Source organism: Cyprinus carpio, chromosome B2, assembly GCF_018340385.1.
Source record: "Cyprinus carpio isolate SPL01 chromosome B2, ASM1834038v1, whole genome shotgun sequence".
In the NCBI taxonomy this organism is placed as follows: Eukaryota; Metazoa; Chordata; class Actinopteri; order Cypriniformes; family Cyprinidae; genus Cyprinus; species Cyprinus carpio.
In genome coordinates, this window is record NC_056598.1 from 13,242,395 (window position 1) to 13,385,989 (window position 143,595).

Here is a 143,595-nt window from a genome sequence, read left to right on the forward strand (position 1 = left end):
TTTTTTATTTTAACATATAGATAAATTGAATACAGACCAAAGATTACCTGTTAGATTTACCCAAAACAAATAATATTTTATGTATAACCACTAAAGAGACATCAGAGCCAGCAGCACATATCAGAAGGACTAGCCGAGGTGAGGCTGCTCTCCGCGGATACATGAGCTCTGAGCTCCTGCTGATCGCCTGGAGCTGACCGTCTCCGAAATCGGTGAAACATATTTTTAAATAAGCGCTGTCTTTATAAATAAACCACAGATTTGAGTTTTAAACAACTATATTCTCACCTGAAATACTTTTAAAATTACATTTCATGACATAATAACAGTAATATTTTGAAAATGATCCGAATAAATCGTGGTTGAAATCACAATGCTGCGTGAACTAAACCAATCAGCATTTTTAGCGCCCAAGTTCTGCCCCCGAAAGTTCCGGAACTTTGAAAAAGTACTACCTCGCCAGCAGGGACTTTCTGAGGGGCATTTTTTTACCAGCAACTTTATTTAGTTCCTGGTTCCTGCGGTGGAAACACACCGAGTGCCAGCCCAAAGTCCCTAGTTCCTGGGTAAAGTTCCTGCGGTGGAAACGCGGCTGTAGATTACAGTCTTGGGTACTCTCCAAAATGGCAGAAGACGTAACTCGTGGAGAAGAATTCTTAAATAAACTATTTTTTTTCCTTTGCACACAAAAAGTATTCTTGTAGGTTTGCAAATTGAAGTTGAGCCATTGATGTCACATGGACTGTTTTACCAATGTCCTTGCTACGTTTATGGACCAGGGAACATTACAGTTGCGTGGCTGTCTATGGAGGGTCAGAGAGCTCTAAGATTCCATCAAAAATATCTGAATATGTGTTCCGAAGATGAACGAAGGTCTTACGGGTTTGGAATGACATAAGGGTGAGTAAGGCAAAACCGATTGCGGAAGCACCAATGACACCATGTCTGCCAATCATGGCAGACCAATCACTGCAGCAATCCCGTGACCCTATATATAAACCGCAGCTACCTGCTGTCTTGTCATTCTCGTTTTTTTCCCCATGGAAGATTTTCGGAAGCCATCCTCAGCAGACTTTGGGAATTATTTCTAAACTTTTTACAGACAAAGCCTCAAGGTAATGTCACAAATGCAGTTTTTTCCTTAAAGTTTTGTTGAGTGACCGCACGTTAAGGTGAGTTTTTCAGCTCTAAGTTCTCAAAAAAAAAGCGAGAGCTCACTACTCTCAGCACAGCTCCGTACAAATTTTCACATTGTGGTGGACTTACCGTAGGAAGAGAGTGCAGTCACTGTCATGGCCACCTCGAAAGAGCCAGAAAGCCACGAAGGGAACGGCCATCCTCCCTATCCTTACCCTTGTGGAGTGTGGATTTTGGCCAAGGATTCTCACGGTCTCTGCATAAACTCCACTTAACATGCTCAGGCAGCACTATCCAACCCCAAGGGCTGCCCTCACTGTGCAACTTTCTCGACCCAAGAAAGGAGACTATGAGTGGCAGCCACAGGAAAGTTGGACCCATGCCTCTCTGCTCAACCCAGAGAGGAACCCATGGAGTGTCCACAGACCTAACCCCCAGGGTAACAAGAAGCGACAGGCTATCTGAGACGTGTTATGTTATAATAATGTGGATGTGGAGTCCCCAAGGGAGGTACAGGCTCACACAACTAGAGGGATAGCTACGTCCTGGGACCTATTTAAGGGTATTTCTATTCAGGAAATTTGTGCTGCGGCTAGCTGGTCTTCCCCACACACCTTTGTGAGGTTTTACAGACTAGATGTAACAGAACCTTCATTTGCCCACTCTGTCCTTGGAGCGAGTGAAAATGTTATCCATTAATCACTTGAGGGATTCCATTCCACTTTAGTATAGATTTTTTCGGACTATACTGTTCTGCTTTTACCCACTCATACTGGGACAGCGAGGTATAATTCAGATCGTAATAATTTTTAGTCTGCTTTGTCAGCATATCGAAGCATATTTTCATTAGTTCGGTATCTCACTATGGGATATAGACAACTCCCGAATTGCCTATATCCCATAGTGAGATACCGAACTAATGTTAGAAAGAGAACTTTAGGTTACTCCATAACTCCAGTTCTCTAATAACATGAAGTGAGGTATCTCACAACATTGCCCTCCTTTCCTGTCCCGCACAGTGAAGAAATATGCAGAGAATGATGAGACAGCAGGTAGCTGCGGTTTATATACAGGAAGGCAAGACTCCCTGATCGCTGCAGCGATTGGTCTGCTGTGATTGGAAGACGTGGTGTCATTGGTGCTTCCACAATTCCATCTATGCAAGGTCAGAAAGCTCTGGGATTTCATCCAAATGATCTTAATTTGTGTTCTGAAGATGAACAAAGGTCGTACGGGTTTAGAACAACATGAGGGTAATGAAAGAATTTTCATTTTTAGGTGAACTATCCTTTCAAATAAGACAAAAGAAACCAGTGTGGGGAGGAATTCCTGAATGAAACTGAACTGCTAACATTTTCAGAACTTTTTTATTTATTCAGAATTCTGGCATTAAGTTCTGATTCTAAACAGCTTATCGAAAACTTTGCTGAAATATTATCAAGGAAAATTATTCTCATGTTGGTATACGGTCATCTCCATTGACAGAAGATTTTACTGGGGCACAGAAGTATTTTACTGGGGCTTGTATCCCATTAAAAAGGGTCTAGTGCCACCCCGTTTGAAACAATACAAGGTTGAGTAAATAACACGATTTCTGAGAGCACTGTCTGTTTAAAATACAAGCATATTTCTATTTTCATTTCCCTCGCTCTTTTCCTCAAGATGCTGTCGGTAGTTTTAAGTTGACATCTGTTTGCACTACTGAGTAAGAGCATGCACAAGTGTGTGCGCCCGCAGTTTGAGAAACAGGCCAGCCGAGCAGTCGGCATGACACTTATCACCCAGTCTGCGATTGATGCTCTGCCTCTCGCCCTCAATGTCACGCACGACACATCCGTCTCTGGGGGAAACAGGAGGTGTGAGAGCGTGTGACAGTTTTAAATCCCCTCAGCCAGGGAGAAGGACATTGGCGCTGCATCTGATAGAGCCCGGCTATGTCCCTCCCCCTACCTGTGTCACTAGCGCTGGATACTGTGATCAATCACGTAACCAAGACGGCGAGGCACTAGGTCGTCAAGGCGACCGCAAATCGCTCTTTATCGGAAAGCTGCAGAGACAGGCGGCCTGGCCAACTCCAGCTGGAAATGACATGTTTATTGGCTCAGAATAAGAATCAGCTGGCCAGAGCCTGACATTTGAAGAAAACAGTAGTTTTTAGGCTCATTGCCTGGGTAGTTTTGCGGGGGGCCAGAGGGATAGACGCAGTATAACTCATGCTTTTTGTGACACATCCCCTGGAATCGTGTAAGAGGAAACTGTAGGTCATCGGGATCACATTCCCGTGCATTACTAAAACCCTGAAGGCTCTCCACTGAATATCAAATCAGTTCAGCAGCTGAACGGAGCATATAGTGAATATATTAACAGACACTGGACCTATGCCACTAGATGTAAGTGCGCAGAGCCCCAGGTTAAAGAGACAGACCTGTCACAATAGCTAATGAGCTGCTCTCATTAAGGTAGCATCTAACAATTAGCTGATTATGTAATAATAATTTTGATTAGTCGCACCTCGATGCCTCTGGCCATTTCTTCTGAGAGACTGTATCTACGTCCATGAATTCATAAAAAAAAATTAATTATATTCTGGTGTGCTTTGGAACTTTTGTGAAAATACTCACCTTATTTTCACTGTAAGAGTGGGTTTTGTAAATTGTATGTGTGAGGCTTCCCGTCTCATATTTTTAGCTGTACAAACAGCTCATTTTGCTGCTTGATATTGCCAACTTGTGTGTCTTACCAAATTATTTCATGTTATCTCAATTATGAACACAGTGGTTTGTAGTGCAAACAGTTTTACCGTTTACTGCACTTTGTTACTCTGCTCGCTATTGAGGGTATTCATTGACCACTTTAAGGAAGCTGTGAAAATGTGAGTAAAACAAATGATAATCATACTAAAGGTTGTTGAGCTTGATATAGTGTTCCTGACAACTTACCAAAAATCCAGTGGTCCATGGATATTGATATGTGGGCACTCCAGCTGGCGGTGATGTCACGTGCATATCCTTCTACATATTATCCTACAGTGGCTAATGAACCAGAAGTCTTGCACATTCACAGAAAACGGCTTACTTCCACGTTGAAAAATAAGGTGGATACACCACTCACTGTCACCTCAAGGCCATTGCAACACTGAACCATCCCGCCTTAATAAAGAGGCAATTCCTTGTTTGTAACCTTAAAAAAAAAAATCCACCTTTATTTAATGTAAGAGCGGACCAGCGGGCAAAAATATACAGACATGAAAAGTTTTTTAAAATTTGTGATGCGCATCTCCCATTCTAACACATTCCAAAGGATCTTTTTTGGATTGAGATCTGGTGACGCTGGAAGCTGTTAGAGTATAACGAACTCATTCACATCTAGTTCAAGAAACTAGTTTGTGATGCTTTATTTAGTTTTGTGATATGGTGTGTTATCCTGCTGGAAGGATCACAAGATGGGTACATTATCGTCATAAAAGGATGGACATGGTCAGTACTAGTAAGCTGTTTAAAAAATACTTAGTTTGTACTCAGCGGCCCAAAGTGATCCAAGAAAATATCCTCTGTAAACCATTCTCTGTAAACACTAGAGATGGATTAACTCTAGAGATGCGTGAACATCACAGTATATCAGCACTTTCTGAAATACTCAGACCAGGATGTTCAAAGTCACTTAATTTTTATATGGTCATTCCTGGGATTTGGTAATATTTCTGTCCCCCAGAGTTTTCAAAGTGGTGTTTTACCAAAATTAATTGTTAGAAGTGTTTCACAATACCTTGGTATGCCCATTATAATGAATAAAAAAATAATTATTGAATTTTAATAATTTTTAGCATAAAAAATGTCTTATATCTATTTTAAACCAAACATTTTGTCATGTCCCTGAGGCACTTCACTTAGTTTGTACTTAGAAAATCATTAACAAAATGTGCATAGTTTCCATGATTTTTGGTAATAATGTAAGCATTTATTTGTGTTCCTTTCTTGCTCATAATAATTAAGTCTCCACACATATGTGACATAATTTACCAGAAATGACATCATTCAGGTCTCTTTAATAATTACGTAGAAAATGGTTAGTATTATCATGGTTTTCCTTCATATTTTTGAGGTGTATTATAGTCAGGGAGTGAGGGTACTGTCAAGCTTAACAACTCAACCCCATCACATAAAATTAAGATAGAAAATTATTTTTTAACATTTTATTTTAATCCTTAAGTATAGCCTATACAATACACTTATTTTATTGCAGCCATATATGGCCTGCTCTCCTAACTACATGAGGAGCATTGGCCATTTTGAGTAAAAACCCACAACCCACTCATCTATACACATTTTATTCCTGATTTGTAATACATTCTTGAGCAATTATATTTATTATTGAGCTGTCATTTTGACAACTGGATAAGTAGATTTTGCTCTTTCCCCATTCTGGAGGTCTGGAGCTGTACATGGCTAGAAATTATACTTTTTTGTTGCAACTATGGCGTCTGAAAGAACTGACTTAGGGTCTTGAAACAACTTATTGAAACAACATGTGATCAGAGGAGTTTCTGACATACTGACTAGCATTGGAAATTGTTAAACCAATACATTTGGGTAGATTTTGATACAACCCTTTTATGTTTTGGTGGTTCAGTGCAGGTCCTCTTATACAGACTTCTACAGCACAGCAGCAGCCGAGGGAAGCATTCAGTTTGGCCTTCCCGAGAAAGGGCCTCTCCCAAGAGGAAGCTGCCAGCTCTAATTCCAGCGTTACTGAACTGTGCTGTGTTGCCATGTTTGACGCTCAGTGGCTAACCACAACCTGCCTCCTCGCCAATGACAGACTTCACACCCAGAAGTCAGTGGTTTGTGAAGGAGGCACGATGCCGGCGGTGACGAGCCCTCAGCGAGCGACTGCGCCATGTGTCAAGATGGCACATAATGGCTAGGAACCACAGAAGAGTTTCACTGCCACAAAAACCGCTCTGACAACACGAGAACTCGCTCTTCATTAAAAACTGGAAGCGGAGAAAACCTATTCAACAAGCACAACAGCAGTTCACTGTTATTTGCTTATAAAGGACAAAGACAAACATTTCCCACATCCCAAAACTCAATTAACGTACATTAACACCTCAGGACTTCCACGGCAACAATAAAAGCCATCATTTTGACAACTCTGTGCACAAGCACCTCCTGTCCAAATCTCAAAACTCTTAACTCCTGCCAAGAGCTGCATGCTGGGTGCACACGACACCTATGGATTTCACGAGCCACTTCATTCGGAAAGTGCAATTATGAAAGATGTCTGTCGAGAGAGGGGGGAAAAAGCCTTGTTCCAGGCGTTAAGCTCATAATGGTTGGCTACTGGAGCGGACAGAGAGCCCCTGCCATGTCCTCTCGTCCTGTCGGAGCGCGTTATGTCAGCCGCTCCACAGGACTGATGGTGTTTATGATGGCTAGAGTAAACAGGCCTGTCGGAGCCTCTCTTTTCCTGGCAACCAGGTCATGCAGTGCTACTGTATGAGGCATCCAGTGCAAAACTGTTTAGATAATTCTGTTGTTAAATTTTAAAATGATTTTAAATTGTATTCAGTTTTTTTTTAAGTGTGGAAATCCAACATTGCTGTAACTGGAACTAGTGTTGGGCGATATGCTCAAATGTCATATCGTCCAATCGCCAGCCTGCATATCCGTAATATATACCCGATATTGTGCTCATTTATTTAAGTATTTACTTAGTTTCGTTGCCAGTGTTGTGCTCATTTTCTACCCACTGTCAAATTATTACCCCCTCATTGAAATCGATACCGGATTGCCTAATCCTAGCCCCTCCCCCCCATCTAACCCTAAACCCTGTAAGAATCTGGAAGGGTTAGAATTCGAACACGTTAGAATTCGAACTAAAATCAGCCTAATGTTTTAATTATGAATTTATATTTAACATAATTTAATAGAAACACAAAGTTAGACTACTAATTATAAGGCTTACATTTCCTCAGTTATTCAAAAAGCAGCTAACGTTACAGAAAATGAGCCAAGGACATTCACATTTTTAAAGAACATTAACGTACTGACTTCAGTCTAGCGCCAGTTTATTAAGTTTAAAAACACTTCGCGTTATAAGAGTTGTTTACACTGTATGATGAATAAATCTCCTATACTTACATCGCCCGTACATCTGCATTTTGTTTACGAGTATTCGCGAGCACGTCTGAACAAAACTCCTCTGCTTCAGCGATAACTCATCTGAACGCCTCTGATTGGCCATTGCATTCAGAAAGTCAGCGAAATCGTGTCTGATTGGTTATTATGCGCAACACTAAAGATAAGAAAGAACAAATCATCCCTAATATTATTTTGATAGTATTACTAGCCTAATTAATGTGGTGGATTACATGCCTTTGACTTTTATTGTATAAGCACTTATTTTAATGTCAGGTGGAGCATGTGAACTCCCACTCCTCTTATTTAATAGGAATGCCTTCAGATTAATGCTTCCTAATAACATTCGCTCGTTTCAATTCTATATTATATCCGACATTTCCTTATAATGTTTTGCAAGCTTATAAGCCAACTGTACAAAAAAGATGAATACAGTACATTAGCTTTCCAGTGGCTCCTAAAGCTAAGGAAACCCATTTTAAAATATTTAATGGTATATACCCATCATCTGAGTTTTAGAGACGTCAGAGACAACTGATCATCTTTTCTTTTCTTGTGTATATTCAAGTATTTTCTGGGAGAATGTCTTCTTGGTTGGAAACAGATTCGATCACTGCCCACTTTTGCTAGAAAGCATATTATGTTTGGAATGTTGTTGGGTGATAAAAAGAATATGTTTTTCATAAATGTAATGTTGATTTTGGCCATTTTGGTTTTTCATTCATAAATGCAAATGTATGAAGACAAGACCTTATTTTTCTGTATTCAAAAAATACTTTTTTTCAATTTTTTCCTATTTTCCTTCATTGGAATGTATGAAAATTTGAGAGATTTACACTTACTAGAAGAGGAATGAAATGACCCCTCCTTACATCCTCTTTTATTATTTTTTATATAAAAAAAATAAATAAAATTTAACTTATGTGCCTTATTTAATACTTGTTTACTTGCCATTATAGTTGTAGTTTGATGTTAAATAAAAAATAAACTACTATTGTCTATCGGCTTCTTCCCTAACTGGAACTATCTGGTGCTAAGGATTAGAAAGGATAAGAAATCTTAAAGAAAAAAAAAAAAAGATTAAACAGATGTAAACATGAAATGAATGAATTTCTGTTAGATAATATAGCTGTAACAGGTTCGTTGTTGGCAGAGGATGCTACACAAACACAGTTTTGGTTTCCTAGGCGAATATTGTGAGTCACTTTTATTAAAAGCATCATTACTACAGTTGGCAGCAATTTACAGTTAATCATACATGATGGTTTAAAAAAAAAAGAAAAGAAAAAAAATGACACACAAAAGAAAAAAAAAACATTTACAACATGTCTGTAAACTTCAAGGCTAGTTAGAATTGAGGTAATGCTGTTCAGCTTTGTGGCTAAAGTAACAAAAGTCCATTCAAATAGATAAAGGTACCTGATTTTATTCTTACACCAGTGCATTAACATGGATACAGTGAGACAATTTGACTGCAGTAATTTATTTCATGTCACTTTTTCACACTTTCCGGTGTTTAGTCAAAAGAGTAAAATTGAACATTCAAAAGCTGCCTTCGTTATTGCTGTCTCCACAGGTCGAGAGGTCTCCTCACCCGTTTGGATTGTCAGTGTGAGAGACTGGGAACAGTCCGAGTGTAGGCTATGATATGTGAGAACTTTGCCTGCTCCTCTCAGCAGAACAGTACAACGAAAACCACGATTCTTCCTCAGCAGCGGAGAGTGTCTTAATGCCGTTTAATTGTACATCACTGAATATTACGAGATGCTACTCATTGTTACAATATCAACAGTAGAGAGAGCGAGAGAAAAAAAGTGACACCAAAACAAAACAATAATATTAAAATAAGGAGAGAGCAGCATAGCACTATCGGAACGATTAATTCCTATAATATTTCAGGAAATTTCCATCTCATCTAGAAGGCACCCACACAGTGCCAAATACTCAAGAAAAAAAAAAATCAAAACAAAAGTACTGGAAACACAGAAAAGAAAAAAAACACCCTTTTGACATCCGCACAACTGTTCACGTCATCCCTGGCTATGCTAATGGTTACAGAGACAGCTTATTTGCTTTTCTCTTAACGTTACCAGTCAACAAAAAACAACCGACCAAAGTGTTTTGGATATTGAGTTGACATGTAAATAGCTGGATTACCATTCTGTCAGAGTTCAGTCTGCGTCTCCTCAGCCCTGGGGAAATGTTAGAAGGCATGATTCCGTTTTTTTAGTCACTTTTATCATCCTCATCAGCAGGGTCATCATCCTCATCATCATCATCATCATCATCGTCCTCATCATCCATTCCACCCTCCATGGAGTCCATTTCCTCCGCCGGCCCTGCCAGGTCATCATCTAGTACTGATGAATCAGCAGTCTTGTTCTGGCTCTCCTCTGAGTCACTGTCTTCAAGTGTGTTGTCAGCAGTTTCCACGTCAGCCGTGGAGGCGTTCTGGTCCTGATTTGTGTGGAGCCCTTTACTGGACTCCTTGTCCTCACCGGTGGCCCCCAAGGCCCCGGATACAGCGCTCTGGAGGTCAGCTAGAGAAGATTGGGGGAAGCCGGGGATGCCCAGGCCGCCAAGACTGGGGTGTAAGAACATGGATGGGTAGAAGAGGCCTGGGGCCATGGTGGACAGCAGGAAAGGGTTGAAGGCCAGTGCATTGGTGGACATGCCGGCGGCTGCGGCTGCATTCAGCGCAGTTGTGGTTGCCTCAGCAGACTCTGTTTCAGACGATTTCTCTGCTTCCTTCTCCTCTTTCTCATCTCCTTCATCCTTGGTCTCCTCGTCCGTCTTCAGCTTGGGATTCTCCTCAGATTCTGCCTGTTCTGTGCCAGAGGCACCGTTGGTGGCCGTTGCAGCAGCAGCCAGGTTTCCTCCAAACAGACCCCCCAGGCTGAACATGTTGGGGAGGCCACCCATGCCAGGAAGCATGAGAGGCAGCATGGCTGCAGCGTGCTTGGCGTCCGCTCCCCCTCCGAGAGCAGAGGGAAAGCCCATGAGGCCAGCGGCCAGCTGGAGGCTCTGGAGGCTTTGCAGGCCCTGCAGACTGGTCAGGTCCATACCACCAAACAGCCCGTTCAACAGCAAAGGATTAACGCCGGACGCGGAAGCCGCCGCTGCCTGTGCTGCTGCTGTCGCCTTGGCAATCTCAGATTTAGGTCGCCTGCCTCTGCGGCGCACGCCCTCCTCTCTGACTACTGGCCCAGTCAGAAGACGATCAAACATGGACTCTGGGAGAAAGCCCTGGAAACAAAGAAAATATTATAATTTAAGAACATACAACAACCATGAAAAGTTAGTATGAATTTCATGTTTTTCAAGAAGTCTCTTGTGCTCACCAAGGCTCTATTTATTTGATCAAGAGAGCAATTAAAACAATAATTGTCCAATGCTACAATTTAAAATAACTTTTGAATTTTATATATTTAAAAATCTCATTTATTCCTGTGATGGGAAAGCTGTCGTCAGTCAGTCCTCAGTCAATATGCAAAAAAAAAAATTCTAAAAATTCTAATTCTAAATTCTATATTTAAATTCTGAAAATTAAAAGTGTTTCTACATAAATATTAAGTAGAAAAAAAAAGGCATTTATTTTAAATAGAAATACATTTTAATACATTCAGCAAACATGACGTTAAGGGCATTTTGTAATATAACTATATGCCCTCAATGTCATGTTTGCTGAATAGAAGTAGTTCTTAAAAATCAACTTGCTGAACTCAAACTTTTGAATGGTAGTAGTATACATTATAGATATATTTAAAAAAACAAAGCAACAAGCAATTTGATACATGACAGTTACTAATAGTTGAAACTATCAAATAGTGGCTAAATTGATCTGAATTCACTCAAAATTTAATAAAATACTCACCGACTGCTTCACTATATCTGTCCAGTCTGGGGAGATAGCAAAGTCTGCATTTTCAACCAGCCAGCGGGGTAAATCCTTCATTGGAGGTGCCATGGCTCCTCCCATCTGTAGTTATACAAGTTAAAAATGTTGCAGCGAGTGTAAAGAAGATATTGTGTGGAAATTAACTGGATCCATTGATAAACAATAATACTTGCCTTTCTTCCATTCCGAATGTTAACAACAGGGACTCTCTCCTCTCCGGTCAGCGTATTGATGTCGATCTTGTTAGGATTGCGGCATCTGTGTCGCTTCTGTTTGGGCTTGGCAAACTGAGAGAGGTGGTGGTCCTCATTCTTCTGAAAGGTAAGAACAAGAGAACTCTAATATAAACTGCACAGGACATTGCCACATGACCCAACAGAAAAAAAAACACAAACCAAAAAAACAAGTTGGGTGGGCTGAAAGAACTGCACTCACTGGTACGTATCCAGGCATATCCATAGTGTAGGTTGGGTGCTGTCTCAGCCACTCCCGTAGGTCCTTAGTGCTGGGTCCATCTTCCCCTGTAAGATGGCTTCCCTCTTCTAGGCCTTCAACGGGAGCCTTATGTGCAGGAGATGACATGGGTCTATGTGCCCGCCCATCCACAAAAGCTTTGGTCCCATCAGAATTTTCCTGTAGAGGCAAAGAAGCAGAAAATTAGAAAAAGAAAAGTATGTTTATGTGCTTAAAGAGTGTCAATGCGCAACATGAAACGGCATGACTCCCACATCACACCCTGACAGGACTCGTACCGCACTGAGTTGTCCTCTTTTGTTCCCCATAAAGAGCAGTTCCAACCCCTCCACATTTTTCCTGCGACCCCTCTTTCTCCGGTTGGGGAGTTCAGTGTCAAGTAGAGAGCCGTTGGCTCTGGGTCTAGAGGAAGTGCCTGCTTGCAGCAGCTCCATCTGTGCTTTCAGGGCTGCGGAGGAGCCCATGGCCCCAGGGAAGGCAGTGGAGGAAGAGGAGGTGGACACGCCGTGCAGGGCCTTGGTCAGGTCTATGGCCTGTGCTTGGCCTTCTGCAGCATGGGACTCTCGTAACTGAGCGACCATCTCCATCAGGTTCCTGCGCTTGGCAGCACGCTCCGCCTCGATCTCCACCTTCCTCCTCCTGCGTCTGCGCTGCCGAGGTACTGACAGACTCAAAGCATCGTCCTGGATGAGATCAATGAGAGGGTGTTTAATAAATGTAACTACTAAAATCTATTTTATAATTTTACAAAACCATAGTGGGTCTCAGCAGGCGCAGCGTGCCGGGTTAGGGGCGGACTTGCCTTGTTGACCTGTGGTGACATGGTGAGGTCCTCACTGCCACTATAGCTGGTCTGACCCACCAATGAGAGATCACCAAGACTCTGCCTCTGCAGGGGGCTGTCCGTTGCCATGGAGATGTAGCCAGGCAACAGGCCTGGGAAGTCAAAGAACTGCCTCCTGTTGGAAGGCCACTTGCCCTTCATGACCGCTTCACAGATGTTGTCCATACGATTGATCATTACCCTGTCCTGAAGTACAAACACAGAAGACCAGCACAAATGTTAGTGAGTGTGTGCGCGTGGATGCATACATAATGAACTAGAGGGTATCTCATTTTCTCCATTTCAGCTCCGGTTTCATGTCCCAAGAATCTTATAATGTAATTTTGCTCCGTTATTAAAAGAGGAAGCTCTGAAACTCTAAGTACAGTATTTTCACTATGCATCACATCATCATGTCTTCAAAGCTTTAGGCTTGGCTTCATTTTTCTTCATTTATCTCTAAATGATATTACTACATGCTAGAAGAGGGGGAAAATGGATGTGTTAATGCATAGTTAATCTGATAGAAAAAAAAAAAAAAAAACTTAATTGACAAAAAAGGAAAGGAAATTTTGAGTGAAGTGGGAAAAATGGTTTAACTAACCTTGGGCCAGAAAGAGAACAATGAACGTTCACTGAACATCTGAGAGGCTGACGGCTCAACGTCATCAACACTGAAGCAGTCCCTGGTCTCATCACGGGCCGTGCTCAAGGAGGCGTTACTCTCCTCATCGAAATTTTTCCTCTCAGAGGATGCTCCAACTGCAAATAAAAAATCATCTTCTAATACAAGCTTAACTGCAATAAGATTTCCCAAATCAAAATCCATTACTTTTTTAGCATCCTGACCAGCCAATTAAAGAAATTAAAATAGTTAAAGAAAAAGCTTGTTCTAAAACTGGTTTTGTTTGTTTTTGGATCATAGAAAAATCCTTTTAGGCATGTTTCTCTGATGCATACATAGCCTACATCATAAATGTAGTGTCAACAGAAATGTAACACCAAATAATGTCTAACATTCACCTTCAGCGTGTGAAGATTTTTCTGATTTGTCGTCCTCATACATCTTCTCTTCCTCATCATCTTTGGAGGTTTTGTCAGTAGGAAGTTTAGTCTCAGTGGTCAGTGGCTCTTTTTCATCCTCAGCGTTTTTGTCCTCAGGGGTCATGGGCTCCTGGGTCACAGGCTTCTCATCAGCCATGCCATCCACAGGACAACCCTGCTCTACCTTGGTCTTAACCTCCATCACATCATCTTTCTTCTCCACTTCCATCTTTTCCTCTTTAGGCTCGTGCTTCAGACACAAATCATCTGCTTCCTCTTCTTTTTTAGGAGAGAGGGCTTCAGGTTTTTCTTCTTTGACCTCCCCCATGTCACCATTCTCCACTTTGGGCACCAAGACATCTCCCTGCTCTTCCTTCACCTCCTCATCTTTGAGCAGGTTCAGAGGTGTAAGAGGATCAGACACGATGGGCAGCTCCGCACCCTTGCCCTGTGTAAACTTCCGATGGGCCTCCAAGAAGCTCAGCTCGGGGTCGTTGAGGATGTGGTAGTCAGTGCGGCTGACACCGTGCTTTGCGGCGCCCCGCAGGAGGTCTCGGTCATGTCGTCCGGGCTCCCACCAGGCTGGGAGATCAGGGCTGGGTTGGCACAGACTCAGCCTCTCATCCAGCTGAGGGTGCGGCAACACCTGCTCCCTGATCCGCCGCAGCAGCTCGATACGATAGAGTGTCCGTGAAGCCCGCTCTTCTGTAATGGGGTCAATGATGATGGTGGGGTCAGGCAGTTCTGTAAATAGAAAAGTCCACTTGCATAATCGAGAATAGGAAAATACAAATCAAAACATCAAAATGTAATTTTATTTATTTATATTTTTTTTAATACTATTTTCTATAAATACACACACACACACACATACACACATACATATGTATCATATATATATATATATATATAAAAATATATATATATATATATACACATATACATATACATATATATATATATATATATATATATATATATATATACATATATATATATATATATATATTTAAAAAATGCTAATTACAAAAATTCAGACTTCACTATATTACAATGTCCGGTAATACAAATAGATATACAAGCTAATTTCAATAAGGTTCTGATATATCTTTCACGTTTCTTCTGCTAATATTTTTCTTTTAGGGGTGAAGACATAACCGAAAGGAAACTGGAGCTACTCAGAGGTAGCGGAAGCAGACTAGGTTGTGATCACAATTAAGAAAAAAAAAATGGACTAGACAACAAAAACAACAGGCAACCAGGAACTGACCAAAAAAAAATAAAAAATAAAATTAATAATTAAAAAAGACAGTAGTTCACCTGTTTCGGATTTGATCTGCATCCGACACACCCGCTTGCACATGGCCACAAAAGAGTAGTAATATTTTTCCAGGCTTTCGTCTGTCTTCTTGTCTAGACGAGCAAAAGCACGGAACTGGGACCAGTCAAAGCACTGTCTGTGCACGTCATAAACCACACCAAATGTGGACACCACACGATAGAAATCAGCCTCTTCACGCCTTGTCCATCTGGAAAACAGATGTTGATAAATGGAAATGAGGTCATGTGTGACTAAAGGAGAAATACAGATTTTTTTTTTTTTTTTTAAATGTAAGATCTAGATGCAACTCACCTCTGCCTTCGCTCTTTAAAATAAGCTGCTCCATCAGCCAGCAGGGCGGCACTATCAGGGATGTAAGCTGATCCCTTGGCCATGAAAGTCCCTCCTTCAGCCATAAAAGCCACTGCTCCATCCGGAGCATAAGCTCCTCCCTCTGTTACCATGGCAAGGATGTCATCACGTGGACGGCCTCGGCGCCGGTCAGGTTTGGTCATGGCTACCTGCCTCAGTTGCTCACGCTTGTGAGTGCGCTGATAGGCCGTGATGAGGCGGCGCAATCGGGCTGTCAGAGCAGAAGCTGGTGGCCAGTACAGATTGCCTGCTTTCCCATTCTCACCAGGCTTAGGTGCTGAGGGTGGACAAACAGATGGCAACGGTGAGCACAGTGAAGTAAAAATCTCATGTATGATGGGTAACACCTGTATGCTGGGGAAATAAATACCTTCTCTAGTCTCGCCATCCATCCCATCGTCTTTATCATCCAGGGGAGAGTTTGTAAAATCCTGCAAACATGCCAAAGAAAACATTACATAAGCCAATTTATTACCAATACTGATTTTAGATACAGTCAAGACTAATTTTTTTCCAAACTCACATCCAGATCATCTTTAAACGGCATCCGGAGTGGCTTGTACTCTGGGTCCTCATCCTCTCTATTGTGAAAAAGAGAAAAGATTTTAGTGTGGAAGAGAAAACAAAGAAAAGAACCAAAAGGAAAGCGGGGAGAGGGATAAAGAAAGAGGGAGAGAGCCAGAGAAAGAAAGAGCAGGAGGAGTCCCTCTTGCTGGGGCTGTGATTTTGGGCCAAACTTACCCCTCGACACCATCTGCCATCATGTCCGCTCCCCTCTGCTCAGCAGCAATGGCCTTGGCATCGGGCATGCCCACCCTCTCCAGGAAACACAGGGTGGGGTCAGCACGCATAGAGTTATACTTTTCGTAGCCTAGCGGAAGAAAAGAGAGCAGCGGTGAACATAAAATATGCATAATTACAGGCCGGGCTGTGGGCTGGGGAGCTTTTATTTCCTCTGGTGATGTGAAAGCAGAGAAAAATATTACTGGTGTGTAAAATGTAGTTTAAAATTAAATTGAAAAAATCAAATGTTTAAATAAAATGTTAGTTGTGTGAGGTGCTAAAAACTTTTACACAATGTACCAAAAAAAAATGCAAAAAAAAAAAAATGCAAAAAGAAAACCTTATAATACAAAGTGAAATCCATTCAAAAACTACCAGAAGATTAAATCAAACCAAAAGGAAAAAAAAATTAAAAGAACCAAAAAGGCAGAGCCAAAGGAAACTGCCCGTTGAAATAGTCCAAGCAGAACAGATTCGAGCCTGCGGATCCCTACAGTGCACAACAGGGGAGGCGATTGGCAGGCTGGACCCACTTCAGCTGAGCCGCCTGATCAGACGTTTCCAAGCCCCCCTCCCCCTCCCTACATCACATTTGGGATTAGGATTTATGCGGTAACATTGTTCCTAACTGCCGGCGCCGCCCGTCGAGCCAAACTGTAATCATGAGGGGGTTTATATCACTCTTTCCTCTGCAGTCCAGTGTGTGTGTGTTTCCTCCCCAGACCTCCCTACTGAATTGGGATTATGATTAAGAACAGGCTGCCTGTGTTATATACATGCTCCTGTGTGTGTGTGTGTGTGCGGGCGCATGCATGGAAGCCAGCTGAGTTAACGAGGTAGCGCAGCACACCAGGGGAGAGCAGAGAGAGCTCTCTGTACACACATTCATGAAAAAGACCAATCTGAGAGAAGCATAAAAGCCCCTCGCCAAGATTAATATCGGTGGCGAGAGGAGCGGACATTATTAAATAAAGCGGCTCTTACTATACTTAATACAATTAAAAGTCAGCAGCTGAGAAACCCCTCTCCATCTCTTTTTTTTAATACAGCTTTTGGCCTTGTTTTCCCTGAAAGATAAATTGGGACAGCTGCGCAGCTTCACAAAAGAAAACAACCACGTCCCAAACTGGGAATTTAGCAGGTTCTCCCAGAACACTTCTTAACACTGCGGGTCAATGTTAATAAAATGTGCTGAGAGGTGCCTGTTGCCTCTGATGGATTAGATCTTGGCTCTTTCCCCATCCATTTTCCCAGCCACCCTCCATCGAGTGAAGGATTAGCCATTCGGAAAATGTCACTAATCAATCTCTAGGCAATATTACAATAGGTCAACATTAGCAACTACTGTCACCGATCACCGCAAAAGCACCAATCAGAGAGCGTCAGCTGTGAGGAGGCGGAGCTTACCATGCTTAAATACGCCGATTAGGAGGGACTTGTCTGCTTCAAGATCCCACCAATCAGTGGGCACATCAGCGTTGAAGGGTTGCGGGATCCAGATATCCAACTCGCTATAAGCAAAACACAAACAAACACAGGAAAGAGTGATTAAAACCAGGAGATGGCCACAGCGGCACATAATCTAATGAGAGTGGCATTAATGTCTATCTGCAGACATCTGGTAGGAAACATGAGCATTAGCAAGCCACATCTCATTTAGGTCCATTTCTCATCTTGTTTATTCAGGGCCAACCTGATTATGGCCAGAGATCTGAGCCACTCGCTTATCTCACCCCATGCACTTGCGTGCACACGCGAGCCCCTCGCAGTCATTAGAACTTCAGTAGAGTCCTTGAGAGCATCAACATGGCAAGCACGTTTACACATTATAAATGCATGCACATCTGGGTGGGGGTGTTGTCAGAAAGGGGGAGGAGAAGGTGGTGATGGAGGGAGAGGAAAGATAACAGCAGGCAGGATTCAGTGGAAGGGAATGGAGAGAGATGCCAACCTTGACTCAGTTCCCTCCAGGATTCTGTCTGCATGGTCTCCGATGACTTCTTGTCGCAGATAGTAGAGCATGCGGACCCGCAGCAGCACTCTGTCAGAGAGAGAAAGAGCAGGAGACACAAAAAACAAAACAAAGATGAGTTGGGGTTAATGGAGTGACACAGAATGAAAGGAAAGAAAAAGGCACAAAGGGAAGGGGAGAAGGCAGAAAACAAGAGTGAGTAAGTTTGGCCAGCTCTGAGCTGTGCCAGCAGCAGTAGCAGTGGCAGCAGCAGCTCTTTGGCATGTGCCATGGCTCATCCATCATGCTGCCAGGGCTGATTAGCCACGCTGTGCGGCAGCCTCCACGCCTGACAGATGGCTGCACATAATCACCTCTGTGTGTGCCGCCTTTCACCCGCTTCCAACAGGTCTGCCTGGCACCTGGCCTGGCACCGCGCCGCTGCGCTTGGGGAGCCGCCCGTACCCACCCTCGCCCCCCTCCTTCACACGTACGCACTCCAGCACCTTCATCCTCTCATTTCCATTTCCTTCCTAATGCTGTTAGGGAAGTTGGGGAGGTGCTAACGGGACGCCTCCAAAGTACAGAGGCAGAAGTTTGCAGTGCAGCGAGCAGATGGTTGGCGGTCTAAGCACCTCGCATTTATCGTCTCGTAACGTTTCCTCAGCTGTTGCTCTGTTCCCCTTTTCTGGATGCACATCAGAGCCAGCAGTGTAAACCATGTTTTGCCTTCTCTCTCTCTGTCACTGCCTAGCATAAGGCAGGACACAACAATGCTGGCCTGGCAACAGAAATTATTTATCAAACGAAACCGGAGAGGCCTTCGAAAAACAAAAGACACAAACCGGCGGCACACGAGGCATAATGGATGTGCTGGGTGAGAGGCGAAATCATCATGTGGTCTGATGAGCCGAACGATGAATTATTGAGTGATCTTAAAATCTTTTAATTTCAGAGATGAAAAAGATTCCTGATGGCCTGTCATTCATTATTTCAGGAACTTGGCAGAAGCCTTTGCCAGAAAGATGGGGTTCTTTTTTTTTGCCAGATTCTCTACAGCTGGCCATTTTTTAACTGACATTCATTAGTCAAAGCTAAACTACGGAGGAGCCAAGCAACTTAATGAAACATCTGCACCACAAGGTAACAGTGCTAACTCGCTTTTGGACACGTTCAGCTAAACTCGCAAGTTTGCTTCAATTACTTTTTCAACTTGAAAAGCTCTTCACAAGTTTTCAAATGCACCTGCTTCTGAGGATATCAGGCTTTGAAGGCAAAAGGTTACTTTCAAACAAGATGGCAGCAGAAGAACTGAGCTGGCTGTGTGGAATTTTAAACCCGGGCTCTTCACTTTTTGACCAGGGAATTTCCACAAGCTTTCTAATCATTTGATAAGGATTTTTTTTCTCATACAAAAATTGGCAGAATGATTTCCATTCATATGTCAGGTATAAATCTGAATAGATCTAGATTATACTCTAATACATTAGGACTTGTTGCCCCCATCAAATTGAAAAAGGTTAGAGAAAAACGTACTGTGCCATGGTACAACAGTAATACCCACTCTCTCAAGAAAGAAACTCTTGAGCACAAATGGAGAAAAACTAACTTGGAAGTTTTTAGAATTGTGTGGAAAAACATTATGTCCAGCTATAGACAGGCTCTAAAAACTGCCAGGGGCCAAGCAAATCCACAAACTCAGAGAAAATAACCAAAACAATCCAAGGTTTTTATTTAGCACAGTGGCTAGATTAACAAATAACCAGACGCCACCCGATCTAAATATTCCCTCACAGTTCAATACTAATAACTTTATGAATTTCTTCACTGACAAAATAGATAACATCAGAAATATAATAACAAATGTAGATTCTACAGTGTCTAATACTTCAGCTTCACTCATCACACCCAAAGATAAATTGCAGTGCTTTAGAACTATAGGAGAGGAAGAGCTAGATAAACTTTTCACTACATAAAAACCAACAACATGTATAATAAAAACCGTACCCACTAAATTACTGAAAGAGTTGCTACCTGTAGCAGAAGAACCACTTCTCAATATTATTAACTCGTCGTTATCTTTAGGTCACGTCCCAAAACCATTCAAGCTGGCGGTTATTAAGCCTCTTATTAAGAAACCACAACTAGATCCTAGTGAACTGGCAAATTACAGACCCATTTCAAATCTTCCATTTGTCTAAAATTTTAGAAAAATGCAAAAAATTATCTCTATGAAGAATTTTCCTTCATTGAGGTTTTCAGGCCCCACCATAGCACAGAAACTGCACTTGTTAAAATCACAAATGACTTGCTTTTTGTGTCAGACCAAGGCTGCATCTCATTGCTAGTTTTATTTGATATTAGTGCTGTGTTCGACACCATAGATCACGACATACTCATAGGTCAATTACAAAACTATATAGGTATTCAAGGGCAGGCTTTAAGATGGTTTAGATCCTACCTGTCCGATCGCTACCACTTTGTTTATCTACATGGGGAGTCATCTCATTTATCACTAGTAAAATATGGAGCGCCACAAGGATCTCTCCTAGGTCCTACTGCCCCTTGATAATATTATTAGAAAATACGGGATTAGTTTCCACTGTTATGCTGATGAAACTCAACTACACATCTCAATGAGACCAGATTAAATTTCTAAATTATCTAAGATAACAGAGTGTGTTAAAAATGTAAAAGAATGGACCAATAATTTTCCCCTATTAAGTTCGGATAAGACAGAGATATTACTTATTGGACCAAAAAACAGTACACAGAATCTAATAGATTACAATTTGCAACTAGACGGATGTACCGTTACTTCCTCTACAGTCAAAAATCTGGGTGTTATATTAGACTGCAACTTGTCTTTTGAAAATCATATTTCCCATGTTACAAAAACAGCATTCTTCCATTTTAGAAACATTGCCAAGCTACGAAACATGTTTCTGATGCAGAAAAGCTAGTTCATGCGTTCATGACCTCTAGACTGGACTATTTTAATGCATTGCTAGCTGGTTGTCCTGCATTTTCAATAAACAAGCTACAGGTAGTCCAAAATGCAGCAGCTAGAGTCCTTACCAGGTCAAGAAAATATTATCATATTACCCCAATTTTACAGTCTCTGCACTGGCTAACTATTAAGTTCCGTATCAGTTACAAAATATTATTACCTACTTATAAGGCCCTTAATGGTTTAGCTCCTGCATACCTTACTAGTCTTGTACCACGCTACAATCCATCACGCTCCCTAAGGTCACAAAACGCTGAACTTTTGGTAGTACCTAGGATTACAAAGTCCACTAAAGGAGGTAAAGCTTTTTCACATTTGGCACCAAACCTCTTGAATAGCCTGATAATAGCCCGATAAACCCTGATAATGTTCGGGGTTCAGACAAACTTTCTCTGTTTAAATCTAGATTAAAAACACATCTCTTTGGCCAAGCATTCAAATAATGCATCTCATAATTTTGGACTACAGTTATATCTGATTAAATGCGCATTATTATTCTTTAGCTTGGGTTAATCTAATTACTATTTTACTTGGTTGGAACAGCAACTACGCTAATAATGTCTCTATTTGTTTCTCTGTTTTGCCACGGATTTACACAAGCTTCAGTCTGTATCCAGAACACCTGAGAAGAGATGATGCCAACCCCTCAGAGAACCTCAGATGATGCCAACCCTGAAGCAACATACAGAACTACCAAATTTTGCTATAAGTTTGATTGCATCATATAATAATTGCTGTTAATAGTGTTCATCTGTTTGATTATGCCTTTTATTGATTTTTCCATACATTTCTGCCATATGCACATAAACTGAAACCGAATTCACATAAACTGAAACCGAAAAGCTGCTTTGCAACGATTTGTATCAAAAAGCGCTATACAAATATACTTGAATTATACTAATGCACCAATGTCTAATGTGCAACATATTGCCAATGAAATATTTAAAGCAGTGCAAAACAAGGGACAAAAATATGATATGATATATGAACTAATACATAAGTATCCTTAAGTTGGGAAAGGGCATTCTGTGAAATGGTACATACTTGTTGCAGTGGTGTTTCAGGTGTCTCTTGTAACTGTCTTCTTGAAGGAGGATGTCAGGATTACAGTCAGCAAGCCAGTCAGCCTGTGGCATGTGAGTTTGAGCAGCCTGCGGCTTCCCCTTCTTCCCTTTACGCCCCCGGGGCACTGGAGCAGACAGTCCTAAAAACCACAGTAATGTCATTGTCAGCATCTGCCTCTTCACATACTAAACAAAGGAAAGAAATTATGCAGTTTTTAGACTGGTTCCAGATCGGCATCCTACCTGAGTGGTTGGTCAGTGTGCGGCTCTGGCCATCCTCGGTAGGGGTTATGAGGTCCCAAATGAAGCTCTTGATGTTCTCGTCTCCACGGTAGTGGAGCAGGCAGTAAGCCAGGAGTGCGCGGCAGATGGTCTCTATGTCTCGCTCCCTCAGTGGGCGCTTAAAGCGTCCATGGGACAGGATGTCACCCCAGCGGCCCCAGCTATGCACAACAGAAGAGAAGTTAGCCAGAGCAAAAATAGCATGTGAAAACTTCAGTTTGTGTCCTTTCAGTTATTTAAAAAATTCAAGCCTTTTTGAATTGCAGTTGTTTGGTTTTGTAATGAAGCATGGGGTGGGGGAGGGGGGAAGTCAATGACAAAACTAGTTAAACTAATTCAAAAAGAGCATTTGTACTATCTGGGTAAAAAAAAACTAGCACAGTGTCAGGATCGTTCAAGTATAATATTACTCTACGGTTGTGCCATTTCTCACAAACTGAAGGAGGAGGGGTGGCACCACTGCATTGCTGGCATGGTATATGACCATGAGGAGACCCAATGCCCTTGTTATTTGATGGAGTACTCAAGCGCTCTCTAAGCACAAGCCTAAAGGGCTTTTTGGGGAAAGTGTGTGTGTGTGTGTGTGTGTGTGGGGGGGGGGGGGGGGGGGTCTGCTCTGATTTCACAGCCCTACACTGCTTTTCCAAAAAAAAAAAAAAAAAAAAAAAAAATTCAGAAGAGACAAAGCCCTCAGACTTGATGGATCTAATTTGCCGTATAGCCCAGGGGTCTAGATGTGTCTGACTGGAAAGAAAAAAAAAGAAAAAAAAAAAAAAAAAAATACTGGTCAGACATGGTGCATGCAGTCAGCCATGATTAGTGCTGAGTGCACTGAGGCCTGGCGGTTAATTAACTGTGTGCGTTAGATAGCGCCGTGTCTGCCACTGCCCCGGGACAAGCAAGCGTGACAAACTCGGCCACTGCACTGGTGGGCCATGAGCTACCAGATATTCTCATTCCAAATGGAAAACAAGACGAGACGAGGGGAATTTGGAAGATGATTAAAAACAAAGCAGGAAGCTGAATATCCTGTCTCATGGCACTGGGACGGACTTCCTGCTAAAGCTGGTTTCCATTGCGAGTTACGATTAAGGGAAATATGTTTTCAACAAATATGGACTGAAAACGTCTGATGCATAGAATTAGTTTGCAGCAATAATTGTAACTTGTATGTTTCTATGTGGGAAACACGTGGGGATCCCCCCCCCCCAATGGGGGTGCATCGTTGCCCTATAGGGTCATGTATAGTTGGTGCACTCAAAGCAGCTTTTGAGGAAAAAAACCATCTGCTAAATGACAACTAATTATAGGGATAGGCCCCAGGGACTGCTCAAGAGCAAGATGGCGATTTAGCAAAATCTCAGTAAATTTTCAGGCTAAAGCAGCCCATTAAAAAGGAGTACAAAGCTGTTAAAACCAACAACAACACTTTAATATGACCATTTCCAGACTGCACTCACCCATACACCAGCAGGTTCTTCTCCACTCTGAAGCACTCACTGCGGGGGTACCCCTGGGTTCGGTCCTGGGGCCTCCGCGGTTTCTGAATGGGCTTGTCCTCCGAGTCACTCTCAAGCTCTGAGTACTCCATCAAATCATCCTCCTTCATAGAACTGTAGTGCCGAGTCTGCTTCCGGACCCGTGGAGTGTCAATCACCAGAGTATTCTGACGAGATACAATCTTGGGTTAGAATGCTCTCTCAATGGTTTAAGACAGCAGAAAAAGTTTGTGCATGTTTAGCACTTTTAGTACCATACCATGGTAGCACCATGATATAGGTGGCAGACCTCTGCTGAAGGACACATGCAGAAAATACTGAGATAGAGCATTTTAATTTAGACATAACATGGGAGTTTCCCTTCAAGCAGATATAAGCTACTTAGCGCTTCCAATTCTCCTGAGTGCAAAGAACAGTGGTAATTACAGAAAATGCTTCCCATGGCCAAGTTTAAACAATTTTGCTTTTGCTCAATTACGGCTACATTCCACGCACTGTTAGTCTGGGAAAATCAGCCTCATTAATTATGGCCAGATAGCATATTTATGAGGAGTGACACCACCGAGTGTGGTAGAAACTATCCAGATTTGGATTCACACCATCTTCAGTTATCAATTGTCAGACAGAATTATGAAAATGATACCTGTCAAAAGCTGCTAATGCATGACCCGACATTAACGAAACAATGAATAATAGTCAGCTGTAAGTGCTCCACACGATTACACAAGAGAGAGGTGCTACAGATTAGTGCCTCACTTCATGCAACATCTTCTGTGAAGCATTTCACAGCACAAGAGAGCTCCTTTTCACCATTAAGTTGCAGCTTACCCTGCCATTGATCACATCCAGGTCCAGCTCTGCTTTCTTTGCCCATTTCTGCCAGAAATCTGGGTCCTCCAGAGAAATGTCGCTTCTGTTCCCAGAGGCCACAAAACTTGCCTGGTAGGGAAAAAATGAATATAAATAGTGAGATCAGAGACACTTAACCTTTAGGTTGCACTATTTTAAGAGCCAGATGAAATGGGTAGTATGCTTATATAAAGGTAATTATGCAATCACATTGATAGGTAGGTCAGTTTTTTTTGTTAATATCATCAATTCTTCAGCCATGGCAAAAAGACTGAAAGATTTTAAATGTCATCACCTTAGCAAATGTTGAGCCTTTGCCTTCTGATTCAATAGTAATGGTCTGTGTACGTCTCTGCAAAATCTGATCAATGTCTTCTTCACAGAACTTAGATCCCTCATCCTCCTCATCCATTATAGCACCATACGCTCCTTTCCTTAGAAGGTCCTCAATCTCCTTTTTAGAGAGCTGCTGATCCTAAAAAAAGGGGAGTATGAATGAACTTCACATAATACAGATCTCAATAAATTTACTGTTTTCATCTTGGACCTTTTATGGAGTGGACAAATTTAGGCAGACGGTAAAAAGGAAAATAAGGCAGAGTGCACTGGAATTAGAGGTCTTTCCACTGACCGCTAATATGTGCAAAGAATGTTTGATTAATGAACCATCTGGAACACTGTTTGAGTGAAACACCAGAAAAAAGGTGGCACTGTCTGCAGTTCATACCCCATTGGCAGCATTTTCCCTCCCGCTCATGGACTGAAGCACAGCCTTGTCCAATCCTAACTTCAGACTGGCCTTGTCAAACATCTCTCTTTCGTAGGAGTTCCTGGTGATCAGGCGGTAAATCTTCACAGCCTTGCTCTGTCCTATCCTGTGGCAACGAGCTTGTGCCTGAAGGCAACAGCACAAAACGGTCACACACACAGTGTAGAGAACTCACATTTATACACACACACACTCATCCTAGAAAACTGCTAAGGTTGCAGCAGAGTACTTCCAGCTGAGTTACTAGTTGGAATGCAGCTAAAAGATGCTTTGTGAAATAAAATAGCTTCCAATGAAGGTACAGCAGTTTCCCATACACAGGGACCATATATGGTAAGAAACAGCCATGATTACCTGCAAGTCATTCTGAGGGTTCCAGTCAGAGTCAAATATAATGCAAGTATCAGCTGCAGTTAAGTTAATACCCAGGCCTCCAGCCCTGGTGCACAGCAGGAACACAAAACGGTCAGAGTCTGGTCGTGAAAAGCGGTCAATAGCTGCCTGGCGGAGGTTTCCTCGAACTCTGCCATCTATACGCTCATATGGATACTTGAGAACAGGAAATGGAGTATTAACCACACCTTATAGGTAATGCCATTTTATTAAGCATTTTCTGTTAACCCAATATTGTTATTTTTTTCAGTTTCTACCCAGCATATGAGATTGCACATTATAAGGTTTCTCTCTCAATTTGTTGGCAGTGCTATGGGCTCAAGCATCCTACCGTCTCTGGATGAGGTAGTCCTCCAGGATGTCCAGACAGCGCACCATCTGGGAAAAGATGAGCACACGGTGACCCCCAGCCTTCAGTTTGGGGAGCAGCTTGTCTATCAGCACCAGTTTTCCTGCAGCCTGGATCATGGCCTGGAGGTGGAACTCTGGGTGGTCTAAGGAGTGACTCTCCCGGAACTCCTCCATTATCTTCTCCTCGGCTCCTACAGACAGAGAAAAGAGTGAAATTTCAGTCTGACTGACTGGAAAAATAGTAATAACCTTTGAGCATACACTTAACATAAACAAGTTTTCTGTTCACACAAAGTTTTACATCAGAGTCTACTGCTCACCATTGATGAGGTAGGGGTGATTACAGCACTTTCTCAGCTCCATCATGGTGTTCAGCAGGTTGGGAACATTGGATCCTCCTCCACCGCCGCCACTTTTGGACAGGAAGGCAAAGTTCTTCTCCAAGATGGCACGGTAGTATTTCTTCTGCACATTGGTCAGCTCTACTTCAATGATGGTCTCCTCTTTCGGTGCAAGATTTTTCTCCACATCCTCCTTTAGTCGGCGCAGCATCATAGGCTTCAGGATGCCTTGCAGTTTTTGCACCTGAAACCAGAAAGTGACATTAGATAACATCCAAGCATCACTAAAAATGCACCTCATAACAATTGCGATGGTTTAACAATGCTGATATTCCATACCTGTTCTTCTGTTTTAAGATCTCCAAACTCCTGCATGAAGGTCGACTCAGAGGGAAACCTGTCAGGCTCCAGGAAATTAAGGAGACTGAAGAGCTCCTCCACTGTGTTTTGCAGTGGGGTTCCAGTCAGCAGGACTTTGTGTTCCTATGAAAGGCAGAGCATCTCATTAAGTCACTGTTCTTTTCTTTAACAAAAACAAATCTAATAAAAATTGTTTCCACAATTTTTACAAGGAATTTAAATTACTTGTCCAATCATTTGTGATTACTGGATATGGATTTTTATTTTTATTTTATCAAATCCATACTTGACTCATTAAAGGGATACTCCACCTCAAAATGAAAATTTTGTCATTAATCACTTACCCCCATGTCGTTCCAAACCCGTAAAAGCTCTGTTCATCTTCGGAACACAATTTAAGATATTTTAGGTGAAAACCTGGAGGCTTGAGACTGTCCCATAGACTGCCAAATAAATAACAGTGTCAAGGTCCATAAAAGGTATGAAATTCGGCATGAGAATACTCCATCTGCCATCAGACGTGCAATCTGGGTTATATGAAGCGACGGAAACACTTTTTGTAAATGAAGAAAACAAAAATAATGACTTTATTCAATAATTCCTTTGTCAACAATCTCCTCTGTCTCTCTTCATATCACCGTATGCTGTGTATGCTCTTCTGTATCATCCGCGCCACAAGGATGTGCTGTTTCTACGTGTATTTAGCTTTGATATGAAATAAAACAGCGCATCCTTGTGGCACGGATGATACAGAAGAGTTTTCTTCACTTACAAAAAGTGTTCCCGTCACTTCAAATAACCCAGATTGCACATCTGATGGCAGATGGAGTATTCTGAAGACGACTTTCATACCCTTAATGGACCTTGACACTGTTATTTATTTGGCAGTCTATGGGACAGTCTCAAGCCTCCAGATTTTCATCCAAAATATCTTTAATAATTGTGTTCCGAAGACGAACGGAGCTTTTATAGGTTTGGAACGACATGGGGGTAAGTGATTAATGACAAAATTTTCATTTTGGGATGGAGTATCCCTTTAAGGCATTGAGACCAATTTTTGAGTTTTGAATTTCTTTTCTAAAATAATAAAATTCCCTGATAATTCCAGATTTTCCAGCACCCTGAATCTTGTAACTAGTAAAGGTTAAAGCTAGAGCAACATTTATAGCAGGTTATTTTCAGCAACATCATGTTTCTGAGATGGAAGGGGAAGCACTAACCATGTCCATCATCTTTAGGCCCTCAAGCAGCTTGCAATTCCTGTTCTTGAGCCTATGAGCCTCATCAATGATCACACAACGCCACGGCACACTCCGAAGCTCGGGGCAGTCCGTCAGGATCATCTCAAATGTGGTGATGATTGCATGGAATTTGTAGGCTCCCTTTATTACACGACCCTGAAGGAAGACAGCTTTTGGTTACAATGAAGGGCACTTGAGAACCCAAACCTATGTATAGAGTCATGTTTAACCTTATATTTGTCCTGCAGATAACTTGTGAAACATTAGCTTCAATAACTTCAAAGTTATAAAATGCATATCACACATGACAAAAGTAGCATTACATACCTGTGAGTCTCTGTAGTACATCTCGTAAGCCTGAATAGTCTTTCGGCTGGCCTGGCTACCGTGATAGACAACTACATTTAGCTCAGTCCATGTCCTAAACTCCCTCTCCCAGTTGGGGATGGTGGAAAGAGGTGCAATCACCAGGAAAGGGCTGTGGATTCCCTTCAGGTATATCTCATAGAGGAATGTGATGGACTGGATTGTTTTGCCAAGGCCCATTTCATCGGCTAAAATGCAGTTTCGTCTGAGAACAGAAACAAAAAGTGCAATTGCACCGGTAAGAATATGAATTTTCATAGAGGCCGCAATTCATGACATCCTTGCATTTAAATGGTATACAAAATGCACTTCAGTCCGTGTGTGAGTGAGCAGTGCAGCTGGATGGCTAGGTAATTGCATACATACGTGTTGTACCAGTTGAAGAGCAGCCAGTTGACTCCCTCCAGCTGGTATTCCCTGAGCGCATTGCCGTTTTTATATTCTCTGGAACTCTCGGATTTCTGCCAGTCACTGGCGGGAGGTCGCTCCTGTTTCAAATAAAACAATTCCTGTTAGTGGTTTCCGTGCAACCGCAAGAATGTGGCCCTCTCCCCTCACTTGCTCAGCACTCCAAAGAGAAAATAAAGAGAGGGCTAGAGAAGTGCCAGCTCTTACCACGCGCTTCGGCTGCGGCTCACGCTCCATCACTCTCTCGAACTCCTCAATCTTCCCTTGGTCGATGTCAGCTTTTAACTCCCACGTGCTGTCCTCATAGGGCAAGGAGCACCACTTCACCAGGTACAGAGTTACAGGCTGCAGGAACACATGTCAAAATGTTATCCAAAAGAGGGTTCTCACATTTTTCTGAATTTTTCTGGGGGCGGTCTGACTGACATCTTCACAGCTGCAAAATATCTACTAAGAGCTTTAATCAAAGGTAATCCATGTTGTTTTGAGAGACAGATGCTTTGAGAACAATTGAAGTGGATTGATGAGAGAGAGAAGTCATACCTCTCCATTTTCATCGGTGCTTTTAGACACATCCAGAACTCTGTCCACCTCCACATAATCTGGGTTGAAGGGCTCATCATCCATCTGTCAATAAGAGTGTGATTGATTGGTTAGATGGAGCATTGCAGAATGGCGGCTTCATTGCTGCTTGAGTTTCAACTACTACGAGGCTCTAAATGAGAATCTACTAGGTAGAATATTTTCAGATCTCTCTGATGTGGGTGGCATAAATTGATCTGGGAAAACCCCAATGGGTTTTGATTGAAAAGCCCTTTCGAATGTAGTGTGGAGTTGCAAACCAGAAACGAAAGTCCTGACATACATTTCAATGCAACGGCTTGAATTCCTTTAACTTGTGAACTGAACCAGGCAGCATGTGCCGAGAGATTGCGTACAACAGAGATAAGAGCCTGAAGTGAGCCATTTTATTGCCTTAGCATGGATGATATTGTTCAAAAAGCCACCATAATACCAGCACAACACACCATTCTTGAGCATACATACTGTCACCATTATCAGTGAGGGCCATAAAATGAGGGGGGACGGAATGGAATAAATATAAAAAAAAAAAAAAAAAAAAAACCATTTGGGACAAAATGGTGGATGACAAGGAAAATGGAGGGTTGATGCTAACCTCAGTTAGGAAATTACTAAGGGCCTGTTTGGCTTTGAACCTCTTGATCTTCTGCTGGATTCTCTTATCCTTCTCCAGCTCTTCGATGTCTGCCCAGCGACAGTGCAGGTAAGAGCTGTAAAAAACAAACAATAAAAAGTAATTTCCTGGGTGACCTCAGCAAAAGTATAGTCCAGAAATTCTACATGTCAGATAAACAAGACTGAGGATGTTTGTGTGGGAGCACAATAAGAAATCTTGTTCTTAATTAACAGGTGTATTAAGAGGCCATAATTCATCTGCATAGTTTTATGCATTGAGAAAATCTGATGATATACTCAGTTTAGTAGCTTGTTTGCACTACTTAATGCAAAAAAAATCCATTAAATGTTTAAGTCTTTAAATCTAATAATTCTAGTTTTCTTCATTATATAAATAAGTGACATTAGATGGAAGGCATGCTATAACAGATACTCACAAGCCTTTGAATTTGACATAAAACTCCTCAACCTCAACCTCTTCACCAGACGTCAACTGTAAAATAAAGAGCAGGAACATTATTTGGTGATGAAAAAGTGTGTTTGTAACATGTTTGGAGCTGTCAAATCACTAGTATGCATGACTTTCAACCATCACAAGTGTAACCCACTTCCTGTGACAAACAACACTGCTTTTTGGCATTGCTCTCAACTGTAATGCCCCAGAACAAAAGTAGTATGACAACAGAGACTGGGAGTGGATAAAAAATAAATAAAAAAAATAAATAAATAAAAGCGCAATCCTCCTCCTCCTATTCTCTTTCTCCAGCTAGTAGTACGCCGTGCGGCTGAGTCATGAATCACTTCAGCTCCTCTACCACACACAGCCTCATTCACAGGCAGCTGACCCGGGGCCTGGCTTCCTGCCAAAACCACAGCTCTACGGCAGACGCCAAACCTACCATTTCCTCGGGCGGGAGCCCATTTGCAGCTGCGCTACTAAGAGCCATGCACGGCGTATTATTTTTGGCCAGGCTTTGTTTTGTGGTGCTGTTTCAAAGAAGTAACATTGCACGCTGCCACTGCCTGCGTCTAAGGGCCTGAGATTAATCACGCTGAGAGACAGTTTATTCTTACATGGCTTCATCTCAAGACCTTGCACCAGCTTTGCTCTGAACTGGCCATGGCCTTCACTGGATTAATACTACTGCTGTCGGGCCGAAGACAATATCAGCCCACTCAGGCATATTCCTGGCAATCACAGGGTCTGGGGCAGGATTTGAGACAGCTGTTAGGTGTAATCTGCCCTGATCCGGTAGACAGCAGCGGTTAAAGCTCATGTGAGAGGCTTTCAACAGCTCAGCTCACCTCTTTCTTTCCCATACGCATCCCCATGATCTTCTCCACCACAGGGCCCTCCGCATCCAGCAGCTCCTACGGCACACGTGGGAATGAAGGACATGAAGTCAGTGTGAGAACATCCATCATGCATAACAAACAGCAGGTTACATCAGCAGTTTTCTAACTCTACTGTGGGGATTGTTAATCAGCCATCAGCATAAACAAACTTAGACATGACACACCCAAATGTTCAAGATAATGACCTGCTGCTCAGATGTGGTTGGAGACTTTGGTCCAGGAGAATCATCTCCATCGTCGTCGTCATCAGAAATTCTGAACTCCAGGTCCTCAGTGTAGCGTTTCCTCTTCACCTGCCGACTAGATCGCCTCTTCTGCAGTCAACATACGCACACAAAAAGTTACACAATGGCAAAAAAAAGAAAAGAAAAGAATATTAACAGAAAAACGCATACTAGGGCTGGGCGATATGGCAAAAAAATTAAAATCGCTTTTTTCAGAATGTTTGACTGATTCTCCATATTTACAGTTTTTAACTAGTAAACTTGAAAATGTAACTACAACATGATTCAAGTAACTTTTTCTTTATTAACCCTCCAGCTACAGAAAATTATATTCCAAATGCACCACATATAATGTTCTCAACATGATGTAAATGTTATTCTTTGTAGAAAAGATGCATGAACTACAACTACATTTTGTACAGACTTCTCATATGTTCAGAAATAATACAATGAAAATGTTTTTTTTTTTTTTTAAACTGTCAAAAGTCAAGGCAATTCAAATTACACCAGTAGACTATTACTAACCATAGGCTAAATGTTCTGTAAAAACAATGAACAGGAGCTTTCAGCCTGTCACCATGATGCAAACATGAAATATCAGAGTAGTAGTTCTTTACAGGTTTTTTTTTTTTTTAACCATATTAGTTGACCACCAGAAAAGTTTTTTTTTTAAACAATAATATCGTTATTAGATAAATGCCAAGTAAAAACTTTAGCAATGCTTACCTGAACACCATCATCTTCCTCTTCCTCCACTGAATGTGGTGGTGTTTTCTCCACATCAGAGGTGACTGAGGGCTCTCTCTTGCGCTTTGCATCTTTCTTGGTGCTGCTACTGGACTCCGAGTCAGACTTTTTAGCACTGTGGGTGAACAGGGAGGTTTGGTTAATGTAACAGTCAGACCAATAAACCACAGATTTGTCTGGTTCATATGTCAAACCATTACACTATAAATAGTTTTAGTAAAGAACAGAAGAGCAAACAACCAGTCCAAAAACTTTTAAAGTTATAATTTATATGAATGCATAAGGGAACTTATATTTTTTTCTGTTCAGTCTTATTTTATAATTTAATTCAAAAAAGTCACCTGTTAGCTTTAACAATTAACTTAAAAAGTAAACAGAACAATTAAATGCTTTAATAAAAGTTCTGCAATCAAAACAAGATGCCATAAAACCATGTATAATTTTTACAAGAATTGGAAAACTGTCATTTTAGGTGTATAACATCACACCACTGTTGCAACGTCATGTGAAAATGTATACAAGGAAGAAGAAGGCAATCGACAGCTTTTGTACCTTTTCCCTACATTTCTTTCTCCATACTACCATATGTTCACACATACAGAAGAGGGGGAAAATGGATTAAGCTTTAAAGCCCTTCCCCTCTTAAGTTCGGTTTCAGACACACAAATGAGGGAATGAGGGGGAAGACTAGAACTAGTTAACTCCACTTCCAGTTCAGAGTCGCGCTCTCTCCCTGCCACAGATTACACAATGCCCTGGAGGCTCTCGCGCTCACTCACTCTGGGGCCCTCCTCTCTTTTCATTCGCACGCCAAGAGCAATCAAATCGCCCTGGTAACCGGCGGTCACGTGACCCGCACCTGTTCCTCTGGCTGGACGCCACTGGCTAAAGCCATCTGCTTGCCTCAGTCAGAGTCTCTCTCTCCAACACTCCTCAAGCACCTGCAGCCGCACCGCTCTGTGGCTTTGGGTTTCATACTGTCACTGCTCAGCAAACACAGCCAGAAATAAGGAGAAAAAAAAAGAAGGCACATACAAAAGAAAGAAAGAAAAAAAGGGATAGGAGGTGGGGGGGAAGCCACGAGGGCAGGAAGAACACTCAGTGTAGGGGGAGGGATGACAGGCTTCCTTTCGATGGCTGACCTTTATAAATCATAAAAGGCAAAGAGCTGCTATAGGATGCAGGACACACTGTAGATACATAGGCCAGCAGGATGGGCTGTGGTGCGAGTAGACTTAGAGACGAACTGGCAGAGAGAGAGAGAGAGGGGCTAATTGGCATTAGTAGGGGGAGGACGCAGGCCCCGCTGCAGGTTTGTATGAGCCACACCGCTCCAGTGCTGACACTCAGGAGGAGGAGAGAGGGCCAGGGGGTTAATGGGACACCTGCCGTCGCCAGTGAGATGACTCATCTTCAGCTGGACCCCCCCACGGTGCTCCCTCTAACAGCAGCTGCTCACATGTACACACACACACACACGACTGTTTACCCTCAACAGCTCTTTTGCGGCGTCGCACAAGCACAAACGTAAACACACGTACACAAAACTGCAGAGAATGAACATGCTACGACAAGTTAACAAACGCAAACAAAAATGAGCGTCTGTGTCCTTCAAAGCGAGGAGCTAATTAGGAACCACCAGACAAAACAAGGTCACTTTAACAATAATAAAAAAAGGAGACAGGACCTGAACACCCTCTTAGTCACAGAGTTGTGCTTGTGAGTGGAATCAAAGGAGGCGGTGCAATTAAAATCGCACTAAAACATGCCTGAATTATGGGTGGGGAAAGCCTAAGTATAGGACATATAACAAAAAGCTTCTGAAAATACTATCTTACTTTAAAAGATGAGATATGTGAGAGAAGGAACACAAACTGTGCTGTGGAATGAGAGGAAGGGCTAGAAAGAGACTCGGCAGAAGGTTCGCAAGCGTGTGATAATAGGTGGAAAAGGAGATTGTAGGCATGCAAGAGTGTGTGAAAGCGTTAGAGGCCTAGTCAAGAAGAAACACAGGAAGAGAGTCAGGAGGAAGCAATGGCATTGCATCTTGTGCTCTCAGAGCAAGGTCACCGGTGCTGTAGAGCCATTCAATTACTCGGCATCACTGAGAAGGCAGGTTTAATACATAAACTGCAACCACACATAGACAAACATGCTCATGTTTGTGTTTCATTGTTCTTGCACAAAAACAAAGCAACATATAGTGCAGTTCAAAAATTTTGGATGTTAATGATTTAAATGTTTTTTTAAAGAAGTTTCTTATGCTCATCAAGGCTGCATTTATTTGATGAAAAAACAGAAACAAATTAAATGTTGTGAAATATTATAGCAATTTAAACGGTTTTCTGTTTTAATATAATTTAACATGTAATTCATTCCTGTGATGACAAAGCTGAATTTTCAGCATCATTACTCCAGTTTTCAGTGTCACATGATCAGAAATCATACTAATATGCTGATTTACAATCAGTGTCAGAAATGGAGTTGTGCTGCTTACATTTTTTTAGGGACCTTTTATACTTTTCAGAATTCTTTGACAAAACGTTAAAAAGGAGATGTTTATTCAAAATAAATTGTGTTACAATATACACTACTATTCAAAAGTTTTTCTCTTTTTTTTAATGAAATTTATGCTTTTATTCAGCTAGGATGTGTTTAATGGATAAAAAGTGATAGTAAAGACTTGTATGATTAGAAAAGACAATATATTTATATTTTGAATAAATGCTATTCTTTTTAACTTTTTCTGCATCACAGAAATAAATTATATTTTAAAGTATATTAAAATAGGAAACCAATATTAGAAATTGCTATAATTTTTGATCAAAGAAACAGTTTCAGAGCATAGGGTCTTTCATGTGCATAGCATGGGGGGTGGCTCTTTGTTTTAAGCAAGGGAGTCTTTGATGGACAGCAATGCGAGTCTTCACTCTTGCCTGTGCCCCAGAGGCTGCGCATTCAGCGTTCGGCACACTTCTTGAATCCATTCAGCACACCATCTTACTCGCTCACTCTTTTGAGACGGTGGCCTGTCTGATCCCCAAAGCAGTGACGAGACTTCACAAGAACAGAAAACTCCTAAGCTCAGGTGGGACAGGTCTGCTAGTCTTAGAAGGATAAAATATACAGGGAGGACTAAGTTGGATGCTTGGCCCTTTCCTTCTGTTGTGCCATCCACCTCTCTGCACTTTGTCTTTGAGGTTCAATGTCACACAGAATTCAGCTTTTTTTCCACTGGAGCCTGGAGGGAAGACAAGGTGGAGTGCTTGTTTGAGGACAAATAAGCAAGCAGTCTGGCGTAAAGGTGCTGTAGTTAGACTCGTGAGCAAACAGGCATGCTGGTCCCACAAGCGAAGATCTTTGAGTACACACACATTGCAGCACTTCCTATGCAACCGCGACTGTTGTGGTTTTCGTATCTGAGCGCACAGGATGTAGCGAAGATAATCTGCGAAAGAGAAAAAGAGACTGCTTCGACATGAGATGGAAATCTAAGGGTCGGCGGAACTGCCCACCCAGGTTAGGTGGTTATGCAGTTAGAAAACAACCCCACTGACTAAAATGGGGGCTTTGCTATAGTTGCTTGGGAACCTGCCAATAAATTGAAGGTGAGAGGTGCGTATTTGCAATGCAAAACAGTCTTCTCGTGGGGGGAAGAGCCGCATGCAATGCAGTGCTGAGGAGGGATCTTTCTGAAGTGTTTGATGGCTGTGTGTGTGTGTGTATATGGAAAACAAACCTGGGCTCACAGACGCTCAACATTTTACCCTAGGTGCGGCCTGAGAATGACTATTTATAGTTGTGCTTTCTTTGTCAGATAAGAACGCCAACAGATACAAGGCTAAGACTTTTAACGTCCAACCTAGTTTCCTGTAATCCACTTGCATGAAAAGAGTAACTAAACAAGGAAAACGTTAAAAGAGCTGATAAGACAAACAAATGAAGATGGGGGAAGGGAAATGAATGACACTCACATCAAATGCGAGATGTGTTATATGTAGCCCACTTTTTGAAAAATGGGGCCACACAGTTTAAAAACTATCCACAGGGGCTCGCCAACACCACACATCCAGCTCTGTAGCAGATTTGGTCAAATTCAGGCCGGCATGATTAATGAGACAGCATTGTGGGCTAACTAGCATTTGGTGCCATTTTGAATGAAGACATCCCCCCTCCTCTTTTTCAAAAACACACACACACTTTCGTCCCTCCTCCCCCTTCAGATGACCTACTGCTCCGGCACTGTGCTGCAGATGCGCTTGATTTGGCCCAGCCCTTTTCCTCTAGATGAAAGGGACGCGACAGTGGAGTGATGGGGCTTCGGATGGATGGGGCGGGGGTGGGGAGGAGGTTAAGGGGGAAGGCTGACAAATTCCTCAGCCGGATCATGTTACTACCTCCGCTACAGGAAAAACGGCCATGCAACCTTGCTCTGCATATTCAGGATGCATGCATTTTCTCTATTTTCTGAGGGGGATGGGGGTTAAGGGAAAAAAGGAAGGGGGCATCATTTAAAAATACAATAAGCAGCATTATTGTGAACTATATCCAGGAGAGAGATGGTATAAGATAATATACCATGTTTTAGGTAGCGTTAATAAAAATATAAACTGACTAATGACTTCTTCACAGAACAAATGATCAGCAAAGATGAGATGCGATTATCTTTTTAAAGGCCTCCAGAATTAAGTTCAAGCAACTAGTGAAGGTTTTATCAGAAAGGTGTCACGTTTGTGGTTTGGCGCTTGCAATAAAAAAAAATTAAAATAAACCGAGCTAAAGCAAGTCTTAGACAATATAAAGATCCTTGTCTCTCAAAAGAAATATAAAAAAAAAAAAAAAACACCACAAACAACAACTAACTGAACTAACTCTGATAAAGAACCATCAGCTTGTACCAGACCTAGAAAACAACTCATACTAAACATATTTACAGTTCAATGAACCAGACGATCACATGAGGCTTTGTGACTCCATTCAGTACACGAGTAAGCACCTACAGTAAATATGGAGATTTCACATTTGGAAGCTAGATAAAACCTTAGATATAATTTTTAAAGACTACAGGAGGCTCAGATTTTACATACCTGGGCTTTTTGGAGCTCTTAGGCTTCGGGACGGCAGTCTTCACTTTTTTCTCCTTAGGTTCTTTGGGTGTCTTAGGAGTCTTCGGGGTTTTGGGAGTCTTGGGCTCTTTTGGTTCCTTGGGCTCCTTCTCCTTTGGTTTCTTTTTGCTCTTCTTTTCAATGACGGACTGTTCCATGGGAGTCATAAGAGAGTCTCCCTCGTTTATCAGAGAAGCCACATCTCTTCCGGCCTCACTGCTGATGTTGTTACCCTCCTGGCCTTCGCTAGTCTTGGTTTTCTTCTTTTTCTTCTTTTTTGGCTTGAGCTCGCTCTCCGTCTGCTGTATGTCACAGTTGGGTGGTTGGAGGTTTGGGCCCGAGGCAGGTGTCTTACTAGATGTTATCATCTCCAGGGAAGGATCTGATGGAGAATGCTGATGACGAGGAGAGAGAGACAGGAGCTGTTAGTACCAAAAAAGAAGAAATATAACCAAGGCAGGAGACATAACTAGAGGATTTCCTTTTTGCATTTTTGCATATCTCACAGACACAGAGAAGCTGAACAAACCTCACTGCATCGCTGCTTCTTTACATCAATCAACACCAGATACATTAAGTAGCTTTTTTTTTTTAATTTGGGGAAAAGTGAATAAACCTCTTCACATTTTCATGCACTCAAACAGCTGGCCCTGCTGCTGTTGGCCCTTGAAGCATGCCATGTTACTTGGTTTGATTCCCTTTGCTCCCATTAGAGCCAATGTTAGCTGTAGCTCGGCAGCATTAACCCAGCAACGGTTTTGCCTTTTTCCTTGCAGTTATCACCGTCCCCCTCTCCATTCATGGCAAAGACAGACTGACAGGAAATATGTTGGCAGCTGTGCTAAGCGTCCAGCTTCCCAGAGTCCCTGCAGCAGATGGGACTGAGGCATTATGACACTAATAAATTATATCTATACTTCATAACATTTTAGACGTCAGCAAATTTAATGCAATATGCTACAGCTTTCAAAAGGCATCTACACAAAAAACTGGCCTGGTGAAAGCAGTTTCCATCCTGGCAAATCAGAAAGAATATTGTGTATTCTCCATAAGCCATGTGTTGATTCTAGTCTAGAGTTTTATTGCATACCATGCACTTCGCTTTTAAAACAAAAGACTACATAAAACCACATCATTGTGGTGATGAAATGCATATTTCCTGTAAACAACAGCATGAGAAATAAGGGTGCACCATGCATGCCAAACAGTGGCAAGGTCACAGAAAATACCCAACACCCAGTTCAACGGTGATCATTAGAGCAGCTGGAACAGCGAGCGTTCTGCCACCGCTTTAACGGATAAATGTCTCTCCTCTTGCCAAGCCTCCCCAATAATCAATTGCATGAATGACAATAGGCCTACCGCACGCGCTCTCTGCATTTCTAATTCGACAGCAGCAGTCCAGAATACAATATGTTCAATATAGGATTTCATCTCTCGGAGGGGGAAACTGACGTGTCAGTTAATCTAGCAGGCAAAGTGCTCACTCGGTGAGCTAAATACTCCCTGAAGGAGCACTGCGCTTCGGCTCAGCACGGCAGGCTTTTTGCAGGGTGAACCTGTGAGTTAACACCCAATTCATCTGATGAAAAGCTGGCTCCCAGACACAGAGCCTAACCCTTGCTAAACCTTATCTTCAAGATTCATTGCTCACTGCTGTTGAACTTCAGTCTGCTTCTGGCTCATCCAAATGAGCTACAAATTTATGGCACTGAAAAACTTAGATACGGCGAGCTACTTACTAGCAGCTAACTATTACAAATAAAGCTCCCACAGCATAAAACTGCTTGATTATGCCAAAGTATAGCAAAGGCTTCCTATCTCTGTCACATGAACTTATAAGGCTCTGAGGCTGTACCAACCTTTAAAAATGGACAATGATGGCAAGTTAGTGCTTAACACATATCAAAAGGCCAGACAGGAGTTACTACAACATTTATGCACTTGCCATGCTACCCATTCTGTGTTGCAACTTCCTTTTACAGCATTTGGTTTGCGCAAATTCAGAACAGCAAGTGCAAGCCTACAACCGTACCCTCCTGACTATATGCTGAATATTTAGGAAGTACTGCTCTGTTCGCATCTGACCCAGAGAGAGTGCGAAACCACTAAGATGGCAGGCAGCTGCTGTCAGCAGAGAGTCTCAGGAGGCTGGCACCTTGCATGAACTGCTAAACAGGAAATAAAGGAATCATAAACATGGCATGCATGCATTCCCATCTGCACTTCTATTTTAGTTCTTAAAGCCCAGTGTGATGCTGTGAACACTTGCGCTTGGTACCAGTTTGACTGGAGCTACAATGAAGTGTCTGTTCCCCTAGATGAAGCACTGCTCTACTTAAAGGTCACGGTCTCATTTATTTCTCATCAAACCTCTCAATATCTCATGAATGACACGGCTCTGGAGTTTTATAGCATGAGAGGTGAATGCTGAACTTAATGCCAATTTATGTTCCTGCTCAAATATTTTTTTTGAAAACCATTGCAGGTTTCAGAAATTAGATGAGATATCCTGATATCAGTGAATGTTGTCTCAGCTGGTCTAAAATGTACAGTTAAAGTCATGATCAGTGATGGGGAGTAACTTTTTGCATGTAACGGAATCATGCAATTTAATTACAAAAATAAATGTAACTAATCTGTTACAGTTACTGTGAAAAAATGTGGGATTAAATTAGTATATTTAGTATATTATAAAAGTGTTAACGATTACAAAGTTGGTCACAACTGAATATGTTCACACAAAAAAAGATTTGACCGATTTCTTTCCAAAATTCCGTTGACTGCTATAAAATAAAAATGAGACGCCAATGTTTCAGGAGTTTAGGACACCGAATAGGACACATGCTTATTTGATAACTGTTATATTTCTTATTTGGGCTTGTGTATGCTCTATATTTTTTAAATTAACCTTTTTTTCCCACAAGGCATTGTTAGATGCCAGTTTTTCCTGTCATAGCTATGCAAAGATTTGTCATAGCAATAAAACTATATTTTTATTAGGATTTTAAATCTGTAATTTACATTAATCTTACAATCTTAAAGTAAAAAGAGGTACTAAAGTCTGATTTAGTGGTGGCTGTGCTTTAAAATTAAATTCTTAATTCAAGTGATGAAGTATTTTTAAAGTCTGTCAGTAATCAGTTTCCAAAACAACCTTCCCAACACTGGTCATGGAGGAAGCACTGCAAAATCTTTTCTTTCAAATTGTGACATCTAAGTAAAACAGATCAACATTTAGGGCTGAGAACTTGGTTTTAAGTGGTTGTTGATTGCGGTTGCTAGTTTAAAGGTTGTTGATTGGATAGAGACAGATCTGATATTGAGCTTACAGTTAATTGTAAGAACTTGTCAGTGTAAAACGGACTAAATGATTAGAGACATCTAGTATAAGTCACCAGAAAAGTCTGTTGTTTCATTGTAACATCAGTTATGACTTGTTGAACAGATGGAATTGTTCACAATGAGCTCATGCATTTAAAAAATAGGCTGTATTTTTATTCACACCATAGCAGACAGAAAATATGTTAGGATTAAATGTAGGCAACTCATGGCAAAAACAAGATGGCTTATTAGCTACAGTGAAAGCGGTACACTTAACTGCATGCACTTCATCTAGGTCACAAGTGAGGTGGATCAATTAATACAAACTGATCTTAAAAGGTCAACCACAAAACTTCAATATCATCTCACAATCAGCCAGACACCACCACTGACATCAAGCCATGGCTGTCAACGCTGGTATGAGTGAGATAAAGAGATACAAAAATGCTATGTGCAGGATGTGCATGCTGGCATAACAGCAGCCATTGTGTGTGAATGGGTCACCAGAGAAAGAGGCTTTCAGAGCAAAACAAGCTAATGGCATCAGAAGCATGTGACACATGCAGCTATTGAGCTGCTAACCTCCCTTTCCCACTGGCTCCCTCCTCCACCCTCCCAACAGGACGCATCCTGCTGTACGCCATTAACTCACGCATGACTCCTCCGAGACAGGCAAAGCAAACAGAAAGAGCAGAGCGAGAGAGAGAGACAGAAATGATGCAGACACAGAGCGAGCAACAGCGAGAGGGGAACGGAAGGAGTGCAGACGGGGGAGGAGAGTGATGCTTACTGCGAGCAGGAAGGGAGCATTTCCCCTTCAGAGTGGGAAGGGGGGAGGGGTGAGGGGGGTTAGGAGATTAGCACTGTGGCGCCTGTGTCTTGGGGAGGGCCAGGATATGCAGTGAGGATGAAACAAACAGCTGTAAAAAAAATCCATTTCCACACTTGTGGGGCACAGGCGGCACCACAGCCACTAAGAAAAACCTTCAAATGGGCCTTCTGCCACCCACTTACACAACATAGACTTTCCAAAACACTTTTAATGGCAATGGAAGGCATGCTTCATTTGCATAACTCACCTGCATATGAGGCACTTTCTGCATGGGTGGAGGCGACTGGTGAGGAGGTGCCCATGCCTGCTGAGGAGGGGAGCTCTGGTGGTGTGCAGCCAGGTGTGTCTGTGATGGGGAAATCGAGGGAGGGGTGTGCACCTGCTGCAGCTGTTGCTGCTGGAAAGGCAATGGGGGCGTCTGCAGCTGCTGGCGCTGCGCTTGTTGGGCAAGCAGCCTCTGGTCCTGGGGCTCTGTGTGGTTCGGACCCGGTCCTGCTGGAGGTCTTCCTTGAGTGCCAGTGGCCCTGTGATTAGGTGACAAAGCAGCATACATCTGGGTTGGTGGAGGATGTGGATGTGAGGGATGTGACGGCAGCTGTTGGTGGGGATGCTGCTGAGCTGCATTCATTGGGCAGGCTCCTCTCTGGGCATGAGCCATTGGGCCTTGAGACTGATGCGGCACGCCAGGGTAGCCGCCCACATCAGTTACCAAACCCGCACTGGGCGGGCGGCCATGCTGGGGAGGAGGCGTGCCCGCAGGGGTAGCCAGGTTCCTCATGGGCGACATTGAAGGAGGGGAGGCGTATGATCCCTGAGGTGGAGGCGGTAGATGCTGCTGCTGCAGCTTCTGTTGGGCTGCACCCTGGTTCTGAGCTGGATGCATAGGCTGGGTGTTGATTTGGTTCACATGAATGGGCTGCTGGTGCATTGGTCCCTGTAGAGACCCAGGTGTGGGGTAGCGCTGAGGCCCCGTTGGGGCAGGGTAGCGCTGCACCTGGGTCACGGGAGCATTAGGGTTGCTGTTGCTGCTGGTGGTAAGGCTCAAGTTGGGACTCATCCCTGAAGTATTGGCTAATCCCTGATTAAGGTTGCCGTACGAAGGATAGGGAGGGTACTGCCCTGAGCTGTTTACAGTGTTGGAAGGGACTTGCTGGTTGTGCATATTATATCCCATGTTTTGGTGGGGTCTTCCACCCATGACTTGCTGCTGCGGCTGTTGTTGCTGCTGCTGCTGCTGTCTTGAAGGGCTTTGTGGGAACTGGGGGTTGTGGCTGGCTACAGACTCCGGATGAACCGGACCCTGGCCAGGCCTGTGGAGAAATTGTTGACTGGGTTGCTGATGCTGCTGAGGAGGCTGTGCTGGGTGACGCATGGAGGGTCCCGACATACCGGGATTCTGAGTCGTTCCCACGTGACCCATGAAATGATTGGCTTCCTGAGGGAGGCCTTGGGGAAAGTGGTTCATTCTGGGAGGTGTTTGCGTCTGGTTGTGGCTGTGCATGGTATAGTCACCGCGGGCGATAAAAGAGCCCATTTGGTGGGCATGTCCCTGTGGTCCAGCAGGGCCGTGCTGATGAGACGAGGCTTGTGGAGGTTGCTGCTGGAAAGCGGGTCTAGCTTGATCAGGCACCTGCATCGCTTGAGTGCCCCACGCATTTCCCCCATCTGAGAATGACTGGCTCCGGCCTTCTCCTTGTGCTCCCGGGTAGACATGATGCCCTGCAGACCCTCCCGCACCTGGCAGAGCACCATGATAGAGGGAATGAGGGGAGGTCATGCCATTAACTGGTCCGTTCCCCATCATCCGGCCCCCCTGCTGGTCCATTGGATGCATCTTGGGCTGCTCATACTGATTGAAGTGGTCAAAATGGTGGCCAAGCTTGGCCTGTCCAGGTACAACAGGTGAGGAGAGTTGAAGAGAAGAGGGGAGCTGCCCGTAGCCTTGGTGCTCATGGGGCATCTGTTGACTCATTGGATTTGCCTGACCTTGGGGGTAGCCACAGTCCCCCAGGCCCTCCAACTCATCAGAGAACAGATTCCCATCATCTCCGAAGAGGCTCATCATGCCTGGGTCAGCCATGGCTGCAGTGCTCCTGCTGTGCAGCCGAGCTTCAGAAGCAGGACAGGGAATGTGTGCTCACACAGAGGTGGATGTCCTCAAAGCCACTAATCCGCTAACTAATCTGCAGCATGTCACTCCATATTTCCTTAATTCTCTCAGAGAACGCAGCGTCAGGCAAAGTCAGGTTACAGGACCTGGGGAGGAAGAGAGAGAGAGGGAGTATTAACACAAATAGCTCTAGGTGAAAGCCCATTTTGTTCACTTTAACCATTCTTTATTAAATTTTCAGCCAGTGAGTCACAGCTGTTGAGAGATACCACAGTTGAAGGGTGTTGAGACTGTTGTTTTTTTTTTTTTTGCAGTTAAATCAGTTGTAACCGACTCTTTGCCAACCTTTGATCCTAGCCCCCACCCTCTGTTCCTTCTGCTTCCAAACAAAAGGGCCAACACACACAGGCACCAAGCCTAAATTCATTCATTCTTTACAATTCGTTGATGCTGGGGAAAGAACAAAAGAGTTTAGAGTGAGGCAGCAGCAGAAGCAGTGGTAGTTAAACAACAGCAGCTGCCAGACCAGGCAGGCAGATGTAGGAACACAAGCAGGCAGCCCACCTGCTGAAGCCAAGTCTTAAAACCAGCCCTGTTGCAGCCTGCATTCTGAAGCATTTAAGGAGTATGAGCAAGGTATAAATTAATACACACTTTGCATACCTAACCAACTTGTCCCAAATGCAAGGTAATCAGATGAGCAGGGGGAATTAAGTAGATGTGAGATACACCAGGCAAGGGTGGGGGAAAATGCAGCCTGCTAAGATGTCCTACTCAACCACAACTACCTCCATGTGAGTATATGAGTTAGTGAGTGAATATGCACACGTAGGGGGTGTTACGCATATATGAGCGGGGAGTGGGCGAGGAATGCGTCGCCTAAACTTCAGCTACCCCACAAGAAACATTTTCCACCCCCATCTCAAGCTCCTCCCATCCAGGTCCTCCTTCACCCAACCCCCAAATTTCCTCTCTAAACCTCTCCACATGGCTGCTAAAATTATTCTGGTGGAAATCTATACTGACCAGCATAATCTAAGGATCAAAGAGCCACACTGAAAAACAAGCTTGTTGCATTTTAGGCATCCTTGAAAAAAAAAGAGAGAGAGAGAAAAAACTGTGCCACAAAAGTTCTGAGGATATGAAACTTCACAGTTCATTGCTATACAGCACTATGACACTAAATGACAGACAAAAAAAAACAAATTACCCTTTCCGGCCATAAACTAGGGTGACAAGAGTGAGTAAAACTAGATAAATTCATAATGAGCTAGTGGTCATGCAGCATGGCAGGAGTCAAGACTTCCTGTAAGGCAATATCATAGTATACAGTCACTGCTACAAACCACAAAGCAAATAAATGTTACAGACTTACACAACTTCACCAAAACCAGTAGACCAGCACAAATATTCATTCCACTGTTAAGGAAAAAGCCCATCAGTTTAAAAATAAAAAAAAGCAAGGAATCTCTTTGAAGTGGGCTATCCCTAACTTTTTTTGTCCCAAAGCCCTAAAGGTGATGACACAGGCTGACCATTACAATCACAGCTAATCTTAAAGGGATACTCCACCCTAAAATGAAGCGTCATTAATCACTTACCCCCATGTCGTTCCAAACCCATAAAAGCTTCGGTCGTCTTCAGAACACAATTTGAGATATTTTGGATGAAAACCGGGAGGCTTGTGACTGTCCTAAAGACTGCCAAGTAAAATACACTGCTAAGGTCCAGAAAAGCATGAAAGACATCGTCAGAATAGTTGCGACGAGAATACTTATTGTATGCGAAGAAAACAAACATAACTTTATTCAACAATTTGTCTCCTCTGTGTCTCTGCGCATCACTGTAACGCCAATTTGGAGAATATCTGCTGAACACAAACTGCATAAGCTATTCTGTGTCAGCTGCGACACAAGGATATGTTTTCTATGTTTATTTGCGTTTTGATTTGAACGAAAACAGCACATCCGTGCATCGCGACTGGCAGAGAAGAGCGTACGCTGCTTTTGTCCACAGCAGATATTATCCAAAATGGCGCTACAGTGATGCAGAGAGACACAGAGGAGACGAATTGTTGAATAAAGTTATTTTTATTTTCTTTCTTAGAAAAAGTATTCTTGTCGCTTCATAACGTTAAGGTTGAACCACTGATGGCAGATGGACTATTCTGACGATGTCTTTCATACTTTTCTGGACTTTGACAGCAGAGATGGGCACTCAAGTTAGTGACTCGGACTCGGGTCGCACTCGAGTTGCATTTTTAAAAGACTTGACCCAGACTCAACCTGGAATGACTCCAGACTTGACTCGATAAGGACTCAGGAATATTTTCAAAGCAACTTGAGTCTTTTATACTTAAATACTTGTATAACTGATATTAAGAAGACACCCCGGCACCCATCAGAATCGCGAGCTGTAACAGCACCATTTTAAGTGAGCAGCGCATCAAAACAGCGCAGCGGATCACATAACAAGCACTCAGGGTCGTATATGGTAAGTATCTTTCAGCGCTATATCCTCTAATATTTTTATCAAAAGCCAAATACACTTTATTCGAGTGAGCTTTCTCTCTCTCTCCGGACGCGCGCCAAGTTTAGAGCCGCGGATTACGCAGTTATTTTAACAACAACAGAAACAACAAAACACAGCAGAAAACAAAAATACTGCAAATATAGTTATTTTTCATACTACTGCGAGTTATCTTTTCTGCTCAAGATGAGAATGTTTTGATTATTGTAGCTACATTGTTTTTAGTAGATAATACTTTCAAGTAGGCTAAAATATTAAAATAGGATAGATTTCAGGAGGAAAACCCTGAACAGAAACAGTATTTTTTCTGTCATACAGCCCCCCACATGTATCTATGTAAAAATGCAATACGTGTAAAAACGTATTTAGGCCTATTGTTTTTTTGTTTTTTTTCTCAGACCTCTGCTTGGAAGAAAATATAGAGGTCACGCCTTGGAACTTTAATTTAATACCCCTGACTTATAAAATAAATACTTTATTAATATGGTTTTGTAACATCTGTGTCACATATTTCCTTGTGTGTCATGGTAGATCAGACTCTTATCATAGAATTTCATTACAGAAAAACCGTTTTGAACATGGTAATGGATTAGAACATAGCCTATAAACAACAGGCTGGACGTATGATAACTAGGGTTGGGAATCATTAGAAATTTTCCGGTTCTGGTTCCATTAAAATCATTAAACAACTATTAAAAAATAGTGGTAAGGAAAAATGCACAATACTCAACCACTCAATGACCAGTAATGTTTATTACTTACTGTCAATTTAATTCAAAGGTTGGCAATGTCAAAATTCAACATATTTTACAGTATATGGATCTTCATAAGTAGGGTTGGATATTGTTAGAAATTTTCCGGTTCCAATTCTGGTTCCATTTAAATGAACTATTATTTTGTTTTTTACTGTTTTACCTTCATTGAATGTAGTGTTGCTGGAAGGAAGTAAGTAATGTTGAGTAATGCTAGTACATCAATCAGCATGTGCTTTAAAGTTGATTTTTTTTTACACTATCAATAACATTTTGCTTTTCAAGCAGGAATAAGCTGGTTGGCCAAATAGGGCCAAATAGACACTTGTTAATTTCCCTAAATGAATGAAATATAAACTGTTATATTTATAACCATGTATACACACACTTCATAATTTTACAAATAATAATGCAGTCAGGAGATGGTGTGATGCAATGAGTGGTTTCCACATTTTTAAACATTTGAAATGCATGAAAATAAATATTTCCTATCACTTTATCACTCTTGAAATGAGCTGTACACTAAATAATCTAACCCTCATACTTACATAATAGCAGTCTATTTATTTAGTGGTCCAAGTTGAAGTCATTATGTAAATTAATGAAAATATGGGACAAATATAATGTAATTTAATTTAACACGCTGCTGGTACATGTACAGTCAAACAAAACAGCGTGCACAGTTTTAAAGGTGCGAGTGCGTGTACCGTTGTAGGAAACGATGTGTTCGGCAGTTAAAGACGCGACGCGGTGCATCTGTGGAATGCGTGTCATTGGAAACAATGTGCTCAGTAATTAAAGAGTCAGGGTGGTGTTTCTATTATTTGTGACATCCTTTACGGGAAAAGCAGAATTATCAGAACACAGGCGGAAGGCTGCTCACAGCGCGTGATCACGCGTTACACCAGAACCCTTTTCGGAACCGAAACTTGCTCATGGTTCTGGTTCTTTTCAAAGAACAGAACCGGTTCTGAATAAGAACCTGTTCCTGGTTTCCAACCCTAATGATAACCTTACATCTTAGCACCAATTTTTTTTTTTTTTTTAACAAAGCAGATCATAGAATATACATTTTGTCTAGAGCTTATAAAATAGCTTTGTAAATAGGAAGATTTCAATACATAAGGATCCTGAACAAGATTTTTTTAGCAAGCCATTAATATTACTTGAGACTCGACTCTGACTTGTGACCAAAGACTTGAGACTTGACTCTAGGTGAAAGACTTGTGAACATCTCTTCTTGACAGTGTAATTTTCCTGGCAGTCAATGGAACAGTCACAAGCATCCTGGTTTTCATCCAAAATATCTTAAATTGTGTTTCGAGACGAACGAAGCTTTTATGGGTTTGGAATGACATGGGGTAAGTGATTAATGACCAAATTTTCATTTTGGGGTGGAGTAACCCTTTAATAGTGGAGTGATTGGAAGGAGGAGAGATGTCTGCCTGTGGGTGACAGCACCACAGCTTTAATCTCCTCACAGCTCTAGTTAAAAGCAGGAAGAGGATTCTAAGCACCACAGCCATAAATCAGTCCCTATTCACCAGAGTACTACACTACTCTTGCTGCATCTGCGGGGGAGGGTGGGAGATCCTACAGAGCCATGCCAAAAGCCGCAAATTTGAATCCCTATGATCAGATTTGGCGTCTAAGCCGGCAGGCTGACCGTTCACCCAATTCTCTTCTGAGAGTGACAGATGTGGCGGAGTGCCAGACCAGCTCCTTCTGGAGCACCACACCCCTCAGGAGGAGCACAAGCCATAGAGCAAGAGCATTATGACGTACACAGTTACTCACAGAATAACCACAGCAAGTGGGTGGCCAGGCTTGCCCCTGACCAGAGGGCAGAACGTGTGGAACAAGTGAAGATGCAGCCAATTACAACCACAAATACACATAACGCAATTAAAATAACCTTGTCAGGTCAAAACAAATGTTTAAGCTACGTACAATACTTGCATCTAAGATAAAAGCCTAATGGAAAAGTTTCACTGGTAAAGGTAAAAAATTTAAGGGCTGAATTTGTAAAAATTGTTTAGATTGTTCCGGCCCTGAAAAGAAACAAGAAGCCTAGGAAAATATAAAATTTTTGACAGAAGTTCTAGAAAAAGACAAGATCACCATCTGTGAAATAAATAACATTTTGATCCCTTTAGAGGAAGCAGAGGCACTTCTGATTTGTTTGCACCAATCAATTCTGTAAGAAAAGAGAATCTGGCTTTTAAAAACCATGCATTGCCATATTAAGGCTGTGAAAAATCAGGAATAACACCATTGTAGAGTCATAATCTGTCTTTTAATCATGACATTTTGAGTTACAATGTACGATTTTAAAACAATGTACTGGGTGAGTAACAAATACTCTGGCAACATTACAACATCCTCCTGTGATTACTGTGATTCATAGCCTAAGATACATTGGGTAAAAAGTAGGGGTCGACCGATTATCGGCGTGGCCGATTATCGGCGCCGATATTAAGCATTTTTTTTGTTATCGGCATCGGCCATTTTCAAAACCGATTTGCCGATAAAACCATTTTATTTTGAAATGCACGATCTGGCACTGATCCAGCCACCTCAGTCAGGGCGCACCGCTCTGTGGCCTAGACTAAGCCCCGCCCATCGTCCGTCTGATTTGTTGGGAGTCACGAGCCTGGCCAATCAATACGGCTGGCACGGCTGGAAAATGTTCCGCTCTCACACCTAAAGCACAGGAGCTGCTTCAGTGATCATCATCACACATCAATAAGTTATCTCTCGAAGGTAAGAATGCAGTAAACGTTCCTGAAGTTGCAATAAATCACTACACTGAAGTTGCAAAACACCTAAATATAATCGATTTATGATGACAAGCCCCGTTCAGTTATTATACCGTGAATTCCCGGTCAATGTCCGTCATTGCAGTTATATGCTTTAACGGATCATCACATCAGTGCTGAGATAGTGAAACTAAAACCTACTTCCATTCGGCCAGCTTAACGTTATATTGTGAATAGATTATCAACACGAATGAATTCACTCACGTCTGCTGCGGTTTTTTTTTTTGTGTTGTTCACATAGCTTCACTGAACAGCGTCCGTTCCGTTAGGGCTCAAATAAATTGCGCATATTTGGAGAAATGTTGCTTTATTCTAACATGATTGCAAAATAATTTATCATACAGATTCAGAATTACCATTATGCAATTTTGAAGAGCTGAAAGGGCATCAAGCGCGAGCTCTGACGCCCTGACGCGACGCGCGAGCTCCCTATTCCTGATTTAGTTATCTCCGCGGCCCGCGCTCTCTCATTTGACTAATAACCAGGGTGCGATTTGCCGGGGGGATGGGGGGATTTACCCCCTTCTGGTCTATGCATCCCTGCCTCTGCTGAATAACTTTTATCCCCGGTGGGGATAAAAACATCATGCAAACCCACTCTGACGTCCAGATCTGAATCAAATGATTCGCGATACGCGATCCGATTGAAGCGCATCAAAACAGTGAATCATTTTGCGACGCAATGGTTTAACTTATTCGGAGTTTCAAAAAGCTCCGTTGTGTTCTTTGCTCGCTTTCCTCGATGTAATTTGTTGTTTGAATAACCGTGGACATTAAATCATTACAATTAATAGGCCTAACGTAGGCTTACAATGTTTTTATATTAAACTGAGATCACACTAAATACACAATTTCCGTCGTATTAAAAACATTTCATAAAATTTTTCAAAAGCATCCCCCCCTTTGTTTATTTGACAAATCGCACCCTGCTAATAACCCTATGCTAATAACGTAAATTGTCAATAATCTCACATTGCACGTTTCTGGATGACGCTGTCGTATATACTTCCTAGTTTGTATCGCCGTGATAAACAGTCAAACAAACATTTTACACATCAAAAAAAAAAAAAAAAAAAAAAACACTATTACAATATGGGTTGTGTGTGATTTTAATGCAATTCTGGGTTGCAAATAAAATGCTAAATATAACACACACACACACATACATATAGATAGATAGATAGATAGATAGAGAGAGAGAGAGAGAGATTACATTTATTTACCATTATTTGTTCATTTGTTGCTGTTTAAATTTGCTTTAAGTTTTACTTTGTTTATAGGATGCTGCTGATGGATGCAAGTTTTACTTAGTTTACAGAATGCTGCTGATGGATGCTCCCAGCACTTTTTTATGTTTGTTGTTATTATTAATATTAATGTTGTTATTATGAACAGTTCTCAGAATTAAAGATGTGTTAAAATAATTTAAAGAGAGTCTTTGTCAGAGGCCTTTTTATTCTTAATTTTGACATTAATTTTCATTTTTACACAAGACACATATCGGTTCAAAATATCGGTTATCGGTCTCCTTGATCTGTAATAATCGGTATCGGCATCGGCCCTGAAAAATGTATATCGGTCGATCCCTAGTAAAAAGCCTAGGGCATGTGAAAAGTGTGGTTTACTGTGAGACAACTGTGCTGCATAATAAATCTGAATAAAGGTCCACTCGGGGAAGTTATTGCCACAATTCCCTACCCCTCATTGAGAATAACTCATGCTGGCAAAGCATATCTGGAGTATTCTCAAGAGCCACCATGCTGATCATGCGATCTGCTGGTCAGTTCAAACTTCTCAGTCCATTTCTATGACAAAAAGCCCGTTTACATAAGCAGTTACAATCAAAGTACGGCAGCTTTTTGCTTAAGCTAGCATTCATCTTCTCTTTTCGTGTCATGTATATATGGACAAAATCAAATATATTTAAAGGCTATTTACACTTTTGTCTCTGAGCAAGCATACAGCGAAGCAGCCAGTGTGCAATTAAGAATTAACTGTAGTCTAATGTGCATGCATACTGGACAAAGAATTCAAAAAGCTACAATGACATTATCTTGGTTTGTTAGAAGGGGTGTTCGATATGATGATTTTTGATCGTGGAAAATAAAAATGTCTCCACAATCTGCTTTTGAAGAAATATTGTAGCATTGTGCTACGGCACATATTCTATCAGCTGCAGTTCTGGCACTGCCATATCAATATAGACCAATTTCAGTGTTTGCAAACAGTGATGACTTGGGAGAAGCCTATCTGGTGGCAGAAAATGAGAGTTTTAACATAGCAGTCTATACAAGCCATGGAATAAAAGAATAAAAAAATATAATTTTAAGTTTGAGATTATCTCTCAATTCTGGTAAGAAAATTCAACTTGTCATTCTTTTTAGTTTATAATCCCACACTTCTGTTTTTTTCCCTCAGAACAGACAAACTTGCAATTGTTGAGTTGAATCAAGTTATAAAGTCCCAACTAGGAGGTATAAACTTGCATTTGCAAGAAAAAAAAAAAGTCAGAATTGTGACAAAATAGGTAAATGTTATGTAAAATGTTATAGGTTTAAATAGTATTTCATCCGTGTATTTCAACTGTAAGGCTAATACAATATGTCCCCTATGAAAATATTATATAGACATTGTTTAAATCAAATTTATGCTTTAAAAGTAAGGTAATCATAGCAGGTGTCATCCATAGTCTGTCTGTTTAAATGTCTGCGCTTAGCTTCAAATGGCATCTTTGACGACAGTATTATATAAAAATGATTTGCATTCCGATTCTGACATCCAAAGGCACAACAATACATTTTTACTCTTATTCCATGGATTTTACCCGTTTCCCTACACTTCATCCCAGTGTTTTTCTGCCACCACAATGCGCGCACAGCTGCAAGTGACGTACCTGTGACGTCTACTCCAAATTGGTCTATACTAGATTTTTTTGGGGGGGGGGGGGGGGTGTCTACAAATTTGGCATCGGACGATGTCTACAGTGAAACATCGCGATGGCAATGACATCGGCTGGGGCGGTGGGGCTTGGAGTTAGGGGGTGTGCCGGAAACATGAATCCTTATAAGGGAAAACAACTAATGATTCCTAACACCATGTCTACGGTAAATGGCATGTAAAAAAACTATAAAAACAATTAACTATAACAAAAATTCATCACAAATCATTCAAAATAACTCAAAATAATAATCGATACTACAATTACTGGATGCAGCGCAACAAATTCCCCACAGTAAACTGCTGCTGCATTCCATTTATGACACACTGACGCAAATTTCAAATGATTTTCAACGGTCGCTTTGTCGTGTCCATTATAGACTTTAGCTGTTGTGGCGCGACATGACAACTGTCACATCCGGTGCAGACACAGTGTAATAAAGGCAGGAATATCTGTCTGTCTGTTTGCATTTTTATTATGTCGAGAACCGTTCATCCAATCGACTTTACGCGTGGCGGTTGTGTTGCTGTGGACCCAAGGGAGTGCAGTGTCGCATTTTGGTGCAATATGGACAGGACAAAGAATTTTTCATGTGGGTAAACATGCTGCCGATTGTCATTAAAGGAACAGTTCACTCAAAAATTACATTTCTGTTATCATTTACTCACACACATGTTGTCCCAAACCTGTATTAATTTCTTAGTTGTGCTGAACACAAAAAATAATATTTTAAAGAATGTGGGTAACCCAAAAGTAGCTGGTCCACACTAACTTTGATAGAAAATAAATAAAATAAAAAATAAGTCAGTTGGAACCAGCAACTGTTTGGTTAACCACATTCTTCTAAATAACATTTAAAGTAATGAAGTGTAAAACAGCATTGCATATTTGACTGTATAAATTAAAGATGAATCTTTATTAAAGTTACAAAAGCTATTCAATCAAGAGCAGTGATTGATTTCTTTGTTGTTGCCATTTGATTAATATTAAGAAAGTGCTGCACTTTAAGAGAATGCACTGATACAGTACGTTCAGCCGGCTATGTCTGCTATAGGATACTTACCAAAACAGGCATTTTGACAATTTTTGTGTGAATTTGTCCATTTAAACAATACTTCAGAGAGATCTTAATATCTGCACATGTTCTGAGGCGCGGATTTACGCACTTCAGATTAGCGCACGAACAAATCTTCTCACTGCGCGCAAGCTCGCGTTCTCTGGCCCTTAAATGTTTAAACTGGCAAAGCTTAAATGACTTAAGTTTAAACACAGACATCAGCATGTGCTGTTCAGGTCTCATCAGTGCACGCGCGATATCAGCACCAGGCTGATGACGAAATAAATGACTCCTCATATTCCAGCATACGCCATTCGCATTGAACAAGTGTGAAAGGTTCGTCCAGGTTTTTTTTTTTCTCCCCTCATCGCTGTTGTTGTAATGTACTGGAAAAAAATGCGCCAGAATGCACATCCATCAACAGAAACATACATTAGCCAAACCCTGTTTGTTTTACGTGTTATTTATAGCAAACCATATTACAGATTCGTTGTCAGATTTTAGTTGAACCGCAGTCCTAGTGCGTGCGAACCATTCCACCCCAACTGTCCAGTTTTTTTCTTTGCGTATCTGTTCATTTAAAAAGTGAGTGAAAAAAGTGACGTGACATACATTTTAGGCCAGAGATAAACCCTTGAGCTTTTATTTTGGCGGAAAACAGGTTTACAAACATTACTAATTAAAAAAAAAAAATACTGTAAACATTCGCCCATTAAAAAGTTGAAAATTATGCAAATGTGAAAGCACAACTGGTGGCCGTTGCGTTCCCAAACGTGCGCTAAACTCACGGCATATTCAATAACGGAGTTCACTGCATTCACTGTGAACGGACTCTGAGATGCTGAAAACACTGGATCACAAGCTGATCGAGGGCGCAAAGTGTGCACTTCACTTTGAAACAGGCAGCGCAAACAGACTTGATAAGTCATATTACACTGTCGGTTTTAATTCGCTGGACGGATACTTAGCCAAAACATTGGCGTGAAACTCAACATTAAAGAACTTTTATGTTATAATGAGTAGTATAAATGTATCTTTACATTTATTGTGAAACTGTGGCGGAACAGATTAGTTCATAGTTAATGAATGGGAAGCAATGGAATGCGCCCCCGATCTATGTAAATGTGTTTATGTTCGCGCAGATCATTCTTGATCCAGCTTTACCTCCAGAAGATGTTAGAGTAAGGTTTTTTTAATGAGTCTTTGCAAATCACAGAGCTCTTTTGCATTTAAAGCTGAATGCTATAAAATAGCGTGCTGTTAACAGAGCTGTTTTTGAATGGGTAAAAACTGTTTTATACTACCATTGAGAAATTTTAACCCAACTATGTTACAAACTTTTCATTAAGACCCTAAAGAATCATATCAACTTGTGGAAAATGGGCATCCGATGACCCCTTTAATATGAATCAATGTAAAATTTATGTTTTTAGTGTTTTATTTTTAAATTTGTTAATTCAATTTCTTGAATGCTACTTCGAAATACACCTACTGTACCTGAACAATAAAGTTTGTTTTATTTGTATATTATGCACAGGGAAAAAATGATTAATTGAATTTACTAAATTTTTCAAGGTAAGTGGTTGTAAACAATTTATTTTAGCTACATTTAAAATTTTTTTTTTTTAAAGTTAGTCAACTAAATTTATTTAAATGTAGCTAAAATAAATTGATTGCAACCACCCCTATTTGTTAGTCACAAAAACTGAACATTAACTTTAAGATACAAAATACTGTTTACTCGAACTTAAACTTGCATGCAAATGTAACTGAGACCATAACATGAAAAAGGTCTCATTGAGGATCAAAACGCCCTGCAAGAGGTACACATGATGGATACACTTCTAAACTAGTATCGTTTAGACGTTGACTTCTCTTGCCAGCTACTTGCGAATGGAAGGGATTCATGCAACTCAATCTTTTTCAATATCAGTTTCATAACAGTTAAGTTGCACAATATGTGAGAAAGCCAATCAGTCACACTGTTAACTGATTATCTGATGTCACATTGGCTACGAGTTGCTCACTGAGGTTGTCGACGCTCATACAAAATATAGAGGAGCATGTGGTATTCATGGGAAAAACAATACCGGCATTAATGTTTGATAAAAACATACTATGAATACATATTTGATGAACATTATAGGTCACATTGACATCCTTTCCATCTTGCAAGAACGTTACACTGAAGGACATGAATCTCAATATAGAATTATATATTGGAGATCTGGTTAACTGAAAGCAACAAAAGTTAGTTTGCTAATTATAATGGGTGAAACAAAACATCATTATCTCTGAAATGCAAACTCACGTTTATAAAGGTGAACAAGTTCACACTATCTTTCATTCATCATTCAACAATCTTCTTTTGACAAGAGTGATAAACATAAAAGCAGTCTGAGCTGGTTTTCAGCCATCTGTGTCAGAGCACCAACCCGCATAGTTTTTTTTTTTTTTCCTGAAACCAAACCAACGTAGCCTTACCAAAAGAGCAATGCACGGTGATACCAGCACAGAAAAAAAAGACTAATGGGGGGGGGGAGGAAGTGGGGGAGGAAAGGCCCACCAATTGCGTGTGATTGCAGTCATTAACACCGACAGTCTCTTTAATGCACTCGGCAAGCAAGTCACTGATTAACCAATCCTACCTCCCCAATTTTCCCATTTCACAGGGAGCTTTAAAACCCTGTTAAGAGAGAGCAGGTCTACGGCCACCTGTGGTTTGTCTCTTGGGCTTAAGCTTAACATACACGAGGTGTGCATCATAGGAAAAAGGAGGGGCTGCACTCAAAACAAGCTCCTTGCACATGCTCTCCAGCAGCATTCCTTTCATTTCATTCCCCTCTTCAACAACCCCCACTAGAAGCTCTAACTGCAGCTGGGCATAATTTATATCTGTGCACCTCCACATTATATGCATGGGTGGGGGTTTGAAGGGGGTGTATCTGTGGCAAGTAAATGAGCACAAAGACAGTGTGAGGGTGACACAGGATGCGACGGGTGTGTAGCTGGAGAGCAAGCAGGGGTTAGGGCCGTAGAGCGGTTCTATTTGCAGGAACTGGTGCTTTTACACAATGCTGCTGTAATTAAACGGATGAGTTTTTTCTTTCTTGCCATGTCGTGCAAGCTCACCCATACAGGGTTAAAAACTGTTGCCCAGGGAGAGTTGAGCGTTCTCTGTGCATGCTATGATGCAACGCAACACTCATTTCACCCCAAATTTAAGCGGTTTCCGTTAGAAGGACTGGTTACACTGCAGAATTTCAGTGGCACGGATGAAAACAAGAGCTTACGTGCACTAAAAGTCATGGACACTCAGAGAAGGCAGATCTGAAGGAAAAAAAAAAAAGAAGAGAACTTTGACCTTCACTTCCAGACCTGCTGTCACCCAGTCTGCCTCCGGCACTTGTCTGTGTACCAGCTGAGGACCTGCAGGAGGGTCAGCTGGGGCAAGATGCTTCACTGCTCCTCTAGCAGAAGACAGTTAAATGCTTTAAAGCACAATCATCACAACCATGACACAGGCATAATACTGAGAAAGCTTAACTATATCTATTTCCTGAAGGTGATACATTGAATTGAATACTTTTATTCAACAAGTTTACATTAAAATGATCAAACTGACAGTTAGAAAGACATTTATAATGTTGCAAAAGATTGCTACTTCAAATAAATACTTAAACATTCTTTTAAACTTTCTATTCAAAGAATCCTGAAAAAATATATACTTTTATAAAGTATTAAGTAGCACAACTGTTTTTACTGTATCAAATAAATGCAGTCTTGGAGAGTATAAGACTTCTTTAAAATAAAAAAATAAATAAAAAAAGTCAATTAAAAAAAAACTTGGTAAAGTTCAGAAAATATTAATTTGACATTGGGGACACAGACTGAAATATACTAATGCAACAGCCTTCTAGATGATGAAAAAATTGAAATTTTGATCTCATCAGAAGTCGTCAGGTCAACATTAGTGTGTAAAAACTCATTTTGACATTCCCTCAGGGCTGATGATTTTAAGGTTGTATATCCTGAGGCTCTGATGACTGCCTGTAGCCACATGGGACATAGAAGTGACCTGAAGGGAATTACTACATTAAATCCGCTACCAAAAAGCCTGGGGATTCAGAGAATGTAGCTTATGCAGCAAGTTGTAATGCGAGTGGAAAAAGGTTTCTTTATTTGACCAAAAAAAAAATTTTTTAAAATGGGGAAATGGCACAAAAACGTGCATGAATTGCATGCACGCCAATATTAACAGCGGATGTGATTATGAAAGCGTCTAGAGATATTTTGAAAGGTCTGATAAAATACTGACAGAGAAGCTCAGATGGTAGAGTGTAGATTTGTGATTATTTTTTTTTACAATTTCCACCACTTTTTTTCTGCCCATAAAAAAATAAGTTTATAAAAAACTTTAAGGAAAAAATGAGGTATTCTCTTACATAATAACGTGCAAAAACTTAAATGTATCTAAACTCACTGAGAAACAACTATAGCCATTAAAGTCCAGCAGTTCTCATTTGAATATAAGAAGACTCATCCATTCCAAGCTATTCATCTGAAACTGTTCCTCCATCTTCTGTGTGGCAGGGAAGAGGGGGATGGTCAGCGAGAAGGGGAAAAAAGCCTGCTTGTTTTGCAGCACAACAGGCCACTGCAGGCCTCCTGCTAACCCACGGCTAGAGAGGAGGGGTTGAAGGGAAAGGGCCTTCACACAGCGGTGCTGTTCCTGGCGTAGATTGAAAGCATGTTGTCAGATAACTGAAATACCAGCCTTGAAAGCGCCGTCCAATACCAGTGTTTGTGTGCGCATGTGTCAATGCAGGGGATGCCTGACCCACACATATAACGCGGTCCTCCAGATTTGTCAAAGTCAGTCATTGGCTAGCTAGCACCAGGACGATTTGCACAAATTAAAAATTGTCAAATTGAAAATTAATTTTATCTATACTCGTTTTTTTTTTGCTATGTACAACTATGGGATCGATTTCTATGTTCATTGCATCAAGGCCCACAAGAGACTTTTTCGAAGTTTCATTCAGGAACATACTAAGGATATGAATCCACAGATATTTAAATTGGTAAAGGTAAAGCATACCACTACCAAAGCAACACTATTTATCATTAACATGAGTTTGTGAACCTAGATCTTGTATGTATATTTTAGGCAATGAAAATATGTCATTATACTTGCATTGTCACAAAACTGCACAATTTTATAATACAAAAAGTTACATTTGGCTAAGACATCAATAAAACAAGATGAAAACATCCCCTTATCGTTCGTTTAAAGTGCTAAATTCTGAAGCTTATGTAACTCACGCAAATAATGTTCTCTCTGCAATTACTCCAGTATTTTGATAAGGGCGAAGTTATGCGTTGTAAGCGACTTTGCACTAGATACGAAATGTGTACTGGAACAACATGTTGGATACAAACTTTTCTCTGAGGACAAAAGAGGAACCGGCACTTGACTTTTCGATTTGATGCAACTAGTGAACAAGCCCCGGCAACCACAAGAAAAGGCAAGCGAGATGAAAAGCCTAAAGCGACTACAAAGCAGTCTCACATCTGCTCCTCCATACAGGCTTCATATCTGCTCACTGAGTGGACCGACACACATTAAAAGCTGCCATCTTAGGTTAAAGACTTGAGAGGCAGCGAGACAACGACGATACCATCTTCAAACGATTCTTTGTTCGATTTTTAGTTTAAAAGTGTTTTAAATAACTTTGTAAAAACTACATTTTTTTATAAAGTCAACTGAAACGACAAAATACAGGTGCGCGTTAAAAGGGCATCAAAAACACTACATAATAAATTATAAGTTAGCTTTATCTCCCTAGACGAAGCAGGTGCTTTTCAAGGTTCGTGCGAGATTTAATATAAAGATTAGATACTAAAACCTGTTCGACTTCGCGCATAGTACGAGGTAAACAAAATCGAAAACTTTTGAAAACAAGGAAACTCGTCCAATAATAAACCAGGTGCATTTTTTCAGTTCCCCTCAAATAAAGTGTCGCCCGATCCCCCCTCCCTCCACCTCCCTTTAAAACCCGTCTACCTGTTGAGGGGCAAAGGGGACAAAAGAAATGTGAGATGACTTGTGTCCAGCTAGCTAGTTAGCTTGTTGTGAGACAATGAAGTCGACGCTGTCCGTCTCCTGCAGCAGATCGGCCACTTCCAAGCAGCTAATTACCTCTGCGCACGCCTGCCTCTCCAGCGCACTTCTCACAGCCGACCAAACGATAATAGTTACAATATTCACCAACCCAGAAAACAAGCCACATCTAAGAATTGTTCGTCGTAAAACACATCAGAGCTGTAACTCATATAAACGAGTAAATAAAGAAAACGAGGGAATGACCAGCTGGTCTCAAGCAACCTTCCCCGGTATCTATATTGTCCTTCGGACGAGCGCACTTTCCGACTCGATTTTCTGTTTCCAAATACCATTTCGAGCCCCATCCAGTGTCACACGCGAAAAACTCAAGCACAACAACTTTGATGTTATCCTCACGTGCAGTTTTATGCGCTTGAAAACTATTTTTGAGTGAAATGGTTGATACGAGGGGTCGGGGATCTCCCTCATTCAGCTCGGCCAATGATTCACCTCTAAGCTCGAACCACCTCGTGTCTCATCATTTAGCTTGCTACTGAACGCTCACTTTATGTGATTTTGAAAAAAAATGAGTTTTAGCAATTCCTGAAGGATATAAAGAATACAAGCGTAGTTTTAGACCTTGAAGGGAGTGAATTGCGTGCACGCAATTTAACTAACATATTTCTCGCTTCCACTCCTATAGGGATCCGTGCGGCTCTATACAATGCAGTGCGCGTGAGCTAAACGAGCTAATGTTAGCATGTGCTCGAGCTACTTTGAGATTCTTCGGTGAGTTAAAATACAAAGAAACGGAAAAACTGGCGTGCGGTTTCTGTTTTTCCTGTGAAGGTTTGGATTAAAACAACTTTTCGCTGATTTAAAACACTGTTCATACCGCGGGTACCACCGTGGTAGAAAACAAGTTAAATGTACGCTCAAAAACACTTTTCTCACAATGAAAGTACGGGTATATTTGTACAACAACGGTAAAAACATTTGAAACTAACTAATAAGTTTGTGTACGACTGATAAAGTTGGTGGATTCATATTGTATCGTTAGAAAGAAAAGCGATTCCTTACCCTACTCAACGCGGGTCAGTTTAGGGTTTTCACCAATTAACTCCTCTTCGTATTTCCCGAAAATCCGTTTAAATACGCGAATAACTGTCGAAATTCAAATTCTTTCGGTGAAGTCGGCGTCTCAGCGTCCCGTCCTCGCCGACTCTGCTTCTCTCCTTTGTGTTAATTTCACTCAATTCGAGTTTAATCCGATCGATCCAGGCTCGTGTCCTCTCCTCTAGACTCTCGCGCTCGCTCACCTTCCACAGACAGGGGGCGCGTGCATGACTTGGTGGATAAACATGCGTGCGCGTGAGTGACCTCGCCGGGCTGTGACGCAAGTGCTTTTTTTCCTTTTACTTTCTAGGTCTTTATAAACATTTTTGTGAAACGTTTTGTTTCGATAATGCAGTCTGTCGTGGACAAATTGCTTAATATTTTCATTCAGTATTTCGAGTTTTTGAAACTTCATAACGTTTATGTTTTATCTAACATAATAGATATTAGTATCGAAATGGTTTTTACTGGCCGTCTGTGAATATTTTTTCTTTATCAGTTAAAAGTAACAAAAGACAATATGCTGTGGTCGCTTTCCATTCACAACTTTACAATTATTAAATTTTCTTTTATGTAAGGCACTTTGAATTACCATTGTGTATGTAATGTGCTATATAAATGAACTTTTATACAATTATACGCAACCAAGCTTTACATATTTACCTGTCTCGATAACCAGCCAATCCCGTTGGCTGCGGTACCCCGGATGTTCAGGCCTGCCCTTGATCTTTACGTCAGATCTATATGCACGTAAACACATATGGGTAGTTGCATTCCTCTGGCGCCATCATACACAATGCTTTGTTGTTGTAAGTTGTGGTTATAAGTTGCATTATCAGATTGTTTCACTTCAACTAATTTTCTATGCTAAAAAAATAAACATTAACAAAGAAAACAGCAAATATATTTTATCGGACTTTTTTTTGTCGTATGCAATCCACTACAAAGCTAGCCCGGTCGCACAAAAAATAAAAAAAATACACAAGCAAACTGGGTTTAGAAGGTTTTATTATATTTTTTTTCGTGGTAGCATTTAATTTGAGAACACAGCAAATAAAGTCGAGGGTCACAAAGTTACTCCAGGTTTGGCTTTATCACACCCCTTTCACAACAGACAAGATGTTCACCATATATCTATTAACAACATAGTGCCAAGAGAAAGCAAGTTTTTACACAATCACTCAGACACCTAAATTAAAGTGGATCTGCACTGACTTTACACAGCGGACTGCATTGGAGAAAATTAACTTTGAAGAGAAGGAAAAAAAATAGATATATTTATATGCATACAAATGCATGCATATGTGATGACTTGTATGGATATATAGGTATATGCATGTATGCGTGAGTGTCTGTCTAATGGATAAGTGAGTCTAGCGTTATCATGTGCAATATATAATTGCATGTAATTACTGAAATGATCCAGTGTAACATGAACATGTTATTTTATTTTTATTTTTCTTGAAGTCCCAAAATCTTTTAAGGCAAACAGCAGATCTAGTTCTGGAGATGTGATCCATATCTGGAGCCATGATTTTAGAACACCGGTAAACACAAATTTGGCATTAAAATAGGAATATAGAGCCAGAGTTTCTATACAGTGAGGAGGATTGGGGGCACGGATACGATGAGTCAAGGCAGATGGCAGGACCAAACTAAAATAAATGAAGTAAAAGATTACCTTAAAATGGTGTCAAAGCGGTTTTGAAAATATCGCAATACTGCTGCAGTTTCAAGCTCTATACATACAGTATAGAATTTAAGCAAATTCAGTACAGAATTCTAGCTCGGTCGACGTACACCAAAGCAAGAAATGGTAACTATATATACAGAATGTGAATGATAAATACAGATTTAAAACAGTCCTGCTTTTTTCTTCTTCTTTTAACTTCTTCACTTTGACAACAGCTGTTCCTTTTTTAGACCAGCTCTACGTTCCTTTTATTTTGACTTCAGGGTTCACCACAGTTTTCATTGAATGCACCCACATAAACTGATTAAAATACTATAGATGACTTTGTAGTGTTTAATACAGTTCAGCTTGAAGTCAAATGGGCAAAACAAAACTAAACAAAAAAAGACAACTTGCTGAGAAACAAACATGAATATATTTACCATAATAACTCCAAAGCTCCTGTCTTTTTCTTTACTAGTAACCATATAATGTCTGCTGTAGCCCAAACAGGCTTCAGGAGTTTGTCAGGAGGTTTGAAGAGGACCTGGACTTTATAAATATTTTTTTGTTGTATCGTTTTGGACAGCCATCTAACATATGATTTGAATCCGGGCCTGGGCTGTGGGAGGTTAAGAAAATGTTAGTGAGCCCGACCAGTCCAGTAGAAACGTAAGGGGCAGAGGGGGACGTGGAGGTGACTGGAGGGTAAAGGGTAGTGCTCAGCAACAGCCCCCTCCGGCTTGCTGTCCTCCCTGACTGCCGCCCATCGTGGAGTTGGTGGCAGCATGCTGGGGTCCAATCTTGATGCCGTTAGCCTGCGAACACAAATAAAACACGTAAGACACTTCAACCCTCATTTCCATTTCAAACGACAAGACCTCACAAAAGTTAAAAGAGCTCATGTGAAAAGACGGTGATTTAGTACTGTCACATAACGCTGTTATTATGCAGAAAATACCAGCCCCTGTAGGCCTGAATTAGTGGGCTGCTTTTGTCAGCACTGAGGCGGGAGAACCTCTGGAGTGTTATTCCAGCGGTAACACAGAGACGCAGGGAAACCTGCCAGAGCTTTAAAAACACACACACCCAAGCTGGTGGCACTTTCATTCATCACACAAAGGTATCTCCGTGCCAACTTTTCCCTTAAGCGGGCTCGCGTTCAAAACAGACACGCCGTAGCGAGGCTGCGCTTTTGTAAAGTTCTCAGGAAACTACATTGCGCCAAATCTGATTTATAGTGATCTGGGGTGAGCTCACATGTGAGCCTTGAGGTTCCTGGCCAGGATCTCTATCAGCTGATGCGGTTTGGACTCTGTGCGTAAACGTAAAAAAAAAAACTTTTCCTACTACTGCAGTAAAATAGCTGCAGTGGGCTTTCCTCCATTAAACTGGCAGTAACTTACAAGATGTGAGGAATTTACGTGTTGGCTCCCAGCCAATACAGAGAAACTGAAGGGCCGGAGGGCTTGTGTGGAGCTTTCTCTGGAGTACATCTGCGGTCCTGGTAAGTCATCATCCTGCTCCTTCCTCTCACTTCAGTTGTACATGCATTTATAATTGTATAAGTATTCACAACCATTACATTTTAGAAGCTGTTACAATGCCAGCAATCACAGGCAAACCAGTATAATAATAACTGCTATGCTCTATTGACTATTACATTGGAATTTGCATAGATTTGAGGACAACAATGTGGCTACTGTGGAAAAACATCACCACAGTGCAAAGGGTATCAACCATCCTCTGTGATACTCTTGAATATGATTTAAATTTTATTAAACTTTTTTTAATGAAAAACAATGAAGTGCTTGTCATATTAGTAGCAGTAGTTGCATGTGTAATTGGCTAAACTGAGAATAAGTTAAATTTTAAAAAAGTTTGAATGATCATATAGTCCAACCTAAGAATTCAAGACATTGGTTAAGCTGGTTCCAGAGCCACAATGTTTACTTTTTAGTGGTTGTCTCTGTATATAAAATAGGGAAACTAGCAAGTCTGTGCTAAAAGTTTCAGAATCTACCCACCAAACCAAACATAATGGATTTCAGTGTAATGCTACAGGAAGTCCTCTTGACCCAATTATTTTGAACTTGTAACAGCAAACAAAGAATGAGCTTCCTTGTCATATGGGTTACCTCGTTGTTTATATCAAAGACTCCCTCCTGGATCTTTTCATAAATTTCCTTGGCCGTGTTGATAAATGCCTGAAACACAAAAGAGCCATATGTTATCCTTGTGATTAAAATGCCATCCTTCAGCTGCTTAAGCTGATAAACTCAAACAGAACCTCAATGAGACCAATGCAAAACACAGCCAATATTGGACTCAAAACAATACCGCATACTGGAATCAATATAATTCATGAATAAATTAGATCAGCTTGACATATTCAAAGAGTCAGAGTTTCTACAGTTGATGGCTGGTGCCCCCATCTGGCTGAAAGTGATGTTGTCTATTATTATTGGAATGGAGCACACATTGGTCACCCAAAGAAAATAAACATGGCTGTGTGCACGGCTCACCTTTAAAGTGTTAAGCCTGGCTACTGGCACTTCGTAGCATAATTAACAGAGCAGCTTTGCTTTTTTTGGTGCAACTGCCTCTCAGCTCTCCGGAGCCATCAGTCCTCTGCGGCTCAGTTACCACAGAGATAGAAAGAGATGGCTGAGCGAGTGCCGCAGATGTGTGCGCTCAAATCGGTGCATGTGTGTGTGTGGCAGGGAATCTATGAATATGCATGAACCTTAAATAGGAGATTGAAACGTCATAAAGGGGTGGGGGAAGGGTCAGGAGAATTCACACGACACTAATGAGACAAATTAATCATTGAGGCGTCTTATAGTGGGAGGATTGGGTGAGGGGGGACTTCCACAATTTAACACCCCCATTCTTTTAAAGCCAGCTCTAAGCCCTGCTTTAGATCTTGGCTTCCATCGCAGAGATCCGAATGTTTTTCTCCCCAGTCTGTGTGTCCCAAGAGTGTTATCTATATGCATGTATGTGCATGTGTTTTCACACAAGAAGCCAAACATAAATCACGACACGAGCACTGAAGACCTCTGAGCCACACAAGTGCTGTTTTACCTCTTCTACGTTTGATGCAGTCTTTGCAGAAGTTTCCATGAAGATCAGTCCGTGTTCTCTGGCAAAGGCCTCGCCTTCCTCTTTCTTCACCTCTCTCCGTGACTCCAAATCACTGCCATGAGGAAACAAATCAGATTTGAATTCAGATTACACCGGACTGTGAAGAACTACCATTCAAAAGTTTGGGCTCAGTAAGATTGAGGTTTTTTAAAGTCTCTTACGTTCACAAAGACTGCATGTATTTGATTAGGAATACAATAAAAACAAAACCATTGTGAAACATTATTACAATTGAAAATAACTGCTTTCCTTTTTAATGCTTTAAAATATGATCTTTCAGCAGCTATTACTCCAGTCTTCAGTGTCACGTGACACTTCACAATTCATTCTAATATGCTGATTTGGTCTTCAAGAAACACTTATTCTTAATGCTGAAATCAGCTTAATATTTTTGTGGAAAGTGTTATATATTTTTTCAGGACCATTTGAGGCATAGAAAGAGATGCATTTATTTGAAATTATTTTTATTTTTTTTTCAAAATCAAAAAATGCCCTTACTGCCACTTAAGATTAATTTTACATGTCATTGATATGATGTCTGTGTATTTATTTATTTTTTGAAAGAAATTAATACATTTATGTATGTTTGAATAGTAGTGTAGCACTTCCTGGATATTAGTTACCAATATATCATCCATGCAAATTAATCTGCTGATATTTGACCAAATTAATCTTTGAGATTGATCATTAGCCAATAATCATGCCTGCTCAAAAAGCCATGTCAATGGAAAATATATTTAAAATGGAAAACCTAAACTGAGTAAATGTTGTGTAAACTGGTGCATTAAACACCAGAGTTTAGATCCACAAGTCATTTTAGAAATGCTCTGTACTCTCCTTTTTCTTATGTCATTTGCTGCAACTAAACTGTTACGTGCCAAAAAATTAAATAAGCCATTTATATCAATATGTACTAGATAAATGAATACGATATACTATAAGTACCAATAATATTAATAATATAAATATTAAAATAAAAATGTATACAGACCTTTTATTTCCGATGAGCATGATGACCATGTTAGAGTTGGAATGTTGACGAGCATCTTCTAACCAGGTTGTCAAGTGGTTAAAGGTGTCCCTTCTGCAAATATAACAAACATCCACACAACTAAATAAAAAACAATAACGAACTAGCAGTGAACAACCTTTAAAGTGAAGTACTGAATCAAGAGTAGACAAGATAGTAAAGCAATGGAGCAGAACAGAAATATGAAAGCCATACGAGTTCGGTCTCACCTTGTGATGTCATAAACTAGCAGAGCCCCAGCTGCACCTCTGTAGTAGGACCTGGTGATGGAGCGGAAGGACTCCTGTCCAGCCTGAAACACACACAGACGCAGGGATCACACCACTAGTAAAAGCCTGTTTACAAGGAACAATCAGGTGCCAACAATGTCCACTGGGTATGTTGCATCTTCACCACAGTCCCTCCAGGCTGCTGTTGCCCTAGGAACTCCAGCTCTTAAAGACCACAGAGTCTCCTCACCACCAACTCTCCATCCCACAATGCTTCTCCAATCTGCCGGCCCTCAGTGCACGGACACCGTTCATCAGCATGTCACAATGTAAGATGGCCTCTGGTCAACCCAGCCCCTTTGACAGCAGGCAAATAAGCCAGGAGCACGTATTTGAATTCAATAACCCATTCCCCGGGGCAGCTGTTAACATTAGAGTTAATGGAGCCCATTGTGAATAAATGATGAATGACACCGTTATGCCTGCCATCTGCTGGAGTGAAAGGTTACAGGAAGGCCAGACATGCAGATTCCTCCTGTTACTTCATCCAACACTCCCCCATATTCTCTAGCTTTATCATACAGCTTGTTGAAATAACCTTGAAATAAATTATTTATGGTGAATTTAAAGACACGCTAGCATCTAGATGACATCATCGCAACAAAACCTCACTGAACAACCACTGCATGATTACCCCTAATTATGCCGACTCTGGATTTTTCGTAAGATAGCCTCACCCATGCAAACTGCCTATAAAGAGGAAAACATCTTATTTAATGTTTAACTTACACAGAGACGTCATTAAAAATAAATAACTGGCATCCATCTCTTAATTCATTTTTAAAAGAGTATATAAGTGTACAAAAGGAAAAACAAAACATTTCTTTGTATAAGACAAACGATGCTATGACCACAAGCTCATGGATTGAATATCATGCATACGTTGTCTCCCTCTGCTGGCCAAAATGTTTATGTGCAGCTTGGACATTATCTTTCATTAACATTGTCATAACTGCATTTCTTATACAGGGAGAATTGAACAAGTCTGCTCCTGAATGTGTCAAAATATTGACTGCTATACTGTACAAACATTTATACATGTTGGCAAAGCACTGATCCATGTCAATCTGAGACGTTTTAAAAAGCTCTGTCATTTAAACAAACATACTCAATTACAAGGAATGCTTATAAAAATAAACTATTTCTCAGAGTGGCATATTTTGAAAGACATGAAATGAAGTCTACGTGATCCACTGAAATATTTCATTTGAGGTCTTTCCCTATGAAGAGCTGCAGTTCTAATCATAAAAAAATAGGAAACAAAACAACCTTTCAAAGCTTTGGAGTCAATAAGGTATTTTATAAAGAAATTATTAAATTGATCAAAAGTGACAAAAGAAATTTGTAACATAAGATTACGATTTCAGATAAATGCTATTCTTTTGCACTTTTTATCAATCAAAGAATCCTGAAAAAAACTGCATCATTACTTTCTTCAGATATCAGCACAGCTGCTTGTTACTATGTTTCTTAAGCAGCGTATTAGAATGACTTGTGCACTGAAGACTGGATTAATGCCTGCTGAAAATCCAGCTTGGCAATCACAGGAATAAATTACATTTTAAAATATATTAAAACAGAAAACAGCTACTTTAAATTGCAACACTATTTTACAATATTACAGTTTTTAATCAAATTTTGATTAAATAAATGCAGACTTGGGAAACATACGAGACTTACAGACTCCATTTTTTTTTGAGAGGCACTGCACATATACAAAGTGATGACTAAAGACTAAAGAGAGCATTTAAACACTTGAAAAAAAAAAAAAGTGTGTACATACTTTTCTGAAAAGGAGATTATTTCATGCTGTATTGGTTGGTAGTTAAAGGTAGTGATTTTTTTCCCCAATAGCAGCACTAGCATAACTTAGCATACTATTAGACAGATGAGTGAAAGAGGTGCCTTAAAAAAAAGGTCAGCCACAGGTGCTCTAAACCAGTGGTTCCCAACCACGTTCCTGAAAGCCCCCCAACACTGCAGGTTTTCCATGTCTCCTTAAACACGCCTGATTCAGTTCATCAGCTCATTAGCAGAGACTCCAAGACCTGAAATGGGTGTGTCAGACAAAGGAGAGATGCAAAATGTGCAGTGTTGGGGGGGCTTCCAGGAACGAGGTTGTGAACCACTGCTCTAAATAGTAAAAAAAAAAAAAAAAAAAAAAAAAGGGCCAGGTGAGCAGCCCACAGCATAAAAATGAACCAGTTAGAAACTTTTTCTACCTGGATATCATTTTGAACATGACATCAGGTTTGTTGACACTTTGGAGGGCAGGGCAGGGATACAGATTTACCCCTGCTGGTTAAAGTTGTTACTACACCATTTGGCTGCACCAATAATAGCTAAAAAAAAGTCTGTGGATTCTGAAGAAATAAATGCTTTTCCACATTATGCTTGCTTACAGCAGATAATTTTGGGAAGGCTCTTAGAAAGTTGAAATTGGTTAATTTCTCTTGGTCTGCTGCCTTTGACATCCGAGCTCAGGATAGTTACTAGTAAACTACACAGGACTTTGTTTTGGTGCCAATCAGCATTGTCATGGCATCATTTTCCTGTGTCTCTAAAGTCATTACTTTTGCATGGCCAAATCTGTCTAATCAGGAATAGACTTTCTCACAACACTGCCTCTAATGTGTCAGTTTCATATATCAGCCATAGTAACACTCACACATCATTAACTAAGGGCTGACCAACCTGACATACCACACAGAGATCAAAACACCAGACCAAAAATATAAAATCATTTTCTACACAAAGTGCACAAAAAAAAAATCAGTCGATTTTTAATCTTACCGTATCCCAGATCTGAAGTTTTATCTGTTTGCCATCTATAGTGATCATTCGCGCTCCAAATTCAACACCTGTCGAGACAAATGAAGGCAGAGCTTGATTCGTGACTCATGCGGCAGCACAGGACACTGAACACATCACCTCAGATTTACATCAACACTACTGATCAGATCTTTCCCTTTAAAGTATTAGTAACCCATGGAGTAGATAGAGCCTGTTCATCTACACCACAAATTTAACTATTAAGTGCTTACTAGACTTGTGCCTGTACTCGGTAATGCGATATATTGCGGTAATGAATATGCACGATATTGTTATCGTGGGCACTTCTAAATACCGTGAATAATTATATATTACAAATTATTCAGAATTTGGAATGCATTTTAAGAATATTTATCCCATCAACTGCTCAAAATGCACAACACGGCTGTATGCTGCTTGAAAGAAGCATGCTCTGATGTAAACAAGCACGTAAGAGAAGCACATGGGGGAACATGTGAGAGATGTGCTGATTGAAAGCACATTCACTCTCTGACAGCAGATGGCGCTAAACTGCAGCCCTTACCCTGTAAACCCCATTAATAAAGCAGCTGCTACTTTCTAAACCATTTTTAAACAATTTTAAATAGCCATTCAAATTTGTGGATTTGCTATGGTGTTCATCACAGACCCAAATACTTTGATATTTAGACTTAATAGGCTATTTATTTTCAAACTTTTTTTTTTTAATCTGGACTACAACATGCCCTAGATATTGTTTGAAAGTGTTTTGATTCTTTATTGTTCATTCACACTTTACATTAGGGCTTCTTTAGTTAACAAACTGCCAATGAAAAATTCTTCTGAACATTAATTAATCTTAGGTATTCCAATATTTAATAACACATTGTTAAAATTGAAAGTTGCAACTGTGCTATTTAATGAGCTAACATTAAATAAGACTTGTATTTTTTTAACAAAGATTATTAACTTATGTAGCAAATGTAGCTATTGCTCATTGTTTAGCTGTGCATTTATTGAATGAGCACTATGCAATGTCCGAACTGATTACACTATATTTTATGTATTGCACTATATTTTCTGTAAAATCATTTTCTATTTTTAAACTGTCTTAAATTCTTTTTAAGTCAATTTTTAAATAATTTTCAAAGTTCTTAAATCGCTTGTTTAATTTTTGAGGTTATTTTTCTTCATGTTTTTTTTCCCTTTCTTTTATGTAAAGCACTTTGAATTACCATTGTGTACAAAATGTGCTATATAAATAAACTTGCCTTGTGTTAATGCATTAAACTAAGGTTAACTAATGAGGTCTTATTGTAAACTGATACCTATTGGTCTTTATAGTTCTTTTGCACTTTAATGTTTAAAACTTTTAACTTTATATATTTTTTCTGTATTGCTTTATTGTATTTAAATGTTCAGTTATTTTTGTTATAAGAAATATAGTTATTTAACCTGTTATACTGTATTCTGACCACTTTTGTAAAACTAAATTTCAATACCGTGATAATACCGTATACCGTGACAAAACATTATCAATTAATCGCAACAGAAAAATTTGATACCGGCATATCCCTAGTGCTTACAGAAGGTTGCTTACAAAAACACTTCAAGGAGACTGGCACCAGTCTGCTTCCTGTGCTAATGAGACCCATCCCTGCTGTTTTAATTAATGAGAGAGTATGTGGTTGAGTTAAAAGAGCCTTACCGATGGTGAGATCATGCACTGGCTGAAAGCGCTTATCTGTAAACTGTAATAATAGGCACGACTTCCCCACACCTGCAAAGCAAACACAGAGGGTCACACGTGAATAGCCACAATTAGCCTCAGGCCTACACATCTGCTCTATCCCATTACATCAAAACCATTTGTCCAGGCTATAATTGAAATATTCTAAAAAGTGACAGGGTTATTTCTGTTTCGAGAGTAGAATAGACCTTCCACTCTCATCTCACTTCCCAACAATGTGCATAAACATGCAAGGTTTAATTAAAGCCATTGTAAAACCCTCTCATTATTACTGCTAAAATGAATGAGAATAAAATAAATAACTCATGCACAGAGATCAATATCAGACAAATAATTAAAGGAAGACACATTAGGGCAGATGAGTTTGATACAGCATCGAAGACAAATTACCTGATGGACTGATAGCAAAAACAAAGATGTAATGTTAATCAAAAACAAAGCAAACAAACAAAAAAATAAATAAAATATCACATTTAATTAGTTTTTTTTTCCTGTGTACTTTAAACTATATACTTGTTTCTTATTAACAAAATATTACCTGCTCCTTGAATGTGATTCCATATTTAAGTAAAATCCTCAGTTCAAGACATTTTATATTACTGGCATAACTAAATAAACCCATCCCCCAAAATGAGATGAGAAGATCTGCCATGATACACAAACAGGTTAAATGCTGATGACATTAGGAGGAGGCGTTACCATGAGCAACAGCCGTTGCTAAGCAAACAAGCAGCATTCAAAGAGCGCTCACAAGAGAGATGCATGGAGACAACACAACAATGATGAAATTACAATGTGCATACTACACTCAACAAACTGAACAATACAGTAACTAATGTGGAAAAACTTGTGTATTGTCTCTTGTGAATAATTGTGACAATATAAATGATCTGGTAACAGCTGGATGTTGTCGCTTTAATCTAGTATTATATCTATTCCAATGTGGTCATGGCAAGCAACTGAAATCAAACTAATAAGGATGCTTTTGGTTTAATTTGTTAAACTAGTTTGCATATATGCATGCCCCACTTTAAGAAAGAAAAAACATTCCCTGCTGTTCAGCACTCAAACAGATGTCCTAGTGCTTAAGTTAACTGTACAGTAGCACTACTTATAGATGCATCTGTGAAACCAATCACATACACTTATTTGATTTAAAAACTTGTCAGCTGAATGAATCTATACAAATATAAATGTAGTTTGTCCTAGAAATCCAGTAAAACCTCACCTTGTGCCAGTTTTAACACTGCAAACTTAACACCTCAAGCATGAACACATAATAGGCTAGATGCAATTTCACAATGCCTTGTAATGACCAGCTAGATCAAGTTGCAGATTAGCATAATCTGACCAGGGTTGAGCAACATGCAAATGCACAAGCCTGTTTACACATCACTTTTACAACCACAACTGCCTAAAAAGTGATTGTCACAAACCCAATTTTACTGTTGTACAACATTTGGTGAAATGCATTAGGGATTGAAGAGTTTATGATGGTTGGTTTTGACTTAATCACACTTCAAGGCCTGATACAAAAAGAAGAAACTCAATCACTCTAGATGTGTCAAGTTAGGTAAAAAGATGAAATGCAGTGGCTTCATAACACACTGATCATCAAATGTTACTGCACAACCTGTACTTAGGCATGGTTGTCAAGGTTAAATGGATACTCCACACAAAAACTACAATTTTGCAATAAATTTACTCACCCTCATGTTGTTCAAAATCTATATGACTGACATTCTTCAGTGGAACATTGAATATGTTATTTTGAGATGTTATGTTTTTAGTCCATATGATAGATGTCAATGATGACCAAAACTGATTGGTTACCAACATTTTTCTGAATGTCTTCTTTTATGTTCCACAGGAGAAAGTCATAGAGGTTTGAAAAGCCATGAGGGCGAGTAAATAGCAGAATTTTAATTTCTGGGTGAACTATTCCTTAACTCATTTATGTTAGCAGTCACATTTTGAGCATACTCCGACTGATAGACACTATTTAGCTGTAAAGAAAAGGATTTAAAACGTGGTTCGGTTTTGCAAAAAATGTTGAGCACCACCACTACAGTACATCTCCACGTGAGGCAGGAAAGAGGCTTCTCAGTAAACGAAGCAATCCTACCTATTATTCTGTCGATGAAAAACTTGTTAAAGGTTACATTTGCAACACAAAAGACCACAGTTTCAAGATGCATTTAAGTACACCAACAAAACAGTCTTCCTTACGATGATTTTGATGCTGTAGGTTTCAGTGCAACAAAATCCTCAGTATACAGCATTGGTCATGCAGTACTACATCTAGTACTTATGAGTAGCGATATTGAACATCTCGCCAACAGATTTACCAAGCTGTCATTCATACAGTATATATAAAAATTAAAAATAAAGGGAGAACACACCTAAGCTGGATATATGCTACAGCAGTCGGCTTAATTAAATAGCACAACAGGCAGCTCTCTTTTAACACAGACTTTTAAGAAGGGATGGATGTTTGCTTCAAGTGATAGGCCAGGTAAGAGAAATTATATTATCTTGTTGTATGTGTGTTGTTGTTTTTTAACGTTTACCAAAAAGCCATTTTAAAGTGGTTAAGCAGTATTAGTAGCAATAGCAATTATTAATAGCAACAATAATGGTCAGCAGGGATCTCCAGACCAATACAATTAGTGTGCCTCCTCTATTTTAAAACCCACGAGCCACTGCTCACAGACGTAATTCAGCGTGATTTTTTTTAATACAAGTACAACATAAAAACATGTCTGTGCACAATAAATGCATTGTATCAAATGGTTATTTTTTTTACGTTAGTACGTAGTAGTTAGAGACACAACATAAAGTGGGCCTGAAACCATACAAACAGGCAAAAGATGTAACCTGCAATGAACTGAAACCAAAATCATATGGACAATGTTGGATGGCATTAAACACCGTTAACATTATATTAATGTGTTTGTTATCTAGCAAAATATTAATACTGTAAAAAAGAAAACTGTGCGGAACTTCACGACAGATTAACACTTTTGAAGGCAGAAATACATCTTTCTGCTGTTGAGGTATCTCTTGAGGAAAGGCCTACAGTGACACAAATCTGGTGAGAACACTAGCAGGCCACAGTTATACGGGGTTAACAGTTACCAGCATCAGAACACAAACTGTATGATTCTGACTGATCAGTGGGAGACTTGAGTAATAAAACAAATGAATATATTTTATAGTCATTGCTCATTAAACGTGTTTATCCTCTGATGAGCCAACGCCATTTTTAGAGGAGTAAATAGCTGCTAGCGATGTTGGCTAACTAACATTAGCCAGGCTGTTGTGGCCTTTAGTTGGGCTAGAAAAAGATGCATGCGAAACAAGCGAACACCGGGCTAGACGCACCGACACGTACACAGCATGTTCCGTTTTCGCTCTACGTGTCATGCTAATAGAAAGCGGAGATGCTGATGTTATTGAGGCAGACAGCTGATGTGAAGCAGCGGTTAGCTTGCCTGCTAGCTCCCCCCACCCAGCCGAAAACAAAAGACCGTGAGAGCCTTATAACCGCACACCGCTGCCGTGACACGAAGCACGCGCTTAGGAATGGACTTTATGTATGCGATAATACTAAGGCTAAGAGCTAATGAGGCAGGTGGAGAGAAAGGCAGAGAAAAACAGGCTGTCAGTCCTCCCACCCCTCGCGCCTCTGCTTGAACCACGTCATTGACTCCAGCACTGCGGAAATAAGAGACTCGCCGTCGCTGCTTACCCGTGTCTCCGATTATGATGTATTTGAAGAGATATGCGTACGCCATGGCCAACCGGTCCTGTATCACCCTGTCTTGGCCTTACTAAAATGGCTCCTTGAAGCTAAAACCGCAGAGAAAGTGTGTGTGATATATGCCTCCGCTAAGCCAGCCCTTTTCTCTCCTCGACGGGAAGGAACAATAAACAGCTCGAGCTCTAGCCGGCCTACGTCACTCGTCCCGCCTTCGCCACGCACGCAGAACAGTGGAGGCTGTGGACTGCACCGGAAGTTCACTCACCTAACCGCGGTGTGTCAGGTCAATGTTCATCGAGAGGGCAGAGGGACGATATATACTTAGACGGCATGTTCTCTAGACACTTTACAGGAGAATATTTATCCCTCCAAATCTTCAGACTTTAGTGTTGTGACAACTTGAAAGTGAAACTGAGTGAACTCCTGAGGGTCCATTATGGAATGAGCATCCCTTACAACTTTGAAACAGCAAAGCTGAAGATTTTCCCATTTAAAAAACAAATGTATTTATAGTAGTTAGTTACAGTAGTATATTTATAGTAAAGTAAGCATGGAATGAAAAATGCATTTATTTTCTAATTGCATGTTATAGATCTTTACATAAGATGTGTGTCTTTGGATTGTGAAGGAAACCCACATGACACACACAGAGCATACAGACTCCACACAAAAAGGCCTCTGGCTTGAACTGTATGTATGGTGAGGCAGTGAAAATGACAGACTTCTCTCAGGTGACATTTACAGGACCATTTAGTCCACTTAAACCCACCCCTGCAACCTCACATTTGTGTAGTAAATCTTTTTTCACGGCTTTATAAAAATGCTGGGGCCCCAGTGTTTTGTATGCTTTTGGCCAATCAGAGTAAACTTACATCACTGGTAGTTGTTATAGAACTGTTTTAGTCCCTACTCTGAAGTATGAGCTAATTTAGTTCCCTAAAACAGAGTTCCTAGAACTAAATCCGTTCCTAGTTCTTGCGATTCGAACACGCCAAAAGATAAGTATTTCCGCCAATATTTCTAGGAATTATGAAAAGGCTCCTCCGGTGCTATACTTGTCTCCACATGTGCAATGCCCACATCTCAAAATCCAATCAACAACTGATGCATAGAAGTCCCCACCATACATTTTTTCAGTAATCTGTAACTCTGAGATGAACATCACAATACAGAGGAAAATATCTTTTTCTGTTTGTTTTATCATGACTTTAAAGGGATAGTTCACCCATAAATGAAAATTGTCATCATTTACTCACCCTTAAATTATTTCAAACCTGTATAAATTTCTTTCTTCTGCCGTACACAAAATAATATATTTTACAGAATGTGGGTTACCAAACAGTTGATAGGTACATTGACTAATATGAAATAATACAACCCCAATTCCAAAAAAGTTGGGACATTTTGTAAAATGCAATAAAAATGCAAGAATCTGTGATTTGGTAATTCACCCATCCATCCATCCATCCATCTTCTTCCGCTTATCCGGGGCCGGGTCGCGGGGGCAGCAGTCTAAGCGGAGACACCCAGACTTCCCTCTCCCTAGACACTTCCTCCAGCTCTTCCGATGGGTCCCTCCAGTGTGTCCTTGGTCTTCCCCGGGGCCTCCTCCTGGTGGGACATGCCCGGAACACCTTCCCAGGAAGCCGTCCAGGTGGCATCCGGAACAGATGCCCGAGCCATCTCAGCTGGCTCCTCTCGATGTGGAGGAGCAGCGGTTCTACTCTGAGCTCCTCCCAAGTGGCAGAGCTCCTCACCCTATCTCTAAGGGAGCGCCCAGCCACCCTGCGGAGAAAGCTCATTCCAGCCGCCTGTATCCGGGATCTTGTCCTTTTGGTCATGACCCACAGCTCATGACTATAGGTGAGAGTAGGAACGTAGATTGACCGGTAAATCGAGAGCTTTGCCTTGCAGCTCAGCTCCTTCTTCACCACGACAGACAGGTACATCGACCGCATCACTGCAGAAGCTGCACCTATCCACCTGTCAATCTCCCTCTCCATCCTTCCCTCTCTCGTGAACAAGACCCCAAGATACTTGAACTCCTCCACTTGAGGCAGGAGCTCTTCACCAACCTGAAGGGGACATGCCACCCTTTTCCGGCTGAGAACCCTGGCCTCGGACTTGGAGGTGCTGATTCTCATTCCAGCCGCTTCACACTCGGCTGCAAATCGTCCCAGTGCATGCTGAAGGTATTGGCCCGATGAAATGGCAATTCACATTAACATTTATTTAATTGACAAAAGTACAAAGAAAAGATTTCCAGTTTGTTCATTGACCAACTTAGGCCTAATTGTATTTTGTAAATATTGGCTGCAACACACTCCAAAAAAGTTGGGAGAGAGGCATGTTGCACTGTGTCACATCAACACAGTGTAAATTGAGATACTAACTGTTATAGTTTTGCATGCAAAATTTTTGTCCAATCTTGTCCAATACTTTTGTGCTTGATACAAGACTTAAGCTGCTCATCAGTCCATAGGCATTATTGTCTAATTCTCCTTTTCATGATGGGTCATACATTTTCAATAGGAGAGTGATCTGCTGGCCAATCAGTCACATCCATAGGTGTCAACGAAACCACACTGTTATAACACATGCAGAATTAGACCTTGCATTGTCTTGATATAATAACCATGGACTTCCCATAAAAGATGTCTTCTTGATTGCAGTATATGTTTCTGTACAATCCCACTATATGCATTTCGTAATGCTGTGGCAGACTGTGGTGAATGATTGTGGTTTTCTGAAGTACTCCTGAGCACGTGTGGATATGTTTAACACCACAGCATGGTGATTTTTTATGAGATGTCAACTGAGGGCTCAAAGATCATGCACATTCACCTGAGGTTGCCTTCCTTGCCCTACACAGACAGAGATTTCTCTGGATTTCCTGAATCTCTTCACAATATTATGTATGGTAGTTGGCGAAAGTCCTAAATTCTTTGTGATTCTGCATTGAGAAATGTTATTTTTGATTTGTTTGACACTTATCTCATGAAATTTGGCACAAAGTGAAATGCTCCTTTTATCCCCAAACATACGTAAGTTTAAATAAGTAAGTTTAATTCTCAATCACTTTTATAATATCAGAGGTGAAAATATTCATTTTCATAGTGGGAAAAAGAAGATGAAGAACGTCACAGCAGCTAAAAATTAAGTATAAAAACAATTCAATCAAGGTAAAGCTTTAAGCATAACAGGTTCATGGGTGTTGGCTACATGACTTTGCAAACATTTGACACATTAAATATAATTTAGTGTCTATTTCAATGCGTAGCAGCTTTTTCCACAGTCTAACACTCTTTTCACGTAATTAAAAATTATCTGTCAACTTGTTACATTTCTTAATTAGAGCAATGAAATTAACACCTGACTTCAACAGCAAGAAGGCAGAGACTCGCAAAATGGGGGGAGAACCTGCACCAGCACCACTGACAGATGAAGAGGAGATAGTCAAGTTTTGGAAGAATTTTAAAATCCAAAAGGAAAAATAATCTGTTGCTTTTGTATTTGTAGGAAAAAAAGGTGACCAAATAAATTGTGAATAATTTGTGTTTATTTAACAGCTGTGGTGGTGTTTATGGGATATATCTTGTACTGTACTACCCTTCCATGGCATCCTTCTATCCAATCAAGTAATCCGTTTCATTTTCAGAAGGTGAGATGGTGGGAATATGTATGTCATTTAATGCATCTGACCATGGGAAAGAAAGAAAAATAATAATTTAAGTGCATTTTTCTTTTTTTGCTAATTATCTACCAATGGGGTAAGAAATGACAAATAATGTTGTTTACATTTGGATTAAGATTATTTTTCTTACCCTATGGCAGACAATTGTACATGTTTTATGTAAAATGCACTTAAAATGCAATTAAATCCACTTGTTTCACCCAGGATACAAGACTAAATACCTTACAGTATTTTTCATATATATAGAAAGTTTAGTTTAGTTAAGTTTATTTATAAAGCACATTTAAAAACAACAGGTGTTGAAGGCAAAGTGCTGTACAACAAGTATTAAACAAACTTAAGGACATAATCAAGAAAAACAAAAGAACAAATGAAAGATTTCACACCCTCAAATGCATCTTCACTTAAGAATTTTTAGATATTTGTACTACAAATAAGACAAAAATAGTCACTAAGAAAAGCTTCTTTTTTTTTTTCTTTTTTGCAGTATGAATGAATGAGGTATTTAAACATTGCTTACGCTTTAAAAAAGGTGAGCACACTGAAAGAAACTCTGAGTTTACTAATGCTCCCGATTAAAGTTATTGGTAATTGACTGGAAGTATTTTCTTTTTTTGTTTATTTAAATAGAAGTTAAAGGGAATTAACAAATCAGATTCTTGATTTCACTGCATTTTATAAAATGTCCCAACGTTTTGGAATTGGGGTTGTATTATGGAAGTCAATGGGTACCATTAACTGTTTCAGGGTGAGTAAATGATGTGACAGCACTGAGTCTTCTCCAGATCCTATTAGATGGAGTGTGGCAGTTCCTAATTGGTCTTCTCTGTTAATTGTTCATTAGTAGCATATATAAGTGTGTTAACTGTTGACTGAGGTAGGCACTTCTACTTTCTTCAAGATGGATTGGTTTGTAGGCAGCAGCCTATGATTTCTGACTCTTCACTTGGTCCTACAATCCAAACTGTAGTTCCTCTTACTTTTTGTCAAGCCATCCTACAGTTATCACACCAGGGCCTTGCTGGTCATATGGGGGTACAGAAGACGTATGATAGAATTTTGAGGAAATTTTATTGGCCTAGAATCAAGAGAGATGTGGTTAACTATATACGATCTTGCCACTTTTGTCAAATGACTGAAAAACCAAACCAAAAGGTTCCATTGCCTCCTTTACAGCCTATTGCTGTAGTTATCTCTCCATTTGAACATTTGACTATCAATTGTGTTAGTCCTTTACCATGATCTAAGGCTGGGCATGCTTACTTGCTTACTGTACTGTAATGTGTCAGTCTACACATTATCCTGCAGTTTATCTGCTGAGATTGATTACAACTAAATCAATTTTAAAGGCTTTAAAGGAACACTCCGACTTTTTGGGACTTTAGCTTATTCACAGTATCCCCCAGAGTTAGATAAGTCCATACATACCTTTTTCATTTCTGTGCGTTCTGTAAGTGTTATTTAACGCACCCACCGCTAGCCTAGCTTAGCACAAAGACTGGATGTAAATGGATAATGGTAGCATAGTAATCCCAATAAGTGACAAAATAATGCAAACATTTTCCTATTTTCATGTTGTGATCTGTATAGTCACTGCGTGTACAAATAACATGGCTATATGAGACAGAGACCATTTTTAATCGTATAAATACTGGGAACTATATTCTCACTAGGCGTAGGAGCACAGCTTACGCTACTTGGGCGGAGTGATTAGCGCAGCACACGAGACGCCCTGTTGATGGTTCTGTAAACAAAACAAACGTGACTAACTAGCTAGACGTGACTCGTGACCATGGCTGACTTTGAGGAATTGTCAGACTCAGAGGAATTTTACTGTGTATCAAACCAAGATCCAGAACCATATAGTTTTGAGCCAGGATACACAGACAAGGAGTTACAAAGTGCTGTAGAACACTCATCTCATCCTGATTAATAATTATCACAGAAAATGTATAAAGAATTATTACAGGAATTGATATATTTGAAATGCAATTTATTACAGCTGACCAAATATATTCAACAGCATATAATACAGTAATGTTAGATAATTGCATTACAATAGCCAAGAATATGGGGAAAGTAATAGCAAAAGGCAAATAGTTTTTGCACAATGAACCCACAGACAGTAACGTTATATTATATATTACATTAGCATGGCACTGTTACAGTATGGCTAATGTTAGTCATCTCAAAACATAACGAAACACTTACCACAGCAACAGGTGATCCAATTTGTCCTGTCTTTATTATCGATGGGATGGCTGTATCCTTTAGCACACGTTTCATGGTCCGTGTGGCAACTTGCATTTTTTCAAAATAGTCGTCTACAGTAAAATGTTCAGAGCAAACGAAATACTTCGTGATGGTGTTTACAGGTGTGTTTGGAACTACCAGAACAAAAGTAGCCATCGATTCATCAGGTCAGCGTTTTTGGTTGGAATTCTATGAAACATCATAGTATTACCTGGTCTCCCCTGTTTATTGTCGCAGCTCTTTACAATACAGCGAACACCCATGACTGTACACTATAAATTTACTATCTAGTAATTGCTGACTCTATTACTCCAACTCTGAGCGAACTCTCTGCTCCTCACCACGGCGCGTCTCGGGTGCTGCGCTAATCATTCCGCCCAAGTAACGTAAGCTGTGCTCCTACGCCTAGTGAGAATATAGTTCCCAGTATTTATACGATTAAAAATGATCTCTGTCTAATATAGCCTTGTTATTTGTACACGCTGTGACTATACAGATCACAACATGTAAATAGGAAAATGTTTGCATTATTTTGTCACTTATTGGGATTACTATGCTACCATTATCCATTCACATCCAGTCTTTGTGCTAAGCTAGGCTAGCGGTGGGTGCGTCAAATAACACTTACAGAACGCACAGAAATAAAAAAGGTATGTATGGACTTATCTAACTCTGGGGGATACTGTGAATAAGCTAAAGTCCCAAAAAGTCGGAGTGTTCCTTTAACGAGTTAAAGCATTCCAACAACTATTCAGTCTGTTCAGGGCTCAAAATTTATGTCCCGACAATTCTCAAAAGTCATGCAACAACTCAAGGTTAAACACAATATCTCAAGTGCTTACCACCCCCAGAGTCAAGGAGGGTTGGAAAGGTTCCATCAGAATCTTAAGTCACATTTGAGATCGTATTGTGTTGAACTTGATTGTGACCGGGAGGATGGACTTCCTTGGATCCTGTTAGCTATTCATGAGGTTGTGCAAGAGAGCACCGGTTTTAGTCCTAATGAGTTAGTATTCGGACACACTGCCAGAGGCCCTATTGCTGTTTTGGCAGATGAATGGAAAACATCTGATCCACCTGAGAATGTCTTAGACTATGTGAGTAATTTTCGTTATCGACTCTATGAAGCCAGAGCTATTGCTCTACGAAAATTAGGTAAGTCTCAGGAAAAGATGCAGAGGTTGTTTGATCGTAAGGTCCAGGCAAGAAGTTTTCAGGCAGACGATCAAGTGCTTGCTTTGCTACCTGTTTTGAGTAGCCCATTCCAAGCTAGGTTTACTGGACTTTATACGATAGCGAAGTGTTATCCTAATAACAACTCTTTCTAATAACAACAATCTTTTAAACACGCCTGATCGACGGAAGAAAGTACAGGTTTTTCATGTTAATTTATTGGAACCTTACATGACTCCTGTATCACCTCTGCCTGCTTATCTTGTGACTACTGACATCATAGATCTAGGTGTCCCAGAAACATCTGTAGAGATGGCTGATGTTCTGGAGGAGAAGAATGCTCCTTTTCAAGGTGTATTAGAAGGGCACCTTAATAACTCTGAGGTTCTTGCTAATTTAGCTTATCATTTGTCTCATTTGTGTGAACCAGAGAAGACTGATTTAATTAAGTTGGTAAGTTTATTCCCCTCTATGTTTTCTGATGTTCCTACCCAAACTCATGTCATTGAGCATGCCATTGATGTTGGTATGGCTCAACCTATAAAACAACATCCATATCAAGTAAACCCTGTAAAAAGGAAGTTGCTTCAGAAAGAGGTGGATTATTCACTTGCTTATAATTTGTCAGACCCCAGTTTTAGTTCTTGGAGCTCTCCCTGCATTTTAGTGAGTAAACCTGATAATTCTTATCGGTTTTGTACTGATTACAGGAAACTTAACTCTTTGACAAAGGCTGATTGTTTTCCTCTACCCAGAATTGACAGCTGTGTAGATTGTTTGGGTTCTGCATGGTTTGTCAGTAACTTTGAGCTCTTGAAAGATTATTGGCAAGTGCCTTTAACCTCCCGTGCTAAAGAACTGTCTGCTTTTATTACACCTGATAGTTTTCTCCAGTACACAATTATGTCTTTTGTAGTTCGAAATGCTCCCGCTACTTTTCAGCATCTAGTAAATCAAGTGTTGTCTGGGTTGGCAGGATGTGAAGCTTATTTGGACGATGTTGTTCTGTACAGTTCTTCTTGATCTGAACACCTCGCACAAATTAGAGTACTTTTTGAGCGTTTGGCTACAGCAAACTTGACTATAAATCTTGCCAAGTGTGAATTTGGGAAGGCTACAGCGACGTACTTAGGTAAGGTGGCTGGAGGAGGGTGCGTAAAACCTATCAACGCCAAAGTTGAAGCTGTCTACAGTTTTCCCACTCCCACTACTCAGCGTGAATTACAATGTTTTCTCGGGATGGTAGGCTACTATAGAGGTTTTTGCCAGAACTTTGTGAATGTAGTTGCACCTTTAACAGATTTATTGAGCCTGAAGAGACCTTTTGAATGGTCACAACAGTGTCAATGTGCCTTTGATAATGCAAAATCTCTTTTGGCCAATGCTCCCGTGTTGACAGCACCCAATTTTGAAAGGCCTTTCTTACATGCAGTTGATGTTAGTGCTTATGGCGCTGTTCTTTTGCAAGAGGACACTAAGGGAATTTAACATCGAGTCAGTTATTTTAAAAAAAAAATTCTATCGTCATCAGCAAGCGTATTCTACAGTGGAAAAAGGACTTTAGCCCTGGTCTTAGCCATTCAACATTTTGAGGTCTGTTTAAGATCAATCTGTGGTCCTATCGTTGTTTACACTGACCATAATCCACTAACTTTCTTGGATTGAATGTGTGGCAAGAATCAAAGAATCATGAGGTGGAGTCTTATTTTGCAGCCCTTCCATCTACAGATTAAACATATTTGTGGCAAAAACAACCTAATTGCTAATGCTCTCTCATGGCTGTAAGATATCTCCGTAATGTTGACTGTATCTTTATCTCCTCTCTCTTTCTTCTCTCTCTCTCTCTCTCTCGTTTTCTCTCTTATGTTCTAGGGCCCAGGAGTCTGGGAGTGAAATGAAGTGGGATTTATGGAGATGAGTATTAAAATTTTTATAAACAACAATGATATTATATTTAAATGGTGGTTTTTGTATGTTTTGTTTTGTCGGTTCTTTAGAAAACCTCATTTTGGAGTGGGAGGTGTGACAACCCTGAGCCTTCTCCAGATCCTATTAGGCCCCATTTACACTGCATGGTTCAAGTGACCCAATTCCGATTTTTTCCTCTCATGTGGCACAGATCGGATATGACTGGTGAACGTGTAAGCAGGAAAAAACCGCATGGATTCCGATTTTCTCAGATCAGATTCAGGCCTCATTCATATGTGGTAATAAATCGGATATAAATCGGATACGTGCATTTGCGTGTGCCATGTAAGCAGACAAAGCGGATATTCCCCAGTAAATGCGAGTCGTACGTCATTAAAAAAGTGACGTCAACTCAGGTGGACACCACCAACTGAGATCACATGACTCATAGGCGCGATGGAGGATGAAGGATACACACAGTGGAGCAATGCGGAGGTTTCATGTCTTTTAAGTCTTCTTTTTTCTATGCCGTACGATACCAATGTTTTGCTGATTTTTTTTGTTGACTTTTCAAAATATTGTGGAAAGCAAAACACTGTATAATTTTATTTGCATCTGCATCCATTGTATTTTGTGCTGTTTTACTTCCTTTTCCGGGTCAGAACGTCTATGTTTGGTAGTTTCAGCAGTGTATAGTGTAAATGCAAAAATCGGATACGGGTCACTTTTAAAAGATGATGTAAGCGGGTCGTCAAAAAAATCGGATATAGTCAGAAAATCGGATTTGGGCAACAAGACCTGCAGTGTAAATGCAGCCTTAGACGGAGTGTGGCAGTTCCTAATTGGTCTTCTCTGTTAATTGTTAATTAGTAGCATATATAAGTGTGTTACCTGTTGACTGAGATAGGCACTCTGTGGGATGGTTTCTCTAGAGTGACTCTGGTTTCAACATGTAAGATCTTGTTGTTTATGATAACCTTTGTTCCCCTTTGCATTTCTTATATCATGTAGTTAAAGTTTTGTTGTAATATTTATTTCTTTGGTTTTCTTTATTATCCCTAGACTTATGTTTATTATTATTATTGACTGCTGTTGTATTAGTTTAATTCAATAAAACAATTTGCATTGATATCCTTTGTTGTTTGAGCCCTCTTTTATGTTGCGGCTTTAAAACAAGCTGGTCGTAACAATGATGACAGAATTTTCATCTTTGGATGAACTATGAACTATGTAGGATGAAGGTTAGATATCCCTACTCTACTAATATGCACCTTTTAGGGGTAGATAAGGTACAAAGTTAAAGCTCTTTAAGGGTACTGCCACAGTCATATGGTTATTTTGTAGACCAGTCTACAGCTTTTTTCCTGGTTCTTTGTCAATAAGAAGTAACATTTTTAGTCTTGTAATATTGATTATATTTAGCCATGTCCTCATGTAGAAACCTGGCCTGGTGTACAGCTGGGAAGGTTGTCCCAGGCACTGTGTTGAGGAGGGCCCACTTAGGTCCTTTATGGTATAGCCTACTCTTTGAGCCTGGTGGAGAAGGGTATTGTACCACCCATGAAAACGTGTAAATTGTAGAAAAGGCATACATATAAAATATAAATAGGTATGATGCTGAATAAACAGAAAATGAGAAGATGCTATACTATTTTGACTATTTGGACTTGTAATAAAGTACACTTCAATTGAATAATACATATCAAGGGAAAGTATAAAATTTTACCACATGATATCATCCCGTGAAAGTTTAATGAACCAATGAATACCAGCATGATCACTGTATAATATTGTCATGTTGTAGCTTACATCGTTTGAATTTGTTCTTACAACAAAATAGCTAAATCGCTATCACAATATTTATTAATATTTCATATTCACCATGATTCTGAATTTCATTATTGTCATATTTTTTATCCACTTTTCTGTTTAAATGCTTTCAGTATACAGATGCAAATAATTAAAATTGTAATTTTTGTTTAGATAAATGTGAATTATTTTAGCAATCCTCATATTCCAGCGATGAATTAATAATATTTCTTTTCTAGACTGTACACACAGTTGCAAGAATACATTTTTATGTCAGCAAAGCCTATCCATCAAACTGAAAAGCATGGTTGTTCTTGTTCAGACTGACACAGGAGTCAAAGTGCATGGTTAACCGTACTCCAGTGCCAATGGTGCTATTTGGGGTTAAGTGCTTTGCTCTGGGCCACATTGACGGTGTAGAGCTGGATGGTTCTGGACTCAAAACCATTTCACGCGTGAAGGGGCAATGTCTACAAACCTCCTGTTACCAATCTCAATTTAAATTAATTTATTAGGACAATGCAAGATTTGTAATGCACTGTATGTATGTAATTATCTAATGAAAGGAATACACTATGTTGTGAGCTTTACCCTAATGATGGTTAAGGTATCAGAGATGAGAGAAAAACCTTGACCTTAGATATTGATGAACTATTAAGATACATGACCTTTAATGGAGTTCCCTTGGAATTTTTTAATAGACTTACGTACCATGTCTTCACATTTAGACAGAATAGTTGGAGGAAAAGGTATAATTCACCCAAAAATTTAATATTTGTTTAAATTTCAATCACCCCAGGCCATCTTATATAGATGAGGTTTCTTTATCAGAAAAGATTTGGAGAAATTTTGAATTACATCCCTTGTTCACCACTGAATCCTCTGCAGTGAATGGGTGCCGTCAGAATGAAAGTCCAAAAAGCTGATAAAAACATCACAATATTTCACAAGTAATCCACATAACTACAGTCCATCAATTAACATCTTGTGAAGTGAAAAGCACTGTGTTTATAAGGAACAAATCCATCATTAAGGAGTTTTAACTTTAAATTATCACTTCTGGCCGAAATATGAGCTAAAATGCTTCTACCGGAAGTCCATCCTGTGTTGCCCTCTCACATCAAAATTCGCTGACATATTTGTTTAGAACTGTTTTATACAGTTTTTGCATGTAAACAGGGCTTAATCTGTGCATATTATTCTCCTGAGTCAGACAAGATGACTTTTTATAGCAATATTATGGATAAAGGATATTTTAGCTGAAAGCAATGACAATGACAAGATTTTTTTTAATTTATTTTTTAGGTAGATTTGTTTGCCACCACTCATTTCATAAGCAAAGTCAAATATGAGTGAGAAATTAACACATTATTAGGTCAATCATAGTTCTGTAACAAACCATTCGACTCTTTGAGCAGACTGTCATATCTTGTAATGTCCACTAGAGGACAGTCCTGTAATCTCATGAACCTGCGCTCAAACAAGAACTAGCCTATATTGTTCAGTGAAATAATTATTCAAAGTATTCAAAATAATTCATATTCATCAATCCTGCTGAACACTATACCAGACACACCTTCCTGATAAAATGCTTGTTTTGATGCCTGCTAAAGCAGATTTCCCAATATATCTTATATCAAAAAGTAAATTGAATATAGATGATGTTGAGGTGACATGACAACCCTGTTCTAGTCCCTGAGCTTTGGGGAGTAAAACGACCTACTTATAATTAATTAGGCAGTGATTGCACTTTTGTGTAATGTGCTAACTTTAATTTTAGACAATTAGGGTCAAAGTAGTTACTTAGTATAGAATTCAAGGCAATGCGTCATAGTGTTCACCTCCTCCAGTTGTTACAATTTTTATTTGGGTCAATCAGTGCATTCAGGAGACTTTCATAAATCCATTTAATGGAATTTCAAAAAGTTCTTGATAGAATGAGCTATTGTTGTCCAGCTGATAAAATAACAATTAGCATTGTAGAACCAAGATAAGATTTGACGGTGCTGACAAACAACATGGTCTCCTACAAACTTCTGATTAAAGTTGGTAGAGCTGTCTCTGGAAAGGTGTTTCACCGGTGCAGAAAAGAACAAGCTAGAATAATAACCATCAGCCTGGGGAAAGCACCATATGGGCCCCTATCATCCTTACCTTGAAAACACCATCAGTAATGTGCAAAGCAAACAATATCAGACCCTCCCTCTCTTCAGTCTCTCCTTCTTCACCCTCCCCCTGGTGTTTTTTTTTTTTAACCACACCTATTTCCTCCATTGTGGGAGGAACTCTCCAAGAGCAACATCACTCCTGCATTCCTGCCAATGTGCACTATGCTTCCCGTGGCCTGACTGTAAACCAGGCCAGACTGCTGAGCTGTTTCTATGGTGCTACATCAGAGGCTTAAGAGTCACTGCACGCAGCCAATCAGATGGCTTGTGGGGGAACCGTGTGGGCTGTAGTAGCTAAGAGAGTGAGTTTGTGAACTTACTTTTGTTTGGTACAGAGAGGATAACTTTCCTAGAAGAGCACAGGAGAAGAAAACTCATAATTTTCAATGGAATGACGAATGGTTTCTGTTGGCTGCAGTCTCAGAGTGGACATTGAGTCTTTGAAGCTACTGAGTTAAGTCACTTCCACTTGTATTGTTATAGACCACTTTCTTCATGTTTTATGGGTGGGAAGTGAGCAAACGACGAGGAAGACTTCACCCTGAAAACAGGCTCAGTGAGAAGTAGTTTTTGGCATCTGCTCAGGACAGAACGAAAGTTGTTCTGAAAGCTGTAGGAAAAGAAAATTCAGTTGGCATGGCAGATAATGTTATTGAGGAGACCGATAACTACCCTGGCAAAGATGAGCTGGACTGGGGCTATGAAGAAGGTAAGGATTGAATAAGAGAATCATTGTCTTATTCTCCTCTTTGTGAAACATGAAACTTTATTGTTTCACCCATGATCAGGAATTACTCTAAAAACAACCCTGTTTCAGTTCGCCTAAAATACATATATATACTACCGATTCTTTAAATAAACAGACAAAATTAGACAACTGTGATCTGTGAGCACACACAATGCTGCCATTTTATAACCACTTCAGAACTTTTTTTGAATATGCACTCTATATTTTTAACTTGTAATGTGCATAAATAAAAATAAAATATAAATGCATAATGCATGTTTATTATGTTAAAAAATTGTATTTAGACTAAGATTGTTCTTTTTGTGAAGAGAGTCTTTTTCCGAGCTTTATTTCTATTATTTCTAACAGTAGTCACCTATTATATATAATATGTATTCTTTACTAGTGAGATTATAGATCAAACAAATGCATATAGTGAACAGTCAAAGAAAAGAAGAGTGAGTAATACATATAGACAGGGTGAGATGAAAAGCAGCAAAAAAATGAGCACATCCTGTATCCCCCTGTGTCTGCTATTCCTGTTGGACCCCTCAGTAATGACTTTGAGGCACTAGAGCTCTGGCAGCCTTTATTTAGTTTCAACACTGGGACAAAAAAAAAATGGACCACTATTTATTATCTAATATTTTATGTGTGAATTGACACAATGTATCATGGTGCAAAAGTTTGATTGGTGCAAAAGTTTCAAGGTTGAGCAGCGAGCTAGGGGTCATGAAAAAGGACAGTGTTATCCACAGGATAAATATGCTTTGATGACTGCATTAGAATAAAATGTTATCACCATTTAAAGGTAGATTGAATCAATGTTTTTGTCTTTTGTGCATGAATCCAGGTGTTGAATGGGGTCTTCTGTTTCCTGAGGCAAACGGAGAGTACCAGTCCCCCATAAACCTTAACTCTAGGGAGGCCTGGTATGACCAGCGGCTCCTGGAGGTGGGGCTTAACCCCAACTATGTAGTTTGCAGGGACTGTGAAGTCATTAACGACGGTCATACTGTGAGGATCATGCTCAAGTCCAAATCAGGTATAACATGCTGAACGTTCACCAAAAATGATAAGTCTGCCATTATTTTCTTGTTTACCAACATGTCTTTCAAATTTTTTTTATTTTTTTTATTTGAATACCAAAATAGTTTTTTTTAACTACAATTCAATTCAATTCAATTCAAGTTTATTTGTATAGCGCTTTTTACGATACAAATCATTACAAAGCAACTTTATAGATAATTAAGTTTCTACAATATTTATAATAATATCATAACAGTTGACACACACATCACATGCACATATCACAAAAATTCACAAAAAAAAACAAAAAAAGACGTAAACAAACAGACGATTAACACTATTAACAGCAATTACAGCAACTACAGTTGACTAAAGTTCCAAAAAGGACAGAAAACAGCAAAAAGTACCATAAAAGCACCAAAAAAAGAACTCCAAGTAACTTTAGATTAAAAAATTGCAGTCTAGCATTAGAAAGAAAGTAAATGTAATCGGTGGATTGTTGCTATTTTCGACCCAACCGCTGGGTTGAGCATGTTTGGTCATATGTTGGGTTGATTTTTTTACTGTGTTGGGTAGTTTTTTTGTTACACAGGCATTGGGTTAGTGGCTGGGTCAATCTCACTGGCAGCTGAACCCCCCCCAACTCCCTCCGATGAAACATCACTATGTGGGGCTACTTCAACCTAGCCACTGAGTCAGTCAGAGCGCAGGCTTTTTGCATCCTCTCCAGAAGAGAGCAGTTCTCAGCATTTTTTAGAGTGTAAAACATCTTAAAGTGCCCTCTATTATGCCATTTCCAATATTGCCTTTCATGCAGTGTAATGTAGCTGTATGTGAATGTAAATGATCTGCAAAGTTGTAAAGCAGAAAGTGCACGATAAATAAAGTTATTTTCTCCCAAAATAAAGAATCGACTCTGAACAGCTGAAATGAGTCTTTAGTATTATGAATCCCACTTCTATGATGGCTACACGTCACTGGGTAATACATTTGCATATTGCATGCCTATGTTCTATGTTGGCTGCCCGCGAACAACTTGACCCCGCCCACAAACACATCATTCTACTGACGACTGCTTCTCTAATCTCGGGGAGTTCAACGCATTCACAAAACGCTTGCTGTTGAAAGATGGATCAGTATCCTCTTTATTTGAACCAGCTGCTCCAATGAATCACAACTTGTAAGTATGATAAATAATAGAACAAAATACAGAACTAATGAAATAGGCGTAGCGTTTCTGACACGCGTTGTACGCCGTAGACCAATCACAAAAAAACAATCAGAGCAAAGCAGGCCCACAGAAAGGAGGGGTTCAGAGAGACTGAATCTTTGAACTGCTTCAAATGAATTGTTTGAGAAACTCTGGAAAACGAGGTGATATTTAATGCATATATTGAGAGAACTAAAGCGTTTTTTGACCTTGCATGCATGTAATCCTATTGTAGGAGACTCCCAAAACAATATTAGGAACCGTAAAAATGGCATAATAGGGGCACTTTAAATCTTACTTTGTTCACACAATTTTGTTTGATTACAAAAGATAATAATAGAGCACAGGTCAGGTGCAGGGTTATTATACTTAACTAAAACTAAAAAAAAATTGGGTAACACTTTAGACCAATTCTCACTATTAACTAGTTTCTTATCAGTATGCCTGTTAATAACATATTGGCTGTTTATTAGTACTTATTAAAAGGATAGTTCACCCAAAAAATTAAAATTTGATGTTTATCTGCTTACCCCAAGGGCATCCAAGATGTTGGTGACTTTGTCTCTTCAGTAGAACACAAACAGAGATTTTTAACTGAAACCGTTGCAGTCTATGAGTCCTATAATGTAAGTGGATGGGAATCACGGCTTTGAGAATCATAAAACATACACAAACAAAACCAAATTACAACCTGTGGCTCACGACGATACATTGATGTGGAAAGACACGAAATGATCGGTCTGTGCAAGAAACTGAACAGTATTTATATAGTTTTTTACCTCTGAATTTCACTGCAATGTTTGAACTGTCCTGAGTGTGTTCGCCTCTTCTTCTTTAGCCTGCAATTGAGGCGTCTTCTTCTTCTTCTTGCTTTACGGTGGATCGCAGACTTATAAGTGCATTACCGCCACCTATCTCTCAAATGGACCATTGACACTCTATCTACAATCTCAAATGGAAGTGTCATTGGTCCATTTGAGAGATAAGTGGCAGTAAAGCACTTATAAGTCTGCTTTCTGCCGTAAAGCAAGAAGAAGACACCTCACGCACCGGCTGAAGAAGAAGACGCGATCTTGATGAGGACGTGCTCAGGACAGTTCAGACATTGAGGTGAATCAGAGGTAAAAAAAAACCTATATTAATACTGTTCAGTTTCTTGCACAGACCGATCGTTTTGTGTCTTTACACATCAATGTATCGCCAAGAGCCGCAATGTATAATTTGGTTTTGTTTGTGTATGTTTTATGATTCCCATCGACTTACATTATAGGACTCACAGACTTGCAACGGTTTGAGTTAAAAATCTCTGTTTGTTTTCAACTGAAGAAACAAAGTCACCTACATCTTGGATGCCCTTGGGGTAAGCACATAAACATCAAATTTTCATTTTTGGGTGAACTATCCCTTTAAGCACATATTCTGCATGAGCATATTCTACATCCCTAATCCTGCCCAATACCTAAACTTAACAATGACCTTACTAACTATTAATAAGCAGCAAAATAGTTTAGTTGAGGCAAAAGTCGCAGTTAATGGTTTGTTAATAGCAAGAACTGCAACTCAACATAAAGTGTGACCAAAAATTGTTACTTTGAAAAAAAAAAATCGTTAACTGATGTAAAATTAAATAAAATACAAAAAACTTAAACTTATTTTATTTTAGCTAGTTTAAAAGGCTGAATTTCTAATTTCCATTTTGTTTAACTTCATGTATTAAACTTACAAACTGAAATAAAAATTAATAAAACAAAATGTATAGAGATTAAAAAACAACAAAAACTGATAAAAATGACAAAACAGCAAAATCAATTCATTTTCAATTAGATCTAATTCAAAATATTAACAAAAACTATAATTTCTCAATTCTACTAAAAAAACTGGTCAGATGGACTAGTTTTATGCTTTTTTTTAAGTTTGACAGGTAATTTAAAATATCAGATTCATTTGTTAGCAACTTCTATACTGTAATCTTATTAAACTAGCTTTTACAAATACTGTCATTCATATAATTAAAAAATGGCAAATATCAGGCAGTGAGCTTGTTTTATGTCATTTACCTTTGTAATGCTGTTTCAGTTGTGACTGGGGGTCCGCTCCCTAGTGATCATGAGTATGAACTGAGCGAGGTGCGTTTCCACTGGGGGAAAGAGAACCAGAGGGGATCTGAACACACTGTCAACTTCAAGGCTTTTCCTATGGAGGTCAGTGTCACTCTGCCAATTCTGGCCATATCATCATTTTCTCTTGTTGGTTTTCTCTCTCACTTACTCACCCTTTCTGATGTTTGAAGGACAGACTAAAACAAGCCTGCTTCACACCGCACATATAAACAACACATATTTATTTTTGGGCCTATATAAACAGGTCACAGTATTCACTCTGCATAGGCAATGCAAGTAACACCAGCATGTCAGCTACTGTATCTATTTGACTTATAAGGAAGGAAGCCTTTTTAGCTACAAAACCACAAACTCCATGTCAAAAACAACAATACCACATGCTCTAAAGAGGGATTTATCATCAAGTGATCTATTCAAATCACCTGTTCCTGACACCTGCTCTCCTACTCCTGGTCTTCTGTACACAATGGGAAAGATAAGGACCCGCTCTTAAAGTGTTACCATATTTTTCAACCTGTTACCATATCACATATTCTCAGGTTGTTAGCACAACTGCAAGTCAAACCAGTCTTTTAACACAACACAGAACTGGCATCATCACCTTCATAATTTGGCATACTTTGTAGTATATATTAATTTCAGAGTTCAGCTTATTGCAGATCACTCAGTTAGTAATAAATATCTCTCACAGCTTCATCTAATCCACTGGAACTCTACATTATTCAACGGCGTGGAGGAGGCCATGGGCAAGAAAAAAGGCATTCTTATCATCGCCCTGTTTGTGCAGGTATCACACTTCACCACATGGAGGCCATCATAACAGATACAAAACTACCCAATAGTGTTGTGTAAATAAGCATGGTATTAGTGGTGTAAATGTAGAAAACCTTTCAAGAGAAAGGCTGTTTTTTATGTCTCTGGTCTTCTTGCAGTCGGCTGACATTGGTGCTCTAATTTGTTCCATGCAGGTTGGGAAGGAACATCTTGGGCTGAAGGCCATCACAGACGTCCTGCAGGACCTGCAGTATAAGGTGAGCAGAAGAGCTGGCTCACTAGAGTCTATAGCCAAAAATATGACTCATATGCTTGTGACCTAAAATGTATTTTTTTTGTGTGTACAGGGAAAGACAAAAATAATTCCATGTTTTAACCCCAACACATTACTGCCTGGTAAATTCATAATCTGTTATACTGATATTTGCATTTTATTTACATGTTTTGATATTTGATCTTTGCTGACAGTATCTTAATATATGTGTATCTTTGTGTATCTGTCTCCATTGTTTCGTCTGCCTCCTCAGATCCTCTCTTAAGAGATTACTGGGTGTATGAGGGCTCTTTAACCACACCACCCTGTAGTGAGAACGTCACCTGGATTCTTTACCGTTACCCCCTTACCATCTCTCAGATGCAGGTAACACCTCCACAGCTATTATTGAATATTACTATTACTCAAATATGTATGTAATATAGCATATAAAGTAGTGGCCAAGTGTCTGGCCTTTTCTCTATTCAAACATAATGTTAAGTTTATGTAGATTTTCTAAGCATATTGCGTAGCTGTGCTTGGAGAGTGTTTACGTGCTCTGTTTTCAGTTCTTGTCATTTGTGATAATGCAAGGAAACATGCTTATTGAGGCATGCACATGAGAATGGCTGCTAATCAAATACAAGGGACAACCAATAACATATTAATAATTGGTTATATTGTAGTATATGTATACTTAATTTACTGTGAGCACCTTGTTTTTTAATATGCATTTTGTCAGCTGTAGTTTGCCTTTTTGCCAAATAATTTTATCAGTACCATAACCAAGTTTAATGTTTTTCTCTTACCAATATAAACTTGTAGGTTTATTAAAAGCAAATATTGGGCCCCACCAGATATCTTTTGGCCTTTTGGCCACTGCTGAGTATATATTTTACAGTGTGTAGATTTTTTAAAAGACCACATTTGATAAAAAAAAAAAAAAAATACAGTAAAACAGTAATATTGTGAAATTATAACAATTTAAAATAACTGGTAACACTTTACCAATTCTCACTATTAACTAGTTGCTTATTAGCATGCCTATTATTAACATATTGGCTGTTTATTAGCACTTTTAAAACACATATTCTGCATATTCTACATCCCTATAATACTACCCAATACCTGCTTAACACCTACCTTTTACTAACTATTTATAAGCAGCAAATTAGTAGTTTATTGAGGCCTAAGTTGTAGTTAATGGTTTTTTAATAGCAAGAATTGGACCTTAAAATAAAGTGTGACCAAATAACAGTTTTCTATTTTAATGTATTATAAAATGTAATATATTCCTGTGATGGAAAAGCTGAATTTCCAGTTCCTTTTGGATTTGGATTTCTAATATGCTGATTTTGTGCTTAAGAAACATTTCTTATTATTATCAGTGTTGGAAACAGTTCAGCTGCTTAACATTTGTGGGGAAACCATGATGTAAAGAATACCGCTATTTAGTTAGAACAGTATTTATTTTGTTACTTTTGTAACATTATAAATGTCTTTACTGCCACTTTTTACGTCATCAACTCAATTCAATGTATCCTTTCTAAGTAAAAATATATCTTTCAAATATCAAAATCTTGCTGACCCCAGACTTAAACTATTGCATAATGCCTCGTCATCTTTAAGAACACTAATTTATATAAACACATAAAAGGGGAAATCATAAACCGACTTGACGTGACTTGAACAGAGTGGGGTTTACCACAGTGATATACAATGAAGAACAATATATGCTCTTTGTCTGCAACTTCATTATCTTTGATCTCAATGACTGGCAGAGCAGGGGTACTTTCAAGTAAAGGCCAGTCATATATTGATTATGAGGTCAAACTTGAAAGCAGGTCAGGGTCTTGTTTGTGTTTGATGACTATAATAACATGTTTGATAAAAACGGTTTCCTTTTCGGATTAAGTCAACAGGCACCACTGATATGTTATCCCCATTTTGTACTTGAACAGGATATATGACCCTGCTTATGTTATGATTTCAAACAAATACTTCAGACTATTATAATAAGAAGTTACAATGGAGATATAATAGTGAAAAAGAGGAAAAAATAGAAAAGCTGAGAAAGTGTTCTGCCCTGTTTAAGTCAAGTCAGATTTATTTACATAGTGCTTTTCACAACACATTTTTTCAAAGCAGAAAGTCAAGATGTAAGTGTTAATAATATCTTCTTTACTTTATGCCTTATAGTTGCATTCATCAGATTAGAGCTGATCGATAATATAGTTTACATTTTATTTATTTTATTTTATATAGTTCAGCTTAATGTGGATAATGTACTGTATCCGGACAATGTTGGTATAGTAGTTATATAAATCATTATAAATGAATAATTTGTTCATTTATTTGATTTTATATATTTATATTTGTTCCAAAGAAACTGAATTTTACATTTGTCATATGAACAAAAATATTTAATAAATATAATGCAAAATACAGGTTCATGTATGAAATATATTTGTGACCCTGGACCACAAAATGAGTCATAAGGGTAAATTTTTTGAAATTGAGATTTATACATCATCTGGAAGCAGAATAAATAAGCTATCCATTGATGTATGCATTGATGATGTTAGGATTGGACAATATTTGACCGAGATACAACTATTTGAAAATCTGGAATCTGAGGGTGAAAAAAAAAAAAAAAGAGAAAAATTCAAAATATTTAGAAAATCGCTTTTAAAGTTATCAAAATTAATTTCTTATAAATGCATTTTACTAATAAACAATTAAGTTTTGATATATTTACAGTAGGAGATATACAAAATATCTTCATGGAACATGATCTTTACTTAATATCCTAATGATTTTTGGCATAAAAGAAAAATTATTTTGACACATACAATGTATTGTTGGCTATTGCTACAAATATACCTGGGCAACTTATGACTGGTTTTGTGGTGCAGGGTCACATTTATTGTCAGTTGTTTTTAGTTAATTCGCCCACTAGTGCCCACTGTGGAAAGAGTTAATTTTGGCCCCTGCTCACATCTAACCCACCCACTGCAGCGCACAGGTGAATGTTGGCCTTCTTTCAACTAACATTCAACACTTTTCTCTGACCCAGATTGAGGAGTTTCGCCGTCTCAGGTCCCATATTAAAGGAGCAGAGCTTCCAGAAGGCAATGACGGGATGCTGGGGGACAACTTCAGACCCACCCAGCCCCTGAGTGACAGGGTGGTCAGGGCAGCCTTCCAGTAAAACCCCCACTGCAGGATCCATTTTAATCAGCCATGGGTAAATTGTCAGGAGATTGTATTCTGTTCTTTGTTTATTCAAGCGGAGCGCCCTCATTTGAGCATAATGCGATGGCTTATGTATGGCTTTGGCTCCTCTTTGTAAAGGAGGAGTTAGATTAGGCTCCTCACATTAGCTGATTAAATGTCTTATTGTCTGGGTTGAAACAAGAGCCCATCTGGATTTTCCAAATGCAAACCTGTTAGTACTTCCAGAATTAAACAAAATTGAAGATTCATCTCCATATGACCAATAACTATACAAAAGCTCCTGCTTAGTGTGCAGTGACTTAATGGAAATAGGCCAAGTTCTCTTAGCAGTATTAGCATCACTATACAAAAGAGTGCTGCAAGGGTTAGGGTAATAGAGTAACCCACTTCCTTCTGATCTAGGACTAGCTGCAGCATTGTGTATAGATCTGTCTATTTCTAGAGCTCTCAAGGGGACACCTGGGTCTGCCTGCATATTACTCATTTTGAAATGAGACTTTGAGCAGGCTAATTTAGGCCATGATGATGCAGTGCTACTAACCAGAGTAAGCTGAAGTATCACTCTGTTTATATACTACACTTCTGTTAAAAACAGAAAGTTTAAAGGAATAGTTCACTACAACATGACAATACGCTGAAACTCACCCTCAGGCTTGAACAGCTGATAAAAGCATCACAATAATCCTGTCAATCATTTACCATCTTGTAAAGTGAAACAAGCCTGTAATCTATAATAATTAGGGCTGTCAAATGATTAATCACGATTAATCACATCCAAAATAAAAGTTTTGTTTACATAATATATGTATGTGTACAGGGTATATTTATTATGTATATATAAATACACACACATAAATTATATATTTAGAAAATATTTACATGTATATACATTTATATATTTATATTCTTATATTTTATATTATATATAAATATATTTGATGTATAAACATAACATATTCTTCTTAAATATATACATGCATGTGTGTGTATTTATATATACATAATAAATTATACACAGTATACACATATATATTATGTAAACAAAACTTTAACTTATAATGTAAATAACATATACAAATCATAATAAAACCCTAATAATAATGCTTTCTCCAGTGAAAAAAGGCCGTCCACTGTTGTCCTCTCACACTTAAATTCACTGACGTATTTGTTTGGAACTGTTCTGTTGGCTTATAAACGGTGCTTGATCTGCCCATATTTCTCTCCTGATTCAGATGAGATGATTGGAAAATGCAATATTATTTTGCTTCACAAGATTGATGGACTGGACGGGTGTGGATCACTTGTGGATTATTTTGTTGTTTTTATCAGCTGTTTGGACTCTCATTCTGATGGCACCCATTCACTGCAGAGGATCCATTAGTGAGCAAATGATGTCATCTTAAATTTCTCTGAATCTGTTCCGATATAAATGCCCCGAGGATGCATATAATTTCAGCATTTTTTTGGGGGGGGGGGGGGTGAACTAAGTGCTTGTCATGTAACTTACAGTGATAAATATTCATTTTTAGCAGAGCTACTCCAGCACTCTTCTCACTTTCAGCACAAATTAGCAGTTTTCATGTTTGTTTGAAATTATGATGAAATAATGTTATTCACCTCAGATTTGATTCATAAAATTGATTCATACAAGCTATGAGCTGTAAATACCACAATAAACAAAAACCCTTCAAACATGGAGTAGACATCATTTACCACTTCCTACATTTTATGTAAAAAATACCCAACTAGGTCAAGTATGTTGCAATCATCTTCAAACCACGAACTGTCAGTAAATGAAATTAATATCAGGATGTAAATTAGCTGAATCAGTACTAACAAGTAAATATGATGTCAACAGATTGCATTTGAAAGATCTTCCGACTTTCCTCTATTACTAGGCAAATTAGTAATGTGTTTTTTTTTTTTGCTACACATACATATTTATATAATGACACGTACACACATTTTCAATCGCTCTTACCTCTGTCTTTAATTCTCTCCCCCACATCTCTCCTACACACACACACCCACACACACATATGAACACACTACTTTCTCTGTGCTAAGTAACAGAGAACACATGCATGACAAGCTGATGGATGCACAATGAGATATTGTTCAGGTGTAATGGATATCTAATGGTCACATGACTGCCTCACAAATCAGCAATGTGTGATTGGCATGAGAATTAGGGGTCCACAGATCCTTATTCTCTTCCAATATTAACAGTCCTGTAGAATTAAATAAAAAATTCCCATACTGAAAGTAACGGTATAGCCTTATATATAGTATCTATTTATCTATCGATCTATCTTTCTATACTGTATATGTGTGTGTGTGTGTGTGTGTGTGTGTATGTGTGTGTGTGTGTGTGTGTGTGTGTGTGTGTGTGTATGCATGTAGATTTAAACTTTTTCTTTTATCTTTCAGAGATTAGAATGTTGAAGAACTAGAGATGAAAGCTCTACAATGTCCTGGCTAAAGTGAAAGTTTGAAAGTTCATCACTTCCTGTAGAGTTGCTTGGGCATTGTTTTGTAGTTAACCGTCTTGAGTATGGCCCTGATGTGTGCAAAAGCTGCTTTTACTGTTCATTTAAAAACACAGTTATACTGGATTTCATGTAAACAAGTGGAAGCTAGTGAGCATGAAGAGAAGCCTGGTGATAAGCTTGTAAAAGAGAAGGAGTATATTAACGCTTGATGAATATTGTTAGAATACTGCAATTACGAAGTTTAACAATATGTAGCATGATTGCAGTCCTATAAATGTGGCTTTACAGGAATATCATACTACACAGTATAATACACATGACTGACATGTAATGTAGGCAGACCAGTTTCATACACTGTTTGATTATTTCTGATATTCTGATACATAATTTGACATGATCAGAATCAGTTTAGTCATATCAGAAGGTATATATACATATGTCTGTACATTGAATGCTTTTAAATATTAGCACTAAAATAAATGAATGCTGTTGAATGAACTGATTCAAGCTCCAAAGACTGGATTCATGGGTGCATTTTTTTTCTTTACCAGATGACCGAACAGAATATGAAGGACCATATAGGTGTATTATCCTGTCTTTAATGTTTGTTTTAAATTTATTTTGATAGATAGCTGTATCACTTAGATCTGCAGATTCAGGGCTCAGCAGGTGGCATACAGCAGTTTAATAGATAACTAGTCTATTGGTTTTTCATTATCTTGGTTTACACAACTTTTTAGCAATGCTGTACATCTCTTTGTAGTCCCGCAAAAAAAGGAAACATGATTCATTGACAGATATGTGTCTGATGTCATATTATTTCTGAAACCTGAACAACCACAGACTCTGCTGTTCTCGTGGGAAACCACGTTCAGGTGAAAAGAACTGCTTATGCATACCTTGAAAACCCCTTGTAATCATAAGGACTGACATGTAAGGAGTAAGCATATACAACCTGACATTTACAATAGAAAGCACAGTGTCATTTCTATGCGATTTTCATTGATATTTGGGGGTAAGTACTTATGTCATTATGTAGGCCAGAAATAGTTGTTCTTGTGTCTTTCAAATAAAGTTAAATTTTAATGCATCCTAATATATTTTATAATTTTTTTTTTTTACATTTTAGTTTGTTTTATTTCAGTTTTAATAATTTTACTACATTATCCTAAACTTATTACAGTTAATTGCCAATGTCTAATTTTCATTTAAGTTTTTTATTATTATTGTTATTATTTTATTTCGGCTTTAAAAATAACATTACTGATTTGTCATCAAGTGACCTATTTAAATCTCTGACACTTTGGTTTCATATAAGGAAACCTTACTGTATTGCTTTAAGTGAACAACATCATACTTCATTATATACACAAAGTTACAGCAAAAAGATGACTGTGTATTATGATGTTAGCATGCTGTCATTTAAGGCGTTGACATGAAGTTACTGATTTTATTGTAATCGCATGACCTATTCCACTGGTCCGCAAGGAAATATTAACATCCCCCATAGCAACTAGCATATGCAGCTCCACCCAGTAGCTTCAAAGCTTCTAAAACAGTATATTAAAGCATTCAAGTTGTTTGTCTTCTGAATACAGAGGATCCACACCTGTGTATGACTAAAAAGTCATAATCTTGTTTGTTTGCATTTAAAAGGCATGCAATTGTGTAAAGTAAACAGTAGAAACAATAGAATAGAATAACATGGTAAGATCCAAAGTACCATGGCACATTCACTATCATGGTACATTATGCAGCACAATGGTTTTTTTTTTTTTTTTTTTTTTTTACCAACACTACCATTTTTGTTCAGGTCACATAAGTAGTTGTACTTTTATTATCTTGCATGTTGCTACAATGTAGTGTTGCCTCTGTGGGTCCACAAATGTGTCGTCCCACAGAAGAAAGAAAGAATTGGACTTGGCTGTATCAATCGTAACGGTTGTATAAAGAGATGTAGTTGCCATATCACTTTATGACTTTTAGATGGCTGCATTTAGTGTGGATTGAAAGGCGCTACAGCGCCCTCAGCTGTCTGTGAAAACAAATTACAGCAACCAATCGCTCATTAGATGCATTACACAAATGAGCGCAATTTAAAGGAATTGCGAGGTTCACGAGACAAAGATATCACTGGGGTCACTCTAAAGACTTATTTATTAAAATCGCTCTATAGCTTATGGAAAGCTGATAGCAGTGTCATCGCATCTTTAATGAGGATGTGAAAATCTATGTTGACTCCTCATTTAAAGCTGTGGGTGAAGTGCACGAGAGGAGCTTTCATCTTCAAACACACTCGATGAGCAAATCGTCATGCTCTGACATCATGGTGAATGGTTAATTGAGGTAGTCAACCTAGTGTGTCACGCTAAATGAAGTGTTTCACTCCAGTAATCAGCAAGAAGATTCGCACAATGCCCATCAGACAGCTAATTCCTCAATCCTCTTGTCGTTATTAAGACTTGATTAGAGGGAAATTATAGCATGACAAATAAACAAGATACAGATGTTAATGTGTTAATAGCTCTCCCTTGGGCCTGAAACAGGCAGATTATAACAATCAGTCACAAATCCTATCAGTCTAAAATGGAACAACAAACATGAGCAACAAGCGTGCATTCATGCAAACGCACACACGCGCACCCACCCACACACACACACACACACACAGTTTGTTTTTCTGTCATGATGAGGTCTGTCCATTCACTGCTATTTTTTATACTTGAGCTAATGATTTTCTATCCCCATACCCCTAAGCCAAGCCCTCACATTACTTTCTTTCTTTCTTTCTTTCTTTCTTTCTTTCTTTCTTTCTTTCTTTCTTTCTTTCTTTCTTTCTTTCTTTCTTTCTTTCTTTCTTTCTTTCTTTCTTTCTTTCACTATTGCATTCGAAATACACTTTATAATAGGGAATACATATTCAATATTAACTAGTTTAGGCTACTTAAGATAACAATTAACATTAAATTATTTGTATTTTTAATGATTAAATTAAAATGAGAGATGACAACAAAAGTAATTAAAATGTAAAAATATGGGAAAATGAGCATGCAAAATTTAATATTTAATCTCAAACAATACATTTAAAAATATCTAATAACAGTCAATAATTAATATAACACTGATATAATGAAAAAATATGGTAAATTACCATGTACACGCTTAGAAAAAAAAAGAAAAAAAAAAAGGTAATTTGGGTTCTATATAGAGCCTTTTAGGGGTTCCAAATATGAAGTGCCTGATACAACTATACATTTCTCTAATATCTCTAATATCAGCCTATAACTGATATTATACAAGGGATATTTTAGTATCATTGAGATACTATATCTTTTTTTCTCTTAAAAAATAGTTCATTGTTCTCTTAGACCAACCCTATTCTTATTCAATCTTCACTCACTTCACAAAGACATTCCTTAAATAAACATATGCATTCTCAATATGCTTTTCTAGAGTTACCATGTGTATGAATAGTTCTTTTATGTGGCACACACCTGTAAGTAAACAGAAACAGAAGAGGATGCATGAACAGGGATCAGACAGTCTTTCACCCTGAATATCACTGTCCCAAATCTGCCCAAACCTGTTTTGATCAAACATTGTGCTTCCATGCGGGAACAGAAATGAGTGTGTAACCTGGAATAATTTCATGAGCATGGATGCAAGGTTCCATATTGTTTAAATGGTGCAAAAAAACAAACAAACAAACAAAAAAAAACATTCAAGTGTTCATTTATAGTGTGATGTACCAGTGAACATAGTCTTAAAGCAAAATGATAACAGATGTCTATGGCCTAATGGGAATTTTTTATATATTTATTTATTTATTTATTTATTTATTTTTTCAAATAAATACAGCTTTATTCCCTCTGGTTTAGTTTGACAGGATTCTTGGCACCAGGGGGCTGATGGCACACTTGTAGCTGCTTTAAAGAAACAGCAGGGGGAGCTCTGAGTATGCGAGTATTTCTGCTTGAACACAGGTTAGAAAGGTTTCAGGTCACGGGCCATCTAATTGAGTGATCTGCCATGACCTTTCACGGTCAGGGTGGAAATATCAGTGACAAAGGATTATTCCATTTGACATTTCTATTATTCTCCTCCCAATATTCACATGGATAGTTTATTTGTTGTTTTTCTTGCCAAAAGCACTAGGGCTTGCATTTCAGACATGGTTGATTAAGTTTTATTATGCGGATTTTGAACCGGAAAAGAGTAGGACTAATTTCATAGACTCGCATTTCAGATTTTTTAATCTAAGATGTGCAACACGCTACATGGATGTTCCATTCTGTACATGGGTTCCAATCATTCATTAAAACACGTCAGTGTAAAATTCAGTTCTTCATTGTTCACATCAGACAAAATTGCAGTGGCTTTAATTGATTTGTTTCCATAGCAGAAGATTAGGTGGACCCAGATGTACTCTTGAGTACAGAGGTATCGCTTCCCCCTTTTGTTTTGCATTAATTCACAAGTTTATTGATGTCATTCCCGGAATGACCTTTTGCTATTACAGCTTTAATACAAAAGAGCTTAAAGCCCAAACAGATGGTTGCTTCATGGGTTGAGGGACAACTCAACGCCCTTGTAAAGCTGGTGCATTTCCCATCCGCACTACTACTCATTTTAGCAACAAAAATATACTGTATGCCACGATGGAGACAGAGGGTCCCTTTACATTCCCTCAGCACAGATATCAAATCACTAGTTTCTTTTTTCTCTTGCATGTGAATAGAAAAGGACCATAGTTTAAAAAAAGAGAGAGAGAGAGAAAGAGAGAGAGAGAGAGAGAGAGAGAGAGAGAGAGAGAGAAATTCCTGGGATGGAGTAGTAAATCCCAAGAGTCCCCAAAGCCCCAGGCTACTACACCTCCACAGACACTCAGATGGAGAAGTATTATGGAAAAAAGAATTTAATGATAAGGTGTTCTAATGAGAAAGTGGGCTACAGAAAGAAATCAGATATTATTTCTCTAGTATATTCTGTTTGTGGACATAATATTCTGCATATAGCAGAAAATTCATATGCGGTGCAGATCAGCATTTTACTGGAATGGGATTCTGAAAGGGACATAATAACAAAAGATATAAATCAAACAACAAAATCTAATCCATTTCACCATGACCTTTGTGCCCAAAAGAGAGAATGTGTGCTGAGAGAGAAAGAGAGAGAGAGGGAGAGAGAAAGAGAAAGAGAGGAATGACTATTGTTCCATTAAGCTGCTCTAAAAATAACTACCATTTCTAACCAATGAGCTGTGGGTTGCTATAACGTCCATATCTTTATGCCAATGAGGGAGATATAAATGTGCAGTATGGAAGAAGAGAGGGGGGAGGGGAGAGAGAGAGGGAGATATTGATCACTCACTGCCAAATGGAATTGAGTGTGCTTGACAACACAGGGCTAGGGGTGCACAAGAACATGGCCTTGTAATTCTGCCCACAGGCTACAAAAGGGAACAACATTCGGTTTGAGAATATTCAAATCATCTTTTATCATTTGCTCTGCAATTAAATTGTGTGGGCAGTTTACACAGTTGTCAGACTCGAGCAGTGGTAAAATAAAAACAAAGTGGTGTTATGTTTTCAGACAACATTTTTCTGTTGTAATGTAACAGTTGCCGACTCCATCAGATATGTTTGCAAATGAGGCTGTTATAACATCAGTGACAGTTTTGGACAGTTGAGATATGAAAGAGAATCTCTGCAGAGATTCATTACGCTTCTATTTTTAAGCAGTATCACACGAGCAAGAGTGCTGATGTTCAGTATTATGGCTTTAATAAGTAATAAATTAATAGTTCACAATATAGCACCTGTGATGAAAACAATTCCAAACAATGTTCAAGCAGAATGAACTGCACGTCTCTGAACAACACACAGTGCAGTGGGGGTGTTTTCTTCCTGAATGAACCAGTATTTTGAATGTAGCCTATAGTTTGAGTGAATGATGCAATGACTTACTCATGAATGCAGTCACTTCTTTTGTTCTTTTGAATCATTGTCATTAAACACATTTAAAATCATTGTAAAAGCCTATACTCTTGAGTTGGTACTTACAGTGGTGTGGAAAAGTTTTTTTTTTCTTCTTAATATTTTGCATATTTGTCATTTGAATGATTCAGATCAGATTCAGATCATCAAACAAATTTTAGTATTACACAAAGGTAACCCGAGTAAATCCAAAATGCAGTTTTGAAATAATGACTTCATTTATTAAGGGAGAACAGCTGTTCAAACCTGCCTGGCACTACGTGAAAAAGTAATTGCCCCCTAAATCTAATAGCTGGTTGTGCCACCCTTGGCAGCAACAACTGCAATCAAGTGTTTGCAATAACTAGCAATGAGTCTATTACATCGCTGTGAATTAATTTTGGCCCACTCTTCTTTACAGAATTGTTTTAATTCAGCCACATTGGAGGGTTTTCGAGCATGAATAGACTGTTTAAGGTCATGACACAGCATCTGAATCGGATTTAAGTCCGGATTTTGCTTTGGCCACTCCAAAACCTTAATTTTGTTTTTCTTGAGCCATTCAGAGGTGGACTTGCTGGTGTGTTTGGGATCATTGTCCTGCTGCATAACCCAAGTGTGCTTGAGCTTGAGGTCACAAACTGATGGCTGGACATTCTTCTTCAAGATTTTCTGACAGAGTGCAGAATTCATATTTTCATCAATTATGGCAAGTCATCTAGGTCCTGAAGCTGCAAAGCAGCCCCAGACCATCACACTACCACCACCATGTTTGACTGTTGGTATGATGTTCTTTTTATAAAATGCTGTGTTGGTTTTACACCAGATATAACGGGACACACACCTTCCAAAAATTTCAACTTTTGTCGCATCAGTCCACAGAATATTTGCCTAAAAGTCTTGGGGATAATATTATATTATATTTTTTTGGCAAATGTGAGATGAACTTTTGTGTTCTTTTTGGTCAACAATGGCTTTTTCCTTGGAACTCTCCCATAGATGCCGTTTTTGCCCAGTCTCTTTCTTGTAGTTGAATGAACACTGACTTTAATTGAGGCAAGTGAGGCCTGCAGCTCTAGATGTTGTCCTGGGTTCTTTTATGACCTTCTGGATGAATCGTCGTTGCGCTCTTGGAGTCATTTTGGTAGGCCGGCCACTCCTGGGAAGTTTCACCACTGTTCCAAGTTTTCTCCATTTGTGGATAATGGCTCTGACCATGGTTCACTGGAGTCCCAAAGCTTTAGAAATGGCTTTATAACCCTTTCCAAACATGTCCACTATTTTGTTTCTCATCTGTTCTTTAATTTCTTAAGGTTGCGGCATGATGTGTTACTCTTTAAGCATGCTTCAATTCATCAGACAGGATCTATTTATGTGATTTCTTGATTCAACAGGCCTGGCAATAATCAGGCCTGGGTGTGGCTAGTGAAATTTAACTCAGCTTTCTAAAATTATGTGGTTAATCACACTTCTTTTATGATTTAACAGGAGGGGGCAATTAACATGGCCAGGTAGGCTTGGACAGACATCTTCCTAAATCTTTTTTTTTTTTTCATTTTAAATTAAAGCATCTTTTAAAAACTGCATTTTGTATTTACTTGCATTATCTTTGTGTATTATTATTATTATTATTATTATTATTATTATTATTATTATTATTATTATTATTATTATTATTAAAATTAGTTTGATGATCTGAATCTTTTAAGTGTGACAAATATGCAAAAAATATAAATAAAAATTAGGAAGTGGGCACAGCACTGTATTTTGAATAGGTAATTACTTCGCAACTGTTAAAAAAGTTCTATAGAGTATGAATGTAATCTGGATGTACAATTTTTGCCATGTTGTCATTATTATGTGACTTACCAGTTGCATCATTTTACTGCCATTCACAAATCCTCTAGTGTGGCCTGATGGGATAGTAAATTGTCAATCATATGTTGGAAGCAGTAGGCCATCCAGGCACTTTTTGCCTACTCTTTTATGAGTACTTTAAATATGGACATACTTCTTTTGTCAATGTTTTTTGCCTACTATATAGTAGAAAAACATGCGATTTTGGATGCAGCCTATGTCTCTTAAAGACATTAACTTGTTTTGCTCCTGAATAAATCAGGGATTTTTTTTAAAATGAATTGGTTGAATTAATGAATTGTCTCACTCATTTCCAGAATGATAAATGTTTTGAACAAATCTACTGATAATTAGACTCTTTCATTAAGACAGTAACTTGTCGCCATCTACTGATTTTAATGATGTAGCTTGCAGAAAGATGAAAAAAATGTACTAAATTGCACAGACTGATAGACTGGACTAAATATCCGCAATTTGTCAATAAAATTCATGGACCAGAACTGACCATTGTATAATACAAACCAGTTTTTTCCTGCAATGAGTATAAGACCCTTTTAAGCAAATAGCAGATCAGATTTCTCTTTCTTGACATCACCACTAATCTACTATTAATCTTTAAATCTAAAGTTACTTTAGAAGGCTTTTTGTCATGTTAACAATCTTGTCTAGAGTGTCAGGCCTGTGGAAAACAAAACTGCCATTAAGAGGAATATTAATGTTATGCTGAGCTGCAAATAGTGCTCAGATACGGGCAGCTGACTTATGCACACTTGATGAGTATAATCATATCTGGTGAAGTTACAAACATTATTTAGATGTCAAGCTAACATTAAAATACGTCAATGTTTGTCTCATAATTTTTTATTAATAGGTATCATTTATAAAAATGAATCTTTTTGAGTTGCTTTGAGTTGTATTGTCACCACATCTCAGTATGGAAACAGTTTTAAAAACAAGTGTTAGACCATGGCATACAAGCTCCTAGTTTTGAAATGCTGCATATACAAGTTTCTTCTGGTGACAAAATCCATCAAACCCGCACCTTCTCGACAGGGGGTGTTTATTATCGCAGGGAGTCGTACCCTGGCCAGAAGCAGTGGATGCAAATGGAGTGGCACTAGGTTTTAGCAGCCATTCCAGGCAGGCAGCAGAGCATTATGTGGACAGATTGGAGTTGATACGTGATTGTGTGAGGGCAGGGACCCAGAAAATGGGCAGTTATTGAGACTGGGCTCTGAGGGGAGGACAATGTCCTATTCAATTGGTGAATGTGACACAAGTGTTGATGATGAAATGTGAAAGGGAGAGACTCGAAACGATGGAATTTGCCTCATGGAGCCTACCAAGTTTGGAATTTCATCACACTCTAAACTTACTTAGGCTCAGGTTTTGTTCGCAGGCGTCATTTTAACTAACATTCCCATGGAGTCCTTTCCAGATAAATGATACAAGATAGCAGTCACAATGGACTCCTCGCTTTGTTAACATACCTCATTAAAGAAGTGCATTTGAAAGAGAGTCAGGCATAATTAAACCCAATGAGTGGTCATTTAAGTACAGCTAGAGGATAATCAATATCAAACTGTTTTAGAAGTGCATTGATTAAACATCACTTAGGAATAATTGATGTTTCTAGACGTATAGTACATAAAATTTTTAAAATGAAGTTCAAACCCGAATGTCTAAACATATAGAGCTACAAAATGATGGGGTCTTGACAGGACCCTGCTAAAAGGGGGTCACTGTGAACCGTACTCTAACAGAGGCAATGACCCAGCAGAAAGAGATCATCAGAGCAAACTAGGTCTGTTGCCCCTCAAGTGGGCTGTGACGGGGGAATCAAAGGACTATTAGAGTGGTATAAGATTCTCCACTGTCCCTGAACTACGTGTCCTTTCTCCTGAAGCTGAGCTTCCGGAACCAACCAAGAATCACTGAACCCACTGATTAGCTCATAACAGCCTCTGATCAGGAGTCCACTGTCAGACCACCAAGACTCAAGACACAAAAAACAGAGTAGGCTACTAAACCCAAATACTGCAGTGGAAGTCGTTGATGATCTGTGCCCAAAACCATCTATTCATCCACATAAACCACATTAGCTCAGTAGCTCTTAATAAATATCCCTATTTGATGATTCTGGTTCTGATTGCAGCTTTTTTTAATGATTCTGGTCTTAAAAGCCGGGCTCACATTACTGAATTTTTAGCCCTATTTAGCTCCAATTTCCCCCTCCCGAGAATGCTTGTGTAAGTTCTGCAATAACACGACTGTCTGAATAATGTGTCGAAGATGTATCACAACCGTAAGGGGAAAGAGAAGCGCTGGGGTGATATCGCCTCAGTTTTGAACATACCGGGTAAGTGAAAGCTGCTAGCAGACTAGCTAACATATGTAAACATTAGTTGCTAAAACATCAATAACGTGTACTGCTCCCCCCAGTATAATAATCTTAAGAATATCTTGTAGGGTGTGATGCACCATGATTTTCAAATCTTGTAGTGTGTGCATGTTTAAGATTCGAGGGTAAGAAAATCTGCTAAGATTCTCCTTATGTGTGTGCTGCAACCAGATTTCAAAATTGGTTAGGATTTTAAAACTTCTGTAGTGTAAGTCCGGCTTTGGCTGTTCCATTAATGATTTTTTCCCCCAACATTTTATGGAATATAACAAAAATCATCTGGGATTATGCATGTAACGATGGTTCCCAAGAGGTACCAAGACACTGCGTCCTCTAGTGTACACTATGGAGAATGCCTCTAGAGGATGCAGTGCGATTTCCCTTGAAGGGGAACGTCTCGGGTTACGCATGTGACCATGGTTCCTTGAGAGGGAACGAGACACTCATCCTCTAGTGGCATTCCCCATAGTGTCCACTAAAAGACACAGTGCAAGTTCCCTTGAAGGGGAACTCAGACCCAGATTATACAATCATTTTTACTAAAGCAACAACAAAACAAACTGAACGTGATAGCATATTTCATTCTTTACTTTTTACCACTGACAAACTCATCATATGTATTTTTAGGGATAGTCCACCCAAAAATGAAAATTCTGTCATTAATTACTCACCCTCATGTCGTTCCAAACCTGTAAGACCTCAGTTCATCTTCAGAACACAAATTAAGATATTTTTAAAGAATTCTGAGAGCTCTCTGACCCTCACATAGACAGCAATGCAACTGGTGCCCAGGTCCAGAAACGTAGCAAGGACTTCTGTAAAATAATCCATGTGACATCAGTGGTTCAACCATAATTTTACGAAGCTATGAGAATTCTTTTTGTATGCAAAGAAAATTAAAATAATGACTTTATTCAACAATTTGTCTCATCCGCGTCTCAAACGATATGTTGAATAAAGTCGTTTTCCCTTAATTTGTGTTCTAAAGATGAACGAGTTTGGAATGACATGAGGGTGCGTAATTAATGACAGAATTTTAATTTTTGGGCGAACTATCCTTTTACCTACACATTATAAACAACCAGTCACTAGCTACACTTATTTAGGTATCACTAGTCTTAAGTATAACATAACACGGTATCAGTTACGTCATGTGATTGGACATGAAGAAATTAATGACTTGGGATTAATGACTTGGGATCAAAAATTGATTCATGTGCTTGCAATTCATTAATAAGACAGAATCATAAGAGTTTTTTGGTTGGGGATAGGATTTCACTGGTCATCCTCTATGTTTTTGATTCTCTAAAAGAGCAATATGGTCAAGAATCAGATATTAGTGTTTACGACATATGTTTTATTTAACCAAAAAGAACCGGTTCATAGGAGGCATTTGTTCAAAAGTCTAACTTCACTTGGTTGCACTGTAAATTTTGTGGATTTTTCATTAATGGAACTGAGCATCATCTAAATAATTTAATAAAATAACCCTGGACAGACATGCAGGCCTATTAAGAAAATGGAAAAGTAACTAATGATAATAAATATTGAGTAAAAGTAATTAATGATCAATAGTAAGATTGTTCAGGACACAGCTGAAAAAAAATTGTAATTGGTTGCATCAGGTGTTTTTATGTTAATAATCTTGAGAAAGTAAGAGATGAAAATTTTTGACAATTTCTTTACTATGGAAGCTCATTTCCACAAGATTAGAAAATAACATGCTTTGGTAAACATAAAAATAGAAATTATGACACAAAAAGGCAATGGAAAAATCATTGTTATGAGAAAAGTAATAGTTTTATAGCTATAAAGGTATATTTTTCTCATAATTTCTAACATAATTTTCTGTCATCATTTTCAGCTTTTTATTTCATAATTCGTTTATTTTCTTGAAATCTTGAAATCTTTCTTGAAATTTTCTCTCCATACAACAAAGCCCTTAATAGTGTTGTATTATAGATGGTGGGCGCATGTAGGCCTATCTAGTTTATCATGTCCTTCACTGAGCTCTCTGCCTCTTAAAAAGTCAAAGTTGTGAAATGTTCATGTTTATTTACATGGCTTCACAGTAACAGACTCTCCTTTCATTTTGAGAAGTCAGCACAAGTCCTTTGGACACAGGAGAGCCAGACTATGAAACTCCACCAGCATTATGTATATTTTATTTGGTGTGGTTTGTACCTTAGTGTAGTTTCACACCTCCTGTAAGTGCTGTAAGTTATGCTTGGGCTGTATTCTGTTTCACATTCATTATGAGAAGGAATGGAAGAGAGGAATGTAATCACAGCTGCCCCTTATAAAACCCTCCTTGTGTTTTGCAAACCACATGCCACACTGGGCTCGCTGTGCCAAGTCAAATAACATGCATTGTATAGTAACATTTACTGCAAGACAACAGCTTGATTGAACATATTCAGTTCAGACACAATCTCCCATTACACTCCGTAGCTCTGGTGGCTTGTCATCAACGTATTGATCAGCAATTCATCATAGTTTGGATTTAGTCTTGGCTCATTGTTCAGTAGTAAATAATGATCATTTATCGCTCCTCATTTATTAGAAATTATACTGTTTGCTTATTCTCCACTCTCTCAGTCTATAAATGTCAATGCTATCTCAGTAACAATAATATAAAGCTTTTGAAAACTGAGTGATATGCAGGAATGTAGTTTTCAGTGAATACAACGAGCTGGTTTCACTGTGTGAAGATAAATATTTAAGATAGAAATGAGATTTGGCAGAATCTAGGTCATAAAGTTCATGAAAATAAATCCATTCAGGGAATGTTTATATTGTTTGGTCAAACTACTGTGTGCCCAACAATGTTCCTTCATAGTCTGAAAATTTGAAAGAAGTTGAAAGACCACAACACATAATTAGATGTCCATACGTTGAAAGTATGTTTCAGATATAGGCACGTCTCGGTTTGGAAGCCTCAAGACCATGGCTAATTTTGTAATAGCATACTAGCATACTACTCTTACTATTTTTGCCATATGTCAGAAATAGTTGTATGCCAGTATGCTATTCTGAATTCAACTCATATTTTTCTTAGAAAATGGAAGCTCAGATTTTTTTGTTTATTTTTTGCACTGTCCAATATGGCAAAATCAACTTATTCTGACATCTAGTGGTGTGGGTATATCAGGACACCAAAGCAGAAATAGTTAAGTTCTTCAGATATCGATGTTATTCAGAGTAAGCTATGATCAATTTGTGCAAAAGTGACTGATAATAGACAGAATTTGGCTGGTCATGCCCATCCTGAGGTGATTTCCCCGGCTACAGTTTGGATCCAGCCTTTGCGAAGATTTGAGACGACGCCAACACTTGCGAAGATTCCAGATACAAAACTGTTAAATCCTTATACTGTAATAATTGACCCTTCACAGGGAGTTTGATTGACAGGCGACCTGACCAATCATAACACCATTTTAATCCGACAAATGAAACAGACTTGGAGAGTAGATTAAGGTCAGTGGATTTAAACTTGAAAAACGGTGTATCAACGTTTTTCCACGGTTGAAACAAGATACCTTCTGATGCTCATTCATGTTTATTTCATGCTATAACTAGTAAAGAGAAGATATAATTGTTTCACGCAGGGGGAGGGGGGGGGGTTTTTGGGGGGGGGGGGGCGGGTCTTTGGAAGGCTCAATTACAAGAGTCATTCCACAAAACCAGTACGATTTGGAATTACACATTTTTAGATTTTTTTTTACTTTTCTGAACACCCCACAACATTAGTGACATACAAACCCGATTTCAAAAAAGTTGGGACACTGTACAAATTATGAGTAAAAAAGGAATGGAATAATTTACAAATCTCATAAACTTATATTTTAGTCACAATAGAATATAGACAACATATCAAATGTTGAAAGTGAGACATTTTGAAATGTCATGCCAAATATTGGCTCCTTTTGGATTTCATGACACATTCCAAAAAAGTTGGGACAGGTAGCAATAAGAGGCTGGAAAAGTTCAATGTACATATAAGGAACAGCTGGAGGACCAATTTGCAACTTATTAGGTCAATTGGCAACATGATTGGTATAAAAAGAGCCTCTCAGAGTGGCAGTGTCTCTCAGAAGTCAAGATGGGCAGAGGATCACCAATTCCCCCATTGCTGCGGCGAAAAATAGTGGAGCAATATCAGAAAGGAGTTTCTCAGAGAAAAACTGCAAAGAGTTTGAAGTTATCATCATCTACAGTGCAGATTATCATCCAAAGATTCAGAGAATCTGGAACAATCTCTGTGCGTAAGGGTCAAGGCCGGAAAACCGTACTGGAAGCCCGTGATCTTTGGGCACTTAGACGGCACTGCATTACATACAGGAATGCTACTGTAATGGAAGTCACAACATGGGCTCAGGAATACTTCCAGAAAACATTGTCGGTGAACACAATCCACCGTGCCATTCGCCATTGCTGGCTAAAACTCTATAGGTCAAAAAAGAAGCCATATCTAAACATGATCCAGAAGCGCAGGCGTTTTCTCTGGGCCAAGGCTCATTCAAAATGGACTGCGACAAAGTGGAAAACTGTTCTGTGGTCAGACGAATCAAAATTTGAAGTTCTTTTTGGAAAACTGGGATGCCATGTCATCCAGACTAAAGAGGACAAGGACAACCCAAGTTGTTATCAGCGCTCAGTTCAGAAGCCTGCATCTCTGATGGTATGGGGTTGCATGAGTGCGTGTGGCATGGGCAGCTTACACATCTGGAAAGGCACCATCAATGTCAATCAATTACAACATCATGGCTGCGTAGAAGAAGGATCCGGGTACTGAAATGGCCAGCCTGCAGTCCAGATCTTTCACCCATAGAAAACATTTGGTGCATCATAAAGAGGAAGATGCGACAAAGAAGACCTAAGACCGTTGAGCAACTAGAAGCCTGTATTAGACAAGAATGGGGCAACATTCCTATTCCTAAACTTGAGCAACTTGTCTCCTCAGTCCCCAGACGTTTGCAGACTGTTATAAAAAAGAAGAGGGGATGCCACACAGTGGTAAACATGGCCTTGTCCCAACTTTTTTGAGATGTGTTGATGCCATGAAATTTAAAATCAACTTATTTTTCCCTTAAAATGATACATTTTCATAGTTTAAACATTTGATATGTCATCTATGTTGTATTCTGAATAAAATATTGAAATTTGAAACTTCCACATCATTGCATTCTGTTTTTATTCACAATTTGTACAGTGGAATCGGGTTTGTATTTAACTTCCAGTAAAACATATGTTCCCACCTCAGGCATCAAATCCCTATTTATATTGGTCATTATTTTAAGATATGGGCACTATTAATCTTCAGCCCTGTTATGGACACTATGGGAGCTCTCTGAATATGATTATAAAATGTATTTGTAATGAAATCAACATTTCCCTATTATCCAGATGTCCCTCACACTAATTCAGTATTTGCAAATATAAAAGTTACATAAAATCTCACACTTTTGCTATACTTAAGCCTGAAATGGGCACTTTTTGTGAGAGCAACCTCGTCATTTTTGATCAAAGAAGTGGCTTAACTTCAGAATTTGAACTAAAATTAGTATTCTTATGATTGCTCTGAACATTTCAGGCTGAGTTGTATTAACCTGACTGCAGGAAAAACAACAATAACATAGCGTACATAAGAGCATTATAAACTGACTGAATACAGGGCATCCGGAAAGTATTCACAGCACTTTATTTTTTCCACATTTTGTTATGTTACAGCTTTATTCCAACATTTATTAAATTCATTGTTTTCCTCAAAATTCTAAAAACAATACCCCATAATGACAATGTAAACGTAGTTTGTTTGAAATCTTTGGAAATTTATTTAAAATAATAAACAAAGCATAAAAAAAATCACTGGTACATAAGTATTCACATCCTTTGCTCATTGTTGGAGCCCCTTTGGCACCAATTACAGCCTCAAGTCTTTTTGAGTATGATGCTACAAGCTTGGTACACCTTTTTTTGCAGTTTCTCTAATTCTTCTTTGCAGGACCTCTCAAGCTCCATCAGGTTGGATGGGGAGCATCGGTGCACAGCCATTTACTGATCTCTCCAGAGATGTTAGATAGGGTTCAAGTCTGGGCTCTGGCTGGGCAACTCAAGGATATTCACAGAGTTGTCCTGTAGCAACTCCTTTGTTATCTTGGCCGTGTGCTTAGGGTCATATGCTGATGATGTCACATATGCTTTTAATGAATAATCATGAATTTACTAAAAAAAACACATTACCAGTAAAAAAGCACACAGATAGATATTTAATGAGAATGGCAAAATGTATGAACTTTTTTTTAATCTAATTTTATTATTCATATCCCAAGTACACTTTTATAGAAGGCCATGAGGGACATTACAATATAGGTGGTGTCAACTGAAAAAAACAAACCAAGATAATTTCTAATATAAATATAAAATGTATGACATGTTTTTATTAAAGTAGAAATTTCAATTAATACAAAAAGCTTTTAAAATCAGATTTTGGTGACCCAATAGATAAAATACACTTAAAAAGGTCAGAGGGACTCAAATCGTACCGGTTTGGTGGAATGACTCACAAGGCAAGCACAAGTAGGGTGACCATATGTCCTCATTTTCCCTGACATGTCCTGGCCAGAACTTTTAAACTGCCTAAAATGTCCAGCTTTTGGCTTTGTTTTCATACTTGAAGATATTTTGACCAATAGTGAGTACAGTTTATTACATTTTAGCTGTATGTTGCTGCTTTAAAGACATTACTTTGACACATATCTGACTGATAACAGAATAATTACAATTTTTAACATTGAAATAAGCATTGTTGCTTTGAAACAGTATGCATTTTGAAAGGTACTATAAAAACAAACTTGAATTTCAGTATGTCGCCCCCATCTACATGCCTCATGTAGAATAAAACAGTTTTTTGTTTGCTTTTCTTAGAGAGAGAGAGAGAAAGAGAGAGACAGAGAGTTACTTACTGCATTGTTTATCCTTTTTTTAGGCTGAGCTGCACCAACTCAAGCTTAAATTGACAAAAAATGAAAAATGTTTTATATAATAGACTCACTGTTGATAAGTGAAATATGTTATTTCACGACATCTGGTCTAAACACAGCACAAAGCACCCCAGCAAATCATTCCTTCATCAAAACTTAGCAGGTCTGATCTTTACTCATTTTCTAATATACAACCGCCACGCATAGCAACTCCACCCACCCCTTCTATCACACACACACAATGAAAAAATAGATAAAAATTGAAATCCAAAAACTCATCTTACATTGTTTCCTCTATAGCATTCCGAACAGAGGATATCAGATGCACGGGCAGAGTGAGCCCAGGTGGAGTGGGAGTGCAATCACTCCAGAAGCAATAAAGAATTGAAGAGATTGAGGTCTACACTGATCAAATCACACTGTTTCTTCTCATCAAAACGAGCACACTAATATTGATCTCGAACATAAAAAGCACATGCACATGAACTCTTTTTCTGAAGTCGTCACAGGCTATTACCCCATTCATTTTTCCCCTTTCTCCATTTTCCTTTAATTAATATCAAATCGAATTTCTAGTGCTGCCCTAACAACTTGACAAATCAAATCAAAGATTTTCTAGTCTTATAATACAATACATTCACATCTCGGAGCCAGAAACATGCTTTGCCTCTGTTGTGTGGAAGTAATCATTACACCGCTGCTGTCAACAGCATAATCAGATCAAATTATACATGGGACTGTGTTTTTCCTGTTGTAATTGATTTACACTGGTGTTTACAGATTCGCAGTGCCGTCAGCTCAGCACTCTCCAAACTTCATTTTTTAAAGCAGATTCCAGTACAGACCCAGCACCTCTAACATGGTGAGACGCAATGGATGTAGCTTTTATTCCCTGGAGCTTTAAGAGGACGGATGTGTGCTAAATGAATGTGGTACAAACTACAGCAGCAACACAATATAGGTAATTTGGCATGATCTCATTACTCCATAACTTTCGAGTGGTGAGACACGGTGGTGAGACATGGACACTAATGATATACAGTGAGGCCCAAAAGTATGAGGTTACATTGTGGAATTTTCCCCCCCTTTAAATCTAGAAATAAACAGAAAGATTAGGGCAGTGAAAATGTGAAACAAAGAAAAGCTATGACATCAAATGAAAAGATTCTAATTTCTAGGTCACTAAGCAAATTTAAGCAAATCTGCGACCCTGACGTCAACTGATGTGAACTCAAAAGGTCAGATGTTCTTAAGTCTAGTGGAGCTCAAGATGCACAAGCATAAAATACATTTTCACTCAAAATGCTAATAATTTCTTCTCAGACATTTGGACTCCACTTTATATAGCCAAACATTTATGGTTTCGCCCAATTGCTAGAATAATTTAATGGGACTATTCTGCTGCCCAGCAGCACCTGCACTTCACAAAACAGCAAGAGCTGAGTACCTTACTGACAGGCAGAAACCAGGCATACTGAACTAACAACACTGTTTACTTTTGTACATATGCTCAGGTTTCTGTTACTTACAAACATGTGCAAACTTCCTTTAGGCTATTTTTGCCTACTATCTTTCTGCCAATAGTAAGAATGCTGACATACAGTATAATAAATACATGTTTGTGTATCTTTAAACAAATTTCTTTTACAAATTGTATGTAATATTAGAATGCATGTTAGTATACTGGCCATTTATTACTACCTATGAAGCACAATTTAATGACTTTTCCTGCATGACCATATTTTAGATCCAATTATCCTACCCCATACCTAAACATAACAACTACCTTACTACTACTAATAAGCAGCAAATTAGCAGTTTATTGAGGGAAAACTCTGAATATGTGTTCCCTGTTCTAAAGTGTAACCAAAAAGATAAAAATTAACTTCAACTTGGCATCCTCATGTAAGCTAACTCTCAATCCCCCAGTGAACGATAGCTAACTTTAGCTCTTTATATAATCTTAGCTTCCAGACTTAAAGACATCCTGCTCATTTTCTTGCTATCTTGCCATTGTGTAAATAATCAAGTTATAATTAATAAAATGTAAGCCCTAGAGCTTGACCAGAGCATGCTTCTGGAAGTCTGACAGTACAGTCTTTTTATAGAGATTTACTTCCCTACATCATAACACAAATATATTCATTTTCAGAAAGTTACAGAACTCTATAAAACTGCAGTGACCCTAGCTGCATTTCAGTTTGTCCTTCTCTGTTTTCAACAGATACAGTCTGTTCAGACAAGATGCAAAGTTCCATCAACATGCTAATGTTCTTTATATCGCTCTTCACTGATATTCAAAAAGCTTTGGCAGAAAACAGCTTCTTGCACAATGCTGACTCACTCATTTCCATTTCTGACTAAGCCTATTCAAAGGCAGAGATGATATATGCATGTACGCATACATCAGTGTGCAGTAGTTGTTGTTTTTTGAGAGTGGTACACTCTTAAAAATAAAGGTGGTTAAAAGGTTTTTCACAGCGATGCCATAAAAGAACCATTTTTGGTTCCACAAAGAATCATTCAGTCAAAGGTTCTTTGAAGAACCATCTCTTTCTTATTTTTTTATAATCTGAAGAACCTTCTTTTGCCACAAAGAACCTTTTGTGAAACAGAAAGGCTCTTCAGATGTTAAAGGTTCTTTATGGAACCATTTAGACAAAATGTTCTTCTATGGCATCGTGAAGCACCTTTATTTTTAAGAGTGTAGAGAGAGAGAGAATACTTAAGAGAGGAGAGTATAAAAATAAGACCTTTGACAGCACACAATAACAGCTGTCTGAATGCCGGCTCTGAATTTTTTTATTGAAATGTTAAACTATTTTTTAGTTGGAATTACAGTCTGAACCCATTAATGTTTCTTTGAACAACGAACAGAAGACTGAGTCATAGTCTGAGTACACTAACCACGTGCTGTTAAATAAAATTGCATTTGGTTCTGTGTAGAGAGAACTCAAGAATAATGGATATTAAATTGGTTTATCAACAAAGAAATGCACCAGCTCTGTTTTTAAATTTGCATATCATTTTAAATCATTATATGATCAGTTAATAAAAGACCACAAAATAGCTGACAAAAAAAAAGGCGTTTTGAAATGAATCAGTGACATGTGCATATGACCTTTCACTCTCTGCTTCTTATTCAGAAACTGCTTAACTATACATTCTGCCCAGTGCAAGCAGAGCACACATTATGAAATGAGTCCATACAGAGAGCCTTGTATTCTTGTCCTAGAGCTAATTTTACCCCCAAAGAAACAATGACTCGAAATTCCAGCTTTTGTCCTTAGAAGTTTGATCAGAATGAGTCTTTGAGTGTTTCTGCTGATGTTGATGAACTATTGATGAAATAAAACACACAAAGAAATTTCTTAAGCCACACAATTCATTTTGAAGTACAGGTGGGGATGCAGCCATTACATTACTTCCTAAAATATAAAGGCAGCTTTACATTTTTTTATGTACAAACGCTCATACTGTGTGAAAACAGGTGGGATTTTAGACAACATGATGCATATATTCTTCATTCCATATATCGTTTTTCTACCTACTACCCACTGAGATAAATATTTTCAGTTCCGTTCAAAATGCATGTGTGTAGTGCCTTTCACAATAGGTATTGTTACATAGCAGTTTTAAGTAGACAACCCTTAAAAAAATATTTGTTTTTATTTTAATTTAGAAGTGCAGTTTGGAAAAAGAAAGTATCTTGAAGGAGATCCCATAACCATTTATTATGGTTTGACAGTAAAGATAACTATAGCAATTATGGTATTTTTATAAAAACTGGTTAACATGGTTCACATTTCACAGTGTTCAACATTAAAAAAGCATCACTTTGTCTTGCACTTTTGCATATGCAGACAGCTGCTAGTCTATGTGTTTTGTAATCATATATACAGGGACGTTATTAGCTTTGGAAAAAACGGTGATCTTTTCACATGCATCCAATTATTGTGTAAAAATGTGGTGGATTCAGTAGTCAGTGACAGTCTGTGTCTCACTGGTTGCAAATGAGTCCCCCTTAGCTGTCTGCTTTGATTCCGGCTAATGCAAAGTAAGCTTGTGTTACAAACACACCCTGCCGTATACAATTACAAGTCTCCATGGCCATAATGTTTCTGTCTACTGTAATAATATCACACGTGTGGCTACTGAAAATGACCATGAGACAAAGCTCTCAAAGCACAACAGCAAATTAAGGACAATTTCACCTGCCTACAAAGTTTCCTCCAAGTCATTTTGACTGACCTTGGGATCAACTTTGAATTATTTCTGTATTTATCTTCATAAAAATTCCTTAACAAATGTGATTACATTTAAATGATAGATAGAGGCAATTTTCTATTAATTATGTTAGAGAGCAGGGAAAAATGCAGAGAGAGATGGTTGCTTTGAGAAGGTTTTTTTTCCCCCCTTATAAAACAAGTGTAAACAGAGACTGAATGATGTCTTTGAGTCAAAAGGAAACTGTGCTGCTGGCTCCGGTCCCAGAATTACTGAGAAAGAAAAGAGGAAAATGAAGTCATATATTAATCTTTGGTAATTGCAGGATACAGTGAGGTATATAGGACAGCCTTTGGACATCATTTGAGCTGAACCCAATGGCATGTAAGTGAAGCACCAATTTTGGTTTTGGCAGTGCACTGTGCTATTAGAAATCCTGGAGGAATGTGAAACCACACAGTTTCTCTTGCTGTCTGTTTTAAAAAGAGAAAGAATTAGGATTACAACTCTCTGAATGGAAAGGTAAACGTTACTTGAAAAACTGTGAAGGCCTTTCAACATATATAGATCTCAGATATTTTACAATGATCATTTAGAATATGTTTGGACAGCTATGCTTTCTCTTTTCCCGTGCTAGTACTCTAGTGCTTTGACAGTTTGTAAAAAGACAAACTGGGTTATGCCTCTTGAAGAAAAAAAAAAAGTGCTGCTTTTAAACTGTTCACTCAGACCGTAAAGACTAATTTCTAAGATGAAAGCCAAGACTTTGACAATAAAAAATAAAAAAAAATTTTATTTTTTTGCAAAAATAATACAATAATAATAATAAAAAATAATAATAAAATATTAATAAAATGTTCTATGTTCTAGATGCAAGAGAATTTATTTATTTATTTATTTATTCATTCATTCATTCTTTCATTCATTATGCATGATTTATACTTATTCATACAGGGGTTTTGGGGTAACACTTTACTTGAAGTCTTCATATATATTGCATTATAAAGTATTTTTAATTCATTGATTAGGCCTAGTAACACACCTTATAATACATTGTATGATCTCATAATATTATATAATGTAATAAAACACATGGCAAACAACCAATTTCAGATACAACAAGGAATCTGCAAATATTATAATGCATTTTAACTTTGGTTACAATTATTTATGAAAAGCTATAATGCATTATAATGGACATTATAAGAAGGCTTTAAGTAAAGTGTTACCAAATTTTTTCATAATACAGGATATTTTGCATCATTTTTTTAACTGGACAGCACAATGATTCAGTCGTAGAAAATAGATTACTGATATAGAAAAATAAGAACAACAAAAAAATAAAATGACAGTTTACTCTTTATATTTTCTTTTTTTTTTTTCAGAGAAATGCAAAGAAAATGCTGGTTCTTCTGAAATAATAACATTTAAATAATAACATGACATTACCATTTCCCATGATTTGTTTCAAAACATTGGCATATAAAAACAGCTTTCCAGACACTGCAGTTGCATCCCTTATTGGCATCGCCAACAGATGTTGCTAAAAACTGCTTTCACAACATTAATGTTAAGCTGTGTTTGTATGGGCTTAAAGAGCTAATCTGCACGATGTCTGGCAGTAGCATGTGCAGGTTCAATGTGCTGGCAGTTTAACCCTTCGAATGAGGAGTCACGGTACAGGAAGAGGCAAAGCAGAAGTGAGCATGCATCCTCATTACCTCTAAATGCAATTAATTATTTATCAATGCAAATTCTAACTTCACATGGCCCTTCCTTTTTCGAGAGAGAAAAAAAAGCAGACTTTTTATCATATTGAGAGGGCTGTATTAATAAAACATCAACTCTTTGCAATGTAGTCATCTTTATTCCTTACATCTTCCACCAGACTCAGAATATTCTCTTTTACTGCCACAATGCTCTCTAATGAAAAAGAGTGACAGGGAGGATTGCTTTTTTATTCAGAGAACCGGGGTGGAATGCACCTCATTTGAACACACCTGGAGGCTGCACAGGGAGGTTAGCATCATTGATCAAAGAACAAACCGATTCGTGAATGTGAAATCTCTGACACGTACAGCCAGTGTATCCTATTTCAGGGACAAGGACTGCATTACAGCCGTTCCTCTCCAAAAAAAAAAAAAAAACAAAATCCCATCTTAACCCAAGACTCACCAAACAATATATATGCACTGATGAAGGTGGATCCTTCAAATAACATCCCTGTCTCAAGCTCAAACCACACCCACAACACGAAAAATAAATTCAATCTAAGAAAAAATTATAAACCAAAATTATCCTCTCAAAATTCAGTAGCTTGTTTTCTAATGGCACACAGATTGCCTGCTCAACCTTTCTGCCACAGGTCGACTAGATGCACAGATCCTCTCAGCTCCTTCTCTTTTTTATTGTTCTCCTTCACTCTGAATCTAAGCCGCAATCAGTCTGAAATCTCTGCGCTCGAATATCACTCTTAATTATTTGAAGATTTACTGTAGTGAGATGTGATATCTAAAAGTGCTTACTACAATAAATAACTCTCAAAAATGACACTACTGCTACCAACCATGAAATTTCGCCCAGGGCGTTCAACAATTCAGAGCTCTCTGTAATGACATGACTGCTGCCAACAGGAAAATTCAAACTACAATTCATTGGTACTGACAGATGGAATAGATTGAGAGGAGGATGACTTTCACAGTTCATCCTAGCTTCTCTTTCTCATCTTTTAACACTGCAGATGATCCAGAATAAAGCAACAACACTGGTACACTGGAATAGTATTAATAAACTATACTGTTTCATAAATATTATTTATGCATGTTAAACCACAATCAATAAGAACACATCAAAACACATAACTGCAAATGGTTAATAGCAAATTCAAAAAGTAAATGTTGTAGTAGTTCCCAATTTTTGTCTAAATTGAGATCAGAATTAAGTAGCCTACAAAAATATGAGGCCAAGTTCCTTTAACATTTGTGACCCTGGACCACAAAACCAGTCATAATTTCACACTCACAAAATCTATTTTTTTTTTTTTAATTGAGTTGTATACATAATATGAAAGCTGAACAAATAAGCTTTCCATTGATGTATGGTTTGTTAGGACAGGACAATATTTGTCTGAGTTACAACTATTTGAAAATCTGTAATCTAAGAGTTCAAAAAATCTAAATATTGAGAAAATCGCCTTTAAAGTTGTCCAAATGAATTCCTTCATAATGCATATTACTAATCAGAAATTACATTTTGAAAAAATTACTGTAGGAAATTTACAAAATATCTTTTTGGAACATGATCTTTGCTTAATATTCTGATGGCTTAAAATAAAAATCGATAATTTTGACACATACAATGTATTGTTGGCTACTGCTACAAATAGGTCCAGGGTCACATTTATAACGGCAAAACATGCAGGATCCCAGTGCCCACAGACATTGTAGCTTTTTCAAGAACTCAGAAAGTTGAAAATAACTCATTGATGTTTACCGGAAGAATTTAAACAGAGAAAAAAAGCCATTTCATGGTTGTAAACAGCACACCATCAAGACAGAAATCAATTAAAACGCAAAATACATTGCCAAAATAAATCCTGTTGAAGTAATGAAGCGACCATTCGTGAATTTCTCAAATCCAATTTTGTGGTCGAGTTTTGAAGAGGGAATGTGGATGACTGCCATTTGGATTATGGGGAAGCTTCATTCATGTGCTATTGATTATACTGCTGATGTTCTTTTTCCTCTTAAACATATTACATTCACATGAAGTCACCATTTTGTTTCCCCCTCCTGTCTTTTATGTGTTCGTTTTAATAAAGCCTGTGTTTTATGGCTATATTACTTGCAGAGTAAAAATGCTGAAACTGAAAATGTAATGTATATTTATGTGTTATATATTACATAACATACATTTAATAAGGAAGACATAACCATATTTAGACACATTAAGTTATACATGTAGGAGGCCTAATTACAGCAGTTTGAGTAATTTTCCTTACATAACCTCGATTAAAAATGATTTAGGAAAATACTGTACCTACCTGTTTTACAAATCCTAATACAGTCTCTGGACTTTCTAATTGTGGTACGATATTTTTTTCCACCTAAAGATTGCCTGCTCAACCTTTCTGCCACAATAATAAAATTCAGTAGCTTGTTTTCTAATGGCACACAGATTACCTGCTCAACCTTTCTGCCATTTGAAGAAAAAAACTGTCAAAATGGCAATTATAATAGCAGCGTAAGGTAAAGATCTAACTTTAATTAATTAATTAGGCTATATACACAAGCCATATTCAAGTTAATTGCCTGCCTTAATTCAGTATAGCCTATTGATTCTAATATACCCATAACTCTGTGATTTACTTCCATAGTGTCCTACCTCAATAACTATTTTAGTCCAAATCAGTACGCAAAGTCACAATTGAAACACAAACATGTGTTTGACCGACTATAGAAACAAATTCTATAGATAATACTAAAGGAAATCACAACGCACCATTGTGTTTAGATCCTGAACCAGTTCTTGTGGCTGAATGAATCAGTTAATTAAATGATTCAATGACTCACAAAGACGTATTGCCACCTACTGGCAAAATGAAAACCTGCAGGAAAATAATCACTTAAAAATCCCCACCACTACACCCCCACCAGTTTTTATTAAACCTCTCTGTGATTGTTATAGTGGAAACTGGTTTGGAGAAGGATGATATTGTGAACTCATTTTAAATGCATGTCACAAAGTAAACACAAAAGCTGTTGCGTATCCTGAGGGAAACATTTCTCACTAGATCTGTTAATGATGTAAAATATAGTTCCTGAACTTATTAAAATTTGTAAATGCCTTGCATTTCTGTTTTTACACTTCTCTACGAAATGGTGATATGGTAATTTGAGTGTTTCCATGGCTTAGTAATGACTTTCTTCTAACGCTCGATTTTGTGGGCATGCTCTCAGTTTATTTCATGTTTTTAAAGACAGAACCCCTGACTTGTGAGGACATTCTTGCCACTGGCAGTTTATGTCTGTCATAATGAATAGACCAAAATGAATGTCAGTCTCTTCTCTTCTCTTCTCTTCTCTTCTCTTCTCTTCTCTTCTCTTCTCTTCTCTTCTCTTCTCTTCTCTTCTCTCTCTCTTTCTCTCTCTCTTCTTCCATCTTATCTTTCTCTTCTCTTCTCTTCTCTTCTCTTCTGTTTTACTCTTTGTATACTCCTATTTAATTTATGCAATACAACTGCAGTGATACAGAAACCTGAAGCTAGACAATTTATACAAGTAGAATTGCCTCTTTTTGTTATGAGAAATATAAATAAATATCGACCTCTCGCAATAAAAAATAAGTGCATCACATGAACCTGTGTGTTTGTTTAGATGGTCAATAAAAGTGAGAGCATGTGGCTGCCCTATTGATGAGAAAATAGTTCTCAGCACACCTCTACTGCAATTCATCATATTGGCTATTAATGTCCAGTTGTTCTGTTACCAGCGACTGTATGACTGCAGCTCCTTGCATGTGTTGACATTTGCTAAAGCTTGGTTTCTCCCCACTTTATATGTTTTTTTGCTTTTGTTTTAATGGATAGTTCATGTTCTGGTTGCTGTTTACTCAAAACAGTGTTCCAGTGCTAAAATTCATTATATAGTAACAGCTCCCATATAATGTTTTTAAAAATATATGTACATTTTATTTATCTAGGAACATGAACCTGCTTGATCAAATAATTAAAATGAAAATGTAGCATATTTTCATTATTGTTATTATATTTTTATATGCTTAGCATCACAGCTACTCACTTCCTATTGGTAAAATGTAAACATTTTTATTTTATTTTGTGCAGGTTGATATGGATGTCAACTTGAACTGGACTTGGAATGGATATTTCTTTTTTTAGTTGGTATTTTATTATTGTAAGTGCACATCAGTTTAACCATTTAAAATGTTACTGTGTCAATTTTTGTGTACAATGTTTTTAAAAAATCTGTAAATATGGTTTAGTTTGTAGTGAAACATGGTCATATACAAACTGGGATGAACTAGTGCGATTGCAACACATTAGCCATAAAGAGCTATCAGTAATAAAAATGAATAGTCAGGAGATATAGAGCAGTACTGCAGATATAAAAGCTGCCCTGTAGTGTCTTCGCTGTCTCCAGGACAGGAGGAATAATTTTGCAAGATAGTTAAGAAGATAACCATTTCACAGAAGCATCCTTCACAAGCCATTATGGCTGACAGCCTATTACATTTCAGATTGAGGAGGTGAAATGATTAAGAACATTGTACTGTGTTGCCATGACAGCATGCATTTTTTCATCCTAAGAGTGTAATCACTATAGTTTCAATGATGTACAATCAAACCAGATGATAATAAGCAGTGGAGACATGGAGATATTGGGTTTGGAGGGATGTTTCCATGGCAACTGAAATAATAATCCCCATGATTGATGTTTTCTTTTGCGTTTTCCCCTTTGTATGGCTGTAAGATTCAAAGCCTGTGTTTTTTTCCCTTTTTTTCTTCTCCACAGCAGCTTCATATAGTTTATTAGTCTGTCAGAATAGTTTATGAGATGTTGTTGCAAAGGAAATAACCAAGTTCTCCTGCTTAATAACATGCCACATTTTCTGTTTACATACTCTTTGGGTATAAAACAAACATCAATGGATTCATCTTTCTTAAACATATTTTCCAGTTGCATCCTGGGTAAACAATTTTGCTGTCTATTAGCATCCAGGTCACACATAAATGTCAGTGAGATAGGGCTTTTGGGCAGAAACGAAAATAACAGACACAGAATGAGTTGCCACTATTTGTTCATGAGCGATGTTAAAAGTGTGACACCCAATTACTCTGACAATAATTCACCAGCCGCTTATTCTTCACAAATAAAACTCCATTCCTCTCCGTAATGAAAATCTGATCAACTTGAAATAGGTTTACATAGTGAATACGTGCTAGAATTAGTTATTCGTAAGTGCGGCGCTGTAACTTTGCAAGTCGTACAGTAATTAGATATGTATTTGTTGTGTGAAGTGTGGGAGCTGAGATATAAAAGAACAGATGGTTCTTTCAGTATTATACCAACATTATTATATATAATTTTGGTTTCAGGTGCAAGACTCACCTCTCATGAAGCAGAAGCAGGGCCAAAGTGAAAGACTTCTATCTGTCTTCAGTTTGGGTTAGGTATGAATTTCATATCTAGAACATAATGCAACACAAACTTGAGCACTAAGCATATGGTATACCAATTAAAAAACATAACAGCCACCATAAAGTATGGCCCATATGCCACATCCCAATTCTTCTTAAACCAAATGATAGATTTATTTTTAATCTTTTTATTTATTTTTGTGAAGAACAGCGAGAAACTGAGGTTGTTATTCACAAAAAAATTGCTCTTTGTTTCTTTAAAAAAACATACAACTACATACTACAAAAACATACATAAAGAACATATAGTAATAACATGAATATTCAGGAAATATAGAGCAGTATAGAATTTGTTTCATTCAAAAAGATACATTCAAGCTTGATGTGTCACAATTTGTCACACGAAACACATGAATGCCAATGGAATATAAACCAAGCTGGGACTCGAACTCGGGACACCCATAGCACAACGGCGCTACATTCCCACAAGGCTATCGGCGCTGACAGTATGTAATATATTATTAATGTAAAATGTTTTAATGAGAAAAAAGTATGTAAGTATGTGTTTAGTAGTGAAACATGATTTAATCTGGGGTGAAGTGAAATTGTGCATTTGCAACACATAAGACAAAGAACTATTGGTAATTGGTTAAAAAAAAAAAAAAAGAATAGCCAAGAGATATATAAAGCAATATAGCGCTGCATTCAGAAAGATACATTCAGGCTTGGTCATGTGACATGTGAGAGCCTTTGGCATGTAAATTCATGTAAATAATGACAGAATTTCCATTTTTCGAGTTCTGAGTTACATACAGCACCAGAGTAACAGTTTGATGGCAAAGTTTGATAGTTTGATCAAATTCACTTGTCTGTTTGTACAGTTTGAAGAGTAGATTAAAACGAGATTCTTCTGAGCAAATCAACACCTGGATGTGTTTTACATTCTTTATGCAATGCAGAAAATGCAGTGTTTTTGTTGATGTAATTTGCATGTCATATTTTCTTTGCATTGTCGATGGAGCCATGGAGCACATTTGTGCATTCCACAGACATGAGGCAATTGTTTTTTTTTTCAGCACTATATGGATCATATGCAGAGAATGCAAAATCTGAGTTTAAAGCTGAGTTCTTTAAATATTCATGACAAAATGCATGAAAAAGAAAAGTCGAGACATGCATTAAGAAATAAAAAGCATTTCTAAAATGGATTTGAGAGACTATAAAGAGTCTCCTTCACCCAAAATATATAATTCAGAAACCGACTGTAAAAGAAAAAATCAAGTGTAAAGTTTGTTATATTTACACTAATACTCCAGGAACCCAAGATGATCTTGAAGACTTTATACAGAATTCAGAATTTAACTAAGATAATGTTTTAGCAGTAGCACTAAGACTTAGAAACCACTAAAAATAGAGTGGCTAGTCTGTTAAAGTATGATTCCATGTGGTTGAATTAAATATGAGATTTTTTACTTTATAATTACACCCATATTTTTGGTGAGTGGAAAGCAAATGTGCTGCAGTGATAGCATGCTCAACTAAATTGGAATTGGTTATATGTTGTCATTATTTCTGGTACTGGCCACACCTGTTTCTTGTTATGCTTCATTACTTTAGTCTTCATGCTTTTTGTCTTATGTGTTATCGCTGCATTACTGAGCCTTTTCCTGTTTTAAGTATAATTGCATCTTTGTGTAGGCTATTTACATTGTACATAACATATATTTCGCAACTATTTTTGCCTTGATTCTGTTTCTGATCTTTTTCGGCATCATGGAGTTAAGGATATTGGTCTCAACTAATAAGTGCCTCAAACAAAACTCTTTGAACCTAAATTAAATGACAAGTTCTTCCTGTTAAGATCATTGTAGCAGCCTGGTACCTGGAAAACACAATTTTGTTTCCCAGCAGACCTGTGCACTCTGACTTTCTGAAATGCATAAATGCACCAGCCAGTGACATTGGACTTGAATATTAGTGGTGAAGTTGGATGGAGATTAGGTGGATTGTCAATGGCCCTGGATTTCTGTCTATCCCCCAAAAAAAGTCAAGCTGACCACAGCAGTAAAAATCACGTGACCCAGACAGACTCTTTTAACGGCATCCATCATGACCACCCAGACTGTCTTTGGCCTAGAGGCAGGTCTTGTTATGGCGAGGGACTGGCTTCTGGAGCCGGCCCTGGGGTAAATTCAAGTTTGTCTTCAGAGGTCATTAAGCACATGAGCTGTACGGTTTGATGGCTTCAGGTACAGTATTGGTTACAGATGTTCCTTGTTATGTTTAATTAGTTACCTTCTTGTTCTTTTTGAAACCTTGCATGTGTGCATCTTCCATATTTCTCTTGTTCTGAGTATAATTCCATGTCAGTATGTTATTATTTGCTGTTCTTCTTTCCTGAATTATGTTTCTGTACATTGTAGATTAACTCTACTTTGACTGTAATTGGACTTATTACCTGTTAGTTCATGGTATTTAGTTTACATATAAGAGTTTGATAAAACAGTGGAATCTGAAATGCACATTGTTATTGTTTCAAGACCAGATGGATGTGTGTATCGATAAACAAATAACATTTTTATTTGTTTAATTTTTTTTTTTTTTTTTGTCTGTGGATGATCACATCATCACTTATCACAGCTTGGTGCATCTACTCACATAAACTACTGAATTGCCTTATCTTCAATAGCATATTAGATTTTCCATAGACAATGAACAGAGTTTAAAATTTTAACTGGACTGTAATTTTTTATTTTTTTAAACATCTACCCTTTCATATCTTATTGTAAAATGAGAGTCTTTTCCGTCTAACATCTATCTAGTAATTTAGACCTCTGCCTAAGGTCTTCTGGAGTCTTTATTTATTTTTTTAAAAATGATTTATGCACACACAATTAAAAATAATTATTCTTCAAAATCCCAAAAAACAACGCCACCTGTGTCCCTCATATACACTCTTAAAAATAAAGGTGCTTCACGATGCCAAAGAAGAACCTTTTTGTCTAAATGGTTCCATAAAGAACCTTTAACCCCTGAAGAACCTTTGTGTTTCACAAAAGATTCTTTGTGGTGAAAGAAGGTTCTTCAGATTACAAAAAGGTAAGAAAGAGGTGGTTCTTTAAAGAACCTTTGACTGAATGGTTCTTTGTTGAACCAAAAATGGTTCTTCTATGGTATCGCTTGAACAACCCTTTGAAGCACCTTTATTTTTAAGAGTGTACAGTCGTGGCCAAAAGTTTTGAGAATTACATAAATATTAGTTTTCAAAAAGTTTGCTGCTAAACTGCTTTGTTTCAGTTGTTTCTGTGATGTACTGAAATATAATTACAAGCACTTCATACGTTTCAAAGGCTTTTATCGACAATTACAAGACATTTATGCAAAGAGTCAGTATTTGCAGTGTTGGCCCTTCTTTTTCAGGACCTCTCCAATTCGACTGGGCATGCTCTCAATCAACTTCTGGGCCAAATCCTGACTGATAGCAACCCATTCTTTCATAATAACTTCTTGGAGTTTGTCAGAATTAGTGGGTTTTTGTTTGTCCACCCGCCTCTTGAGGATTGACCTCAAGTTCTCAATGGGATTAAGATCTGGGGAATTTCCAGGCCATGGACCCAAAATTTCAACATTCTGGTCCCCGAGCCACTTAGTTATCACTTTTTTGCCTTATGGCACGGTGCTCCATCGTGCTGGAAAATGCATTGTTCTTCACCAAACTGTTGTTGGGTTGTTGGAAGAAGTTGCTGTTGGGAGGGTGTTTTGGTACCATTCTTTATTCATGGCTGTGTTTTTGGGCAGAATTGTGAGTGAGCCCACTCCCTTGGATGAGAAGCAACCCCACAGATGAATGGTGTCAGGATGCTTTACTGTTGGCATGACACAGGACTGATGGTAACGCTCACCTTTTCTTCTCCGGACAAGCCTTTTTCCAGATGCCCCAAACAATCGGAAAGGGGCTTCATCGGAGAATATGACTTTGCCCCAGTCCTCAGCAGTCCATTCACTATACTTTCTGCAGAAGATCAATCTGTCCCTGATGTTTTTTTTGAGAGAAGTGGCTTCTTTGCTGCCCTTCTTGACACCAGGCCATCTTCCAAAAGTCTTCGCCTCACTGTGCGTGCAGATGCGCTCACACCTGCCTGCTGCCATCCCTGAGCAAGCTCTGCACTGGTGGCACTCTGATCCCGCAGCTGAATCCTCTTTAGGAGATGATCCTGGCTGCGCTTGCTGGACTTTCTTGGACACCCTGAAGCCTTCTTTACAAGAATTGAACCTCTTTCCTTGAAGTTCTTGATGAACCTATAAATTGTTGATTTAGGTGCAATCATAGTAGCCACAATATCCTTGCCTGTGAAGCCATTTTTATGCAACACAATGATGGCTGCATGCGTTTCTTTGCAGGTCACCATGGTTAACAATGGAAGAACAATGATTTCAAGCATCACCCTCCTTTTAACATGTCAAGTCTGCCATTCTAACCCAATCAGCCTGACGTAATGATCTCCAGCCTTGTGCTCATCAACATTCTCACCCTGAGTTAACAAGATGATTACTGAAAATGATCTCAGCAGGTCCTTTAATGACAGCAATGAAATGCAGTGGAAAGGTTTTTTTTGGGATTAAGTTAATTTTCATGGCAAAGAAGGACTATGCAATTCATCTGATCACTCTTCATAACATTCTGGAGAATATGCAAATTGCTATTATAAAAACTTAAGCAGCAACTTTTCCAATTTCCAATATTTATGTAATTCTCAAAACTTTTGGCCCTGACTGTATGTGTAAAAATTTGTAAACAATGAATAATGATGCCAATTCTACTATTTGTGCTGGGGAAGTAAGTAATGCAATATTGCGTATCTCCCTAAAAAGGTATCTAATTGTGTTAATTAGATCATTTTCATGGAAAATAATGCATTATATTACTTTTATGTTACCTTTTCTCATCTGGGCTGGTCTTGCTTGTTTGTTTTTAATATAAAAAAATTCTATTTTTATCAAATGTATGCCCTTTCACACCAAAAGTGAAATGAATACACCTCAGGCTGAAGAAAATGTAAATTCATGTCTGCACAGTAAAAGGCCATTCTTGGATTGTATGTGTCATGGTACTCTCATGAATGCATGTCGAAGACTGACACGGAAGAAACTGTTGAATAAAGTCTTTATATATATATATATATATATATATATATAAATATATATATATATATATATATATATATATATATATATATATATATATATATATATGTATAATATATATATATATATATATGTCACGTGGACTATTTTAACGATGTCTTTACTACCTTTCTGGACCTTGAATGTGGTAGTTGCATTGCTGTCTATGGAGGGTCAGAAAGCTCTTGGATTTTGTCAAAAATAATTTGTGTTCCGAAGATGAACAAATGTCTTATGGGTTTGGAACAACATGAGGGTGAGTAATAATTACAGAATTTTTGGGTGAACTATCCCTTTAAATACATAAATGATGTTTGTGTTATTTAACATTTAAATATTGCAGGTTTGTGTCATATTCTGAGTTTGGCATTTCACAGTTTTTATTTATTCTGAGGAATACTGAATATGTTTTTGTGCATGTGAGATGAGTAAATGCATGCTGACATTTAGTCTAGAACTACAGTAACCATCATGTTTATACAGCGCACACAACACCTCTGCACTTACTCATTTCTCTCAATGTGGGGACAGCAGAGCTGTCAGTCAGCCAATGGGAAAACAAAGTAACTGGCGTTACTTTTTTGAAAACGTAACTACTGAATATGATTTTTCTTGACAATTAAAAAGCAATGCTTTACTTTACAAGTTACTTAAAATCTGATTATGTAACATGCGTTACTTGTAATGCGTTACCTCCAACACTGTGTGTCAATATATTTGAGTGAAAATGAGAAAAGATTGTGCGTCAAGCCTGTAATCATCATATTTTCATCATTTTAAGTAGGTGGTGATCTTAAAATGTCAACACAGTTAACACAGTAAACAAGGGATAATTGAAAAATAGATATTTGTAAAAAAAATTAGCATTACATTCTCTGGAACACCTAGTTTTATGATATTAAGTACAAGGCTTGTATATCACATTAAACTGTAAAACTGTCAACCCTCCTCCCATCAACCCTATAACCTTATGGAGGCATAATTACATCCCCGCATATATTCAAATGTGTAAATTTAGCTTGAGACAGCTCAGTGCCATTTAGAAATGCTTTATTTTTCTGATAGAACATTTCAAATTTGACCAAAAAAAAAAAAGCTTATCAAAGAAAAAAGCAACCGCTTTCGACTTCACATTACACTGAATTTTGTGCTTCACTGGGAGGGCTGTCCAGTTGAAAATGAGGAGGAGCCCACCGAGACGACTGGAATGCATTTGGTTTGAGACTGTGAATGATGAAGAGAGGATGCCAGAGAGAATCTATTTTCCATGAGTCCCTGTGACATTATTTAATTTAATGATGATGTGCCCGCTTTAAGAGGCTGAATCAATCTCATTGTGTCATTGTGTTAGAGCGCTCAAGCGTTGAGTGTGTGTGGTGTGGTGTGTACCATGTTCATTTATTTGTGTGTAGTACAATAATTTTACACCGCGTGTTTTAGTATGTGTGTGTGTGTTTGCGCATACATGACTATATGAATTGCGGCCTAATGTTTTTGGTATAAATGTGGGTTTGTGTGTGCGATGTTAATTTTATTGTGTGTGTATGTGTGTGAGTGTGACAATGGGGTCAAATCAGTTTGGAGAGAATGGAATGAAACCCAGTGGAACAAACTGCTGTATGGGCCGCGCTCCCCCTCCCCCTCCCCCTGCACCATATAACTCAAACACTGGCTATAATACATCAATACTAGCTAAACCCCACACCTCATGCATACTTTCATTGTCTTTTCATTGTGAGATATCTTTAGAAAAAAGATAAATCACATCAAGAATACCAAATTAGCTTAGTTATGTCGACATATTCAGGGCTTTTATGAATACATATGAGTAAGGACCTACCAGAGAGAGCGATGGCTGATAATGCGCGCTCTCTAATAAGAACTAATGAACCAATGACAAACTTCAGCTCTAGTTAGAAAGCAGAGGGTGCTCTGCTTGGTTTCGGTCTTAATGTGTGAAGCTGCTGTACTATTCACTGTGCTGCTATATGTAAAGAGCACAAGCCTCTATCCACCTTATTGTGCAACTTCTACAGTAACTAGAAGAAGAGTAAATTGTAAAACTATTCTGACAATATTTCTGACAATTCTGACAATACATTCAAATAATATGATAAGAAATACCTGTTTGCAATATCAAGAGGCATAATAAGCTGTTTTGTACAGCTTAAAAAAACTGGATGCTAAAGTCACCAGAAGCCTTTGCGCTTTGAAGTTACAAATGGCCACATCCACTCTTTTGTTAAAAATAAGATGAATACAGCAATGTTTCTAATAATGTGTGATTTTTCGTGTATTATGTCCTGGGTCATATAATAGCATATATTAAAATATATCTTAATTTTATTTTGAAATTGCAGAAAATTAATAATATAATATAATATAATTATCTCTATTCCTGTAACTCTAGCACTCTCTATTCTAATTCTATTCTTTAAAAAAAAAAACACTTGTCCCTTTTAGGCTTGCACTGTATTCATTTGCTAAGGTCTTTAGATCTAGATCTTTTTGTATTCTTTTGTATTCTATCTGTTTTCTTTTCATTTATTATACAATTAACAAAAGCAAAAAAAAAGACCTCTAAGCTTGCTTTATTCTTTTTCTATTCTATCTTTTTTCTTTTTATTTATTATACTTAATAAGCCCTTGCTACGTGTACTGTGTTTAGCTAACTGAGACTTGTTATAGCTATTGCTCTTTTGTTGATTCTGATTGCTTCCATTGCATCTGCTAAATGACTAAATGATTAAATGACCATAACATAACATAACATAACATAACATAACATAACATAACATAACATAACATAACATAACATAACATAACATAATATAACATAACATAACATATTTCACATTTCTAGAGTTTTCAGAAGAGGAAATCATCACATGGATAGACTCATGAATGGAAACAACAATAGATATATTTTTTGCTTTCCCATGTGCTTCAATAGCAAAAGAAATAAAATCTAAAGTAGCATTACTATGAGTTTACAAATGAGAAAATAATGAGAGATTGATTACGGTGGTAGAAGAAATATAGATGTCAAATTTGTGTCATTACAAACAGTCACGCAAAAACATTAACTAGTATTTTGTAATTTAATGCCAAGGTGATACATTACATTGCATAATATATATGAAACAAATAATAGTGTTATAAATATACATTACATTTTTGAAGAAAATTCAAATGATAGATTTACATTGTCAGTAACTGTAGAAACATCACAGTTTGTCAAAATTATCAATATAATATAATATAATATAATATAATATAATATAATATAATATAATATAATATAATATAATATAATATAATATAATATAATATAATATAATATAATATAATATGGACACTTTTCACATTTCTAGGGTTTTAAGAAGCGGAAAGGGTAGATGCCAGTATTCGTGAATGGAAACTACAACATTTGCTTCAATAGCAAAAAAGAATAAATCCACAGTAGCGTTACTATGACTTTACAAACGAGGAAATACTGAGAGATCAATTACAGTGGTAGAGGAAAGAAAGATTTCACAAGAAAGTTTTATTACAGAAAATCATACAAAAACATTGACTAATTTTTTTGTAATTTAATGGCAAGGTAATAAATTATATTACCGGTAAATATTATATAGTGTTATAAATAGTGTATAGTAAATAATAGTAGTAATAATGTAAAAGTAAATTGTGTTATAAATATACATTACACTTAAAAAAAATAAAAATACTTGGATAGATTTACATTGTCAGTAACTGTGCAAACATCATCACAGTCTGTCAAAAAGGTCCAAATAAAATAAAACAAAATAAAATTTATGACATTTTCAATTGCCATTGATAAAGAAATTATGATATTATACGATATTATATATATCATATATATATATATATATATATATATATATATATATATATATATATATATATATATATATATATATATATATATATATATATATATATATATATTATATAATCATTTAATTTGCTGTCATATCAAATTGTATATTCTATTTCTAATGAATGGGATGTTGAACAAAGATGAGTTGAGGGGTATATACACACACCACACTCAAAAATATACACAGACAGACATGTATGCAAAACCACTCACTTACACACACACAATGCAGTTTGTGCAGACAGCTGTGCACACATAAGTCAGTCACCAAAACCTGTCAGTGACATAATGCCATGGCACAAAGTAAGTCTCATGAGCTTTAAAGTGAAATCTGAGCAACATCTATTAATATGAAGTCAAACACGACAACAGGAATGCAGTGGAACCTAGCAGTAATCACAAAAGTATTGCAAACATATGGCGTATTAAATAGCTGAAGTCAAACTCCTCACATTCCGCTTCCTTCCTGCTGTTTTGAATTATTTGAGAAAACCATTAACTCTGTATATATTACTCTGTGTTCCAGGCCTCAGGTTTTTAGAAAAACAAGAGGACCCCAGAAATTAACTTCCCACTCTAGTGTAAAATAGCATCCTTGTCAAATTCTTAAGTCTCCAGGCAGTATCTCCAGTCTACACTATGTGACAAGCAAGAGACTTCCCGATCCAAAATCAAAAGCAAAATTGAATTTGATCTGATAGATTCAAAATAATCTGGTTGTCTTGGTGACAGATGTGAAAATCAGAAGCAGGGGAGTCAGAAAGGGTTGATATCAACAGAGAACTGGACAGACTGTCATTCCTGGCAAAATCAGTTTTTATCTGACACACTCCACTCACACGCACACACACACACACACACACACACACACACACACACACACACACACACACACACACACATACATGTAGAACACATGGGCTACAGCAAAGGTGATGCACTGATGTCACGGGTTGGAAACAAAAATTAATCGTCAAAAAAAAAAAAAAAACATCTTGTCAGGAATTTCTCCCACGGCCTCAAACACAATACAAGGCTCATATGCATTTAGCAGGTCTGAATGAGAGAATTGGTGTAGCACTAACAGGATATTCAGCAAGTTATCGAAAGCGTTCAGAAAATGGACCAAATCAAGCTCAGACCAATATGATGTAAATGCATCCCTGAAAATGTACTGGCAACAAATGCATTAAATAATGATGAGATTTATGGAGAAGGAAAATGAAAGAAACCCTGAATGCAGAATGGCCCCTGAGCAATGAAAGTGCAAATGTATTCAATGTACACTACTTGACATTCATCTACTGAAAGACAGACAGATCACCATGCAAGTGTGTGTGTGTGTGTGTGTGAGAGAGAGAGAGAAAGTGTGTTTTTATGTGTGGGTGGTTGAGCAGTGGGGGAAGATTACATTTGGTGTTGGATACATTTTTTTGATGTAACAGAGCTCATCAAAAATAGGAAGAGGGTGAAACAGAAGAAAAAGAAAGGAGAGAATAAATTTGAATGTATGATATGATATATTCAGCCTGATGCAGCGATGATACCTCACCCACAGCCTGCAGGTGAGATGCATACAATGTTTCACTGGATTAAGACGCTGTCAGTGTGAAAACATGACCCTACATAATGTCTCTGCGGCAGCATGCGGGCATTCTGTGATTTCACAGTGAAATTTTGGCTGTCAGTGATTGAGCGCTAAAATGCTGATCCTGCTAATTCTCCTCAAAGACACTGGAAGAATTCATAAGCAATGCTTAATGCTCACTTTATAAGTCTGTGGAGTGTATAAAGCATGAATCTGGGTGGATAACTAACGGTAACTTTTTCAAATTTAAGAAGAAGTCGTTGTTAAAAATACATATTGATTGATTGCCAATCTGAATAGCCTATTATGTTTTTTGCCCTGATATAATGGTCAAGATAAGCATTGCATAATATTATGATTAACTGATCATATGAATACTCACTACAATACAATATAATATTAATAATAAATATTAATTAAAAAATAATATTACAATTAGGTGTGTGTGTGTCTATATATATATATATAAAAAAAAAAAAAAAAAAAAAAAAAAAAAAAAAAAAAAACAAATAAAAATACTTTTTTATAATATTTCACCTCACCCTCAAAGATACTGGAAGAATTCATAAGCACTGCACACTTTAAAAGTCTGTGGAGTGTATGAAGCATGGAGATGTAGCTATAGCTTATTGTATGTGATGTTGTAATGCCAAAATTCAATTAAAATTCCTGATTCATTTTTTTTTTTTTTTTTGTGATTTATAACTGAAGTGATTTATAATAGCATTCCTAGTCATGATATCTAAAATGTGCATATTTATTATCTTTATACTTCCAAAAAACACTTACAGAGAACAGATACAAGGCTCCTGAAATCATTTATTTTACTTTTTTTTTCTTTCTATAGCGGTTTTCTGACATTTCCCAGGCAGCACCAATGAATTTTTAATACCTTCCTCTGCTTTTCACTATTTAAAAAATAAGATTTCATGAAAAGCATTAGTTTAAAATCTGCTCCTTCTTAAAACCGAATGTGTGAATGTTTATATTTTATAAAAAAAAAAAAAAAAGTTTTTGTGAGTGTGCGAGTGAATGAGCTTATAAAACATCACCTGGCTATATCTTGAAGATATTATACAGGTTCAGACCACAGGTATACTGTAAAATGTTTTGTAAGGTAACCTAAAAAATGTGCTTCACGCAGTAACATTTAAAGTAACTGGCTTCATTTGAGCCAAAAATATGACTTAATTTGACTGAATCAGCCTGAATACTTCACGTTACAGTGAAAATCCTTTTTAAGGATCAAGTAAAAATAACTATTTAAGGTAAAAACTGCACAAATCCACCGTGAGTGTATGAGTGCAGTGTGTGCTAGATATAGATCTGTGACTATATACATATATTCACACAAATCAAACTGCAGAGTGCATGGGGGAAGGTTGAACATTTCTGTGGGGGAAGGGTGTGTGTGTGAGGGGGTTGTTTGAATGTACTTAATAGGTAATACGGTGGGGGATGGAGTTTGACATTCAGGAGATGCCTGTTTCTGAGGTAAAGTTATGATTCCAAGTATACAGCACCGGCACGTGCTCAATACACAAGAGACAAAACAATAGGCAATCAGAGTAACCACTGCTCACACAATTAGAAAAAAAAAATCCTCCTGACACACACAACTACCTATGAATAAACTGGATATAGCCTACACTCATTTGCAACTATAAAAAGAATCTGAATCTTTGTTCAACCATGTTCAAACTCTAGCACACGTGACTCTTGATAAACGTGCGCTTTAAAAAATCACCTAAATGACTGAACTCTGATGAACTTCAGCTGTGAGGAAGTTGGTTTAACACTGCTGGTTATATTTGTAGCTATCAGATTTTTCACATTGTGAAATCCCATTGATTTTTGGTTCTGTGTACATCCGCTGAAATAACATATCGACTAAAATGGAACTTCCCCATGGACACAACCTCCAACCAAACACCCTTCCCAACTGAAAGCCTAATCCACAAATAGTTCGGCTGCGTTTGGGGAGGAAAATTGAACAAATTCTTCAACTAATATCCTAGTCGTCCTGCATTGTTCACCTCTTGTTCTACATTTGAAAAATTAACACAGTGTCAGCCAACTGAAATAAGTCTATTTATGATGTGGTAGCTGAGTGCTAGTCTGCCAACACAATGCTTAAAATGCCAGCTGATACTCAAAGGTTAATGGAATAGAAACCTCATAGTACATTTATTCACCTGATGTGGGCACCATATTGTTCTTTAACAAAATGTCAGCATAACTCAAATGTTAATGATTTCTAAAATTTCATCAGGCTACCTGTTCAGTGTACAGAACTTCATAAGATTCATACAGGCCAATGTGTTGTTGTAGAAGTGGCAACTGTTAACTTAACTTTCGTCACTTGGAAGCAGATGTTAGGATATTGTATGGTCCATCTTTTCAAAAGTTTGATTTTATGGCTGAGAATGTCATGAAGCTAGATTTTTTTTTGTGGGGGGGGGGGGGGGGGGGGGGGCTGCTTGCCAGGTCACACATTGTTCAGAGATTAACAGCCTTTGAAAAAAATGCTGACATGACTTTGACCACAAAAAAGCGAGCTGTTGTGTGCACTAGCATTCAACGTTCAACGGGCCGTATCCAAACAGAACCAGAGCAGACTTTCTTTTACTGTGGCTTTTGATGCAGAAAGACCACTGTAATGATACATTCTGATTTGGTACATTCGTCGCCAAAAACATCACGGCAGCACAGTGTATCTCTATCATCATCAACCTTGCCATCATCATCATAATCATCGATGAGAAAAGATGAATAATGCCAGTTTCTCCAATGTAATTGACAAGAAATAGGAGCACCTGCCCCTCCTTCATTTCCATTTGTCTGAGGAAAACATGGCCTACTCATTTCCCGCCGAAAACATTATGCTCTGTCATGGATGGCATTGTTTTTGTGTTTCTATCAAGCTTTGGTAACCTAGTTCCTAAACAAATGAAAGAGAGAGGGGAAATAGATAGATAGATAGATAGATAGATAGATAGATAGATAGATAGATAGATAGATAGATAGATAGATAGATAGATAGATAGATAGATAGATAGATAGATAGATAGATAGATCATCTATTTTTTAAATAGTCTTTTTCATCTGGTGAAATTTTACGACACCCAGCGCACAATGTCTCAAAGAATGCATATCTTGAATTCTAAAAGCAAAAACTGAATCCAGAATAGCTCAAGCCAATCTTATGTCGGTGCACAGAGCTGCTTAATAGACTGTGTGCTGAGGTCTGGAGCAAGTAGTGAAGCCTGTCAGCTCTCTATTTTAATTCTGTAAAAGCTGCTTTGGTTGTAGCTGCTAAGAAATGACTAGGTTCATCTTCATTGATCATACATTTCTTAAGCATTTGAGATGTTGATTTTGGTACAATGGAATAAGTGATTTCAGAAGCTATTATTAAATAGTCTTTGTTTTTGGAAGGCAGTTGACCTATATTTATACATTAAAAAATAATAATAAAAACATTTAGAACATCTCTGAATGTTTAGATTGGCTATTAAGGGAGAACCAGCTGCCTTATCTATATCAAAACAAAGCAATGTGAAAGAAACTTACCAAGCCCTTGAGAAAATAGATTCCTTGACAAGCAGATTAAATATCATATTTATGGTCAGTGTTGGGTAGATTACTTCTGAAATATGATTATATTGTATACATATTAGAATTTAAATTGAAATCAGTGTCGTAATCTTTAAGAATACACTTTTCAAAACATATGCCATCTAATATTTTTCTTGTGAGAGGTGCAGAGTGGAGGAGCAGCAAATGGGGAGGGAGAAATAAAAAACCAGGAGTGGATGTTTATGACGGTATGGAGGGCTCAACTGGAACATATTCATTTCATAAAGGCTAATATCTTACACATACACGTTTACAGTTTTCTTAGGATTGCCACTGCTGTAGACCAGTGGTTTTTAGACTACTTTTTGACTGTCCTCATAGTGTT

At 38.5% G+C, this 143,595-nt stretch overlaps 3 protein-coding genes across 5 annotated transcripts; 1 reads left to right on the plus strand and 2 right to left on the minus strand.

The window, feature by feature from the left end:
- Positions 1 to 8,687: 8,687 nt before the first annotated feature.
- LOC109059637 (chromodomain-helicase-DNA-binding protein 7-like) lies at positions 8,688 to 61,328 on the minus strand. Of its 3 annotated transcripts, XM_042718123.1 has the most exons (39): positions 61,053 to 61,328; positions 57,231 to 57,336; positions 41,909 to 43,917; positions 37,488 to 37,900; positions 32,380 to 32,515; positions 31,615 to 31,743; positions 31,379 to 31,444; positions 30,511 to 30,566; positions 30,054 to 30,168; positions 29,420 to 29,503; positions 29,084 to 29,221; positions 28,835 to 28,956; positions 28,430 to 28,673; positions 28,082 to 28,258; positions 26,841 to 26,984; positions 26,481 to 26,745; positions 26,141 to 26,351; positions 25,771 to 25,966; positions 25,375 to 25,542; positions 24,943 to 25,122; positions 24,627 to 24,737; positions 23,760 to 23,965; positions 22,261 to 22,460; positions 21,998 to 22,157; positions 17,944 to 18,033; positions 17,400 to 17,503; positions 15,951 to 16,080; positions 15,733 to 15,790; positions 15,580 to 15,640; positions 15,150 to 15,486; positions 14,837 to 15,045; positions 13,496 to 14,260; positions 13,077 to 13,234; positions 12,452 to 12,679; positions 11,928 to 12,332; positions 11,611 to 11,808; positions 11,349 to 11,489; positions 11,152 to 11,256; positions 8,688 to 10,523 (listed from the first exon to the last, which is right to left on the minus strand). In XM_042718123.1, the coding sequence occupies exons 3-39, from the start codon at positions 43,739 to 43,741 to the stop codon at positions 9,504 to 9,506; spliced, it is 9,363 nt and encodes a 3,120-aa protein (XP_042574057.1). In that variant the 5' UTR covers positions 43,742 to 43,917; positions 57,231 to 57,336; positions 61,053 to 61,328; the 3' UTR covers positions 8,688 to 9,503. The 3 variants fall into 3 exon arrangements, with proteins under 3 accessions (XP_042574057.1, XP_042574058.1, XP_042574056.1); XM_042718124.1 differs by lacking the exon at positions 57,231 to 57,336 and having other exon boundaries at positions 11,349 to 11,486; XM_042718122.1 differs by lacking the exon at positions 57,231 to 57,336.
- Positions 61,329 to 62,079: 751 nt separating this feature from the next.
- Positions 62,080 to 75,708, minus strand: LOC109062466 (ras-related protein Rab-2A). The gene is made up of 8 exons (XM_042718125.1): positions 75,498 to 75,708; positions 71,705 to 71,776; positions 70,000 to 70,067; positions 67,147 to 67,229; positions 66,899 to 66,991; positions 65,848 to 65,959; positions 64,899 to 64,967; positions 62,080 to 63,578 (listed from the first exon to the last, which is right to left on the minus strand). Exons 1-8 carry the CDS (start codon positions 75,541 to 75,543, stop codon positions 63,483 to 63,485), a joined length of 639 nt encoding a protein of 212 aa, XP_042574059.1. The 5' UTR covers positions 75,544 to 75,708; the 3' UTR covers positions 62,080 to 63,482.
- Positions 75,709 to 88,645: 12,937 nt separating this feature from the next.
- Positions 88,646 to 100,858, plus strand: LOC109062444 (carbonic anhydrase-related protein). Its single transcript, XM_042718126.1, has 9 exons — positions 88,646 to 89,223; positions 90,095 to 90,286; positions 93,557 to 93,681; positions 94,292 to 94,387; positions 94,569 to 94,631; positions 94,722 to 94,770; positions 94,902 to 95,014; positions 97,704 to 97,874; positions 100,295 to 100,858. The coding sequence occupies exons 1-8, from the start codon at positions 89,151 to 89,153 to the stop codon at positions 97,836 to 97,838; spliced, it is 846 nt and encodes a 281-aa protein (XP_042574060.1). The 5' UTR covers positions 88,646 to 89,150; the 3' UTR covers positions 97,839 to 97,874; positions 100,295 to 100,858.
- Positions 100,859 to 143,595: the final 42,737 nt, after the last annotated feature.

Bases quoted from the DNA above. Each gene is read 5' to 3' on its own strand.
- LOC109059637 (XM_042718122.1), bottom strand. From the start codon at position 43,741: ATGGCTGACCCAGGCATGATGAGCCTCTTCGGAGATGATGGGAATCTG. The intron at 30,169-30,510 runs GTGAGTATCTGT...TGTTTTTTACAG, and splicing joins TATGTCAAATTCAAAGGCTT to CTCTTACCTGCACTGTCGCT. The intron at 10,524-11,151 runs GTGAGTATTTTA...CTTTGTTTCCAG, and splicing joins CAGATATAGTGAAGCAGTCG to GGCTTTCTCCCAGAGTCCAT.
- LOC109062466 (XM_042718125.1), bottom strand. From the start codon at position 75,543: ATGGCGTACGCATATCTCTTCAAATACATCATAATCGGAGACACGG. The intron at 66,992-67,146 runs GTGAGACCGAAC...TTATATTTGCAG, and splicing joins CTAGTTTATGACATCACAAG to AAGGGACACCTTTAACCACT. The intron at 64,968-65,847 runs GTAAAACAGCAC...TTTGTGTTTCAG, and splicing joins CTGCATCAAACGTAGAAGAG to GCATTTATCAACACGGCCAA.
- LOC109062444 (XM_042718126.1), top strand. From the start codon at position 89,151: ATGGCAGATAATGTTATTGAGGAGACCGATAACTACCCTGGCAAAGAT. The intron at 94,388-94,568 runs GTATCACACTTC...TGTTCCATGCAG, and splicing joins TCATCGCCCTGTTTGTGCAG to GTTGGGAAGGAACATCTTGG. The intron at 94,632-94,721 runs GTGAGCAGAAGA...TTGTGTGTACAG, and splicing joins TGCAGGACCTGCAGTATAAG to GGAAAGACAAAAATAATTCC.